Source organism: Musca domestica, unplaced genomic scaffold (genome assembly GCF_030504385.1).
Source record: "Musca domestica strain aabys unplaced genomic scaffold, Musca_domestica.polishedcontigs.V.1.1 29, whole genome shotgun sequence".
Classification (NCBI taxonomy): Eukaryota; Metazoa; Arthropoda; class Insecta; order Diptera; family Muscidae; genus Musca; species Musca domestica.
Window position 1 is genome coordinate 4,277,812 of NW_026712296.1, and position 132,669 is coordinate 4,410,480.

The window sequence follows — 132,669 nt, forward strand, 5'->3', positions numbered from 1 at the left end:
TTCGAGTTGTTTGCCATTTCGAGTTTTGGAATCATTTTGGAAGTTTAGTATCAATTTAGAACTTTTCGTAATCTTAAAGTTCGATTTTCCAAAAAAAAAAACCTTTTGGTACATCTATCCTGAACTCCATCAGTGATTCTCATTTCAAATTTCTAGCTCATTCCATTTATCCAATACAAAGTATTCTCTTTTTAGTACATTTTCGCACTCGTTTAGAAACCCAGTCTTATTACACACCTACGCACCAAGATTGCAAAGTTTCAACATTCTAGCTTTATTTGTTTCATTTGACTGTTGATTCCTCATCAGTCAGTTATTTCACTACTCTTTTTATACCCTACACCACATAGTGGTAGGGGTATTATTTTTTTTTTTCATTTGTTTGTAACATGAAGAACGAAGCGAGATAGACCAACAGCTACTTTTGAGGATCTTCATAGAATCACTTTCTGAGTCGATTTATACGTGCCAGTCCGTTTGTCCGCCCGTATGTCCATGTATAAATTAAGCTAGCATTTATTATTCCATTAAGATGCAATTTTCCAAACAATAGTTGTTTGGCCCAAGGACGAACCCTATTGGAATCGGTTCAAATTTAGATATAGCTCCCATATATTTCTTCAACCGATTTTGGGTTAATTGTGCACCAAATGGCCTATATTAGTCCAAATGACCTGAATTTAGTTTTGAAGCAAGTACTTCAAATTTGGTGAAAATCGGTTCAGATATAGCTATAGCTCCCATATATACGTTTTATCTGATTTGGTATTTTTAAGTACTTCACATGCGTAATATGAACTCCACAACAATTATCTTTGCTACTTTGCTAGATACAGTTCAGAAATAAATTCCTAAAATGTTGTCAAGATCGGTTCAGATTTGTATATAGCTCCCATATAAATCTTTATCCGATTTCAGGTTTATTGTGAACCAAATGGTTAATATCAGCCAAAAGGGACTGAATTTTGGCACTTCCAACGGGATCCCGTCTGGAAGCAAGTACATCAAATTTGGAAAAAATCGGTTCAGATATAGCTATAGCGATTTGGCGTTAAAATCCCCCACATGCGTAATACAGGATGAGATAAAAAAAACTGCAACAAAGTTAAACGCCATAACTTTTAACATTGTTTTTACATTTTGAATGAAAGCAAAAAATGTCGGAAATAGCATCAAATTTTAGAATAAGTTACGATTTTTTCGAATTGGTCACCTTTGGCACGAATTATGGCCTTCAATGTTGCTCTGCGGTATTTTGGCCCATTTCCGGCGAAGCGCTTGCTTGAGGTGATCGACACTTTGGTATTTTTTAAAATATTCCAGACACAATAGTTCAACGGACTGGTATCCGGAGATTTTGGTGGCCATTGTGCTCTGGAAATGAAGCGAGGAACTTCATTTGTAACCATTCTTGGGTGGCGCGTGCTGAGTGCGTTGGTGCTTAGTCCTGTTGGAATGTCCAAGGTCTGCGGCCAAAATGTTTTGCGTGCCCAAGGCTTTAATACACCCTCCAGAATATGTTCGCGAAAATTTTTGGCATTTATTCTGATGCCATGGTCGATTAATATGAGCGGAGAACGACCATCGGCTGTTATGGCGGCCCACACCATCTCCATGGCCGGCGCTTGATTTCTGGTGGTCAACCGAAGGTGCACACTTTCAACTGACCTCTTTGGCGAGTAAACACGATCATTTTGTTTGTTTACAAACTGCTGGAAAAGGAATGTTTTCTCATCGGAGAAAACCAAATTCGAAAATCAACTTTCGACCAAGCGAAGCAACTCCATAGCTATTTTGAGTCTATTTTCTTTCTGTTGCGGTGTAAGTTCTTGCACTTTTTGGAATTTCAATGGCTTTACCCCGAGCTCGTTTTTCAATATTTGCCGAATGGAATATTGCGATATGTTACGCTCACTAGCCATTTTTCGCCACTGCTACTCGGCCGGGAGCTCTACTAAATACGAATAGTGGTTTATTGTATCATTGACCTTTCCTTAATGGTTTGTATATAGAGATGGCTTCTCCGATTAATATTTCAAATTTATTCCAATCAAAATGACAAAATTAATAAATCTTTTATTTTATAGAGCATGGTATGATATTTTATACATAATATCATAACTGAACTATATCATTCATTCACATATTTATGTCTTTTTTGCAATATAATTTCAAACCAATTCAAATGGAACCAAAAAATATTTCCAAATTAATTTCAATTGACTTCACACAATACAGTTTTATAACTTAATTTAAATAACAAACACCGATTGGGATGACTGAATGAATGAATGAATTTGTAATGGGCAACCAACCAACCGACCCCACCCAAACCCAACCCAGCCCCCTGTAATATAAGCGTATCTTATGATACTTTCATCGCCCCACTATTATGGAACTGATTTTGCTTTAAACTGTAAATCATAAATAAAATATTAAAACATGAACCCTCAACATGGCCAACATGGCCGACCCAGTGCGAAACCCAAAACCTCAATTCATTGTGCATTAATAAATGAACGCAGTGGGAGCATTTTAATGCAAAATCATGGCTGTGAAAAGCAAATCTTAAATGATTTATTAGTTTTTAATAACCTTTTTTTCTCATTTATGTCACAGTCGATAACATGATGTCCGTTGGTCAGATTCGGTGATGTTCTGGCAAATGGATTTCATCAAATTCATTGTATCTAGTTGGCAAATGGCAAATGTTAAGGTCTTTGAAAATGAAGACGTCATAACAATTTATTATTTAATTTTAAAAATAAATTGTTCTTTATATCCTACAACACTATGTGTTGGGGTTGGGGTATAAGTTTGCTTGGGCCAAAAATTATGTAACACCCCGAAATATTGGTTTCCCACAGAGGAAAGTATATATGGATCTTCCTATCTCGCCGAGCTGAGTCGATCTAGCTATGTATGTCCGTCCGTCCGTCCGTCTGTCCATGTTAATTTGTAATCACTCCACATGTCGCAATTATGGCCCGATCTTCACGAAGTTTAGAATGGGGGGAGGGGGGGTTAGGCCATAATAGGAGCCTTTTGCTTTTGGAGATGATCGGGTTGGGGTTGAAATGGACTATACTGGACGCAGTTATAGACCAATCGAAGCGGAAGTTAGCATGGGGCTAGAGCTTAGGGCTGGGCACAAGCCTTCCAATTTTGATGGCCATCCGGTAATATTTAGTGGGTGAAATAGACCATAACATTTGTTCAAATTTTCCATTAAACCGCGAATATTTTTAATCCCGGCGAAATCACAAATAGACGAACAGGTCAATTCTATCCGTTACGTTGATGCCGATGGTAAATATATCGGATATATATAGCGAAATATGGATGTTAGATAGAATGCTTATATCTCAAGAATGGCTGGACCGATTTTGATAATTTTTTTCAATTCAGAATGCCCTTTTGCATAAAAAGATGCCTAAAATGATGTTAATATAGTTTTTTTTAGAATTTTGTGACATTTTTAATTTTTACATATTTTTTATAGCATGCGATATTTTTCACCTTACAACACAGGTTGGGGTCACCTTACAACACAGGTTGGGGTTATTATATACAGATTGCCATTATCATCCGATCCTCACGAAATTTTTCACAAAGGTAGGGTTACGCTCAGAAGGGCTAGGCCTATTGTTTTCAAAGATGTCCGCAGTATATTTAAGGGCTGAAATGGACCAACGACTAAAAATGTTCCTGATTTCCTGAGGTCACAAATAGAAATCAAAGGACATGAAATCTCACATAAAGTTAGAGTAAGGATAGCGGGTAGAATGGCCCACTACTTTCGTGTGAAAAAATACCAACATTTCCATTCTACCGAAACGCTGAAAATAACTTACAGGCGATATCCAAAATAAACAAAAAGACGAATTTCTGGCTTTTTTTGCTGATTTCGTTGACGAATATAGCCAAATATCGTAGACAAGCATATCATATAGTTGAGTCTAAATTTGGAGATACAGAGGGACCTCTTGCTTTTGGAGATGACTGCAAAGTATTTAGGGGTTCAAATGAACCAAAAACAGAAAAAATTTCCTGATCACACAAATGAAGCCAATCAACACGCCTGTGAAGAGAGTTAAGGGCAAGGAAGAATTTTAGCATTTTGGATGATCATTTGATTGTATTTAGCTGTAAAATGGACCACACAACTAAAAGAACGACGGAGTGCGTTCTCTGTTGACATAATTTCAAAAGCGAAATCTTCCAGAATGGATTTGGACATAAAGGGGCTTCTAACATATTGTAGTGTTGTAGGGTATCACATGGTCGGCCCCGTACGGCTATAGCTTTTGCTTACTTGTTTTTGTTATGACTTTATAAGGTACTTATAACATTTTGAAATTTTCATTTAATTTTTATATGAATAGTTTTCTAATTACTTATTTACTATGTACACACTTATAGGCCCCTATACACGCGTAGTAATGCCCATAAACGGGATAAACATCCGCCAAATGGCAATACTCCCCCAAGTGCACAACTATCATTTATCATTGCATACAATTAACCTTTGCAATTACCATCGCAGTCGGACTTCACCTCTGATCTCCTCCTGTTTGGCTGGAAGCACTCAGCACAGCCGTTTCTCGTATTTCATAATTATTTGTCGAGTAGCCAACTCCACCAAACAGTGAAACTCATTTCCATACAGGCTGGCAGTTGCATACCCCGAAGAGATTTAGTCGAACCAAAAAGCCTGGTGCGGATGAATGATTTGAATGGCATAAAAGCTGCCACAAAGTTCATGGCTTGCATAATAAGATCTGTGTGTGTATGGGTGTGTGCGTGTGTAGGTGGGTGAAGTGCCATGGATAAGGAGAACCTTTGTGTATGTTTTAAAACTACGCGGAGGGGTGAAACGAGTATAACATATTATTATTTTTGGTGAAATGTTTTTTCGTGGAAAAGAAAACAGAATAATTTTCGTTAGAAAGAAAACAGATGGGAGTATTAGTTTTAAAATATATATTTTACTTAATTTCACCAAACCTAATTTTAGACATAACGACATCACCAGGATGTGGCTTAATATTTGAATTGCATTTTTGAGGATATAACATTTAATTTTTTTTTGTATTAAGGGGACATTGTAGGGGTTTACAGTGATTTAGAACACTATTCTTGTCCAAGACCATTTTCATACCCTCATTCCGTTTGTAACTCCTCGAAATACTCATGTCAGACCCAACAAAGTATATATATTCTTGATCAGCGTATATATATTCTTGATCAGCTATTTAGCGATGTCCACCTGTCTGTTGTAATCACGCTCTCTTTCGACCGAGTTGAGGTAGAAAGCTAAAATTCTGCACACATGTGTATTTTGCCAATAATGTCGGTCCACGTTTTCGTATAGCCCCCATACAATGGTACCTCCTGATGTTCGGTATTTATACGATATTTGTCCCATTATTCATCGGAATTGTGTTAAATTTCGTATTAGAAGATCCTAATGGGTACTAAAACCTATGACAAAAAATTACTTAAGCAGGTCCACGTCTTTGTATAGCCCCTATATAACAGTACCACCCAATATTGGTATTACAGGCATTGTAGACCGGAATTGTTTCAAATTTCGTATTTAAAGTTCGTAATGAGTATTACAGAATATGTCAAATAATTGTGTATGCAAGTCCACGTCTTCGTATAGCCCCCATATAACGATACCTCCCCATACCCCCTCCCATTATTCACAAGAATTGTTTCATATTTCGTATTTGAAGTCTGGAATCGGTACTACAGCATATGACAGATAATTAACTATGTAGGTCCAGGCCTTCGAATAGCTCCCATATTACGGTTTTAATTTAAGCGGTATTTTTCGACGGATTTTTTGGAAATGTTCAAGATCCGTCTAAATGGCGGAGGGAATTAAAAGTTCGTCCCGGCCAAACTTATATGCTTTTTAAATTGTTTTTTATCATCTCCGATACCTGAAATGAAGATATCTGTAAAAATTGATACAAAAATTACTATAGCGTTTATACGAGTTGATTTTTTTTCTCCGCGAACTATAATAAAGGCATTAGTGTGCCCCATTTTAGCCTATTTTTTACAATTATTGTAATTACTTGGGTGAAAACATGGGTTGTCCACCATTGTTCAATTTTATTTTATTATTAAATTATATGAGGCTATACTAAAACTTTCCCAAAGGGTTCATGGAAATTCAAACTTTAAGATGACGAAGGATACTGGTACTAAACTTCTAAAATGGTATCACTTGGTATTATGCGAACAGATAGAGGTAAAAACTTGAAAGGTGGTATGAAATCAAGGTTGGAAAGTACGCTTGTTATATTTGAAGGTGGTTTTGGAAATGTGTACTAAGTGTGTGATCTGCACTAAATGGTTCTAAATTTGGAACAGTTTGGTTTAGGGTGAAAAGATGCAGCTGGAATTGTGAAATGTTAAATTGGGGTCCCTGTAGGTGGTATGTTTTGTGATGAAGAGGTGGTTTTGGATATGTGTACTACAATTGCATAAAAAGTACTAAGTAGTACTATATTTGGAACAATTTGGCATTGGGTGAACAGATAGAGTTTGGAATTTAATATTTGGTATTAGGTCGCTGTTCATGTATAGCCTGTATATATGGACATGTTTTCGGCAATGTGAACTATAATTGTAGGAATAGTACTGAATGTTACTGTATTTGGTATTGGGTGAAGCGATAGAGATAAAATTCTTAAATTCGATACTAATGCGTTTGAGAATTGGCTTCTATATTAAATTGGGTATTGGGTGAAGATATAGAGCTGAAACCATGAAATTTTATATTGCGATAACTGTTGGTGTCTAGGATTGAAATATAGAACGATTCTGAAAATGAATACCAAATGTATACAAAAAGTACTAAATGTTACTAAATTTGGTATTGGGTGAAGCGTTGAAGTTGAAATCCTGGAATTTGATGCGGTTGTCACTGTTGGTATTTGGTTTTGAGAACTGGTGCTAAATTTGGTATTGGGTGGATAAAGCTGAAATTTAATATTGAGGTCTCTGCTGGTATCTGTAAATGAGATATGGAGGTGGTTTTGGAAATGTGCACAATAATTGTACAAAAAGTACTGAATGATATTAAGTTTGGTATATGGTGATGAAATGGAACTAAAATCCTGAAATTTGATATTAAGGTCACTCTTGATTTCTAGAGATTACATATGGATACGTTGAAATAGTTTTGGACAGAAAAATGGATCCATTGTGGTTGCTAGTTATTTTGGCATATTTTGGCATGAGGTTTGTACTGTACTGAAATTCGTTAATGAATATCATCCTTCGATGTCCACGAATTTCTGGAGTTTGGGTAGAATTTTATGAAAAATAATTAAGAACGTAGGTGATGGTGTTTATTTTTAATTACTTTTTTTATACATATAACTATTTACTTAATAACAATAACAATAACAATAAATGAAACATGTGATGAGAATTTTCATTTCAAATCTTATTTGTTTGGTGACACAATTGTCCTTTTTTTTCTTAAAAAAAACGTATTTGTATGTCTATATGACACAGATTATGAAAATATTTCAAATTATTGTTTTTCAAACATTTTACAACAGCATACTTTTAGGCTTGTTGACAAATAATTTTGAGTGATGGATGAATGAATCGATTGAATAGATTGATAGAATCGATTGACCTAATTCCCTCGGATCAAAGGCTATTTGATTTTGTGTTTTTGTATCACTGAGTGGCCGACGGTTGTGTACACAAGCCTTTTGTAAATTTACCAAAAAGGCGCCAATCGAAAATAAAACTGAATGTGTGCTTGCATTAATCAATTGGAATTGAATTACTCTTCCCGCTTGTGTGTCCTATTTTCATGATGAATATTGAAATATGTGTGTTTGAAACTTTAAATTTGACCCTTTAAATTTAATAATTTCAAACTTGTCTGTATCGTTCCATGACAGAGTCGACTGATTTATAATTGTGGCCCTTAGAGCAACTGCAAAAACAAGAAATTTTTCTGTTGTTCCATTTCAACCCCTAAATATTTTCCGATCATCTCTCCCAAGCAATAGGCTTCTATTCTGACCTTAACTTCATAACAAGACTAGACCATCTAGATATACATACAAATATTTCCAACACATAGTGTTGTAGGGCATGAAAATTCTTTAAAAACCATATGTGCCTTAAAATTTCTCACATTACAGGGTGGGATGAAAAAACTACAACAAAGTCAAACGCCATACTTTTTAATTTCTTTTTTTATTTTATTGAATGAAAGCAAAAATGTCGGAAATAGCATCAAATTTTAGAATAAGTTTAGATTTGTGCGAATTGTTTACCTTTGTCACGAATTATACCTTCAAGCGGCCAATGAAACCATCACACGCTGCCCGAATGTTGCTCTGGGGTATTTTCGTCCATTCTCGGCGAAGCGCTTGCTTGAGGTGATCGACACTTTGGTATTTTTTCACGATAATATTCGGCATTTATTCTGATGCCACGGTCGATTAATATGAGCGAAGAGCTAAAATCGGCCGTCATGGCCGCCAACACCACCACCATGGCCGGCGCTTGAGTTCTAGTGGCCAACCGATGGTGCATATTTTCAGCTGACCTCTTTGACAAGTAAACACGATCATTTTGTTTGTTTACAAACTGCTGAACAACGAATGTTTTCTCATCGGAGAAAACCCAATTCGGCAGTTCACCGCTTTCGGCCAAGCGAAGCAACTCTTTAGCTCTTTTGAGTCTATTTTCTTTCTGTTGCGATGTAAGTTTTTGCACTTTTTCGAATGTCAATGGCTTTATTCCGAGCTAATTTTTCAATATTTGCCGAATGGCATATTGCGATATGTTCAGCTAATGAGCAATTTTTCGACCACTGCGACGCGGTTTTCGAACAAGTCGCTTTCTTACTTTTCGTCCACTTCCTTGACGTCGAGCTAAGCTACCAGCATCACGGTAACGAGCGGTGGTACGAGACACAAAAGATTTATTCACATTTAAATGCTGGAGTGCTCTAACGATAGCCACTTGTGGTTTTCCAGCAAAGTATAAAGAAATCACACTATCACGCTTGGATTCCATCACGAATAACCTTTTTTCTGGAAAATTCTGACAAAAATGCTTTTGTACGCTTGTAAACAATATAATGAGCATTAATTGAAATAACTTTAACAGCTGTTGGACGAGTGGCTTAGAATTGACAGCAGTCTAAAGTTGGTTGCAGTTTTTTCATCTCACCCTGTAGTGTTGTAAGGCATGGACATTCATTAAAAACCATATGTGCCTTTAAATATTTCCCATTAGAGCAATAAAATTCTAAATTTTAATTTAGATTCAATCAAATGGAAAATTAAAAAAAAATAAAAAATTTACAAATTTCGCGGTCTCGTTCTCATTTTTTTTAATAAACCTATTTAAAATTAATTTTTAATTTTTTTGTGGTTAAAGCGTTAGTTGGCGTTGATTTACAACCGCAAAATAGTTATCAACTGACTAATTTGCCATATGCTATACAAACATACATACATATATCATACTGCAAGTTCCCACCTTCCGTTACACCTGTTACCTCCTGGTTGCAAGCAACAAATGGTTTTCAAACAACTAGACCACCACCAACACAACGACAGCAATATGTGTATTGCAACAGAAGGCAGACACGGTCATGTGAGTTCTCCAAACAGAAATTGAAATATTTCATATCCTGTCCTTCAATTGCTGAGCTTTCCTGTCATAACGGTGAAATGCCATTTTGCAACAGCATTTTCCAGTCGCAAAGGGAAACGGTGAAATGTTCGAACGGAAATGTGTTTTTATCGACATAGGGAACGGTGAAGGATGTTCGCTGCATTGTTCGGCGAATGTAAATAACGACGACGACGACGACGACAACGACAACAATAGCAGCTGCAAAACAATGCATGCAAACAAGGTATTTACAATATTAAATACTGATGTAGATATTCCACAAATCAAACAGTTTTAGATTCAAATTACATCGAACTGTGCAAGAGAATGCTATCGCAAAGAGGGAGGTAATCAAATGGTGCAATCACATTCATACAAAAAAAAAAAAAAAAAAATGTTGGCTATGTTTTGTTTGGAAATAATTATTAGCTATACGAGTACTATGATGGCGAAGGGGCGTTGTGTTTCTGTGAATATTTTTGTAACAAAATCTAGGAAAATATAAAAAACCCCAGAAGATAATTATAGAAAGAGCTAACAATAGAAGGGGAAGGTTCCCCTTTCTAATTTTTTATACCCTTAACCATATCGCTAGAGAGGGTATATATCACTTGATACGGCCTTAGGTCTTTTTGGACCAAATTCGTTTCAGGACATTTTGAGTCGATCTAGCAATGTCCGTCCGTTTATCCGGCTGGCTGGATATCTCTTGAAGGGAGTATGCGATTTGGTCCAAACTTTGTAAATCGTGATATTATTATCAAATTCAGACCGAGTTCGGAGATGGGCAATATCGATCCACTCCTTCTGGTATCTCCCACAGAAGGTCGAACTTTTCAAAAATCAAGTTAAAAAGAAAATTAAAAAGTTACCGACTGATGTATACCCTCAGCCACTGTTTGTTTATTTGAATATATTTTGACTTGCTTCCCTTTATGGAGGGTGGTTCCAAATTAGTGGATCATTGTTGTGAATTTCGTATCTGACCTAAGTCTGATGTAAATGTTCCAGATTTGTGCTATATCCACTACTTCGTTCACCTTTACATGAGAAATGTAGTAATTTTTGGAAAATTAAGAAATGAGCATAAAGTACCAGATAAAGCGGACCGAAGTATTTTACTTAATTTTATATTGGAAAAATATTGGGATGAGTATCTAGCATTTATTTTCGAGTTTATGCAAAAAATTAATGAAAATGTATACCTTTTGTGGAGGAGGTACCAGGAGAAGTGAGCCGATGGATTCTATATTCACATCAGATCTGAGGTTACCATGTTTTAAAAGATTCGCTGACGTTTTTCCAAAAATTAAAAGTGATATAAATATTGAAAATTTTTCTTTTTTTTAATTCCTTAAGCCAAGCAATTAACGAAATAAGTAAAATAAATAAAAAAGCTAAAAAAGGGGTGGACCGATATCTATCATCTTCACACCAGAGCTTGTGTTAATAGAAATATTGGGATGTGCTAAGTTTGAAAATAATCGGATGCTCATTTCGCTTTTTTGAGCTTCATAGCGTTTAAAACTTGGCCCCGTTGTGGGGAAGGTACCAGAAGGAGCGGTCTGATATATTTCATCTTTACACCAGATTATGTGGTGAGTGATGTATTGTGATGTTTGAATTTTGAAGAGAATTTGATATATTTTTTTGGCAAATTATAAGAGATTTTATTATTGAAAATTTTAACCATTTGTGGGGGAGCTACCAAAAGGAGTGGATCGACATATTTCATCTTCACGCCAGATCTTGGGTTAGTAAAAATATTGTTATGGGCGAACATTTAAGAGAATCGGATGCTTACTTCGCATTTTAGGAGAGTTTTAATTATTCCAACATTTGACCCTTTGTGTGGGAGGTACCAATATCTGTAAGTGTCCGATCTCTACCATCTTTATGACACATCTTGTGTTGATGGAAATATTGAGATGTACCAAGTCTAAATGGAATCGGATGCTTATTTCGCGTTTTGTGAGCTTCATGATTATTCAAAATGTTGAGCCTTTGTAGGGGAGATACCAGAAGGAGGTGACCGATATATTCCATCTTCACAACAGACCTTGGGTTAATAAAAATATTGTGATATGTGTAATTTGAGGATAATCGGACTCTTACATCACATTTTATTAGAGTTATAATTATTCACAATTTGTGTGGGAGGTACATGTTGGAGTGAACCGTTATTGTCTATTTTCGTACCAGACCTAGCAATGATGCAAATATTAGGATTTGCAAAATAGGAGCAAAATCGGATTATCCTTCCTCTTTCTGTGCATTAAATTATTTTCCTTGAAAATTCTGACATTTCGTGTGGGAGGTACCAGAAGGAGTTGACCGATATTACCCATTTCAAAACTCCGTCTAAGTTTGACAATAACATTACGATGTATCAAGTTTGGATGAAATCGAATACTTCCTTCGAGAGTTATCGTGCGCACCAGCCATCCAGACATACGGACGGACATCGGACAAGGCGTGTACGAAAACGTGGACGTGAATAGTTATATGTCGAAGTATCCATTACGAACTTCAAATACGAAGTTTGAATAATGTCGCTAAAATCATCAAAATACAGAATACCGGGAGGTATTGTTGTATGGTGGCTATACGTAGACGTGGACCTGAATAAGTAGTTTTTTGTCATAGCTTGTAGCACCATTAAGATCTTCCAATACGAAATTTGAAACGATCCGGCCTATAAATTCGCAGAAATCATCAAAATGCCGAATATTGAGACGTACAGTCGGCTATACGAAAACGTGGACCGACATGACATATTTACGAACTGCAAAATACACATGTGCGCAAAATTTTAGCCTTATATCTTTCAAAAAAAAAAAAAAAATTACAACAGCGGGACATAGCTAAATCGACTTAGAATTTTACGCTGATCAAGAATATACAGGGTGAGATGAAAAAACAGTGCACAAAAGCATTTTGGTGAAAATTTTCCAGAAAAAAAGTTATTCGTGATGGAATTCAAGCGTGATAGTGTGATTTCTTTATATTTGGCTGGCTCTTTACCATGATACTGGTAGCGTAGCCCGACGTCAAGGAAGAGGACGGAAGAAAACAGCAACATCAGCAGAAATGGTTCTAGAAGTAAAGAAGCAACTTGATAGAAACCCGCGTCGCAGTGACCGAAAAATGGCTCTTGAGCAGATCATATCGCAATATTCCATTCGGCAAATATTGAAAAATGAAATTGAAATTTCAAAAATTGTAAGAACGTACACCGCAACAGAAAGAAAATAGACTCAAAACAGCTAAGGAGTTGCTTCGCTTTGCCGAAAGTGCTGAACTGCCGAATTTGGTTTTCTCCCATGCCATGGTGATGGTGTGGGATGCCATAACAGCCGATGGTCGCTCTCCGCTCGTATTAATCGACAGTGGCATCAGAATAAATGTCGAATATTATCGCGAAAATATTCTGGAGGGTGTATTAAAGCCTTGGGCACGCAAATATTTTGGCCGCAGACCTTGGACATTCCAACAGGACTAAGCCCCATCGCACTCAGTACGCGGCATCCAAGAATGGGTGCAAAATGAGGTTCCTCGCTTCATTTCCGGCGCACAATGGCCACCAAAATCTCCGGATACCAATCCGTTGGACTATTGTGTCTGGAGTATTTTGGAAAGCAAGGTTAGCACTAAAAAAAAATACAAAATGTCGATCACCTCAAGCAAGCGCTTCGCCGGGAATGGACGAAAATACCGTAGAGCAACATTCGGGCGGCGTGTGACGGTTTCGTTGGTCGTTTGAAGGCCATAGTTCGTGTCAAAGTTAACTAAACTTATCCTACCTTTTATTCATTGAATCACGCCAAAAGGTCAACCCCATTCAATCAAACACTTTTCTAGCATTTCTAATTTCAATTTCATATATCACGCTTCTTTCTTCCTTTCTTTCGATATATCACTCTTCACACACATGAGTCAATTTATCGCTGTAATAGTTCCGTCTTTTTGTTCTGCATCGCACAAGTGTTCGACGACAGTAAATGCAGATGATGATTGAATTACTTTGTGATTTCATGGAACTTCAAAATTCTAATTGTGGGAAAACACTTTGGATCAACACTCATGGTCAGTGGAGCAATTAAAATAACACAAGTCCAACCGCTGCCACAGACATGGATCAAAGTTCAAGTACCAGTAGCAACAAAAAACCCCAAATGGGAAAACAAAAATCAATTAAAGCTCTTTGGTCATCAACTAAACGATTGGGACTTTTGGAATCCCAAAATGGAGAGAGAGAGAGAAAAAGTGAAAAAATCTTTTTTGTTTGTGTGGTAATATTCTTTTTTTTTGTTACTTTTTCTTCCCTTAATATCTCTATGTAAGTATGTGTTGGGGATTTATCACTGTTTGCTTGTTATTATACCCTACAACACTATGTGTTGAAGGTATTATAAGTTTGATTGGGCCAAAAATTATGTAACACCACGAAATATTGATTTCCCACATAGGAAAGTATATATGGATCTTCCTATCTCGCCGAGCTGAGTCGATCTAGCTATGTATGTCCGTCCGTCCGTCTGTCCGTCTGTCCGTCTGTCCATGTTAATTTGTAATCACTCTACAGGTCGCAATTATGGCCCGATCTTCACGAAATTTAAAATGTAGGTGGGGTTAAGGTCAGAATAGAACCCTATTTCTTTTGGAGAGGATTGCATAATATTTAGGGGTTGAAATGGACCAAAAACTGAAAAATTTGCTGATTTTGCAGTTGCTCTACAGGTCACAATTATAGAACAATCGACGCGGAATTTCGCATGTAGCTAGAGTTTAGGGCGGGGAAGAAGCCTACCATTTTGGGTGGTCATCGGATAATATTTAGCGGGTAAAATAGACCATATCTTTTTTGTTGAAAAAATTCAAAATTTTTCATTAAACCGCGAATATTTTAAATCGCGGCGAAATCACAAAGCCATGACAAGGTTACTCCTGATCTTTACATTGATGTTAACATCCAACAAAACGGATATATAGCGAAATATGTGCGATATATATGTCTACCAAAGAAGATATGCTTGAAAGATGTCTTATATGTCGAGAACGGCTGAACTGATTTCGACAGTTCTCATTAATTCAGAATGGCCTCTTTGCAGGAAAGAAAAAACGTCTAAAAAATCGCATAAAAACATCTCTCTAAAGATGAAAATATTGATTGTTTAAATTTTCTCATATTTTTTCAATTTTGTCATATTTTTGGCATATTTTCATTTTGAATTAAACATTTGGTAATATTTCTACAGCTAACAAAACTAAGTAGTTAGGATATCAGGATATCATATACAGATCGCATTTATGGCCCGATCCTAACGAAATTTTGCATGGGGATCAGATGAGGGTCAGAATAGAAGCTTACTCTTTTTGGAGATGATCGCCATATATTTAGGGGTTGAAATGGACCAAAAAAACTGCAAAATTGTTAGCAGGTCGTAATTATTGCCCGATCTTCACGCACATTTGAATGGGGGTTACGGGCATTGCAAAAGCCAAGCAGTTTTGGATGGCCATCCAAAAATATTCAATGTGTGAAATAGTTTGCCAACTTTAGGAAGACCATTTATGTGCAACATCTTCCAATAAATTGGAAATGAGCAAATTAGTTTAAGTTGCTATTATTCGAAAATTAGAGAACGAAACCTGATGGTTTTCTTTTATTATTTGTCACAATATCTTGTGGAATTCTTTCGAGTATCTCGCCTATATAAACTGTATCGTTTATTATAGTGTTGTAGGGTATTCAACGGTCGGCCCCGCTCGACTGTAGCCTTTGCTTACTTGTTGAGTGCTAAAAGCAGATTTCAATATGACAAATTGGTAAAAAGTCAGAGGCGAAGTTTTCATTCGTCTTTTTTTTCTTGTCGTCTTTGCTCCTAGTGTCCACTTCTGTTGGACACAGAGTTGTTCGCAAGTTGTGCCACGAAGAGACATGAATGATGGTCATAGCTGTTTCTAAGGATGCTCTAGGAATATTCGTTAAGCAAATAATAACTGGGAAAATATGACATCCATTAAATGAAAAGATTGAATTAATGTCACGGCAAGTTTAGAGGAAATGTCATAAGAAAAGATGAGGTGATTAATATTTCTTCTTGACCAGGGGTGACGGGAAATAAGTTACAAGAGAAGCCAAAGCATTAATTAGCAGATGTGTAAAAAAAGTCAACATCATTTGTATGCGGTTGAATGATATTTTTTGTTAGATACTACACGGTTCCCAAAATACTATAAAAATAGGATAATTTAATAAAAAATTTAAATATAATTAAAACGTGACAATGCCGCTATTTTTTAAATCGTGACACTACTTCGAATATGGGTTTTTATACCCTACAACACTATGTGTTGGGGGTATTATAAGTTTGATTGGGCCAGAATTTATGTAACACCTCGAAATATTGGTTTCCCACATAGGAAAGTATATATGGATCTTCCCAGCTCGCCGAGCTGAGTCGATCTAGCTATGTATGTCCGTCCGTCCGTCTGTCCGTCTGTCCATGTTAATTTGTAATTACGCTACAGGTCGCAATTAAGGCCCGATCCTCACGAAATTGAAAATGGTGGTGGGGTTAAGGTCAGAATAGAACCCTATTTCTTTTGGAGATGATCGCATAATATTTAGGGGTTGAAATGGACCAAATACTGAAAAAATTTCGGATTTTGCAGTAGCTATACAGGTCGCAATTATAGACCAATCGACGGAATTTCGAATGTAGCTAGAGTTTAGGGCGGGGAAGGAGCTTACCAATTTGGGTGGTCATCGGATAATATTTAGCGGTTAAAATAGGCCATATCTTTTGTATTGAAAAAATTCAAAAATTTTCATTAAACCGCGAATATTTTAAATCCTGGCGAAATCACGAAGCCATGACAAGGTTACTTCTGATCTTTACATTGATGTTAAGATCCAAAAAATGGAATATATAGCAAATATATGCGATATATATGTCTATCAAAGAAGATATGCTTGAAAGATCTCTTATATGTCGAGAACGGCTGAACTGATTTTGACAGTTCTCATTAATTCAGAATGGCCTCTTGGCAGGAAAGAAAAAAGATAAAAATATTGATTTTGTAAAATTTTCTCATATTTTTTCCATTTTGGCATATTTTCATTTTGAATTAAACATTTGGTAATATTTCTACAGCTAACAAAACTAAGTAGTTAGGATTTCAGGATATCATATACAGATCGCATTTATGGCCAGATCGCATTGAGGGTCAGAATTGTAGCCTACTCTTTTTAGAGATGATCGGGGTTGAAATGGACCAAAAAACTGCAAAATTGTCAGCAGGTCGTAATTATCGCCCGATCCTCAGCACATTTGAATGGGGGTTACCGGACATTGCAAGAGCCAAGCAGTTTTGGATGGCCATTAAAAAATATTCATTGTATGAAATAATTTGCCAACTTTTGTAGACAAAATACGAAAATGTCCATCCCAGTGACTTTTTGGAGAATTCACAAATACAGGAAAGACGCACTTCTGACTATTTCGTTAACGCTGATTTCGTTGAAGAATATAATCAAATGGCTGTATCTTATATAGATGCGTTTCAATCAAAAACCAATAATAAATGTTAATCTTTTGCCACTTCTGAGAGATTATAGTTCTTTGGGAAATATTGGTTCCAGATCTAGGAAGACCATTTAAGTGCAACATCTACCAATTAATTGGAAGTGAGCAAATTAGTTTAAGTTTCTATTATTCGAAAATTAGAGAACGAAACCTGATGGTTTTCTTTTATTATTTGTCACAATATCTTGTGGAATTCTTTCGAGTATCTCGCCTATATAAACTGTATCGTTTATTATAGTGTTGTAGGGTATTCAACGGTCGGCCCCGCTCGACTGTAGCCTTTGCTTACTTGTTACAGCATAATTTAGACAAGCTTCACAGAAAAGGAGTTTTTCTCATTGGTTTGGAGAGCCATGCTATTTTCTAAAAACCTTGAAATGGCTAATATTTATTTTTGGAAATTTGGGACTTGCTGTCGTTTCGTATGTTAGAATGGTAAAGACAGTAAATTTTGATCCATTGAGAATTGTTCTTAAATGGTGCATGGGTTTCATGAATACTCAAAATTGATGGAGTGAACCAATGTTGTCCATTTTCGTACCTGATCTAGCACTAATGCAAATATTATGATTCGCAAAGTTGGAGCAAAATCAGATTATCCTATCCCTTTCTGTGCAGTAAATTATTTTCTTCGAAAATGTTGACATTATGTGGGGGAGGTACTAGAAGGAGTGGACCAATATTGCCTATCTCCGAACTTGATCTTAGTTTGACATAATACAACGATGTACTAAATTTGGATCAAATCGGACACTCACTTCGAGAGTTATCGTGTGCACCAGCCAGCCAGACAGACGGCCGGACGGACGGACATCGCTAGATCGGTTCCAAATCTCCTGAAACGGATTTGGTCCAAAGAGTTATTTCGTTGAGGCACGTTTTGGTCGTATCAAATGATACATAACCTCTCTAGCTATATGGCTGAGGGTATAACAAATATTTATTTAAGCCATTTGCCCGACAGATGTTAAAAATTTTCCAGTGACAGCTCATTATATTGTTTACAAGCGTACAAAAGCATTTTGATGAGAGTTTTCCAGAAAAAAAAATATTCGTGATGGAATTCAAGCGTGATAGTGTGATTTCTTTATATTTGGCTGGAAAACCAAAAACTCACAAGTGGTTATCGTTAGAGCACTCCAGCATTTAAATGTTAATAAATCTTTGTGTCTCGTACCATCGCTCGTTACCGTGATACTGGTAGCGTAGCCCGACGTCAAGGAAGTGGTCGGAAGAAAACAGCGATATCAGCAGAAATGGTTCGAAAATAAAGAAGCGACTTGATCGAAACCCGCGTCGCAGTGGCTGAAAATTGGTTCGTGAGCTGAACATATCGCAATATTCCATTCGGCAAATATTGAAAAATGTCATTGAAATTCCAAAAAGTGCAAGAACTTGCACGGTCACAGAAAGAAAATAGACTCAAAAGAGCTAAAGAGTTGCTTCGCTTGGCCGAAAGTTGTGAACTGCCGAATTTGGTTTTCTCCGATTGTTGTCCAGCAGTTTGTAAACAAACAAAATGATCGCGTTTACTTGTCAGCTAAAAATGTGCACCTTCGGTTGGCCACCAGAACTCAAGCGCCGGCTATGGTGAGTGTGTGGGCCGCCATAACAGTCGATGGTCGCTCTCCGCTCGTATTAATCGAACGTGGCATCAGAATAAATGCCGAATATTATCGCGAAATTATTCTGGAGGGTGTATTAAAGCCTTGAGCACGCAAACATTTTGGCCGCAGACCTTGGACATTCCAACAGGAATCAGCACCATCGCACTCAACCCAAGAATGGTTACACAATGAGTTTCCTCGCTTCATTTCCAGCGCACAATGGCCACCAAAATCTCCGGATACCAATCCGTTGGACAATTGTGTCTGGAGTATTTTGGAAAGCAAGGTTGGCAGTAAAATATACCAAAGTGTTGATCACCTCATGAGCGAAGCGCTTCGCCGGGAATGAGCCAAAATACCGCAGAGCAACATTCGGGCAGCGTGTGACGGTTTCATTTCTCGTTTGAAGGCCATAATTCGTGCCAAAAGTGACCAATTCGAACAAATCTAAACTTAATATAAAATTTGATGCTATTTCCTACATTTCTTGCTTTAATTCAATAAAATTAAAAAAAAAAATCAAAAAATTATGGCGTTTGATTTTGTTGCAGTTTTTTTATCTCACCCTGTATGTAGCTCATTTCCAATAGCAAAAGTCCAGCAGTCAAAGCACACGTTTGAGTAAAATCGTATCAATTTGTTGGATTCGTTCGGATGCTAGAGTGATTTCCACAGACGAACTGACAGACAGACACACAGACGGGCGGCCATCGTTAAACCGGCATACAATTTTATGGTGATCAAGAATATATCTGGACTTTATCAATATGTGGACCTATATGACCCATTTTCAATACCAACAATTTGACGGATTTAAAATGCATTACGGAAACTAGAATGATTTCCACTGACAGACGGACGGACGGTAAAATCTACAGAAAATTATATGCAGAACAAGAATATATGTACCTTCTTGGGTCTAAAATGCTAATTTCGCGGAGATTGACCACCAAAATGCAGTTTTAACAAATTGCCTCTAGCACGAAACATATGTGATTTTAGTGAAATTAAGCTAAAAGAACCAGTAAGGAATGGTCAAAAGTCGGGGTGGGGGTCCGACACACTATATGTGAGATCTGCCGTAAAAAAACTATGAATGTTATTTGAAACATATATATGGGAGCCATAGCTATATCTGAACCGATTTTCACCAACATTTGAAGTACATACTTCTAGATTGAATTCTGTCGGAAGTGCCACAATTCACTTCATTTGGGTCATTTGCTACACAATTAACCCTAAATCGGACGAGGATATATATGTGAGCTATATCAAAATTTCAACCGATTCTTACCGATTTCAATAGGGTTCGTTCTTGCGACCTGCATTTTATTCACAGAAATACATGGACAGACGGACTGACATGCATAAATCGACTCAGAAAGTGATTCTATTCAGATCTTCAAAAGTAAACATGGGTCTATCTCGCTTCCTTATCCATGTAACAAACAAATGCACAAAGACAAAATACCCTTACCACTATGTGGTGTAGGGTATACAGGGTTGCCCATATTCGACTGACCCATCTGGCAAACGCCATAACTTTTGACAGAGACTGACCCATCTGGCAACGCCATAACTTTTGACAGAGATATCACATCGCTTAATGACATACCGCGTTTGAAGCGCCAGTCCAAGCAGATTTTTGCCATGAACCAATACACGCGCTCTGAAATAGTTGAAATTTACATTCAACAGAAGAAGTCAATTGTGAAAACTCAACGTGCTTTTAAAACATTAAAAAAATGTGAGAAGTGCGCCTTCTACGAACACCATTAAGCGTTTATACGAAAAATTTTCGACTGGTAAGGCTCTTTTTAATCCGAAGAGGCTATATAAAAGTCAACCAAGGCGATCGGCCGAGAATATCGCTGCCGTACGAGCCACTGTTGAGAGATCCCCAAGAACATCCCAAAAAACGCCGTTCTCAGCAGTTGGGCATGGCTCGGTCCACTTTACAACGGATTATTCGCATTGATTTGCATTTGTTCCCCTACAAAATTCAATTGACGCACAGAATGTTGCGGACAAGCCTCGTCGATTGGAATGGGCCCAAAAAAACATGGGTCCGTCGAATATAGGCAACCCTGTAAAAAGTCGAACAAAAGCGAAAAAATCATAAAATAATTGAAATATTTCTACAAATATGCTTTGGGTGCTGGGCATACAAATCCAAATGGAATTTGAATATTTGAAATGCAGTCAGAGTAAGGTATTAAATATTTTACAGCCTTTATATTACAGAACACTACAATGTACAGTCACGAGTGAACAATTGCAGGAGCACGGACCGATGCCTCTCTTCAATACAATATTTGCCCCATGAGTTTCTATGCAATCTAACATTACTTCTCTTACTAACTATATTTTTTGAAACATAACTATGCCGGTTATTTCAATGAAACTTCGATAAGAGTATTTTCCTGCCCAGATGTAAAAAACATGTTATTGAAATCAGTTCGGGTTTTAATATATATTTTTGGCCAATTTCACATATTTGATGCACCAAACATGATAAGTATGTCCGATTCCAATGAAATTCGGAATCAGCGACGAAATTTGGCACAAAAATTAATTTGGCAAATTATATTGAAATCGTTTAATATTTGGATATAGCTTCCGTATATATTTTCGGTGGAATTCACATATGATACTTCAATAAGAGTATTTTCCTGCCCCGATGTAAACAATATATTAACTTCATCCATATCATTTCTCTTAAATATCGGAAATTTGTACATTTCTAATACTAACTCTGTTATTACTTATTTTCAAACGTAGGCTGCTTCGTTTATGAACCTGTGTGTTCTCTTACCACCTTTCGATGGTACAACGATAGTGAATTAAAAATACAAGAAGTTTTCTTTTATTTATTAATTGAAATAAAGTTTGCATTTATTTAAGCAAATTTTATGGTGAAAAGATTCGCAGTAATTAAAAATCCCAATCAAAAGCACTACTTTTCATTTCTCTTAACAATTTCATTAAGAGACATTTGAAAATCTCTTTTAATAATAAGACTGTTATTACTTATTGTGTATCCAAAATATGTCTCTTAGTGGTGAGAACACTATGTTAAATAAAACCAATTCTCTCATCACAAATGAGAAGTACATGTTAAAATTTACCGGCACACCGCATGCTCTTTTAGCAACACGCCTGATTCTCTTAACACATTTCCATTAACATTCTTTAACATTTGTTAAGCGTGAGAATTCAGTTATTAATAAACTGGTGATATGTCATTGTCCTTTTGCTGCCGTTTATAAATGTTATCGATTTAACACTACGAGGCACAAACTCCTTTCGTATAAAAAGTGGGTGGAAGTCGGTATTAGCCACAGAGTTGCTGCGAAAATGTTACAACTTCTCTAGAATGCAATAGAGAAAATGCTTACATATATCTTCCCACGCCACACCTCCCCTCCCCCCCCCCCCCCCCCCCCCTGTGGACTACACAATAGATTATGGTGACACATTGATCCAGAAATTTTCATAGTGAGTACTACAATGCGGTACGATGGTTGTGCGATAGTACAATCGTGTAAACGTGACCTACGTGCTTGTTGCATACACCGTAAGGTCTACATTGCAACGTCTGTGCTGAAATATACATCCACACGTACATCTCCATACAAAGGCCATGTAAAGGGGGTACACACTAATTGATGGTTGAATTGCATGACCGCTTTTACAGGACATTTTAAGTACATGGGTTACTGGATTCTTTTTTCATTTGGGTTTCGGTATTTACATGAAGTAGTATTGTTTTCGTACTTTATTGGATAAAATTGAATTTTGAAATGTTAATAAAATGTGTATATTGGCTTAATTAAGAGACATAAATTTTGAGAGATATCTATTAAAATTTAAATTTATTGGAAGGTGGTAAAGTTGACCTATATACTTGGATATTTGCAGTCCATTTAGCTATGTTAGTCTCCAGAAATTAAATTATGAATCTAATATATTTTCTAACTAATGTGAAATTATAATTAAACACGTCGATAGGCATTGTAAAAGGTGGTTCAAGGGCTTTAATTTCCGCTCGTTTTAATCGTATGGTCTAAAACAAACTTAACAAACTCCCCGTAAATGTGCCGTGTATAAACGCGCAGAGGCAATGAATGATCTAGAATCAACGCCCATACGAAAAGGCTAAAGCTACAATCTTGAAATTTCGCGCGAGGATCGTTCTTGATGTGTAAGCGTGTGATAAGCCTAGATTTTTGGAAATTCGTACTAAAAGTGTACGAAGAGTAGTAAAATGTACTAAAAACCAGTAAAGAAAGTCGGGCGGAGCCGACTTTATGATACCCTACACCACTTTACTAATTTTGTAGAACTCCGCATAACAATTAAAGGTTTTTTTATGATTATAATTATAATTTAAAGTTCAAAAGACTAAATATGCCGAAGCATTTGCATCTTTTAAATTCGGACTTGTATTGGCCATTCGGTGCACAATTAATTTGAAATCGGATAAAGATATATATATGGGAGCTATATCCAAAGCTGAACCGATCTCGATAAAATTTAGCAAAGGTATTTCTGAGCTGTATTTGATAGATTTCCCTGAATATCGTTGTTACAGAGTGCATATTACGGTTGTGGGTAACAAATATAACAAATCGGATGAACAGTATATATGAGAGCTATAGCTATACCTGAGCCGATCTTCACCAAATTTTACATACTAGCTTCTAGACTCAATTCGGTCGTAAGTGCCAAATTCCATCCCATTTGGACAAATATTAGATGTTTGGTGCACAATAAAAGGTAAATCGAACGAAGTTATATATGGGAGCTATATCCAAATCTGAACCGATCTCGATAAAATTTAGCAAAGGTATTTCTGAGCTGCATTTAATATATTTCCCCAAATATTGTTCTTACAGAGTTCATATTACGGCTGCGGAGGAAAGAAATAACAAATCGGATGAACAATATATATGGGAGCTATAGCAATATCTGAATCAAATTTGGCATACTTATTTTCAGGCCTAAATTGGTTGTATGTGCAAAATTCCATACTATTCGGGCTGATATTACACGTTTGATGCACAATAAAAGGCAAATCGGACGGAAGATATATATGAGAGCTATATCTAAATTTTGACCGAGTATCTCCAATTTCAATTGGGTTCGTCCTTAGGCCAAACAAATGATCAATGCAAAATTTCATCTGGATAGGGCAATAAATGCGAACTGTACTTTGTTTACAAAAATACTTGGACAGACGGACGGACGGACATGCATAAATCGATTCAGAATTTGATTCTATGCAGATCATCAAAAGGAACTATGGGTCTATCTCGTTTCCTTTTGCCTGTTACAAACAAATGCACAAAGACATAATACCCTGACCACCTTGTGGTGTAGGGTATAATTAATAATTTATAGTGGACCAACGAGTGAGCTTAAATTATGCAATTTGGAATAAGAGTTGCTGGTGGAGTGCAGGATACATATACCAGACGGTTTTTGGAAATTTGAACTTTAAGATTACGAAAAATTCTACGTCAAAATGGTGTCAATTGGTATTATGTAAACGGATAGAGCTAACAACTTGAAATTTGGTATGACAATCAAGTTTAGAAAGTAAGTTTGATACATGAAGGTGGTATGTGCGACCTGTAATAAATTGTACTAAATTTGGAACAGTTTGGATTAGGGTGATCGGATGAAGCTGGAATTTCGAAATTTTGCATAGGGGTAGGTTTGTCAAAAAGGGGTGACTTTGGAAGTGTGTGCTACAAGTGTACCAAAATGAATAAATAGTACCATGACTTTGGAAATGTGTGCTACAAGTGTACTAAAATGAATAAATAGTACCATATTTGGTACAATTTGGTATTAGGTGTTTGAAATATGAAATTTGGTATTAGGGTCTCTATTAGCCTGTAGCCTGGACGTATGGAAGGGGTTTTGGAAATATGTACTTTCTAGGGAAATTACTAAATGGTACTTTATTTGGTATTGGGTGAAGGAATAGAGCTAACATTTTTAAATTTGATGTTGGCGTATGTGGTTAAAATATGAAGGTGGTTTTGGATAGGTGTTCTGCAATTGGTATTGTTACAAAATTGGGTATTGAGTGAAGGGATAGAGATGATATTCCGAAATTTGATCTGGGATTGAGATATGAAAGTGGTTTTGAAAATGTGTATAATAATTATTCGAAAAGTACTCAAGGGTACTAATTTTGGATCATTTGTGATGTATGGGATGGTAAGACGTGGATTATTTTGGATATTGGTACTCAATTTGGTATTGATTCTGAAATTTGATATTGGGGGCACTGTCGCTTTCTACGGTTTACATATGGAGACGATGAAATATTATTGGACTGAAAAATTGGATGTGGGTCCATTGTGCGGTGATTTTACTAATATCCTCCTCGGTAAACAGCAAAGTGATGTCTGTCTGTCTGTCTGTGTGTCTGTCTGTATGTTGTAATTACGTTATCTTTATAACGAACTAAGAGAGAAAGTTCCACTTTTGCACACAAGTGTACAAGGCAGGTTAGGTTCGTAGGGGCCATGTCGGTCTACATTTTCATATAGCCCCCATATAACGTTACCTCCCGATATTCGGTATTTTGATGATTTTAGCGACATTATTCACCGGTCTCCACAGGTCGCAATTAAGGCCCGACCTTCACGAAATTTAGAATGGAGGTGGGGCTAGAGCCAGAATAGAAGCCTATTGCTTTTGGAGATGATCGCATAATATTGAGGGGTGGAAATGGACCAAACATTGAAAAATCCTGATTGCAGTTGCTCTACAGGTCGCAATTATAGACCAATCGAAGCGGAAGTTAGCATGGGACTAGAGCTTAGGGCTGCGCAGAAGCTCTCCAATTTTGATGGATACGGAGGATCCTCTTGCTTTTTGAGATGATCGCAAAATATTTAGCGGTTCAAATGAACCAAAAACAGGAAAAAAATTCTGATCACACAATTGAAGCCAATCGACACGCTTGAGAAGAGAGATAAGGACAGGGAAGAATTCTAGCATTTTGAATGACCACTGGATTATATTTAGCTGTAAAATGGACCACAGCAAATATCCCTGGTCAAACTGCTAAGGGTTATATCTGGGCAGTGCTACGTTTCATAATTTCAAAAGCGAAATCTTCCAAAATGAATTTGGACATAAGGGGGTTCTAACATATTGTAATGTTGTAGGGTATCACATGATCGGCCCCACACGACTATAGCCTTTGCTTACTTGTTTGGAAGATATGTTCAGTTCTTGTGAAAGATTTTCGATTCAGATCCACTAATTGGTATAGCCCGCATATAACAGTACCACCCGATTTTCCGTATTTTGAAGGTCTTTCCAGTGAAACAAAACACGAAACATGCATGAGCTATTTAAACCAGTGTTGCCAAGAAGATAATAGCTGTAAAAAATCGCCCTTTATAAAGTGTACGCTGATTCGTTGCAACTGACGTCTTTCATTCATTTGTCACCATGTGCTGCGTTTTTTTTTTTCTCTCCAGTTATGCCGTGCACACATCCGATATGGAAAGTGAATTTTAATTACCGTCCTCTTTGTTGCATTCTTAATTCTGGTGATGGTGGTTGCATGGCCGACAAAAAGATATGAAAATTAATTTGAGCTGATGCAAAATATGAAATAAAATAATATCCAGCGACACTCACGCTGTGTGGTGGTGTGGTGTGTGAACTAAAGGCAAAGGAAATAAGGAATCCATATGGGAAGCTTAATTTGCATGTGACATAGTACAATGAACTTCTTATGGGACTGGGCGAATAATGTCTTAATTACTTGAAAAGAGTTATCAAACCATAAGGAATGGTCGGGCACATTTTATATTTAATTCTTAAGTCCTACTAAATGAACCAGCCATATGAGAGGAACAACTCATTATCATCGTTGCCAGTTTAATTACCCGTAGTTTGAGAAATAATGGTTAATTCCTTAAAAATAGATTAGGTTACTTCAGAGAAAGAGTAAACTTGGTGTAGAGAGTGAAAAAAGAAAAAATTAAAATAAAACCGTGCCTCAATAACCTCCTCAATGAGGCAAGGTAAACTCTTCATAATGAGAGTATCGAGATTCTCTATTTGTGTGCGTTCTACCAAATAAATATGGAACGTTTAACTATTATTATTATTAAATTTTCTCATTTGTAGTGTTTATCGTTTTTTTAACGAGCATTTAATTTCCCAGTTTTAGTTATAAATTAATTATTTTACAATTTTAAGCAGTTTAAGTGTGTGTTCGTCTAATAAGTGAACACTTAGTTTTCTTATTCTAGCCATAAATTCTTATTAGTTCATTCTTTTGCATTTTATTTCTCCATTTTTATACAATCTTCCATTCAATTCGGCCAAAAATAACGGTTTCTTTCGGCTAAATCCGTTTCCGAGTCGATCTAGCGATGCCAGTTCCTCCGTCTCTGTCTGCCAGGTACGCATGATAACTCTCGAAGGGACTATCCGATTTAGTCCAAACTTGGTGCATCGGATTATTATTATCTAACTTAAATCGAGTTCGGAGATGAGCAATACAGGTTCACTCCTTCTGGCACCTCCCAACGAAAGGTCGAAATAAAAAAAAAAAAAACAATTAAAATAGTATCAGTTATGATTATTCACACTGTTGACCGTTTATGGGGGAGGTTCCGAGGAAGTTAGCCAATATTGATCAATACTGATAAAAAATTAAAAAAGTGCCAAATTTGGACTATATCGACTACTTCCTACATTTTATATGAGATATGTACAAATTTTTGGAAATTTAGGTGAGGTAACATATATAGGGGACAGAAATAATCCATTTTTATCCTTCATCTAATACAGATAAAAATATTGGTGTGGGCAAAATTTGAAGGAAACCGAACAGTTATCTCCAATATTATGAGAAATCATAAATTTCGATAAATTGCATATTCATATCAGATTTCTGGTGAAGAGAAATATTTATATATAGCAAGTTGTAAAGAATCGCCGGCTTGTTTCGCAAGTTATGACATATAAAAGTTTTGAAAATTGTGACTCTTTGTGGGGGTTAGGTACCAGAAGAGGTTCGCAGATATATATCATTTTCACCACAGATTCTGCGTTAGCAAAAATATTTGGATGTGTGAAGTGTTGAAGAGAGTTGGATGCTTGTTTCGTTTTTTTTTTTTTTTTTTTTTTTTTTTTGAGCGTTTTGTTTTTCAAAATCTTGAACCCTATGTGGGGGAGGTGCCAGAATAAATGGTCCAATCTTGACCATTTTTTAACAAATCTCGTGCTGATGGAAATACGGAGATATACCAAGTCTGAATGCAATCGGATGTTAATTTCCCGCTTTATGAGCTTCATGGATGTTCAAAATGTTGACCCTTTGTGGGAGAGTTATCAGAAGGAGTGAACCGACATATTCCACCTTCACACAAGACCTTTTGTTTATAAAAGTATTGTGATGTGTGTAATTTGAAGACAATTGGACTCTTACATCCCACTTTATAAGAATTATAATTATTCAAAATGTTGACCCTTTGTGGGAGAGGTACCAGAAGTAATGCACCGATGTTTTCCATCTTCACAGCAGATCTTGTGTTAGAAGAAATAATGGAATGTGTGAAATATGAAGAGAACCGGAAGCTTATTTATAATCGTTTTCGTAATTCAAAACGTTGATCCTTTGTGGGGAAGGTGGCAGAAGGATTGGTCCAATCTCTTTTATATTTATAACATATCTTGTGTTTATGGAAAAAAATAGATTTATCTAGCTTGAATGGAATCAGATGTTAATTTTGCGTTTTATGAGCATCATGGTTATTGAAAATGTTGACCATTTTTGGGTGAGGTACCAAAAGTAGTGAACCGATGTATAAAATTGTAGGGCAGGTACTTAATGGAGGGGCTCGATAGAGGTAATTTTCCATCTGATTTAGCACTGATGCAAATATTAGAATTTGCAAAGTTGGAGCAAAATCGGATTATCCTTTCTCTTTCTGTACAATAAAATATATATATTTTTTGAAACTTTAGACCTTTTGTGGGGGAGTTACCAGAAGGTGTGGACCGATGTTGCCCATCTCCAAACTCAATCTAAATTTAATAAAAATAATACGATGTATCCAGTTTCGACACAATCGGTTACTCCCTTCGAGAGTTATTGTGCGCACCAGCCAGGCAGTGAGACTAACAAATGGATGGACTAACGGACGGACATCGTTAGATGTCCTGAAACGGATTTGTTCCGAAGAGACCTAGGGTCTACACTGAGGCACATTCCTATGAACGCACATAATATTCTTCTCTATTTTAGTTATATCTTTGTTGTTCTCATCCGAAAGCAAAATTGAACTTTTTAATAAAAGGCAACATAACGGTGCTTTTCGAAAGTAAACATTTGTTATTTGTTGTTTGTTTACTTTAATTATGCGATCCAATGTTCTTGGTGCTATTTGAAGTGGAAGATTCCTATAAAAGCAGACGTGAAATTTCTCTTTAAAAAAGATACTATAAATTAAATATTTTCCATTTTAGTTTTTTTTTTTTTCTTCCAAAGGTGCGTTTCAAGTAATATTGTCTTAATTTTCTAGAATTATTTATTTTTAAAGACTAATTTTAATGACTTTTTAAGATGCCCAAGGGAACTTTTTGTCCGATCAAGAAAAGATTCAAATAAAATTTTTCTGCTACCAAGGATGCTCTAATAGAGAAATTGGACGTAAAATCGGTCGTTCGGAAAGTGTGGTTCGGAATTTCTTGAAGAAAGGTCAAAATTATGGAGTTCGTAAACCTACAAAGGGAAATACAAAACTAACAAGAAGACGAGTAAATCTAATAAAACAAGAAGCAACCCGCAACAAATTAAATTCCACGCAAATAAAGAAAAAATTGAACCTTCCTGTAACTTCCAAACACGTTTCACTCATTTTACAACAAGATGAAAACATAAAATGGAAAAAATCGAAATGTAAACCAATGCTAAAAAACACCATAAAGAAAACCGACTTAAATTTGCGAGAAAATATATGAAATGGACAGATGAGTGGGACAAAATTATTTTCTCTGACGAAAAGAAATTTAATCTAGACGGTCCTGACTCATACTCATGTTATTGGTACGATTTGAGATCGAACGATGTTCGAATGTCGAAACGTAATTTCGGTGGCGGCAGTGTTATGGTGTGGGCAGCATTTTCTTCAGTAGGTAAATCGAAAATATGTTTTATTCCTAGAAAAATGAATAGCTCAACTTATACCGAACTATTGGAAGATGCTCTTCTCTCATTTATGGATGAAAAAACGGATGAAGATAGCATATTCCAACAAGATAATGCTGCAATCCATGTTTCAAAACAATACAAATCTTGGTTTAATGAACGTTGTATTCCGCTGTTGGACTGGCCGGGTTGTAGTCCGGACTTAACCCCAATAGAAAACTTGTGGGAATACATGGCCCGTAAAGTTTATGGAAATAATGCCCAGAATGTCAGCATAATGACTGTAACAGAGCTAAAACTACGATTAAAACAAGTATGGGAAGAAATCGATTCGGATATCCTCAAAAAATTAGTGGAATCAATGCCAGACCGTATTTTTGAGACAATCCACAACAAAGGACCATCCACACATTATTAATACCGTCAAAGGGGCTCGCAAATTAAAGTGCGTTTATAGGAAAGCGCCCTGAAAAATGGATGATAAGTCAAAAATAAGTAAAAACAAATAAATAAAGTACAATTGATTTATTTTTTGTTAACAATATTTTACATGAAATATTAACTAATTATACCCTACAACACTATGTGTTGGGGGTATTATAAGTTTGATTGGGCCAAAAATTATGTAACACCTCGAAATATTGGTTTCCCACATAGGAAAGTATATATGGATCTTCCTAGCTCGCCGAGCTGAGTCGATCTAGCTATGTATGTCCGTCTGTCCGTCTGTCCATATTAATTTGTAATCACTCTACAGGTCGCAATTATGGCCCGATCTTCACGAAATTTAGAATGTAGGTGGGGCTTGGACCAGAATAGAACCCTATTTCTTTTGGAGATTATCGCCAAATGTTTAGGGGTTGAAATGGACCAAATACTGAAAAAATGTCGGATTTTGCAGTAGCTATACAGGTCGCAATTATAGACCAATCGATCAATTTCGCATGTAGATAGAGTTTAGGGCGGGGAAGAAGCCTACTAATTTGGGTGGTCATCGGATAATATCTAGCGGGTAAAATAGACCATATCTTTTGTGTTGAAAAAAATCAAAATTTTTCATTAAACCGCGAATATTTTAAATCCCGGCGAAATCACGAAGCCATGACAAGGTTACTTCTGACCTTTACATTGATGTTAACATCCAACAAATCGAATGTATAGCAAAATATGTGCGATATATATGTCTATCAAAGAAGATATGCTTGAAAGATCTCTTATATGTCGAGAACGGCTGAACTGATTTCGACAGTTCTCATTAATTCAGAATGGCCTCTTGGCAGGAAAGAAAAAACGTCTAAAAAAATCGCATAAAAATATCTCTCTAAAGATGAAAATATTGATTTTGTAAAATTTTCTCATATTTTTTCAATTTTGTCATATTTTTGGCATATTTTCATTTTGAATTAAACATTTGGCAATATTCCTACAGCTAACGAAACTAAGTAGTTAGGATATAAGGATATCATATACAGATCGCATTTATGGCCCGATCCTTACGAAATTTTGCATGGGGATAAGATGAGGGTCAGAATAGAAGCCTACTCTTTTTGGAGATGATCGCCATATATTTAGGGGTTGAAATGGACCAAAAAGTTCAACATTGTCAGCAGGTCGTAATTATCGCGCGATCCTCACGCACATTTGAATGGGGGTTACCGGACATTGCAAAAGCTAAGCAGTTTCGGATGGCCATCCAAAAATATTCAATGTGCGAAATAGTTTGCCAACTTTTGTAGACAAAATACGAAAATGTCCATTCCAGTGAGTTTTTGGAGAATTCACAAATACAGGAAAGACCCACTTCTGACTATTTCGTTAACGCTGATTTCGTTGAAGAATATAGTCAAATGTCTGTATCTCATATAGAGAACGAAACCTGATCGTTTTCTTTTATTATTTGTCACAATATCTTGTGGAATTCTTTCGAGTATCTCGCCTATATAAACTGTATCATTGATTATAGTGTTGTAGGGTATTCAACGGTCGGCCCCGCTCGACTGTAGCCTTTGCTTACTTGTTTTATTTTATTTTGTTTTTCAAAATCTTGAACCCTATGTGGGGCAGGTACCAAAATAAATGGTCCAATCTTTACCATTTTTAAACAATTATCGTGCTGATGGGAATATTGAGATGTACCAAGTCTGAATGCAATCGGATGTTAATTTCCCGTTTTATGAGCTTCATGGATGTTCAAAATGTTGACCCTTTGTGGGGGAGTTATCAGAAGGAGTGAACCGACATATTCCACCTTCACACAAGACCATTGGTTTATGAAAGTATTGTGATGTGTGTAATTTGAAGACAATTGGACTCTTACATCCCACTTTATAAGGGTTATAATTATTCAGAATGTTGACCCTTTGTGGGGGAGGTACAGCAGATCTTGTGGTAGAAGAAATAATGGAATGTGTGAAATATGAGTGAACCGGAAGCTTATTTCTGATTTTATAATTGTTTTCGTTATTCAAAACTTTGATCCTTTGTGGGGGAGGTAGCAGAAGGATTGGTCCGTTCTCTTTTATATTTATAGAAGATCTGCTATAAATATGGTGTTTATGGTAATAATAAAATTTACCTAGTTTGAATGGAATCAGATGTTAATTTCGCGTTTTATGAGCTTCATGGTTATTGAAAATGTTGACCATTTGTGGGTGTGTTACCAGAAGTAGTGGACCGATATATTCCATCTTCACATCAGACTGTGGATTAATAAAAATATTGTTATGTGTGTAATTTAAAGATAATCGAACACTTATATCACATTTTATAATTGTTATAGTTATTCAAAATGTTGACCCTTTGTGAGGTACTGGATGGAATATTCAGATATTGTCCATTTTCGCACCTGAACTAGCGCTAATGCAAATATTAGGATTTGCAAAGTTGGAGCAAAATCGGATTATCCTTTCTCTTTCTGTGCAAAAAAAATATTTATTTTTTTGAAAATTTTGACCATTTGTGGGGAGGTACCAGAAGGTGTGGACCGATTTGCCCATCTCCAAACTCAATCTAAATTTGATAATAATATTACGATGTATCCAGTTTCGACACAATCGGATACTCCCTTCCAGAGTTATCGTCAGCCAAGCAGAGAGACAAACAAATGGATGGACTGACGAACGGACATCGTTAGATGTCCTGAAACGGATTTGTTCGGAAGAGACCTAGGGTCTAAAACCGTTATTTCGATGAGGTACATTTTCGCCGTATCAAATAGTATATACCCTCTCTAGCCATATGGCTGAGGGTATAAATAGGTGTCACAATAACCTCCTTAATGAGGCAAAGCAATTTTGAGCGAATTCTAGTTAATAAGTGTAGAACGTTTAATTTTTTTATTATGACCATAAATTGTTTGTTACTAAATTTTCACATTTAATGTTTTTTAAAATTATCATTTAATTTTCCAGTTTTAGTCATAAATTATTTATTGTTGACTTTTAAGCATTTTTCGAGTCTAAACAGTGAACACTCGGTTTTCTTATTTTGGCCATAAAATACAAATATTTTAGAGTTTTGCCTTGTTAAGGCGAAGATCATATGTTTTATGATTTAAGTGTTTGTTTTCTCTTTCTTTAAATGAACGTTTAGTATCTCTGTTGGGTCCTGTTATATGTTCGAATATTTATATGATTCTGTGAAGAGCTTTCGTCCGAAAACATTTTCTTTTGCATCAGTTTCAGGCTAACGCACTCACACACATTTGTTTCACGATTCCATTAGCATAAAATTGCTTGTCCATGTGCTTACTTAAAATCCTAATGCAGAGAAGAAAAAAATTTCTGCCATTTACATGGAGTTGCATTTTTTCCACTCATTTTCCATTTCACCTCCGGTGGGTTGTCAGGTGCTAAGAACTACATAAAACCATTAATTTGTTGCTATTCTTTTTTTTTTCAATGGTAATATTTTGAACGCCATTTTCATACGTGGTAAATGGACAAGAAAGCGTGTATGTTTGAAATAAAATGACACTGATTATGAGTTATATTGCGTGTTGCATGACATTACTCGTTTAAGAAAAGTGTGACTAGGACCTTCAAACACTTATACTTAGGGTATGTTTAAATAAGATTTTAAATCCTTTCAATTTTCGAAATCCTGAAATAAAGCCTAGTTGTCTACTTATTTTTATATCCTACACCACAAGGTGGTCAGGGTATTATGTCTTTGTGCATTTGTTTGTAACAGGCAAAAGGAAACGAGATAGACCCATAGTTCCTTTTGATGATCTGCATAGAATCACTTTCTGAGTTGATTTATGCATGTCAGTCCGTCCGTCCATCTGTCCATGTATTCTTGTGAACAAAATGCAGGTCGCATTTATTATCCGATTGAGATGAAATTTTGCAAACAACATTTGTTTGGCCCAAGGACGAACTCTATTGAAATTGGAGATAATCGGTAAAAATTTAGATATAGCTTCCATATATATCTTCGTCCGATTTGCCTTGTATTGTGCACCAAACGTGTAATATCAGCCCGAATAGTATGGAATTTTGCACATACAACCAAATTAGGATGAAAATAAGTATGCCAAATTTTATCGAAATCGGTTCAGATATAGCTATAGCTCCCATATATATTGCTCATCCGATTTGTTATTTTTGTCCTCCGCAGCCGTAATATGCACTCTGGGGAAATATATCAAATGCAGCTCAGAAATACATTTGCTAAATTTTATCGAGATCGGTTCAGATTTGGATGTAGCTCTCACATATAACTTCGTCCGATTTACCATTTATTGTGCCCCAAACGTCTAATATTTGTCCAAATGGGATGGAATTTGGCACATACGACCGAATTTAGTCTAGAAGGTAGTATGCCAAATTTGGTGAAGATCGGTTCAGATATAGTTATAGCTCCCATATATATTGTTCATGCGATTTATTGTATTTGTTACCCACAGCCGTAATATGCACTCCGTAACAACGATATTCAGGGAAATATATCAAATGCAGCTCAGAAATATCTTTGCCAAATTTTATCGAGATCGGTTCAGATTTGGATATAGTTTCCATATATATTTTTATCCGATTTCAAATTAATTTCGCACTAAATGGGCAATACAAGTCCGAATTTAAAAGATACAAATGCTTCGGCATATTTTGTCCTTTGAACTTTAAATTATAATTATAATCATAGCGTGTATGATTGAATTCTCCCATAAAAACTTTTAATTATTAAGTGGAGCTCAACTAAATTAGAAAAGTGGTGTAGGGTATCATAAAATCGGCCCCGCCCGACTTTAGGACTTTCTTTACTGTTTTTTTTTTTTTTTTGAAGATGAAGTAAAACAACCGTATACTAATTTTCAATTATTATTTATTACTTTTAATTACTAATTTTGCCACAAAAATTGGGGGAAAATTATTTTTCCTATGCCAATTTTTTTCTTCCTTTTTTTACCTTAAAACACTATGTGATGGGGTTATTATGAGTTTTAGTGGGGGCAAGAAATTATGTAACATCTCGAAATATTGGTCCGTTGTACTCCGTCTGTCTGTCTGTATGTCTTTAGGTCTGTGCCCACGATAACTCTCGAAGGGAGTATCCGATTTGATCCAAACTTGATACGTCGTAATATTATTATCAAACTTAGGTCGAGTTCGGAGATGGGCAATAGCAGTCCAATGCTTGTGGAACCTCCCCCCATAAAAGGTTAACTTTTTCAAACATTTTTTTACTGCACAGAAAAAGAAAGGATAGTCCGATGTAGGAGTCCGATTGTCTTCAAATTACACACATCACAATATTTTTATTAACCCAAGTTCTGGTGTGAAGATGGAATATATCAATCCATTCCCGTTATGTGGGAATGGGCCGTTATGTGGGGACTATACGACGACGTGGACCTGCACAGACAATTTTCTGTCACAGACTGTAGTATCCGTTACGAACTTCAAATACCAAATTTAAAACAATTCCGCTGAATAATGTCGCTAAAATTATAAAAATACCGAATATCGGGAGGTACCGTTATATGGGGGCTACAAAGATATGTGGACCTCCGCAGGCAATTTTCTGTCACAGACTGTAGTTTCCGTTACGAACTTCAAATACCAAACTTGAAACAATTTCGGTGAGTATTGTAGCTAAAATTGTCGAAATACTGAATATAGGGAGGTACGATTTATGGTGCTATTAAAAAACGTGGCCTGCACAGACAATGTTCTGTTTAACTTAAAACAATTCCGGTGAAAAATGTCGCTAAAATCATCAAAATGCGCAATATCGGGAGATACCGTTATATGAGGACTAAATGGGAAACATGGACCTACATGACGAACTTAACTTACCGACTGGCAAAATAAACATGTGTGGAAAATTTTAGCCTTCTATCTCAATTCGTTCGAAAGATAGCGTGATTACAACAGACAGATCAAGAATAGACGCTGATCAAGAATATATATATATACTTTGTTGGGTCTGACATGAGTATTTCGTGGAGTTACAAACGGAATGACAAAGGTAATATACCCTCCATAGTATTGTGGAGGGTATAAAAACGTGAAATTAACATCCGATTCCATTCTGACTTGGTACATCTCACTAGTTCCATCAACACAAGATATATTATAACAATGATAGAGATCGGACTATTGACTATTCGATTATTAAATAATCGAACATTGATCCGTCATCTATACCAACTGATTCCATTGAATTTTTATACCCTACACCACAAGGGTATTATGTCTTTGTGCATTTGTTTGTAACAGGCAAAAGGAAACGAGATAGACCCATAGTTCCGATTTGCCTTTTATTGTGCACCAAACGTGTAATATCAGCCCGAATTGTATGGAACTATGCACATACAACCAAATTAGGCCTGAAAATAAGTATGCCAAATTTTATCGAAATCGGTTCAGATATAGCTATAGCTCCCATATATACTCTTCATCAGATTTGTTATATTTGTTACCCACAGCTGTAATATGCACTCCGTAACGACGATTTTCAGGGAAATATATAAAATACAGCTCAGAAATATCTTTGCCAAATTTTATCGAGATCGGTTCCGATTTGGATATAGCTCCCATATATATCTTTATCCGATTTCAAATTAATTGTGCACCAAATGGGTAATACAAGTCCGAATTTAAAATATACAAATTCTTCGGCATATTCAGTTCTTTGAACTTTAAATTATAATCATAGTGTGTATGAACTTTTAATTGTTACGCGGAGCTCTACTAAATTAGCAAAGTGGTGTAGGGTATCATAAAGTCGGCCCCGCCCGTCTTTAAGACTTTCTTTACTGGTTTTTTTGTGAAATGTTGCAAATTCCTTCCAAATGGTGAATGGTATTCAAAGTTCGACCCGGCTGAACTTACTGTTTTTTAACTTGTACCTATTCCAATTTTATTTTATTATTTTTTTTTCTTTTAATGAATATCCACTTTGGCTTCATTGGACCGCACTTCTTCAAAAATATTGCGTAACGTAACTGTTATTGGTGAGCGCTTGTCTAAAAGTGCTAGACTTGCATGACACACAGCACGTGTAAAGGTGAAAATACATGAAAGGCTTTTTTGACTGGCTTAAGTCATAGGCTTGCTTCTTCGTTAGAGAACAAAGGTGTTTTATATTGACTTATAGTACGTTTATATATATATATGAGGGTTAACCCACTGGATTTGGATTTAAATTGTCATATCCATTATTTTTACTTCAAATAAATCCTCTCAAAGTAGGTTAACCCTACAAAAAGTTCTAACGTAAACATGGCATTAGGTCAATTTCAGCCCGTAATTTGTACTACTTGTTCACTCTACACTCTTTTCTTCTTTTACGAAGATGCTAGCCGATGATTTAAGCCAGTCATTCTCGGCTTAAAGGTGGGAACGCTTATTTGGCTGGCGTAGAGGAACAAAGGAGTTTTAGCTTAACTTCGATTTTGCCTCAGCCGATGACTTAAGCCAGCCGAAAAAGCGCTTTATGTAGTCCCGCCTTAATAATGGACTTTCAATAGGGATAACTAGGTGAACATTTTATTTTACGTTCGAAACCGGTCAACAAGAGTCCCATAGTCCGTTTTTTAATGTTTTTCCATTCCCGCCCGTTTCCAAAGTTCTCATTTTGATCTTTAACCATTTTTACAACTAAAAAAAATATATGTAAAGGAACGCAACTAATATACAAAGCTTCTGCTGACATTTTAAATTATTTATCAATTATCTTCAAACAAAAAACATACAAACAAAAAAAAAAACAGAAAAAACAATTGTTTTGAACATCAAATGCGTTTGATAACAACAATACTCAGTCTCCTGATTATCGTTTTGCTGCTGCTCCTTGTGACAAGCAATTTTAATTATTTGCGTAATTGGATAAAGACAGCGTTAATGAGATCCGACAACTGCATTGTAAAGGTGAGAAACATTGCCACTGTCGCCAACCCCCTACCTCTTCCCATTTTGTTTTTTATTGAATTATTTAAGCAGAAATCTATAAAAGACAACAATCGGATACCAGGACATTGCGATGAAAATAAAATACTGCAACAATTTGCACGCCTATACATTACAAGTCCAGAGCGGATTGTGCACCTTTTAACGGAGAGACCCCTGTTCAACACCTGCAATCAGGTGTCCGATGTATTGACTAAAATAAATAAGATTTTGACACGGCATCAGGCATTTTCCGTGGATAATCTTTATGTGAAGCTGTATAATGGGTTGAAGCACTTTGATGATAACATTTGCCAACGCAGTTTTTCTGCGGAAGACAAAGGTAAGTATCACTTAATGAGAGTTTCATACATACATATCGACTTATTGGTCATGACAAAAATGCATATCTTCATTATTTAAGTGGTATGTTTAGCTTATAGGATTTCTAGAGGCGTTATAACTTTTTCAGCAAGTTGCAAAACACAAATGAACATTTATTTATAACATACAAATTAAGAGTATATTGACACATAGTTTCTTTTGAAGATTTAAAGAATAATTTTTTAAGAGGAAAACTGGTAAGCAAAGGCTATGGTCGTGCGGGGCCGACCATGTGATACCCTACAACACTACAATATGTTAAAAGCACTCCTTACGTCCAAATCTATTTTGGAAGATTTCGTTTGTCATAGTTATGTCATAGATCACTGTCCAGATATTAACCATAGCATTTTGAACAGGGACATTTGCCCAATATTTACGCACTCCGTCGTGCTGTTAGTTGTTGTGGTCCATTTTACAGCTAAAGATAATCCAATAGTCATTGAAAATGCTAGAATTCTTCCCTGTCCTTAACTCTCTTCACAGGCGTGTCGATTGGCTTCAATTGTGTGATCAGGAATTTTTTTTCTGTTTTTGGTTCATTTGAACCCCTAAATATTTTGCGATCATCTCCAAATGCAAAAGGCCCCTCTGTATCTCCAGATTTAGACTCATCTATATGGTTTGCTTGTCTACGATATTTGGGTAAATTGGTCAACGAAATCAGCATAAAAAAGGCAGAAGTTCGCTTTTGTGTATTTCGGACATGGCCTGTAAGTAATGTTGGTATTTTTTCACGCAAAAGTAGTGGTCCTTTCTACCCGCTGTCCTAAACTTCTAACTTCTTTTTTTATTTGTGACCTTTATAACGGCTGCAAAATCAGGAATATTTTTAGTTGTTGGTCCATTTCAACCCCTAATTTTATTGCGGACATCTTTGAAAACAATAGGCCTAGCCCTTCTGAGCCTAACCCTACCCTTGTGAAAATTTTCTTGAGGATCGGACGATACTTGCAATCTGTATATAATTACCCCAACCAGTGTTGTAAGGTGAAAAAAAAAATAGTATGCGATAAAAATATTAAAAAAAATAAAAACATGTCACAAAATACTACAGAATCTATATTAACATCATTATTAGCATCTTTTTATGCGATTTTTGTAGATTTTATTCTTTTATGCCAAAAAGGCATTCTAAATTGACAAAATTTGTTAAAATCGGTCCAGCCATTCTTGAGATATAAGCATTCTAGCTAACATCCCCTTTTTTATATAAACATTAGCTGAACCCGGTGCGCTTCGCTACCCCTTTTGATTTTATATGAATTCAAAATTTTATTTACGAAAATATGTTGGTTAAAAAAAAAAAACAAATTTAAAAATTTCGCCTTAAATGGCCCATCTGCTTAGTCTAATGTTGTCATATTATTTCCAAAAACTTCGGCGGGTTTCTCATGAATAAATTTTTCAATGTTACCTTTCAATAAATCAATTGAATCGGTCTCGTCTGTACAGACAAGGGTTTTAACAAAGCCCCACAAAAAAGTGTCTAAAGGCGTTAAATCACATCACCTAGTCGGCAAATTCGCCGGTGCCGAACGTGAAAAAATATTCACCGAACTCTCCTCTCAATAAGTCCACATTGTTGAAACCACATGTTCTGCAAGTCAAGCTCTTGCATTTTGGGCAAAAATGTTGATGTCATTTCACGGTAGCGCTCATTATTCACAGTTACGTTACGATTCACAACAGCACCAAACGGGGTTTTTTTCTGGATGCATTGGTAGCTTTACAATGCTTTTGGCTGATCTCTCCGAAATCGACAATTATGCTTATTTGCGTTCCCATTGAACCAAAAATGAGCTTGGTGATAAATGGAAGAATGTAACACAATGAAGAATTGACCCATTGCAATTATGGGGATTGTGTCCAGTTTATTTCTGGTCATAACCCCCATAATAAAGTGGGAGTATGACCTTTTGCTGTGGAGACTATGTCCCAAAAATATTCGGGCATAATCCACAGAAAGAAAATAGGACTTAAATTGAGTTTAGGGACTATACTCGAATTGACCTGATATATTTATAACAGATAGATATTTTAACCTGATTATGGATGTATACCCTCAACCAATGTACGATTACTTACAAATATTTTGACTTCTGTTATGATTATTCAAACCCCTTATGAAGTAGGTTCCGAAGGAATGGGCCAGTGTTGGCCATTTCGTATCGGACCTAAATAAATATGATATAAATATTGCAACGTGCCAGGTTTGGACTATATTGGTAACTTCCTTCACTTTACATAACATATATGATTGTTTTTAGAAAATGCTAACATGTGCGTGAGCTACTAGGTATAGTCGATTAAAGTACTCCATTTTCATGCTTCATCTAATACATATAAAATATTGGTATGAGCAATATTACAAGAAAATCGAACATTTATATCCAATTTATGGAAAATCATAAATTCGATATTTATCTCAGGTTTCCGGCAAGGAGAGATGTATTAAGATATGGCAAGTTGTAAAGAATAGCTGACTTGTTTGAGGAGAGTTGGATGCTTATTTCGCTTTCTTTGAGCCTATGAGGAGGAGGTACCAGAAGGAGTGGACCGATATATCCCATCTTAACACCAGACCTTGGGTTGATAATAATATTGGGATGTGTGAAATTTTAAGACAATCGGATTCTTACATCACATTTTATAAGAGTTACAATTATTCAAAATTTTTACCCTTTGGAGTGGACCGATATTATTTATTTTTGCACCTGACCTGAACTGACGCAAATATTAGGATTTGCAAAGTTGAAGCAAAATCGGGGGAGGTACTTTTTTCCTTTTATCTCCGAACTCAATCTAAGTTTTACAATAATATTACGATGTACCAACTTTGGATCAAATCGCATACTCCCTTTGAGAGTTATCGTGCGCACCATCCAGCCAGACAGACAGACGGACGGACAGACGGACATCGCTAAATCGACTCCAAATGTCCTGAAACGGATTTGGTTTGGATTTAGATTGTAGCCATATAGCTGAGGGTATAAAAATGGGTATTATTTGAAAGCTTATGGAAATACCCATTTAACAAGTGGTCATGATATCTTTTGTAGTTCCGAAGATATTGACTTTAAAATAAAAGGCCGACTACTTACAAAAGTTATAAAAAATCATGGATGGCGTTGCGGTGTTGGACATACCCCAGAGGAGAAAATTTCAAGCCCCAACCGACGATTTAAAAAGCTACAAAGGCCTATAAGTGGAGAAAATCTCAATTTCATGATTTTTATCATTAAAATCATTGGAACTGCAAAAGATATCAGCACATTTGGCACCAATTTGGAAAAGCAAGAGTGTAGGCTAAAATGTACTATGTAAATCTTAATACCCCATAATGGGACATATTTCAACTTTAAGGGGTTTTTCATAAAGTTCTAGTACAAGAAAATCAAATTTGTAGAAACCTTATTCAGTTATATAGAAGACCCTAAATACTCATACGATTCGAGCCTTCTCAAATCCATAATATGCCCTCATTAACAATGCTATTGGTACAATATATTCTCATAAAACCTGAATGAATTCACCGATTTTCGCAAATTTCAATATTTCAGCCGTGCAAAGATTTTCACTCTTTCTGGTACCTCCTACAAAAATATTCAAAGTCTACAAACAAATCATATCTATATATAAACAAGTAAGCAAAGGCTATAGTCGTGTGGGGCCGACCATGTGATACCCTACAACAATTGAATATGTTTGAAGCCCGCTTATGTCCAAATCCATTTTGGATGATTTCGCTTTGGAAATTATGTCATAAAGCACTGCCCAGATATCACCCTAAGCATTTACGCAATTCGTCGTGTTGTTAGTGGTTTAGGGTTCAACCCTAAATATATTGCGGACATCTTTAAAAACAATAGGCCTAGCGCTTCTGAGCCGAGCCCTAGCCTTGTGAAAATTTTCGATAATTGCAATCTGTATATAATAACCCAACCTGTGTTGTAAGGTGAAAAAATATTACAAAATATACACTTCAATATTATAAGTCAAATTAACATCATTCTGGCATTCTGAATTGACAAAATTTGTCAAAACTTATATCTCCTGCCATTCTTGAGATATAAGCATTCTAGCTAACATCCCCTTCCTTTGTATATATACATTGTATATATATATTGCTATATATATAACGGTCAGAATTGACCTGTTAGTCTACTTGTGATTTCGCAGGGATTAAAAATATTCGTGGTTTAATGGAAAATTTGACTTTTATTTAACACAAATATTATGGTCTATTCCACCCACTAAATATTACCCAAAATTGGATGACTTCTGCCCAGCCCTAGGCTCTAGCCCCATGCTAACGTCCGCGTCGATTGGTCTATAATTGCGACCTGTAGAGCAACTGCAAAATCTGGAATTTTTTCAGTTTTTGGTCCGTTTCAACCCCTAAATATTATGCGATCATCTCTAAAAGCAATAGGCTTCTATTCTGACCCTAACCCCACCTACATTTTCAATTTCGTGAAGATCGGACCATAATTGCAACCTGTAGCGTGATTACAAATTAACATGGACAGAGGGACGGACGGACGGATGGACATAGATAGCTAGATCGACTCAGCTCGGCGAGATGGGAAGATCCATATATACTTTCCTATGTGGGAAACCAATATTTCGAGGTGTTACATAATTTTTGGCCCAATCAAACTTATAATACCCCCAACACATAGTGTTGCAGGGTATAAAGATTACGATATACGATGATGGTTTTAGAAATGTGTACTACAAGTGCTCGAAAAGTACTAAATAGTACTATAATTGGTACAGTTTGCTATTGGGTAACCAGTAAAGAAAGTCTTAAAGTCGGGCGGGGCCGACTTTATGATACCCTACACCACTTTGCTAATTTAGTAGAGATGCACATAACAATTAAAAGTTTTTATGGGAGAATTCAATCATTTAGTGCACAATTAATTTGAAATCGGATAAAGATATATATGGGAGTTATATCCAAATCGGAACCGATCTCGATAAAATTTAGCAAATGTATTTCTGAGATGTATTTGATATATTTCCCCAAATATTGTTGTTACAGAGTGCATATTACGGCTGCGGGGGACAAAAATAACAAATCGGATGAACAATATATATGGGAGCTATAGCTATATCTGAACCGATTTCGATCAAATTTAGCATACTTATTTTCAGATCTAATCTGATCGTACGTGCAAAATTCTATACTATTCGGTCTGATATTACACGTTTGGTGCACAATAAAAGCAAGTTGGACGAAGATATATATGGGAGCTTTATCTAAATTTTAACCGATTATCTCTAATTTCAATAGGGTTCGTCCTTGGGCCAAACAAATGATTTGTGCAAAATTTCATCTGGATAGGGCAATAAATGCGAACTGTACTTTGTTTACAAAAATACATGGACATACGGACGGACAGACGGACTGACATGCATAAATCAACTCAGAAAGTGATTCTATGCAGATCATCAAAAGGAACTATGGGTCTATCTCGTTTCCTTTTGCCTGTTACAAACAAATGCACAAAGACATAATACACTGACCACCTTGTGGTGTAGGGTATAAAAATATAGTGCTTGAAATCTAAAATTTGGTATTAGGATCGCTGTTCTGCAGTCTGGCCATATGGATGTGGTTTCGGAAATGTGTACTATAATTGTACGAAAAGTACTAAATTTAGTATTGGTGAAGGGATATGGCCGGAATCCTCAAATAAAAAAAAGTACTGCGTGTGGTACTAAATTGGGCTTTGGGTGATGGAATAGCGCTGGAATCGCGAAATTTGATATTGTAGTCTCTGTTGGTATCTTGTACATATCATTCCCATTCCAGCGAGATGATTTTATTTGTACTACTACATTTTTATCTTCAATTACTTCTGAGATCTTTTCATTTTAGATCTAACAAATTACCAGGATTGCATACAAGAACTCCACGAAGATTTGATTGAGTGCGAAGGACCACCGGATTGGTTTGAAAAGACAAATGAGGCTGTAGTTTGCCAGTAAGTGTGATGTGTCAAAACATTGTATAACCTCATTTTTATACCCTCTACCATAGCATGGAGGGTGTATTTAGTTTGTCATTCCGTTTGTAATACCTCGAAATATAAATACTTCATAAGGTATGTATTGTCTTGATCAGCATAAAATTCTATGCGTCGTTCTGTCTGTCCATCTGTGGGAATCACTCTAGCTTCCGAACGAAACAAAGTAGGTTCATAACATTTTACTCAAATGTGTTTTAGGTCTACAGGACTTTTGGTATGGGCTATATTAGTCCACGTTTTGGTATAGATCCAATATAGTTGTACCAAAAAATTTAAAGTGTTTGGGTGTTATTGTCACAATTTTAACCCGAATCTGCTATAATGTGGCAGTATGTGTTCTGAGTTTTTGTATAGTCCCCATATACATACATATATACATATTTCTATGTCACTCGTCCGACAGCTGTTAAAATTATTCCAGTGACAGCTCATTAACAACTCTAGGTTCATAGAAATCGACCGTGGCATCAGAATAAATACCGAATATTATCGCGAAAATATTCTGGAGGGTGTATTAAAGCCTTGGGCTCGCAAACATTTTGTCGGCAGACCTTGGACATTCCAATAGGACTCAGCTACACCGCACTCAGCATGCGCCGCCCAAAATTATGGCGTTTGACTTTGTTACAGTTTTTTATCTCACCCTGTAATTGTACCTCAATTTTGGTATTTTGATGGTTTGTGTCACACTTTTAAAAGAATTAGAATTTTGAAGTTCCTAATTAATACTGCAGCCTGTAACAGAAAACTTCGTATAGCCTCCGTATAACGGTACCTCCTAATATTCCGTATGTTGTTGCGACATTATTCACCGGAATTGTTTCAAGTTTCGTATTTCAATTTTAATATCGTAATGACCTATGAGAAAAATTGCCCATGTAGGTCCATGTCTTTGTAAAGGCCACAATATAACGGTATCTCCTTACATTCGGATTCTTTATGATTTTTACAGTATTCTTCAATGGATAATTTTTAAAATATTTCAAATTCCTTCCAAATGGTGGAGGGTATACAAATTTCGGCCCAGCCAAACTAACTGCTTGTTTACTTGTTACATCTCGTTTTTAGGTACCTCAATGACATTGTCAACTGTCACTACATCAAAACAGCAATGTTATGTGGCTTGAAGCCAGCTCTCCTGCTGAGAACTTTTTCTATTGGTATTATGCAAGAAGTGGTAACGGTAAAATAGTAACTTTTTAATTCTTTTTTCGAAATTATATTACTGGCGAGGTTCTATCGAATTTTTTTTATACATTTTTAGAGCAAATGCAAAGTTTCAAAGTCATTGCCACACGTTGACGATCCAATGCCGGGTGGAACGATAATGTTCGAATCTTATTCATTACTCTATCCCTGTGCTTTTTGTGTATTGTTATTGCTTTTTCTGTTATAGATAAAACATTTTCGAAGAAAATATATACTTTTTTATTTGTTATTAAACGATGGAGACGAATACTTATATTTCTTACGAACTTTGAAAACATATTCTATCCTTAATAAGTAGGAATCTACATTTATAAAAGAGTAAAGAATTGACTGATTGACTTAACCATACTTCAACACCCAAACGAAATGGCTGAAGTTAGAATCTTTTTGGGGGAGGGTCACTCTTGATTTGGATTAGACTGGGTTTTTAGAAACTGGTACTAGAACGGTACGAAAAATATTAAAAGGTACTAAATGTGGAGAAAGTAGTAGAGCTAGAATACTTCAATTTGGAATAAGGGACACCGATGGAGTGTAGAATAAATGTACTAAAGGGTTTTTGGAAATTCTTACAATAAGTGTACGCAAAGTACTAAAATGTACTACAAAGTTGATGTGTAGATTCGATGTAAGGAGTAGTTTTGGAAGTGTGTACTCACATATACGAAAAGTACTAAACGGTACTAAATTTTGTACAATTTGAATTTAGAGGAACGAATGTAAATGAAATCCTGAAATTTGAAATTAACATTACTGGCAGAGTTTAGGATTGGGATATGTAGGAAGTTTTTTGAAAATTGTACTTATGTCCACGAAAAGTATAAAATGGTACAAAATTTAGCACAATTAAAATTTTGGGTGAACGGGTAGAATTGAAATCCTGAAATTTGGAAATAAGAATGCTATCGTATTGAAGGACTGAGGTTTGTAGTTAGTTTTGGAAATTCATATTTTTGTGTTCTAAATGGCATTAAATTTGGTACAATTTAAATTTTGGGAGAAGCAATAGAGTTAGAATCCTGAAATTTGAAAATAAAATTACTATCGTGTTGTAGGGCTGAGAAATGTATTTATTTTTGAAAATTCTTACTTTTGTGTACTGAATGGTACAATTTCAGTTTTGTGAGATCCAATAGAGTTGGAATCCTAAAATTTGAAAATAAGATATTTATTCAACTCCATGATGTAGGTAGTTATGAAAATTTGTACTTAAGTGTACTAAATGGTACAATTTTGATTTGGGTTAATAAATAGAGCTGGTATCCCGAAAATAAGATTACTGTCGGAATGTAGGATTGGGATACGTAGATAGTTTTGTAAATGTGTATTTATAGATACTAAGTTTGTTACAATTTTGATTAAGTTGAACTGATAGAGCTGGAATCCTAAAATTGGAATTAAAATTGGGTTATTTAGGAAGATTCGGAAATTCGTACTTGTTTTTATTATATGGCATTACATTTAATACAATTTGGAATTGTGATGAACCGATTGAGTTGGAATTCTTAAATTTGGAATAAGAGTCCCTGATAGAATGCAGTGGATTTATCCTGCCAAAGGGCTATTGGAAATTTGAACTTTATGGTTGCGAATAGTTCTAGAATGGTAATAAACTTCTAAAATGGTACCATTTGGTATTATGGAACAGATAGAGATGTAAACTTTTTGTATAAGAATCAAGGTTGGAAAGTAAGTTTGATATATGCAGGTGGATTTGGAAATGTGCACTAAGTGAGGGAACTGTACTAAACGGTACTAAATTGGGAAACTTTGAAATTTTGTATTGGAGTTACTGTTTCTAGTAGGTTCGTTATGTAGAGGTGGTTTTTGAAATGTATACTAAAAGTGCACGAAAAGTACTAAATAGTACAACATTTGGTACAATTTAGCTTTGGGTAAACATATAGTGCTTAAAATCTGAAATAAAATTCAGATATTTAGATTACTGATGGCATTGGTTTTTTAAATTTGGCGGTGGCTTGGAAATTCGTCCTAAATTTGTACAATAAATACTAGTTGGTACTAAATTTGGTATTCGGTGAAGGGATAGGGTTGGAATCCTCAAATTTGATATTGAGATCTAAGTTGATATCTGGAATTGAGATTTGATTAAAGTTTTGGAAATGTTTATTATAATTCTACGAAAAGTACTTAATTTAGTACTAAGTGAAGGCATTTAGTTGAAATCCTGAAAAAGAAATAGATTTGTGTCTGAGGCAAAGATAAATTTAGTACTAGATTTTGGATAAGACTAAAATTATTAAATTTTTTATTTAGGTCAGTGGTGATTTCTAGAGACGTTGAAGTTAAGATGTGGATGAGTTGGTAGTTTTTGCAATGCTTCTGGCTGCTTTTAATTCCAAAATCGATAATTAAGTTTATTCGCTACCCATTGAGCCAATCGAATACTACCAATCGAATACTATCCCCTTCACGGAATGTTCACATAATAATTTATATATAGATATATATATATATACTAGCTGAACCCGGTGCGCTTCGCTACCCCTTTTGATTTTATATGCATTCAAAATTTTATTTACGAATATATGTTGGATAAAGAAAAACAAATTTAAAAATTAAAAAAAATATTGCACTAATTTAATGCGTTAATAAACAAAATCATTACAAAAGCAGTAACATGACATGCATACACGAAGGGTTTGTCCTTTGGATTTATTTATTTCATAGCAAATACCAAGCGTGCAGGAAACTGCAATTTTTTTAAGTAGAGTGGCATTTCTATTGCAGGTAGTGAATTCGAGATAGCAACATACTTCGCCGTAATAAGCGTATTTCAAATAAATTGTTGTGTTGTTTTTTAGTGTTAGCCTAAGGCGTTGTGGGTCAATGGTTCTTATTAAAATCATATCCCAATCTGATCCGATTTAAATATAATTTAAAAAAAATTACTTTTACACCAAACTCCGCCACACCTTTCATATTTAATTGAAATTGGTGCGTCAAATATGTGAAATCGGCCGAGATATATATGGGAGCTATATCCAAATCTTAACTAATTTCCAATTAATTTATCACATTTATTATTATAACAAAATTCCGCCACACATTCTGAATTTCATTGGAATCGGTCATATATATCGTGTTTGGTGCATAATATGTATGAAATCGGCCGAAATATATATGTTAGCTATATCCAAACCTCAACTGATTTCGATATAATTGTGCAATTTTTGCTGGTGCCAGATTTTGTCTCTCTCGCTTTGGGTGCATCAAATATGTGAAATCGGCTGAGTATATATATGGAGCTATAATCACATCTGAGCGTATTTGAATATAATTTGTCAAATGTGCATCAAATATGTGAAATCGGCGGATAATATATATGGGAGCTATATCCAAATCTGAACCGATTTTAATATAATTTGACTAATTTATTTTCTAATCAAAATCCCGTTACATATTCCAAAATTCTTGGAAATCGAACATACATATCGTGTATGGTGCATAAAATACATGAAATCGGTCGAAAATATATATGAGAGCTACATCCAAATCTGAACCGATTTTAATATAATTTGACAAATGTATATTTGTTTTAATTTCCGCTACACATTTCAAATTTCATTGAAATTAGAGATACATAGCGTGTTTGGTGCATCAAATACATGAAATCGGTCGAAAATATATATGGAAGCTATATCCAAATCTGAACCGATTTCAATATAATTTGAAAAATTAATTTTTGCTCCCGATTCCGTTACTTATTTTAAATTTCATTAAATTTGGACATACATATCTTGTTTGGTCCACCAAATACATGAAATCGGCCGAAAATGTATATGGGAGCTATATCCAAAACTGAACCGATTTCAATATAATTTGGGAAATAAATGTTTTTAGATAAAATCTATCACACGTTTCAAATTTCATTGAAATTGGGGATACATAGCGTGTTTGGTGCATCAAATGCTTGAAATCGGCCGAAAATATATATGGGAGCTATATCCAAATCTGAACCGATTTCAATATAATTTGACAAATTTATTTTCGGATCAAATCCCGTCACATATTCCAAATTTCATTGGAATCGAACATTCATATTGTGTTTGAGGCATCAAATGAACGAAATCGGTCGAAAATATATATGGGAGCTATATCCAAATCTGAACCGATTACAATATAATTTAGCAAACTTATTTTTGTTCCAAATTCCGTTACACATTCCAAATTTGGAGACTGTGTCTTTAACCGATCAATAGATATGTGCATATAAAATCTAAATTTTTGGGAGGTACCTCCGATTCTGATGCTATATCTCCAGTTCCAAGTGGAAATTCAAAAATGTATATAGCCTATGTTACTTTCAGGCGATGTTGCAGTATATATGGAAATTTTCAGAAAAATCTATTCAGCAGTTTTCGAGTCCATAAATTACAAACAAACAAACAAACAAACAAACAAACGTACAAACATTTTCCTCTTTTATAGATATAGAAGATATATATATATATATATATATATATATATATATATATATATATATATATATATATATATATATATATATATATATATATATATATATATATATATATATATATATATATTTATATATCTATATCTATAAAAGAGGAAAATGTTTGTACGTTTGTTTGTTTGTTTGTTTGTTTGTTTGTAATTTATGGACTCGAAAACTGCTGAATAGATTTTTCTGAAAATTTCCATATATACTGCAACATCGCCTGAAAGTAACATAGGCTATATACATTTTTGAATTTCCACTTGGAACTGGAGATATAGCATCAGAATCGGAGGTACCTCCCAAAAATTTAGATTTTATATGCACATATCTATTGATCGGTTAAAGATACAGTCTCCAAATTTGGAATGTGTAACGGAATTTGGAACAAAAATAAGTTTGCTAAATTATATTGTAATCGGTTCAGATTTGGATATAGCTCCCATATATATTTTCGACCGATTTCGTTCATTTGATGCCTCAAACACAATATGAATGTTCGATTCCAATGAAATTTGGAATATGTGACGGGATTTGATCCGAAAATAAATTTGTCAAATTATATTGAAATCGGTTCAGATTTGGATATAGCTCCCATATATATTTTCGGCCGATTTCAAGCATTTGATGCACCAAACACGCTATGTATCCCCAATTTCAATGAAATTTGAAACGTGTGATAGATTTTATCTAAAAACATTTATTTCCCAAATTATATTGAAATCGGTTCAGTTTTGGATATAGCTCCCATATACATTTTCGGCCGATTTCATGTATTTGGTGGACCAAACAAGATATGTATGTCCAAATTTAATGAAATTTAAAATAAGTAACGGAATCGGGAGCAAAAATTAATTTTTCAAATTATATTGAAATCGGTTCAGATTTGGATATAGCTTCCATATATATTTTCGACCGATTTCATGTATTTGATGCACCAAACACGCTATGTATCTCTAATTTCAATGAAATTTGAAATGTGTAGCGGAAATTAAAACAAATATACATTTGTCAAATTATATTAAAATCGGTTCAGATTTGGATGTAGCTCTCATATATATTTTCGACCGATTTCATGTATTTTATGCACCATACACGATATGTATGTTCGATTTCCAAGAATTTTGGAATATGTAACGGGATTTTGATTAGAAAATAAATTAGTCAAATTATATTAAAATCGGTTCAGATTTGGATATAGCTCCCATATATATTATCCGCCGATTTCACATATTTGATGCACATTTGACAAATTATATTCAAATACGCTCAGATGTGATTATAGCTCCATATATATACTCAGCCGATTTCACATATTTGATGCACCCAAAGCGAGAGAGACAAAATCTGGCACCAGCAAAAATTGCACAATTATATCGAAATCAGTTGAGGTTTGGATATAGCTAACATATATATTTCGGCCGATTTCATACATATTATGCACCAAACACGATATATATGACCGATTCCAATGAAATTCAGAATGTGTGGCGGAATTTTGTTATAATAATAAATGTGATAAATTAATTGGAAATTAGTTAAGATTTGGATATAGCTCCCATATATATCTCGGCCGATTTCACATATTTGACGCACCAATTTCAATTAAATATGAAAGGTGTGGCGGAGTTTGGTGTAAAAGTAATTTTTTTTAAATTATATTTAAATCGGATCAGATTGGGATATGATTTTAATAAGAACCATTGACCCACAACGCCTTAGGCTAACACTAAAAAACAACACAACAATTTATTTGAAATACGCTTATTACGGCGAAGTATGTTGCTATCTCGAATTCACTACCTGCAATAGAAATGCCACTCTACTTAAAAAAATTGCAGTTTCCTGCACGCTTGGTATTTGCTATGAAATAAATAAATCCAAAGGACAAACCCTTCGTGTATGCATGTCATGTTACTGCTTTTGTAATGATTTTGTTTATTAACGCATTAAATTAGTGCAATATTTTTTTTAATTTTTAAATTTGTTTTTCTTTATCCAACATATATTCGTAAATAAAATTTTGAATGCATATAAAATCAAAAGGGGTAGCGAAGCGCACCGGGTTCAGCTAGTATATATATATATATATATATATATATATATATATATATATATATATATATCCTTTTTTTTTAGTATATTGAATAATTATGTCGTAAATAGTATCAAATTTTGGAATAAGTTTAGATTTGTTCGAATTGGTCACCTTTGGCACGAATTATGGCCTTCAAACGGCCAATGAAACCGCCACACGCGGCCCGAATGTTGCTTTGCGGTATTTTGGTCCATTCCTGGCAAAGAGCTTGAGGTGATCGACACTTTTGTAATTTTTTGTGCCAACCTTGCTATACAAAATACTCCAGACACAATCGTATCCGATATACGGAGATTTTGGTGGCCATTGTGCGCTGAAAATGAAGCGAGGAACCTCTTTTGTAACCATTCTTGGGTGCCGCGTGCTGAGTGCGATGGTGCTGAGTCCTGTTTGTATGTCCAAGGTCGGCGGCTAAAATTTTTAAGGCTTTAATACACCCTCCAGAATTTTTTCGCGACAATATTCGGGAATTATTCTGTTCCACGGTCGATTAATACGAGCGGAGAGCGACCATCGGCTGTAATGGCGGCCCACACCATCACCATGGCCGTCGCTTGAGTTCTGGTGTTCGACCGGCAAGTAAACACGATCATTTTGTTTGTTTACAAACTGCTGGACAACGAATGTTTTCTCATCGAAGAAAAGCAAAGCTCATTTTTCCATATTTGCCGAATGGAATATTGCGATATATTCGGCTCACGAGTCATTTTTCACCCATTGCGACGCTTTGCTTCTTTACTTTTTGAACCATTTCTGCTGATGTTGCTGTTTTCTTCCGTCCACTTGCTTGACGTTGGGCTACGGTAACGAGCAATGGTACGAAACACAAAAGATTTATACACATTTAAATGCTGGAGTGCTCTAATGATAGCCACTTGTGGTTTTCCAGGCAAATATAAAGAAAATCACACTAACACGCTTGAATTACATCACGAATAACCTTTTTTCTGGAAAATTCTCACCAAAATGCTTTTATACGCTTCTCAACAATAAAATGAGCTGTCACTGGAATAATTTTAAAAGCTGTCGGATGAGTGGCTTAGAAATGACAGCATTGTGAAGTTGGTTGCAGTTTTTCATCTCACTCTGTAAGTGTGGAATCGGGAGAACGTCAAATTGATAACTCTGCACTTATGACAAAATAATCGACGTATTTTGATAACATCCATAGGAATCGTTATCAAAATTACGGAAAATTTCGTCTCCCCTTTAAAAAAAAAACTCGCCTTTACTTTAAAGGTAACTTTCAGAAATTGTTGAAAAACAATATTTGAGTATTTCTAATCAAAATCACTTTCTTAACTTGTCGAATGTTGATAATATGGCCCAATTGTATTTTCTCAATTGTCAATCTGTTTTAGAGACGTATCAATGACAATCTTATTCGTAACAGATGTTAACATTGCCGTTTCTTGGAATTGTTTTTGTCATTTGAAAAGGAAATTCCTTTAGTAATTTTTACATGTCCTTGTTGTTATGTTCTTACTGTCTGGTGTTGACATTCCAAGGGGAAATGTTAATGGCAGCCATGGTAGGGACTAAACAAAAAATAGCCATGTAGCAATATTAACAATGGAAATTTGTTTTATTTAAAATTACAAAAATTAAATAACGCTTAAAGCATTTAATAGACTGGCCATGAAGATCTTAGTGAATAATGCGTGGGAAAATAATTTAAAGGAAGCAATTTAAGATATCCTTTTCCCAAATGTTTTTTAATTTAAAGATAAACTCAATGTTCGGACAAAGACAGCTATATTACCAAACTTGGTTTACATAGAAAATCGGATGATAAGATGTAAATGATTTGAGTGGAATACGTCTCATGGTACAATAAGGAGGTAGAACAGCTTCGTAAAACTACAGAAATACAGCCCTGAGGCTATGTCCGCTTCCTGTCAGACTCATTCAAAATTATATACAAAACGTTGTTTTCATTTTTTTCATATTTTTCCTCATTTATAGAATGCCTGGATTTTCTCTCAAAAATATGATCCAAACTGTTCAATCTTTCAATTTCATGGCTAAACTGGTCAATAGCTTTGAAGCGCGAGCTGCAGTGTACGTGTCTTCCAATCATTGGTTTTGAAAATATTTTTTTTTAATTTTTCAAAATAATAAATACATACACCAATCCAATGGATTGGTATCCGGAGATTTTGGTGGTCATTGTGCGCTGGAAATGAAGCTAGGAACCTAATTCTGTAACCATTCTTGGGTAGCGCGTGCTGACTGCGATGGTGCTGAGTCCTGTTGGAATGTCCAAGGTCTGCGGCCAAGGCTTTAATACACCCTCCAGAATATTTTCGCGATAATATTCGGCATTTATTCGGATGCCACTGACAACTAATACGAACGTCGGGCTACGCTACCAGTATCACGGTAACGAGTGATGTATGGTACGATACACAAAAGATTTATTCACATTAAAATGCTGCAGTGCTCTAACGAAAGCCACTTGTGGTTTTTCAGCCAAATATAAAAAAATCACACTATCACGCTTTAATTTCATCACGAATAACTTTTTTTCTGGAAAATTCTCACCAAAATGCTTTTGTACGTTTGTAAACAATATAATGAGGCGTCACAGGAATAATTTAATAACAGCTGCTTAGAAATGACAGCAGTCTGAACTTGGTTGCAGTTTTTTCATCTCACTCTGTATTAGCAGGTTCTTATTAAATCTTTTTATCATACAACGTACTAAATTTTCAGACTTTCAAGATTATGGATATTATTCAATTAAAATTTTAACATTTTACAACAAAAAGTCTTCAAATCTTTTTTTTTTTTGAAGGATAGTAGTAAAATCGTATAATTTTATTACTCATTTGCAAAACCGTTCCATATCTCAATCTTACACACCGAAAGTTATCGCAAGCTCTATCCCTTCATCCAATTCCAATTTAAGTACCACTCAGTACTCTTTGTACAAATATATTACGCATTTTAATTTGTAAATTAGAAAAATATGCTTACATTGAACATATTTTTTTTGCAAACATTGTACCAATAAGACAATATTTACATAAGTTAAACCTAAGAAATACGTTTTTAATAGAAATGTTTTAATGTCTCGGGCAAATATTTAATTTAATTCATAAAGAAATCTATATCTATAAAAGATGAAAATGTTTGTATGTTTGTTTGTTTGTTTGTAATTTATGGACTCGAAAACCGCTGAATAGATTTTCCTGAAAATTTCCATATATACTGCAACATCGCCTGAAAGTAACATAGGTTATATACATTTTTGAATTTCAACTTGGAACTGGAGATATAGCATCAGAATCGGAGGTACCTCCCAAAAATTTAGATTTTATATGCACATATCTATTGATTGTTTGAAGATACAGTCTCCAAATTTGGAATACGTAACGGAATTTGGAACAAAAATAAATTTGCCAAATTATATTGTAATCGGTTCAGATTTGGATATAGCTCCCATATATATTTTCGACCGATTTCGTTCATTTGATGCCTCAAACACAATATGAATGTTCGATTCCAATGAAATTTGGAACGTGTGACGGAATTTAAACCGAAAATAAATTTGTCAAATTATATTTAAATCGGTTCAGATTTGGATATAGCTCTCATATATATTTTCGGCCGATTTCAAGCATTTGATGCACCAAACACGCTATGTATCCCCAATTTCAATGAAATTTGAAACGTGTTATAGATTTTATCTAAAAAATTGATTTCCCAAATTATATTGAAATCGGTTCAGATTAGGATATAGCTCCCATATACATTTTCGGCCGATTTCATGTATTTGGTGGACCAAACACGATATGTATTTTCAATTGTAATGAAATTTAAAATAAGTAACGGAATTGGGAACCAAAATGAATTTGTCAAATTAAATTGAAATCGGTTCAGATTTGGATATAGCTCCCATATATATTTTCCGCCGATTTCACATATTTGATGCACAAAACACGCTATGTATATCATTTACATTTTGAATGTATAGCGGAAATTAAAACAAATATGCATTTGTAAAATTATATTAAAATCGGTTCAGATTTGGATATAGCTCTCATATATATTTTCGACCGATTTCATGTATTTTATGCACCATATACGATATGTATGTTCGATTCCAAAGAAATTTTGAATATGTAACGGAATTTTGATTAGAAAATAAATTATATATTTATATTTTCCGCCGATTTCACATATTTGATGCACAAAATACGATACGTATTTCCGAATCCAATGAAATTCGGCATGAGTGGCTAAATTTTGTACAAAAATAAATTTGACAAATTATATTCAAATACGCTCAGATTTGATTATAGCTCCCATATATATACTCAGCCGATTTCACATATTTGATGCACCCAAAGCGAGAGAGACGAAATCTGGCACCAGAAAGAATTGCCAAATTATATTGAAATCAGTTGAGGTTTGGATATAGCTAACATATATATTTCGGCCGATTTAATACATGTTATGCACCAAACATGATATATATGACCGTTACCAATGAAATTCAGAATGTGTGGCGGAATTTGGTTACAATAATAAATGTGACAAATTAATTGGAAATTAGTTAAGATTTGGATATAGCTCCCATATATATATTCTCGGCCGATTTCACATATTAGACGCACCAATTTCAATGAAATATGAAAGGTGTGGCGAAATTTGGTGTACAAGTAATTTTTTTTTAAAATTATATTTAAATCGGATCAGATTGGGATATGATTTTAATAAGAACCATTGACCCACAACGGCTAACACTAAAAAAACAGCACAACAATTAATTTGAAATACGCTTATTACGGCGAAGTATGTTGTTATCTCGAATTCACTAATTGCAATAGAAATGCCACTCAACTTCAAAAGATTGCAGTTTATTGCACGCTTGGTATTTGCTATGAAACAAATAAATTCGAAGGACAAACTCTTCGTGTATGTATGTCATGTTACTGCTTTTCTAATGGTTTTGTTAATTTACGCATTAAAGTAGTGCAATAATTTTTTTTTTAATTTTTAAATTTGTTTTTTTTAACCAACATATATTCGTAAATAAAATTTTGAATGCATATAAAATCAAAAGGGGTAGCGAAGCGGACCGGGTTCAGCTAGTACTATCATAAATTTGGAGAGCCCGTTTAGCTCCCTCTTGAGTCGAAATAAAGTAGTAAATTCAACTGTACAAAAGTATTAAAGAAAAATTGTGTACTGTACAAACAATGTCGTGGTAAATGTTGACACCCTGTTCACTAATCCTATTCACCACAATGGTAATACCGGTACAGTCGACTCCGCTTTACTGTAAGTGGCTTTATTGGAAAATATCGGATAACTGGAATTGAGTTCCTGCGCCATTACATTTTTAGGTCACTTTCTCATTATTTAATTCGCATTACTGAAACTCCGCATAACTGAAAATATCCGATAAGTGAAATGGTGGTTGATTTCAAATATTGCAATTTCTTTTGAAATCACTCCGCTTTACTGAAAAAACAAATATTGCCATCTATTTTTTAATTACTAGATAATGCCATCTAGTTTACATAATTATAACTGAACAAACTCACTAGAAAAGAGGAGAATGGCGGAACATGTAATATTTGATATCGATTATTAACATTTTGATAACACAATTCTCGTTATTTCTTTCTACATACTTGGATAAGTGAAACAAAAACAAAATAAACACAAGAAACAAAAGAACGTTCTATTTAAATTATTTCAAAGAAATCAAACATGTCCAGTAAATATAAGTGTTTATCTTATAAAGAAAAGATAGAAATAATAGAAAAACTGAAATCGGGTGTTCCCAGAAAAGAAATTTGTGAACAATTTACGTGTAGTGCCGCGACAGTAAGTCGAATTGTAAAAAATAAACAAGTTGTCACCAATGTAATGGATCGAAACAGAAATGTTTTCATGAAAAGACAAAGGACAGGATCACATAAAAATGTGGAAGATGCTTTATTCATTTGGTTCAAGGATATGCGATCAAAACACGCCACAATAACTGGGCCGTTATTGTTGGAGAAAGCAGATGATTTTGCAAAAAAGTTTAATGTAAATTTTAAACCAACGAATGGTTGGCTCGAACAGTGGAAAAAACGAGAAAATATTCACTTTAAAAACCTGAGCGGTGAAAAAAGTTATGCTGATACAGGCGGGGCTAAAGAGTGGCTAGAAAACATTCTTGCGAAATACCTAGAAGAATATTCAGCAGACAATATATATAATGCTGATGAGTCCGCATTATTCTATAAACTTGTTCCAAATGGAACCTTAGCCCATAAAAATGAACATCCATCCGGACAAAAAATGTCTAAAGATAGAGTAACACTGTTGTTCATAACAAATTCAACTGGCAATGACAAAAACATTTATTGTGTAGGAAAATCCAAAAGTCCAAGATGTTTTAGAAAAAACACAATACCAGTAAATTATTATTCTAATTCTAAAGCATGGATGACAAAAATGTTATGGACGGAAATTCTAAAAGATTTGGATATAAAGGTAAAAGAAAAGAATAAAAAAATGTTTCTTTTTGTTGACAATGCATCGTGTCACCAAATAATGGATGATGTAGTTTTAAGCAACATAACCGTCATATTTTTGCAACCAAATACCACTTCCCTAATTCAACCTCTTGATCAAGGAATAATACGTTCTTTTAAATCGCAGTACAGAAAGCGGTTAGTGTCTAAGCAAATCTTGCATTTAGAATGTGGTCTACCCCCACAAGATTTTTCGAAAAAAATAGATTTGTTAGAAGCCCTAAATATGATAAAATTATCATGGAATAGCGTTACGGCAGAATGTTTATTAAATTGTTTCAAAAAAGGTGGGTTCTCTCTGAATGAAGTCCTAGAAACAAGTCAAGACATGGAAATTATGGATGATGAATTTGCACTTGATATGGAAGAACTTATTAGGGTAGACGAAAATGAACCCTGTTGCGAGAGTTTGACTGATGATGGTATTGTAGAGTATATTACACTGAGTACAAAAGAAAATAATGATGAAGATTGTTGTGAAAATAATGTAGTTGAAGAAGACATATCGCCAAAACCTACTTTAAAAGAGGCTTTTGCTGCAATGAATGTTTTAACTGATTATTTTCGAGACAATCCGGATGCACGACAAAAGATTCACGATCTTGAAAACGTAATGTGCCAAATAAATATAAAACGGTTGACACAAAAAAATATGCAAGATTATTTTCAATGTAATTAAATAATAATTTTTCCGATAATATATTTTAAAATAGTGAATTCCAAAAATGTTATTTTAATGTTTCTTTTTAATTTTAACTTAAATGATACGACTGAAGTTCCTTTAATTTAATATTTTTCATTGTATTTTTATTACTGTTAGACCGAAAGTATATTGATTTAATTTTGTATGATCTCTGCGAATAAAATTTGTTTAAATCAATAAATGTGTGTTTTGTTTTGAACGGGTATGCAATTGGATTATTAATTTTTTTCATTTTTGCTAAGTTCGGATAAATGAAAAAAATTTCACTGAAGCGAAGTTCGGATAACTGAAAAAATTTTCAGTTATGCGAACTTCGCTTAAGCGAAAACTTCGGATAACTGAAATGAACAAGCCAATTTTTTGTCGTTTCAGTAAAGCGGAGTCGACTGTAGTCGATAATAACGTTCTTTGGAAAATAGGGTAAGTGTACCAGTAGTCGGCACTTTTAGGATTTTCGCGTTTTTAATCGCTCACCATTCTGAGTGGAACTTTTCAATTATTACAAAGTTAATTTATTCAGATTCGAAATTTTGTATAGTTTTTGCAATAATAAATAAAGTTTTAATAAGTTTTTAATTAAATTTCATAAATTTGTAGTTTTATTAAAACAAAGCTTTTGTGCCAGTAGTCACCACCACTTGCCAATTGTCGGTATGGCATGTTCCAACAGTCGGCATACCAATTTTTTGGTAAGAATAATTAATAATGATAATAAAATAATTCATTAAAATATAATATTTTTGCAATTTGCAATAAGTTCGAAATATATACTACTTTCCAGAGAACGGCCCTTGTAAGCCATCATCCACATCAAATATGCCTGATGAGCCGCTTAACCAACGGCGAAACGCGTCGCATAGTGGTGAGTGTGTGATAGTGTCTATCTGGCTTTCCATTTCACTGCAAATTTCAGATCATTAAGCTCGTCTCGAAAGAGAAAAACAAACACATAAATCATAAAACATATGATATTCGCCTTAACAAGGCAAAACTCAATATAATATTTTTGTTTAGTTAAACTGATTCGACGACTTTATTGTACTTTTCTTAAGAATATGGATTGTTGAGGACCTTCACAGACAAAAATTTAATTTTTATTAGAATAAATCATATTTTCTTAGCGAAATTGTACACAAAGGTAGCTGACAATATATTTGAAGTAAAGTGAAGTACATTTAGTTATAATAGTTTCATGTCGAACTTAGGCACACTTACCCTATTTGAAATGATTTCCATGAAAAAAAAATGGAACAAAATTGTTAGGAATGACAAACTCGTACGGATTATTATGCATTTCTGCACATAAAGTAATTAATAAAATTAAATTGGTTTGTAATATCAAGTGTTAGCACTTTAGTATATTAGTACTTGCATCATATGTTATTGATCTGGAAAACAACTGGACCTAAACCATTTATTGTTGTTTATAATCTCAGGCTATATGGCTACAGAGGATATATATCATTTGATACGACCAAAACAAGCCTCATCGACATTTGGTCTCTTTAGACCAAATCCGTTTTAGGTCATTTGGAGTCGATATAGGTGTGTCCGTCCGTCACGATAACTCTCGAAGGGAATATCCCAGTTAATCCAAACTTGGTACAACGAAATATATTTGTTAGACTTAGATAGGGTTCGGAGATGCGAAATATCGATCCACTCCTTCTGGTACCTCTTCCACAAAAGGTCAAAATTTTCACAGAAAATAAATTACCTCATATAGTAAGAAAGAATCGTCCAATTGACCTGATTTAAAAAAAAAATCATAACTTTTATAAAATGTGAAATAAGAGTCCGATTATCTTAAAAACTCAGAACGGGTCTAAATTTTGAATAATTATATTCCTCATAAAATGTGAAATGATAATCCGCTTCATTCTAAACTTCGCACACTCCAATATCTCTACAGACACAAGATCCGATGTGAAGATAGGTATCGGCTTATTCCTTCTAGTACCTTCCCCACAAAGGGTCAAAATCTCGAATAACTGTAACTCTTATAAAATGTAAAAAAACAGTCCCATTATCGATTGTCGATAATCTCAGTATTTCTACTTTCTTTTGGTACCATAAAGCCCATGAAACGTGGAGTTTGTAATGGGATTAATCTTCTGTGGGAGTAAGTTGCTTGAATAGGTTCATATAGCAGTACCACCGAATATTTGATATTGCATTTAAGCCCCATTTTTCAAATTACTTCAAAGTTACTATTTAAATCTCGATAGAATTTCAATACATAGCAACTTCTGTAGCAGGATATTGTCTATATAGAGTTTCGTTTTGGTTCAGTCCCATATAACCGCACCGCCCACATTATGGTATTTTGAAGACCTCAACTGCAATCACCAACCGATTTTAGTAAAACTCGCTGATTTTGATCCGTATGTGCGTCCCTATGTCATTTATATACCCCCCACCATTGTATGGAGGGTATATTAAGTTTTTCATTCCGTCCGTAATACCTCGAAATATACATTTTATACCCCTCAATGTCTTTTTATTCTGGATCAGCATAAAATTTAAATCAGCCTGTCTGCGGAAATCACTCTGGCTGCCGAACGAATTGAGTAGCTTAATCCACGTTTAGATATAGCCCCTCTTATAAGTGTTCTTTCCTATTTTAGCGACATTGTTCGCCGAAATTGTTTCAAAGTTCGAAATGAAAGTTCCTAATTTGTACTGCAGCCCGTGACAGAAAATTGTCTATGCATATCCAGGTCTTCGTATAGGTCGCATATAACAATACTTTCAGAATTTTTAACGGATTTTATTGTTCAAATTTGTCAACTTCGGCACGAATTATGGCATTCAAACGACCAATGAAACCCTCATACGCCGCTCGAATTTTGCTCTGCAGTATTTTGGTCCATTCCCGGCGAAGCGCTTGCTTGAGGTGATTGACACTTTGGTATTTTTTAGTGCCAACCTTGCTTTCCAAAAAAACTCCAGACACAATAGTCCAACGGATTGGTATCCGGAGATTTTGGGTGCCATTTTGTAACCATTCTTGGGAGGCGCGTGGTGCTGAGTCCTGTTGGAATGTCCATATGTTTGCGTGCCCAAGGCTTTAATACACCCTCAAGTTTATTTTCGCGATAATATTCGGCATTTATTCTGATGCGAATGAATACGAGCGGAGAGCGAACATCGGCTGTTATGGCGGCTCACACCATCACAATGGCCGGTGCTTGAGTTCTGGTGGCCAACCGAAGTGGTACATTTTCAGCTGACCTCTTTGGCAAGTAAACACGACCACTTTGTTTGTTTACAAACTGCTAGACAACGAAGGATTTCTCATCGGAGAAAACCCAATTTAGGCAGTTCACCACTCACCACTTTCGGCCAAGCGAAGCAACTCTTTAGCTCTTTTGAGTCTATTTTCTTTCTGTTGCGATGTAAGTTTTTGCACTTTTTGGAATTTTAATGGCTTTACCCCGAGCTCATTTTTCAATCTTTGCCGAATGGAATTTTGCGGTATGTTCAGCCACTGCGACGCGGGTTTCGATCAAGTCGCTTCTATACGTTTCGAACAATTTCTGCTAATGTTGTTGTTGTCTTCCGTACACTTCCCTGACGTCGGGTTACGCTACCAGTATCATGGTAACGAGCGATGGTACGTGACACAAAAGATTTATTCACATTTAAATGCTAGAGTGCTTTAACGATAGCCACTTGTAGTTCTCCAGCCAAATGTAAAGAAATCACAATATCCCACTTAAATTCCATTACGAATAAATTTTTTCTGGAAAATTCTCACGAAAATGATTTTGTACGCTTGTAAACAACACAATGAGCTGTCACTGGAATAATTTTAACAGCTTTCGGACGAGTGGCTTAGAAATGACAGCAGTCTGAAGTTGGTTACAGTTTTTTCATCTCACCCTGTATATTTTTCATCTGATTTGGTGTTCAAGTCCCTCACATTCGTAATATGCATTCGACAACAATGACATTTGGTGCCAGATATCTTATAGAGCTCGAAAATACATTTGCCAAATTTTAATCGAGATCGGCTAAGATTTGGATATAGCTCCCATATACATTCTACGTATGTTTCCATTTTGTGGAACCCGTCTCCGATGTATATTTTTTATACCCTCCACCAAAAAAGGTATGGAGGGTATATTAAGTTCGTCATTCCGTTTGTAACTCATCGAAATAATCATTTTAGACCCAACAAAGTATATATATTCTTGATCAGCGTAAAATTCTAAGACGATTTAGCCCTGTCCGTCCGTCTGTCCGTCTGTTGTAATCACGCTACAGTCTAAACGAATTAAGATAGGAAGCTAAAATTTTGCACAGATCTATAAATAATAAGATTTTTTCGAGCTTTAGGCCATTTTCGGATTTATTTTATTGATTACAATAATATGTTCCCAATATTTCGCAATTATCAAATTGCATCTTCAGGGGCAATCTATTTTAGAAAACATAATTATTAGTATCACAGCATTTTGTTATGGGCACAATTATTTTCCAAAAAAAGAGATTTCTTACATTTACATAAAATTGTCAGATTTACTTAACAGCTAATGTAGTTTTTACTACCATTGTCTGGTGTTATTATTGCACTGATTATTTCTACGTATTGCACGATCTCTTCTTTGTCAAGTGTCGATAACAATAAGCTGCATTATCGGTGTCGCTTTTGTAATTGATCTTTTTGTTTGTTGGTATGTTATTTATATGCAGCATCTCCAATGTTAACCTTCTGTTGTAGTTGTTCTCCGCCTGTAATACTCGTATTTTGTCAAAGTTTGGTATGTGGTTGTTAAGTTTACAGTGTTCCGCAAGTGCTGTTTTTTGAATATTGTTTTGGCTCCTTAATTTAATGTCTGATTTATGTCCCGATATTCTAGTTTTTAATTTGTTTTTTGTGGTACCAACATATATTTTTCCACATTTGTCGTCTTTTGTTCCATCACATTCAATGCTATATATTACATTGTGTCTCTCACTTAACGGAATTCTACTTTTGGTATTAGTAAATAAACTTTTTAGTGTATTGTTTGTCCGTGTTGCTATTTGCAGTTTATCCTTGTCATATAAATCGGAATTTTGGAATCTCTCAGATAATCCAGGAATATAAATCATTGATTTGTAATATTTTTCTTGAGATTTGTCCTTAGATTTCGGTATATTATATTCATTTATTAATTTTTCAGTTAATAATTTTGGAAAACAGTTTTTGGACAGTATTTTTCGTATTTTGTTTTTATTATTTTCGTGGAATTTATGGTCGCTAATATTCAATATTCTGTTTATAAGATTCCTACCTGTGTTAATAATCATTTGTTTTGGATGTTTCGAGTGGAAATTTAATATGCGACTCGATGCCGTCGGTTTTTGATACCAGTTCATTTCTATTTTATTGTCCTTTCTCATTACAAGTGTGTCCAGATATGGGATGGAACCATTATGCTCCTTTTCAATGGTAAATTTAATATTTTTGTTGAAATTATTGAAAGTCGTCAATGTTTCTTGTATTGCATTTTCCCCAACAATCATAAATAAATCGTCTACATACTTTGTTAATATCACAGGTTTCGTCTTAAGTTTTTCCATGCAGGTGTCAAGTAGTTTCTCCATCACTATATCAGCTACAATCGGAGAAGCTGGTGAACCCATAGGTAGTCCTTTCTTTTGTTTGTATATTCTGCCCTCATATTGAAAATATCGATTATCTTTAATACAAAACTTTAGAATACTTAAAAATAAGCTCTTTGACATATTGGTGTATTCCTCAATTTCGTTCCATCTTTTCTCTATTATTTCTAGTCCCAGGTCCACAGGTATACTTGGAAAAAGTGACACAACATCAAATGAGACCATCTGCTCTTCGTCTTTAATCGTCAAGTTTTTAATCTTATCTCTAAATTGCATCGAGTCACTTACATTGTATTTGGAGTTTTTGGTCAGATTTTTTAGAATATTTACCACATATTTGCATAATTGTATTGAAGGTGAGTTAACCGATGAGCATATAGGTCTCACTACCTATGGGTTCACCAGCTTCTCCGATTGTAGCTGATATAGTGATGGAGAAACTACTTGACACCTGCATGGAAAAACTTAAGACGAAACCTGTGATATTAACAAAGTATGTAGACGATTTATTTATGATTGTTGGGGAAAATGCAATACAAGAAACATTGACGACTTTCAATAATTTCAACAAAAATATTAAATTTACCATTGAAAAGGAGCATAATGGTTCCATCCCATATCTGGACACACTTGTAATGAGAAAGGACAATAAAATAGAAATGAACTGGTATCAAAAACCGACGGCATCGAGTCGCATATTAAATTTCCACTCGAAACATCCAAAACAAATGATTATTAACACAGGTAGGAATCTTATAAACAGAATATTGAATATTAGCGACCATAAATTCCACGAAAATAATAAAAACAAAATACGAAAAATACTGTCCAAAAACTGTTTTCCAAAATTATTAATTGAAAAATTAATAAATGAATATAATATACCGAAATCTAAGGACAAATCTCAAGAAAAATATTACAAATCAATGATTTATATTCCTGGATTATCTGAGAGATTCCAAAATTCCGATTTATATGACAAGGATAAACTGCAAATAGCAACACGGACAAACAATACACTAAAAAGTTTATTTACTAATACCAAAAGTAGAATTCCGTTAAGTGAGAGACACAATGTAATATATAGCATTGAATGTGATGGAACAAAAGACGACAAATGTGGAAAAATATATGTTGGTACCACAAAAAACAAATTAAAAACTAGAATATCGGGACATAAATCAGACATTAAATTAAGGAGCCAAAACAATATTCAAAAAACAGCACTTGCGGAACACTGTAAACTTAACAACCACATACCAAACTTTGACAAAATACGAGTATTACAGGCGGAGAACAACTACAACAGAAGGTTAACATTGGAGATGCTGCATATAAATAACATACCAACAAACAAAAAGATCAATTACAAAAGCGACACCGATAATGCAGCTTATTGTTATCGACACTTGACAAAGAAGAGATCGTGCAATACGTAGAAATAATCAGTGCAATAATAACACCAGACAATGGTAGTAAAAACTACATTAGCTGTTAAGTAAATCTGACAATTTTATGTAAATGTAAGAAATCTCTTTTTTTGGAAAATAATTGTGCCCATAACAAAATGCTGTGATACTAATAATTATGTTTTCTAAAATAGATTGCCCCTGAAGATGCAATTTGATAATTGCGAAATATTGGGAACATATTATTGTAATCAATAAAATAAATCCGAAAATGGCCTAAAGCTCGAAAAAATCTTATTATTTATAAATCAAATAAAAAGGCCGATAAACAACCATTTCTCAAGATAATTTTGCACAGATCTCTCTTTTGTCTGCACGCAGGTCAAGTTCGAAGATGGGCTATATCGGTCCACGATATCGTATAGCCCCCATATAACGGTATCCCCAATATTCGGTATTTTGATGATTTTAGCCACATTTTTCAATGGAATTGTCTGAAATTCCACACAAGGAGTTCCTTGTGAGCATTTTATCCCCTCAAAAAGAATTGTTTATATAGATCCAGGATATCGTATATCCCCCATATAACTGTACCCCCCGATATTCGGTATTTTGATGATGTTAGCCACATTTTTCAATGGAATTGTCTAAAAATCTACACAAGTAGTTCCTTGTGAGAACTTTACCCCCCGAGAGAGAATTGTCTACACAGGTCTACGATATCGTATATCCACCATATAACGGTACCCCCCGATATTCGGTATTATGATCATTTTACACACATTTTTCATCGGAATTGTCTGAAAATACACACTAGGAGTTCCTTGTAGGTACTTTATGCCTCGGCAGACAATTATCTAAATAGGTTAACGATAACGTATTGCCCCCATATAACGTTACCCCGCGATATTCGGTTTTGATGATTTTAGCCACTTTTTCCAATGGAATTATCTGAAAATCCACACAAGGAGTTCCTTGTGAGTACATTACACCCAGACATAGATTTGTCTTTATAGGTCCGCAATATCTATTCCTATATTAGATATTTTAAAGATTTTAAAAGAATTTTTAATGGATTTTATTTTTTTTAAATTTTCTAATTCGTTCCAAATGGTGGAGGGTATTCAAAGTTCGGCCCGGCCGAACTTTCTGCTCTTTTACTTGTTATTTTTAGTTTTTCAAATAAAACACATTTATGTACATTGTTCAAAGTAATATTTTATTAAGTTTTGTCCATAAAAACATTAAACCATTTATTGTATGAATCGGTATGTCTTAGTTGCTGATTTGTATTAGAGGTCAGAAGAAAAAATTAATGAATAGTTAAAATAAAATGTGCAATATTGTTATATGTCTATCTGAATGTATGTAAATAGTTTTGTTATTCCTCTTAACAATAATAATAATAATAATAATTATTATCTGAAATGAGTTGCATGTTTCCATTGTTGATAAAAGCAATCAAAATGTTTTATTCAGACAAAGAATAGTCATTTTATTATTCTATGTAAAATTAGTTCTCTTAGATAGAGCTAAGCGGAAGGAAGGCAATAACGTTGTTTTTTTTTTAACCTGTTATGGATTTATTTATTTTTTTATTTTATTTATATATTTTTTGTCTTTCATTTAGAAATTGCCTCTTCTTGTTCTTTGGTATATTAATTAATGTTATTTGGGTGATGCCTTTTTTTGTTTTTTATTTATTTAGTTTGTACAAATGTTTTGTATTTACTTTATTTCTTTTAATATACTTAGTAATAATGGTTATGATGTATTCAGCATGATTTAAAAATAAAAAAAAAACAAAGAAAATAAATAAATATATGTATGTATTTGACTAATACAATGTATTTTAGTACATAAATTTTCAAGTGTGTTGTTGATAGCATTTTTTGATGAACGAATGTTTTTTTTAAATTTTTGTTTCATTAACTTATTACACAACTAAAACATGTATATCACAATTTTCCATTTTTTTTTTTTTGTTTAAAAGGGTTTTATAATTGTTTACAATTTATCTAATTTTGTATGAAACTATGCTCTCTAATTTTCTTAAAAAACGGCGAAAATTAATGCATGTTATTGAAATATTATTGACTAAAATTACATCAATTTTGTTATTCTTATTAACACAATAGTGAAATCGAAGAAAGTTTTTTTTTTGCTTGGTGTATTGGCATAACTATCAAAATTTAAAAGCTTTGCGCAAATCCATCCATATTTGGCAAATACTACGCGTTTTGTTATATGATCAAAAATTCCTCTTAAATGAATGAACATAGTGATTTATACTAATAGGCTGGACAAAAAAAAAAAAATATTGTATCGTGTTGATCGGTTTATAATTATGACCAAAGCTCAGATTTTACTTGCTCGCAAGTAAGAGTTCTCCAAGAGAACGAGTTTTACAAGCAATTAACTCACCATTATTTTAGTTTATGTGGGAGAGTTCGGGAGTACTCCTATTGGAAAAACATGAGCTGGAAGTAAAATTTTCGAAATAGCATAAGGCTAAAATAAAACACAAGTACAACTCCAAAGTTCTACATCGGCTGTTATTTTTTATTTTTTTTTTTTATTGGATATTGGCCATTTTGATAAGTACCTACTTCCGATGACACATACATTTTAAAATGGGGGTTAGGATGATGTTTTGCAAGTTGTTGCGACCGTCATATTGTATTCAATAAATCCTTATTTTGACAATGAGAAAATTATAGCTGGGAAGCCATTCAACAGTAATTTTCTGTTCCAGAACTTGCAAGAATCTACTAGTTTTGCAATATGTTTCGATATCATAATTGGAAAATCGGTTATCATAGTAAAAACTTTTGCATTTTTGCAGTTCTGGAACAGACCATATATATTTCCAGCCCCTTCAAAATAGTTGACTAAAATAGGCATTTCTTTCAAATTTTATTGCCCGGTTTCCATTACCTGTTTATTTAATTTTTTTTATCAAAGTTTGATTTATTTATTTAAAAGCAAAATGGTCTTTATTTGTGATCTTATCTCGAAAATCTGACCAAAGCCAAATATTGGCTTCTTAAAGGCAAAGCTGAATTGTCGCGCTAGGTGGTATTCTATATTACACGTCTTCGATAAAACAACAACCCCAAGGAGTCTTTATCGCCACTAAACGTCTACATGTGATTGTTGTTTTAGACGAAAACAAAAGCTGGCTTTATGAATGTTAACTTCAATTAAAAGTCGAAAACGTCTTATTTTGCTTGATTTTCGACTTAAGCTAATTTTTATTTCAGATTTTTTGAGGTATAGATGATAAGATAGATTTTTCAACTCTTGGGTAGACAAGTTCGTCGCATATTATTTGGCTCATATAAAAATAAAAAATTTGATTAACAACTTTGAAGCAAGAGATGAAAATTCGACAGCGAAACCAGTTGATGCTGATGTACACGACTGGTTTACTGATCGATGGTCAGTTTTTAAACAAAATTATAGCACAAATCTGCTCGCAAATGGAATTGCTCGAAGAGTGGGATTTTGTATGGAGTATACTCTTCAGGTCTGTACAAAACTGTGATTGTGTCGGCTCATCCTGCTTTAGACTTTTGACGCCAAAAGCCGACTAATCAATTTCAAAATAATGCCAAAAGTCGAAAAAAGTAGATTTTCGTGTCCCTAATTTTAGCTCCCTAGAGAATCGGATTTTTATTTCGCACTTTGTGGGGGAGGCCCCAGAAGGAATAGGCTGATAAATTTCATTTCCAGCAAATCTTCTGTTATGAGAAATTGTGACATTTGAAGAAAATTGGATACATATTTCATATTTTATGAGAGATATAATTATTCAAAATATTGACCTGTTATGTTTTGTCGGTAGAAATGTCGAGATGTTTGAAATTTGAAAACAATCAGACACTTATTTCACATTTTATAGAAGTTATAATTATTCAAAATGTTGACCCTTTTGTGGGTGTGTAACTTGATAGAATGGTGCGATAATGTCCATTTTCGCACCAGCGCTAATAAAAATATTAGGATTTGCAAGGTTTGGACGATGCCTTCAATTTTTTTCTTTATTTTTTTTTTCGTGTAAAGTTTGACCTTTTTTGGGGAAGGTACCAAAAGGAATGGACCGATATTGCCCATGTTCAAACTCGGTGTAAGATTGATAATAATATTATGATGTACCAAGTTTGAAACAAATCGTATACTCCCTTCTAGAGTTATCGTGCCCACCAACCAGACAGACGGACGGACGGACAACCGTACATCCACTCCAAATGTTTTGAAACGGAGTTGGTCCAAAGAGACCTAGGGTCTTAAACAGTTATTTGGAAGAGACACGTTTTGACTGTAGCTACTGATATAGAGCCATATGGTTGAGGGTATATAAAATACTTAAAAACGAGGAAATTAATTCTAGATAATGATGCACACAGTACATTAATTAAGCCGTTTAATTTTAGTACGGAAAAATGGAAAATCCGCAAAATATGTTCTTTTCCGGGGTTATTTCTAAAACATCTGCTCTAAATATATTTGCGAGACATTGTAGATTTTGTATTTTTTTTTTAATATTAAAAAAAAATTCTTTAATTGTCATTTGTTTCGATTTTTTATCCAATTACGATTTCTAAAGTGTTAATAAGAATACAATTCGATTTGAACATTATTATAAATAATCGATGAAGTTTATTTCACAAAGGAGAATAGATACTACAAATGTCTAACAAATTAAAATGGAAATAATATTAGTATTTTAAAATAATTTCTATAATAAATATTGAGATTTTATATAATTAACTAATTTAAATAAAACTATATATTTTTCTAGATTTTCTTATCGATAATCTATAATTTTTTTAAAAACAAAAGTAACCAAACAGTAATGGGAATTAAATTATGAAACTATTTTATTTATAATTCTATATTTATATGCGTGTCTATATTACTATATATTTAAATGTGTGTGTGTTAGTGAGTGTGTCTAGTATTCCATTTCATCCTCATCATCACTGTGACACAGTAGTTTGCTACAGAAAAGAAAAAAATATTTGAACGGGGTGAAGAGAAATCAACATAAGACACAAATTATAGCATGTTTCCATTGGAAACCGAACAACGTTGTTCGCTCTCAGAATTAGGTACACGAATTAACCCGTTCATACGGCACGATTCATAATTCATAGTAAAATAATTCCTTTTTTCAAAAACTTTGTTTGTTGATTTTAATGGGAATTTATACTAAAATGCATTAAATTCTCACTAATATGCATAGAAGAAATGATTGTTTTTCTCCCAAAGATTTATTATATCATTAATTTTATAGTTTTCATTCACGTTTTTAACTTTTTATGTAAATGTTGACATTTTGAACATATTTTTGTATTTTTCTATTTTTAAATTCTGCTGGAGAGACACTTGTCAAGCATTTTTTCAGCCGATACAAACATTTTGAAAATATTGCCTCTTTTGTTTCCAGTTTTCTGTGGAAATTTTAAGTCGTGGACAAAATGCGTGCCTCGAATGAGATAGAAAACAAAATGAACATTCGTTTGAATGTACATAGGCCATTCAACATTGTAGTTTTCATTCATAATTTTCAGTCTTCCCAAATTTTTTTTAAATTTCATTAAATTTTCTTTTTTTAATTTTTAAATGTCATAATTTATTTTTTCGATAAATGCTCTCATTTGTTAGGGATGGGACATATTTTTTCGTTGTTCTGAGAGTGATTTGAATTGAACAACGTACAAATATGAGTGTTCGCTCAGGAAATTTTGTGTGAAGAATTTGGTAGTTTTTTCATAGTTAAGGGTCAAACAACGAATAGAGAGCGAATCAAGTGCAGTGGAAACGCCACATTAATTTATATGTGTGGTTGTCGTTTGTATTTTTTTTTTTAGAGAGACAGAGAGAGAAATATGGCTTTTTGCTTCTGGCGAGTCGGTGATAAAGTTCGGTGTGTAGGGTGTAGCCATTTTAACGTTGTACAACTAGTATGCTGTCGAGTTGGGTTGTTTTGATGATCATGATGGAGTAGTAAGGTATCGAATGGTAAGTACTTAGATTTCAACAAGACAGGAAACGGAAACAATTCATTTGATTTCAGACAAAACACACACACATATATTTTTACACATGCAATGAAAACAAAAGTTAATACGCTAAGGAACTACAACCAACCGCTAGAAAAGATTAAATTGAGTAGATAAAATATGAAATAGAAAAAAGAAATTGAAACATGCCATTAATAAGAAATGATACAGATATAATGATGATATGATTTCGTAAATAGTGTAATAATATGTATTACTACAGGTATCTATGTAGATGTGTGTCAGTGTAAAAAACAATTGTTGATTTTTTTGCAAGCTCAATGTAAGATTCTTTTTCAACGTAAATATGCAACGTAAATATGCACGAATTTTAGTAAAACCTGTCGATTTTCTATCAAATGCTGACGAACTTCGTACTTGAAATGTTTATGAGATAAATCGTCCAAAACATTCGTCTATAATCCTCAAGAATACAACAAATCAACGAAATAGCAGCAACAATTTTACTTTTTAGAAATAAGTAAAATGGCTATATATTCGGCAAGATTGAACCTCCACCATGAGGAATGTCTAATTCGTAATTAATTCGGTTAGAAAATATTGGCAAGGCAAATATTTTGGCCAGATGGTCTGTTATCCTTGGCGAACTTGACGTGCCAAATTAAGGCAATTGGAAAATATGACCTATTTTATGGAGGACATTTCTGTGAGGGAGTTTTCCGCAAATTAAAAACACTTCAGCTTGAAACGCGAAAATATGAATATATTTTAAACAAATCTTGCATGGGTAGCTTCTATGCGCAGTAAAAACGTGTATCGAATAAATGTGGACCGATGTTACCCAAATTTAATGCCAAGTAGCAAGTTTTTGATAAAACAGATTAAAAAGTGTCCGTCGCTTTTTCCGACAGATATATACCCTCAGCTAATGTTCGATTATTTAAATATATTTTGACTTCTGTTATGATTATTCAAATTGAGGGTAGATTTTCCATTTCGTCTCGGACCTAAATAAATATGATACAAATATTGCGACGTTCCAGGTATGGACTATATTGGTTTCTTCCTTCACTTCATATGAGATAGGGTAAGTGTACCAGTAGTCGGCACTTTTAGGATTTTCGCGTTTTTAATCGCTCACCACTCTGAGTGGAACATTTCAATTATTACAAAGTTAATTTATTTAGATTCGAAATTTTGTATAGTTTTTGCAATAATAAATAACGTTTTAATAACTTTTTATTAAATTTCATAAATTTGTAGTTTTATTAAAACAATGCTTTTTTGCCAGTAGTCGGCACCGCTTGCCAATTGTCGGTATGGCATGTTCCAACAGTCGGCATACCATTTTTTTTAAGAATAATTAATAATAATAATAAATTAATTCATTAAAATATAATATTTTTGTTTAGTTAAACTGATTCGACGTCTTTATTGTACTTTTATTAAGAATATGGATTGTTGAGGACCTTCACAGACAAAAATTTAATTTTTATTAGAATAAATCATCTTTTCTTAGCGAAATTGTACGCAAAGATAGCTGACAATATATTTGAAGTAAACAAAATACATTTAGTTGTAAAAGTTTCATTTATTTGGGCTTAAAAATAAAAATTGCCGACCACTGGGACATGTCGAACTTAGGCACACTTACCCTATGTGTTTATTTTTAGAAAATGTTAAAATGGGCGTAGTCGACCGAAGTATTTAATTTTCATACTTCATCTAATAAGGGTACACATATTAGTATGGGAAAAATTACAAGAAAATCAAACATTTATATCCAATTTTATGCGAAATCATAAAATCCGATAAATTTTATATTCATCTCAGGTTTCTGGTTAAGAGAAATTTTTGGATATAACAAGTTGTAAAGAATCGCTGACTTGTTTCGCACGTTATGACATCGGTCCACATTTATTGTGATGTGTGTAATTTGAAGGGATTCGGACGCATACATCACATTTTATAAGAGTTATAATTATTCGAAATTTTTACCCTTTGTGGGGGAGGTCCTCAATGGAGTGGTTCGATATTGCCCATTTTCCTACCTGACATAGCACTGAAAATAATATTAGCTTGATACATTATTTTCTGTGTAGTTTTGACCTTTTAAGTAGGGAAAGAGTGGACCAATCTTCGAAGTCGATATCAATTTGGCAATAATATTACTTTATGCCGATATCGGACACTCTTTTTCAGAGTTATTGGTATTATTACAGGTATTTTGCCGAATATTTTCTAACAGAAAATTATATATTTATATATTAGTAGGGTTCTAGCATTGATGGCCGAAAGTTATCTATATAAGCCCACGTTTTCCTGTGGCCCCAATATAACGTTAACCCCTGATATTCGGTATTATAACTTTGATATTTAGAGTTTGTAACAAATTCTGTATCTGGTAGCAAAATATTGTATATATAGGTTTTCCATATACTTCTCGATATTCGATTAAAATTTGAATAAAAATCAGTATTTTTAGCTCGTAATAGGTTTAAGCTTTAATGGCAGGATATTGTCTATATAGGGTCACCTTTTCATATTGCTCTCATATAACGTTATTTCCCGATACTCAGTAGTTAAGGCTCGCAATATACAGATCTCTGTGTATGGTTTTCAACTTATTGTGACGGATTTGAAACCCATTTCATTTTAACGTTGATATTTCTGGAGTCCAAAACTAAACTACAGACATATACGAACGTGAAAATTTTTATGTATGTGCATTCGCTTCTAACTACTATGGAATTTTTGGAGGTATGAAAGGTGTCTACAACAAAAAAAAATCTTCCAATATCAACAACTTGGGTGTCCTAGGGTGATGTACTACGAAGCAGGCTGAATAAAGAATAAGAATTGTGAAGACTACGTTTTTTTTATTTTTGGCGAATTTCAACCTTTAGACATCTATGCTTAAATAGTAAAATATGTATTTTGGTTATCTGTTGAGTTTTAAGGTTAAATTGAACTTCAATAACATTGGGGAGATTCATTTGTATATCTCTTTGGTAAATTCATAGTTTTTTTGGTTTTGTTATCAGGCACTTGCATTGAAATAAAATTCTTTTGTTTTTTAATTTTTTTTCTGTTTCTTTGGTTTTCGTTCATTCAGTGTGCGCGCAGAGAAAAATCTCAAAGAACGATATTTCGTTTTGGTAGATAAAATTTTATAATTTTTTCACTGCTTTAACAATAACAACAATCTCAATAACTAGTCAGGGAAATCGATTTTTCCGGATTACATTTCATGCAGTTTGCAATCCTGTAAAATATTTATTCGAAAGTTTATATAGGGTTTTATAATTTTTAAATTTAAAAATTTTTATTGTAAATAAAGAGGTTTTAGACAAATTGTTTTCAAATGAATTGCAATTTAGGGCTTAATGTGGGGAACATTATGAACTTATTTAAGTAAATCAACTAATAATTAATTAATTGATTAATATATTTATATTCTACAATAAAATTTAGTTTAGAAAAAATGTATTTTTGGAAATCGGGAAAGGGATTTTATTTCATAATTAAAATTAATAATTTCAATTTTTATATTTTTCTTTTTTAAGATTTAAAGAAAAGTAAAAAAAATTACTCTCATTATGTGTTAATGTATCGAATTCAAATAAAATCACTTTTTATTTGTAAATTAGAAACAATGACATTTAGCATTACATAAATAAATTTTAAATTGATATTAAATATAATTGAAATGTATACGTTTTACAAATAATTTGCCAATATTTCGATAAATATATAAGAAAGAAACTAAAAACCTTAAATCAAATTTAAATTAAACGAAACAAATATGCATGCTTAAAATTTAAATATGAATAGACACAAATCTTAAAACCTTTGGGGAACAAATGCAGCAATAACTTATTCTTATATTATTAAAAAAAAATGTTTTCTGATTCCAACTGATTGATTACACAAACAACCATCATGCTATATAATTAAATTTTTGTTTATATATATATTTTTTTTCAAATAGTAGCACCATTCAGAATAACATTTATACTACATAATAAAGGTAAGGCAATAAACGGTTCATAAACTATATTGAATATTATAATATATAATAACAAATGGTCTCGAGGTCAAACAAGAAATATTTGAAGCCGTTTAAGGTATATATTAAATTTAAATGTCATTCCTATACAATTTGCTTCTATGTCCTGACAACATCCTAAGGAATCCACAATCGTATGATAACTTTAATTATAGAAAAAAAAAAAACCAGAGCTGAGACTGGTTGCGATAAGCTCGGAAAACTTTGTGGGGCTTGAGTGGGATCATGAAGCTCAGATTAGTTTATGTAAGACACCAACTCAAAGTCAATAATGTTATAGCAATGGTATAAAAAACCAACTGGTGAGAAATTACACTCAGCATATTCAGGGCTGTCATAGAAACCGATTTTGTCACTATTGGTTTTAAAAACGACAAGAAAAAATGCTTTGGTGTCATGAAAATCAATGTTATCGGTTTTATTTTCGAATTAGAATTTTGTCGGTTTTGGTTGTCATAGAAGCCAATGTTATTGGTTTTGTTATTGGAAATAAACCAAGTTGCTTAGAGCTGTCACTTTTCATTTGCTTTGGATTTTTTAAACAATTTTTAAAGGATATTCAAACGACTAAAAATGTGGATTTTTAAAGAATTTTTAAAGGATATTTAAAGAACCATAAACGTTGATTTTTTAAAGAATTTTTAAAGGACTACCAACGTGGATTTTTTAAAGATTTTTTAAAGGACTATAAACGTGGATTTTTTAAAGAATTTTTAAAGGACTATAAACGTGGATTTTTTAAAGAATTTTTAAAGGACTATAAACGTGGATTTTTTAAAGAATTTTTAAAGGATTATAAACTTGTTTTTTTTTTAAAGAATTTTTAAATGACTATAAACGTGGATTTTTTAAAGAATTTTTAAATGACTATAAACGTGGATTTTTTAAAGAATTTTTAAATGACTATAAACGTGGATTTTTTAAAGAATTTTTAAATGACTATAAACGTGGATTTTCTAATGGACTATAAACGTGGATTTTTTAAAGAATTTTTAAAGGACTATAAACTTGTTTTTTTAAAGAATTTCTTTCTTTCTAAAGGTCTATAAACGTGGATTTTTTAAATAATTTTTAAAGGACTATAAACGTGAATTTTTTAAAGGACTATAAACGTGGATTTTTTAAATAATTTTTAAAGGACTATAAACGTGAATTTTTTAAAGGACTATAAACGTGGATTTTTTAAAGAATTTTTAAAGGACTATAAACGTACATTTTTTAATAAATTTTTAAAGGACTATAAGCGTGAATTTTTTAAGGACTATAAACGTGGATTTTTTAAAGAATTTTTAAAGGAGTATAAACGTAGATTTTTTAAAGAATTTTTAAAGGACTATAAACGTGGATTTTTTAAAGAATTTTTAAAGGAGTATAAACGTAGATTTTTTAAAGAATTTTTAAAGGACTATAAACGTGGATTTTTTAAAGAATTTTTAAAGGAGTATAAACGTAGATTTTTAAAAGAATTTTTAAAGGACTATAAACGTGGATTTTTTAAAGAATTTTTAAAGGAGTATAAACGTAGATTTTTTAAAGAATTTTTAAAGGACTATAAACGTGGATTTTTTAAAGAATTTTTAAAGGAGTATAAACGTAGATTTTTAAAAGAATTTTTAAAGGACTATAAACGTGGATTTTTTAAAGAATTTTTAAAGGAGTATAAACGTAGATTTTTAAAAGAATTTTTAAAGGACTATAAACGTGGATTTTTTAAAGAATTTTTATGGACTATAAACGTGAATTTTTTAAAGGTCTATAAACGTGAATTTTTTAAAGAATTTTTAAAGGAGTATAAACGTAGATTTTTTAAAGAATTTTTAAAGGACTATAAACGTGGATTTTTTAAAGAATTTTTATGGACTATAAACGTGAATTTTTTAAAGGACTATAAACGTGAATTTTTTAAAGAATTTTTAAAGGAGTATAAACGTAGATTTTTTAAAGAATTTTTAAAGGACTATAAACGTGGATTTTTTAAAGAATTTTTATGGACTATAAACGTGAATTTTTTAAAGGACTATAAACGTGAATTTTTTAAAGAATTTTTAAAGGAGTATAAACGTAGATTTTTTAAAGAATTTTTAAAGGACTATAAACGTGGATTTTTTAAAGAATTTTTATGGACTATAAACGTGAATTTTTTAAAGGACTATAAACGTGAATTTTTTAAATGGTATTTAAAGGACCATAAACGTAGATTTTTTAAGGATTTTTTAAAGGATATTTAAAGGACCATAAACGTAGATTTTTTAAGGATTTTTTAAAGAATTTTTAAAGGACCATAAACCATAAATCTGCAAAGCAGCTTTATGAGTAAGTTCGCAATAAAAAAATTTACTTACGCTATCTCCGGCAACTCCAGTGGGTTGCTGAAATCTCTAAAAGCTTTTCTCGTCACGTTTTCTGAGCGTTCTTCGTCCAACAACACAAAAACTACCACTGCTAATGCCATCTTACTTTATTTCTAGCGACTTATTCCTTTTTAATTTACTTTACTTTTACTGATATTTCAATGACAAATAAACAAACAACACATGTAAGCAACAACAGCTGTTTCGAACATTGGTTTTATTTACATTCGAAATTGACAAAACCAAATTGGTTTCATGACACCAAATGAAACCAACATTGGTTTAAAAAACCACAATAAGCAAAACCGACATGATTTCTGTGACAGCCCTGATTACCTATTATATAGGTATACTAGCTGAACCCGGTGCGCTTCGCTACCCCTTTTGATTTTATATGCATTCAAAATTTTATTTACGAATATATGTTGGATAAAGAAAAACAAATTTAAAAATTAAAAAAAATATTGCACTAATTTAATGCGTTAATAAACAAAATCATTACAAAAGCAGTAACATGACATGCATACACGAAGGGTTTGTCCTTTGGATTTATTTATTTCATAGCAAATACCAAGCGTGCAGGAAACTGCAATTTTTTTAAGTAGAGTGGCATTTCTATTGCAGGTAGTGAATTCGAGATAGCAACATACTTCGCCGTAATAAGCGTATTTCAAATAAATTGTTGTGTTGTTTTTTAGTGTTAGCCTAAGGCGTTGTGGGTCAATGGTTCTTATTAAAATCATATCCCAATCTGATCCGATTTAAATATAATTTAAAAAAAATTACTTTTACACCAAACTCCGCCACACCTTTCATATTTAATTGAAATTGGTGCGTCAAATATGTGAAATCGGCCGAGATATATATGGGAGCTATATCCAAATCTTAACTAATTTCCAATTAATTTATCACATTTATTATTATAACAAAATTCCGCCACACATTCTGAATTTCATTGGAATCGGTCATATATATCGTGTTTGGTGCATAATATGTATGAAATCGGCCGAAATATATATGTTAGCTATATCCAAACCTCAACTGATTTCGATATAATTGTGCAATTTTTGCTGGTGCCAGATTTTGTCTCTCTCGCTTTGGGTGCATCAAATATGTGAAATCGGCTGAGTATATATATGGAGCTATAATCACATCTGAGCGTATTTGAATATAATTTGTCAAATGTGCATCAAATATGTGAAATCGGCGGATAATATATATGGGAGCTATATCCAAATCTGAACCGATTTTAATATAATTTGACTAATTTATTTTCTAATCAAAATCCCGTTACATATTCCAAAATTCTTGGAAATCGAACATACATATCGTGTATGGTGCATAAAATACATGAAATCGGTCGAAAATATATATGAGAGCTACATCCAAATCTGAACCGATTTTAATATAATTTGACAAATGTATATTTGTTTTAATTTCCGCTACACATTTCAAATTTCATTGAAATTAGAGATACATAGCGTGTTTGGTGCATCAAATACATGAAATCGGTCGAAAATATATATGGAAGCTATATCCAAATCTGAACCGATTTCAATATAATTTGAAAAATTAATTTTTGCTCCCGATTCCGTTACTTATTTTAAATTTCATTAAATTTGGACATACATATCTTGTTTGGTCCACCAAATACATGAAATCGGCCGAAAATGTATATGGGAGCTATATCCAAAACTGAACCGATTTCAATATAATTTGGGAAATAAATGTTTTTAGATAAAATCTATCACACGTTTCAAATTTCATTGAAATTGGGGATACATAGCGTGTTTGGTGCATCAAATGCTTGAAATCGGCCGAAAATATATATGGGAGCTATATCCAAATCTGAACCGATTTCAATATAATTTGACAAATTTATTTTCGGATCAAATCCCGTCACATATTCCAAATTTCATTGGAATCGAACATTCATATTGTGTTTGAGGCATCAAATGAACGAAATCGGTCGAAAATATATATGGGAGCTATATCCAAATCTGAACCGATTACAATATAATTTAGCAAACTTATTTTTGTTCCAAATTCCGTTACACATTCCAAATTTGGAGACTGTGTCTTTAACCGATCAATAGATATGTGCATATAAAATCTAAATTTTTGGGAGGTACCTCCGATTCTGATGCTATATCTCCAGTTCCAAGTGGAAATTCAAAAATGTATATAGCCTATGTTACTTTCAGGCGATGTTGCAGTATATATGGAAATTTTCAGAAAAATCTATTCAGCAGTTTTCGAGTCCATAAATTACAAACAAACAAACAAACAAACAAACAAACGTACAAACATTTTCCTCTTTTATAGATATAGAAGAAGATGCATATCCAAAATCCCGGATGTTCTTGAGAAATAAGTCCTAATAAAAAGACCTCCATTTATTTTAGCAAAATGTCTTTGAATTGCCTTATATTTTAAGAAGTCATTAAAAATGTTCTTACAAAATCCACAAGTTTTGTCCGGAAAGACCATGCGAAAATGTTCAAAATCCTAGATTTGGATCCGTCTTTGTCATTGAAAAATATTCCTAAAATTCATAATTCTTTACAAGAATTTCTTTAAAACCAGCAAGGAAAGGTCAAAAGTCGGGCGGTCGAAAATATGATACCCTACAACACTACGGGTATTTAATAGAGCTTCCGTAACAAAAAAGTTTATTTTGGGAATTAGATCATACCAACAATGAACTTTATTTGAGTGCATATCATGGCTTTAGAGTAGTCACAATTTGGGAAAAAAAAATATCCAACTCTGAATCGATTTTTTAAAAATTTAACGGAGGCTTTTGTACCTCTAGTACCAAACAGCATTGCTGTATAGCATATGATATGTCTTCGATAATAATTGTATTAAAAATATTTATTGGAGCAATAGATATACCGAGGCCGAATTTCACCAAATGAAAAAATTCGGTTAAATATGGAAAAATCTAACCCATTTTGGCTGTTATTACATATATTGTGAGCAATAACCGTAAAATCGTATGAAGATGTATTTTGAAGGTTCATAAAAATCTGAACCGATCTCGATAAAATTTTGCAAAGGTATATTCGACGTGTATCTGATGTCCGGTATCAAATATCACTATGAAGTGCATATTACGCATGTGAGGAACTTAAACATCAAATCGGATGAAACATATATATAAGGGCTATAGTTATATCTAAACCGATTTTCACCAAATTTCATGTACTTATTATACCCTCCACCATACTATGGATGGTATATTAATTTTGTCATTCCGTTTGTAACTCCTCGAAATATTCATGTCAGACCCAACAAAGTATATATATTATTGATCAGCGTAAAATTCTAAGACGATTTAGCCATGTCCGTCTGTCTGTCTGTCTGTGTGTGTGTCTGTCTGTCCGTCTGTCTGTCCGTCTGTCTGTCTGTTGTAATCACGCTATCTTTCGAACAAATTGAGATAGAAGGCTAAAATTTTGCACACATGTATTTTTTCCCAGTAGGCAGGTTAAGTTCGTAAATGGGCCATGTAGGTCCAAGTTATCATATAGCCCCCATATAACGGTACCTCCCGATATTCGGTATTTTGATGATTTTAGCGACATTATTAACCGGAATTATTTCAAATTTGGCATTTGAAGTTTGTAATGGATGCTACAGCCTAAGACAGAAAATTATATGTGCAGGTCCACTTCTTCCTGTAGCCCCCATATAACGGTACCCCCCGATATTCGGTTTTTTGATGATTTTAACGACATTGTTTACCGGAATCGTTTCAAATTTGGTATTTGAAGTTCGTAATGGATACTTCATCCAAAGTCAAAGAATGAGCCATGTAGTTCCACGTCTTCATATAGCCCCCATATAACGGTACCCCCCGATATTCGGTATTTTAATGATTTTAGCGACTTTATTTACAGGGATTGTTTCAAATTTCGTATGTGAAGTTCGTAATGGATACTTCAGCCCATGCCAGAAAATTGTCTGTGCAGGTCCACGTCTTCGTATAACGGTACCCCCCATATTCGGTATTTTGATGATTTTAGCTACATTATAAACAGATTTTTCTTCAAGTTTCGCATTTAAATATTGTAATAATTTATGACAAAAGTTGCCTATGCAGGCCCACGTCGTCGTATAAGCATTCGGTATTTTTAAGATTTTAACAGAATTTTCAACGGGTTTTATTTTTTGGAAATTGCCAAATTTGTACCAAATGGTGGAGGGTATTAAAAGTTCGGCCCGGCCGAACTTACAGCTTTTTTACTTGTTTTTAAACTGAATTCAGTCGGAAGTGCCACATTTCACTCCATTTGTGATGATATGACGATGTAGACAAAAGTTTAGACATTGTTGTGGAGTGCATATTACGCATGTGAGGGACTTAAACCCCATATAGGTTGAAGATATTTATGGGAGCTATATCTAAATTTTAACCGATTCTCACCAATTTCAATAGGGTTCGTCCTTGGGCCAAACAAATATTAATTGAAGAATTTCATCTTAATCGGATAATAAATGCGATCTGCATTGAGAGACGGGCTGACGGACAAAACGGACTGACATGCATAAATCGATTCACAAAGACATAATACCCTTACCACTATGTGGTGTAGGGTATAAACATAGGAATCGTTGCATAGTTTCTGGCTCCTATGAATATGACCGTAATCTAGTATCGCAAAATCAGCCATAAAAGGCGACTTTCCGACCTTTACCGTAATTTAAAGTCGATTTCGTTTCCATGCCGAAAACTTTTATTCGATTATAAGTTAGCCGAGTTACGTACGACAAAAGTTCCTTACTGCGGAAGAAATGAGAGACACGTATTCATTTAAATGATCTGTGTCAAATTTCATCAGGGGTCAAATGTCGCAAAAATGATGAAACAACGAGTATTGGGCGATAATATTATATCGATCCTATTCAATCCAATCCGAATGAAAAATACCACATAAATTATTAAAATACCAAATATTGGCAGATACCATTAAATGGATGCTTTAATGTGTTTTTATATGTTTCCGCCAGGATTAAAAGTATTCGCGATTAGTGAAGATGTTCGCATCATTACATCAAAATGTGGACCGCCCAGCCCTAAACTTTAGTCCGCGTCCTGTAGAGAAATGGTTCTGCTTTTGGTATATTTCAACCCCTAAATATTTTGCGATTAAAAACAATAGCGCTCTCTTCTGAACCCAACCCCACCTCATTGCTAAATTTCTGGAGGATTGGGCATAATTGCTACCTTTAGAATGGTTGTCAGTTTTTGATTGGCTGATGTGTAAATTGTGAAGAATTTCAAGATGATTTTCCGTATTTTATCTTAAAAATTGTGCTCTCAGAGCGTAATTCACATTTCTCCCTTTAACTAGTTCCACAATTTAAATAGTAAAGGAATAAAGCTATTGTTTCTCTTGTGATTTTTCATTGCTTGACCTCATAACCATTTGTTTCTTAATTTGTAAATTACTTAGAAAAAAATTAAATTTTTGAAAACAACTTAAAAACACAATTAACTAATTCGATTTTTCTATGTTTCTCAAAATTTGAAATTTTTGTGGTTTTGTTAGGATGAGGGTTTTTGGGTTGGCCATATTTCTTGACAGAGTAGTTGAGAGTTGAAAGTAAGAGGTGTTGTAGGTAGGGGGTTTATGTTTGATTTTTAGAACTTTTGGGGATAGTTATGCATTTTTGAGGGGGTGTTTGATTGAATTGTTCTTTTTTGCACTCACTCTTCCTTTGTGGGGAATTTTTCCGCATAGACCCTTGACGATTTATTGCAGGCATTGTCACAGCATGGACAATACCAATAGCTGAGAACACCAATCGATAAGGCAAACAGGACCGTCGGTATTATCAATGACAACAGCAAATGGACTAAATTGTTCTCCCACGAATAGCGACCGATAACTACCTCTGGATAGGCACGACTGTAATAGCAAGGGAATGGTTCGCCAATGTGTGAAAAACTGGAAAATATTCAAATGAAAATGGGTTACTCAATCGACTGCATGTCAGCATTGATCATCCATACCCATACTGCTGGGCGAAAACACTGCAATTCGTTGTTGGCGGATAGCCACATCCTTCCGAGTTAATGAGAAATCTTGTAAAACTAACATCCCAGATTACGGTCTCCAAGTCGCGGGGATTTTTCTCCCATTCATGGAATGGAATTCGGGTGTAATTAACATACAGTTGATGACATCTGAACGAAAAAGGATCACACGTTTATGGACGTTTACAATGAGAATCATATTTGATGGAATCTTACTTATTCGGCGATGATGTACAGCCCTCTCGACATGAACTCCAGGTACAATTCTTAATTCCCGCAGCCTGAATGTGTTCGATGACAATACAGGTCACCGGTACGGGATCATAATCAGCAATGATCGTAGAAATTGCTGGATCAACAACGAATGGTATTAGGAATAGAAAAGTGAAAACCGATAAAATGGCTGTGGTACCTGAAATAGAAAGAACAAAATAAATATTAAATGAGTTAAGGAGAAGATATTTTTGTTCTCTACTTAAAGAGTAAATTACATATCTTAAGAATGTTGATTTGACAGAAAGGAAGGGTACAGTTGGACTTAGTATCAAAAATATTATTCGACCGAATGATGCTACGAGCAGAGATGTGATTCCTTCACAATTTCAGGATTTATTTCACACTTTTGTGAATTTTTGATGTTCCGAAGGTTTTAAGAGTTATTCCTCTGGGATTTGTACTCCGAACTCACATATTAGAGACAAACTACACATACATGTTTTCGGAAAATCATACGAAATTACACTAAACAGTTAAAATACAGATGTATACCACCAGCCTAGACTTATGATTATTCAAACTCTGGGCTCTTTATGGGGAGGGTCCAAAGGAGTTGGCCAATATTGGCCAATTTGTATCTGACCTAGGACCGATATAAATATTACAACGTGACAGATGTGGACTATATCGACTACTTCCTGTACTTTATTTGAGATAGGATAGGGGCTGTACGAGAAGGTGGACCTAGCTATTTATTAAAAGATAGATTGGTTTTCATTACTGTTTTCTAATACCGAATTTTAGAGAATTCCATTAAGAAAGCTGACTGAATAAAAAACAATACTGAATATCAGGAAGTGCCTTTAAATGAGGATTACTCGAAAACCTGGACTTACATGGTCACCAAAAACTTAAAGTTTCACATAAAAAAAATTCGTTGACCCACATGCTTGCAAACATAACATACTTGCAGAATACGATAAACTTTTCGGTACTTCACTTTATTAAGTTAACTCGACATTGCTTACTTTAATGGTCCGAAAAGTTCTATAATGTGTAAACATAAGTACGAATTTCCAAAATAGTTCTATAATTAATTGAGAAGTTTTTTAATCGGAAAAATACCTTTCTGACACACTCAGCTTGTGGCTACAGAGGGTATGTATCATCATTTACATCATCGAAATAAATTCTTTAGACGTAAGGTCTCTTTGGACGAAATTTTGTCCTCTAGCTGCGCGCACGAAAACTCTTAAAGGGAATAGCCAATTCGATTCTAACATTGTAGATCCTTGTATTTTTTTGGAAACTTAGGTCGAGCTCGTTGAGCATAGAGAGTATCCGACATATTTCAAACTCGGTACATCATAATACTTAGAAAATACAGTAATAACCCATTTTTCCTTGTACCACCCCAATAAAAGGTCAAGATGTTCAATGGTAAAATGTCTCTCCGATTTTCTTGAAACTTCGATGATTTTTTTGATACTCAAAATACACTATTTGCTCATTATTTTTTGGACAACATTTACAAACGCAATTTCAGCTCCATCCACCACCACTAACCTACCGCAAACAGGGACCCCTGTTCGTACAATTATAGTACACGTTTCCAAAACCATCCTCATGCCTTAATTCCAGATACTAACAAAGACATCAATATGAAATTTGATGATTCCAGCCCTATCCCTTTACCGAATACCAGATTTGGTACAATTTAGTATTTTTTGTATAAATTAAGGACGAATTTCCAAGCATCGCCAAATCTCAATCACCAATACCAGCAGTAATCTAAATATCTTAATTTTATTTTACATTTCAAGCACTATATGTTCACCCCAAGCCAAATTGTACCAAACATAGTACTATTTAGTACTTTTCGTACGATTGTAGTACACATTTCTAAAATCACCTCTTTATTACGAATCTACTACGAACAGGGACCCCAATGCAAAATTTCAAAATTTGAGCTTCATCCGTTCACACTAAACTAAACTATTCCAAATTTAGTATGCTTTGGTACAGTTCCGTCACTTAGTACACATTTCCAAAACCACTTTCCCATATCAAACTTGCTTTCCAACCTCTTTTCTCATACCAAGTTTGAATATTTAAGCTCTATCCGTTCACATAATACCAAATGGTATCATTTTAGAAGTTAAGTAATTTTTAGAGCTTTTCGTAAACTTAAAGTTCGAATTTCCATAAATACCCGTTGGTACATATATCCTGCATTCCGTAATTGACTCCCATTCCAAATTTCTGTACCCAACTTTTTGACCTTTTTTATACGAATGTCCAAAATCCCAGTCTTATTACACATCTATGTACCAAGACTGGCGCTCGTGCAAAATTTCGATTATCTAGGTTTAGCCGGTAGCTTAAGTCGTATGTGAAAATGGACGATATTGGTCCACTCATCCATGTACATTCCCCTACAAAAGGCCAACATTTTGAAAAAATTGATTTGATTTATACTTATTCGTACTTTTGTAAAATTTGGTTCAGATATTGTAGCTCCCATCTATAAGTTTCATACGATATGGTATTTAAGTCCCCCACAACTATGGTATTTGGAGCAAGATATCAGATATTCTCAGGATAAACCTTTGGTACCTTTCGTCTTGATGGTGTAGGGTATAATATAGTCGGCCGCATCGGACTTTTGTCCTATTTTTATCATATCCTCCACCATAGTATGGAGGGTATATTAAGTTTGTCATTCCGTTTGTAACATCTCAAAATATACATTTATACTCGACATTGTATATATATTCTTGATCAGCATAAAATTATATGTCTGTGACAGAAAATTGGCTATGCAGGTTCAGGGCTTCGTATAGACACCAAAATAATGGAAACTCCCTATATTCGGCATTTTGCTGATTTCAGCGAATTTATTTACCAGAATTCTTTCAAATTTTAATACTACATCCTGTTACAGAAAATTGGCTATGCAGGTCCAGGTCTTCGCATAGACACTAAAATTACGGTAACTCCCTGTATTCGGTGTTTTTTAAAATTTTAACTGAATTTACAACAATTTTTTTTTTTTTTTTGAAAATTTCCAAATTCGTTCTAATTTTTGGAGGGTATTAAAATTTCGGGTCGGGAAAACTTACTGCTATTTATTTATATATTGTTTAATGCTCCCAATACTTACCCAAACAAACCGATGTATAGAATTTCGCCTTTTCCAAAATCGTTTCGATTTCCAAATCGATTTTATTGCTCTTGATATTTGCTGTTGAATGATTTATTGACGATCGGCTGGAACGACTGCTGTGCAGGCTGGCCTTGCTGCCGCCGGTGTATGTGTGATGGGCCGACATGGTCGGACTGGTCGGCAATGAAGACAGAATTGTGTTGGCGGTATTGCTCTTCTTCATGATGGCAACTTAGGGCGATTCGATGACGACGTTTAATGAATTGTCTTTGTATGTGTGAGTGTGTGTGTGGGTGGGTGAATGTGAAATTAAAACAAATTGTTTTTAATTTAAAATTTTGCTAAGCCTTTTCCTTTTTTGTTTGAAAATTTTATTTTATTTATTTGTTTTTAAGCTTTCCAAGCATAATCCAAGTTAAATATATAAATTTTGTTTCTCGATTTCTTACTATTTCTTTAGAGAATTTGTAATTTTCTTGATGTATGTATGTTTGTGTGTTAATAGGTTATAATTTTTTGTTAGCGTTTTATATTTTTGTTTTAAGGGAGAAGAAAAAAAACAGAGGCGAGACGAGTGATGGGGGGATTTTATTGTTTCTTTTGGTTTTATATTACATTCAATTGGTATTGGTAGCCAAAAAATGTTGTTTGTTTTGTTGTTTTATTAAATATTTCTTTGTTAATTTTAGTTGTTCCTAAAAATACTAGTATTGCTGTTTTTTTTTTGGTTTTGGTAATTTCTATATTTTCCAACTACTTGGTTTACAGACAATGTGGACTTGTTTCCCTTGGTTTTTTGGTTTGCCTTTTACATTGAGGACTTTCTAACTGAATCTCATTGCTACTCAACGCCTAAAGTAATAAGTTGGACTTACTCCCTCAGGTGTTGTCTGTCTAAATATTTTGTCTATTCTATATCATTTCCTTTCCTAAGTTAATATTGCCTATTTTTTCCCCACAACTAATCTTCTGCTTTGTGGTTATCCTTTGAGGGTTGGGGGAGTTCAATGTTGAAAAGTGTTCATGTTTTGTTTATTTTTTTTTTTTTTAATTATTTATAAATGTCTTAGACCTTAATCACGCATCCCTCTAAACGGTTGTTGGTATTGTCAAAATGTGTGGGTGTGAGTGTGTGTGTGTGTGAGGCTATGGTAAATCTGGTGTCAGTGTTAGAATCTATAAACTGTTGAGTTCTTATGAATATCTTTTTTGTTTTGAAATAGTTTTTTGATATTGCTTTGTTCAAGTCTTTTTAAAATTGGTGCTATTATTGAGGATCTGAGTTTGAGGATATTAATGAGTTTCAAAATGCCTTTGAGCAAATAACAATAAAAATCCAAATAATTAAAATGTGTAAAATATTCTTAACTGTTTGTAAAGGCAAAAACTTAGCTATTTGGTTTTAAGGAAGGGAAACAACTGGCAGGCAACCCCAACCAGAAATTGTTCTCTCTTGAAATTCGTTATTTCAAGAGGAAATATGACCTTTTAAATAGATTTGTTTTTTTTTTAATTGTTCGTGTCTCACAAAACAGGGACCTATAAAAATCTTCTTCCTTCTAAAAATAAATTTGAATTTCTTTTTTTGCGAATTTCTTTTCTTTTGATTGGCAAAATGTTAATAATTTAATTGAGATTTGTTCTAGAAGCTTTAATTTGTTTTTTCTTGATTTAATTTTAAAACGCATTACAAAAAAGAAAACCTGATTTGTTGTTGTTTTTGTTTACACACATCATAAAAATTGTCTTCTTTTGTGTTTTTCTTCTTTCTTTGAATTGTTTTGAACTTATTATTGTTGTTGTATTTGTTTATTGACGAAGTAAATAAATTTTATTGCAATGCAAATATGCCGGGCTGATGAACTGGACTGTCTTCTTGTAGTAGAGGAATGCCTGTTTGAGAAAAGAGGGAAAGAGAGAGAGAAAAATTAAGAGAAAAATAGTTAATAAAATAAAACATTTTGAAGTACTTTAATTTACACTGTGCAACAGGTTAGTGAACAATACATATGTACATAAATCCAAGGAATGTAGGAATTTTACAACCTCATTTTGTGGTTGGGAAATTCCATTGATAGAAGTTTTCTGAAAATCCAAAAAGAACCAACTCTTAGATTATGACCTGATCAATTCGTAGCTGGTAATCCCATAGTGCATGTTATGTTTGTGGGTGTTGTTATATATTTGTTAAAAGTAACTTGGTAAACTAAGTTTTTATCAACCGGAAAATCAATATCAAAATGTTCTATAATAAGTTAAAAAGTATCAGTCGGTTTTGCCGACATATGTACAACCTCAGACAGTGTTCGATTTTTTAAATATTTGTTGACTTCTGTTATGATTATTCGAGTTGTTGTCCTCCCATGGAGAATGGTTCCGAAGGAATGTGCCAATATTGTCAATTTCGTATTGGATGTTAATTTGACGTTTTATGAGCTTTACGGATATTCAAAATTTTGACCCTTTGTGGGGGGAGGTAAAAGAAGGAATAGACCGATATACCCCATCTTCACAGCAGACCTTGTGTTGGCAGAATAATTAGATGTGTGAAATATAAAGAGAACCCGATGCTTATTTCGGATTTTATGATCGTTTTGGTTATTCAAAACTTCAACCCTTTGTGGGGGAGGTACCAGAAGGAATTGTCTGAAGTCTACCATCTTTATAACAGATCTAGTGTTGATAGAAATATTGAGATGTGCCAAGTCCGAATGGAATTGGAGGTCAATTTCGTGTTTTATGAGCTTCATGGGTATTAAAAATTTCGACTTTTGTGGGGTAGGTACCAGATGGAGTGGACCGAATTCGATCTAAGTCTGATAATAATGTTACGATGTAGCAAGTTTGTACCCTTCGAAAGTTAACGTGCAGACAGACAGACGGACGGACGGACGAAGTTCTATATAAAATTTCGACATATTGTTATCATTTGCAACACTTTGAATTAAGGCTTGGATAAGGACCTCTTTCTCTCTATGGGATATTGAAACGGTTTTACCTCCCTGACGAAGAACATCGCTCTGGCAGAAAAATGTGTTAAAAATCTTCTACCTATAGAGGATCTACCTAGAGAGGAGGTTCACAACATATCTTGACAAAGGTCTTCCATCTATGGAAGATATCTCCATATATATATGAAAGATCATTAAATGATCTTTAGTCTCCAGAAGACCGTTAAAACGATATTTATCTGAAGATCTGTTAATGTTTGTCAACCTAGAAAAGGTCCCGTAAAAGGTCTTTCACATAATGTCCTTCCGCCCATATAAGACCAGCTAAATGCCTTAGGTCTATGGAGGGCCCTTTATAGGAGACCTATAAATGGCTTCCGAGCTATAGAAGACCCGAAGACGTCATCATCCTACAGAAAACCATTTGATGGTCTTCTGACTATTGAAAAAATATCTCTTGATTATGCAATACTTGTTAAGGTCGTCTGTCTATGGAATGTCTGTTAAAGGCCTTCTGCCTATAGAAGACACGCTGAAGGTCTTCTGTCTATGGAAGAACTATTAAAGGCCTTCTGCCTATAGAAGACACGCTGAAGGTCTTCTGTCTATGGAAGAACTATTAAAGGTCTTCTTATTATGGAAGACCACTCGAGGACTATAGAATTACTGTTGACGTCTTCTGTCTATAGAACACATCTTGGGGTTATTTTTACTTTAGAAGGCCTTTTGACGTAATTCGACTGTAGAATATATGTTGTTTGTGTTTTGTATATGGAAAACTTGTCTTATGTTTTCCGCCTTTAGAAGAACTGCGGAAGGTCTTCTGTATATGGTAGACCTGTTAAAGGTCTTTTTCCTATAGAATACCACGTGACGGTCTTCTGTCGTCAGAAGAACCGAAACAGTAATTAACAAATTATGATTTTTTTTTTTTTTTTTTTTGGTAAACAATGGAAATTAGAGATTTCTTCGGTGCCTCGTGAAATTTAATAAATAATATTTTATTGACGTAATTTTTCTGGAAAGATGCTTTTGCAAGTGATGTTTTCATAAATTCACATAAAGTGCGGCTTTAATCGTAAAATGTGTTTTAGATATATACTATTTCCGTGCGTTTAGGTCAGAAGGGAGTCTTTGGTGACTCGCTTTATTGTTAAAATGGTGGAACATCCTCTTGAAAGAGGCCAGGCACCGTCAGCTCCGTATGTAAACAAGCACGGCAGACCCACACGCATACATTGAAAAGCTGATGACGAAACGATTAACGGTTTGGAATCGACTTTTGTTCAAAGACTTTATTGGGTATTTTTTTTTTTTTTCGAAAACGTTGTGGTCAAAGTTATACTCGATTTTCAAAAAAAAAAAAAAGAAAAATCGGCTCAATCGGTTCAATTCGTTTTATTATATTTTTACTGGCAACAAAGATGACTGTCTGAAACTATAGCTTATTTACGTTTAATGCATACGTCGAAAACGTCCTATCCCTATTCAAATAAACTCTTGATAAAGAATAAGATTCTTTTTGGCATTATCTCCTCAAAGATTATTAATCTTGATGTCGATACACCCTGAAATTTGAAATATATAACATTACCACCACCAAAAAATAACATACACACTTCTATCATGACTGGTATGCCTTTCCAGATTTTCAGATAAAATTTGTTTGCACAGTGTTATAAATATCTATTATAATAATAAATTTTAACAATTATTAATCAATTATAGCAGTAGATTCAATTGAAACCTCAGAAATGTTCAAATTGATTAAATATTTAATCACATGGTATTGATTTGTAAACATTTTATGATAAATATTTTAAGTATTTTAACTTCTCCTTATTTATCATACAATTCCTCAATAGTGAGTTGTCTCGAGGATTTCACAAATATTTGTTTAATCTGAACATATCTTTATGGCTTTAAATTATTTTATGACTATTTTAGATAAATTCCAACTTCAATGAACATATTTAGAGAAAAATTCAGTATATGGTACAAGGAAAATACAAGCTTCAACTATATGTTTTATATATGTCTTATAAATCTCGGTAGTATTTTAAAAGGTTTTAGTAGTCACTTGACTTTTTTTCAACCACAAATGCATTTATATGTACTCTGTCAAATTTTTTCTTTAATTTCATTGCCTTATACTTGGTAAACTAAATCCAATTTTCACTTGCTGTTTTTTTTTAATATCTTAAATTATTTAAATTAATGAGTATTTTCCTTGACCCGTTTATTTCTCAGTACTTAAAACATGGAACTCATAAAAAATTCAATATTATATCTAAATAGCGTTTATATGTTAAAGCCATTATATTCTAGAAGCCGTAATGAAATTTGCCAAAAATAAATGTAACTGGATATTTATTATTTTTTTTTGTGCTGCACTTGAGCTCGACTGTGTGGAAAGTGTAGGGGCTTAAGCGTAATGATTTCGTCAAAGCTTGTCCATATGTGTATGCATGTTAATTTGAATTTTCTCAACTTGTGATACGTTAACTAAAATTGGGGATATATTAAATACATTGTACAACAAAATGCGTTGAAAAAAAATCTAAAATGACAGTTCTGAGATTCTCTTTAATAATTCATAAAAACGACAACTTTAATCCACAATTAAACCATGTTTTCAAAGTCGATTATAATATTTCAACAATCCTACAACAATAATACTATATACCAATCACCGGATGTTTCACATTATTTTGTTGTATTATCTTATTTCACTTGTTCTCGAAACTCAATAAATTAAACTCACCATCAAATTCACAATAATTCCTTAAAATATACTTAAACAAGTTAAATAGTATCAGTCGGTTTTTCCGACAGATGTAAATCCCCAGCCTTGATTTATGATTATTCAAACTGTTGACCCTTTATGGGAGAGGTTCCGAAGCAGTTGGACAGTATTGTCCAATTCGTATGTTCATTTCGTTTTTAAGAGCTTCATGGATTTTCAAAATTTTGAACCTTTTTGGGGGAGATACCAGAATCAGAAGACCGGTATATTCCATCTTTACACCAGAGTTTATAAAAATACTGTGATGTGTGTAATTTGAAGACAATCGGACTCTTACATCACATTTTATAAGAGTTATAATTATTTAACATTTTGATCTGACCTAGCACTATCGCAAATATTAGGATTTGCAAAGTTGGAGGAAAATCGGATTATCCCTTCTCTTCCTATGCATTAATTTTTTTTCAATTTTCGACCTTTTGGGGGGAGGTACCAAAAGGAGTGGATCGATGCCCATTTCCCATTTGCGAACTCGATCTAAGACTCGATCAGACGGACGGACGGACATCGCTAGATCGACTCCAAATGTCCAGAAACGGATTTCGTCCAAAGAAACCTATGGTCTAAAACCGTTATTTCAATGAGGTACGTTTTGGCCGTATCAAATGATATATACTCTCAGTGGCCATATTGCTGAGGGTATAGAAATCATTGCTGATAGCATTAATAATTCATAAACAAATACTCCTAAATAGCCTTCCATGGGATACTTATACAGGGTGAGATGAAAATTCGGAACCAACTTCAGACTGTTGTCATTTCTAAGCCACTCGTCCAACAGAATTTTAAATTATTCCTGTTACAGCTAATTATATTATATTTAGAAGAGTACAAAAACATTTCGGTGAGAATTTTACAGAAAAAAGTTATTCGTGATGGAATTCAAGCGTGATGGTGTGATTTCTTTATATTTGTCTGGAAAACCACAAGTGGCCATCCTTAGAGCACTCCAGCATTTATTTGTGAATAAATCTGTTGTGTCTCACTCGTTACCGTGATACTGGTAGCGTAGCCCGACGTCAAGAAAGTGGACGGAAGAAAACAGCAACATCAGCAGAAATGGCTCGAAAAGGAATGAAGCGACTTGATCGAAACCATCGTCGCAGTGACCGAAAAATGGCTCGTGAGCTGAACACATCGCAATATTCCATACGGCATATATTGAAAAATGAGCTCGGGGTAAAGCCATTGAAATTCCAAAAAGTGCAAGAACTTATACCGCAACAGAAAGAAAATAGACTCAAAAGAGCTGAAGAGTTGCTTCGCTTGGCCGAAAGTTGTGAACTACCGAATTTGCTTTTCTCCGATGAGAAAACATTTGTTGTCCAGCAGTTTGAAAAACAAACAAAATTGTCGTGTTAACTGGCCAAAGAGGTCAGCTGAAAATGTGCACCTTCGGTTGGCTACCAGTACTCAAGCGCCGGTCATGGTGATTGTGTGGGAAGCCATGACAGCTGATGGTCGCTGTCCGCTCGTATTAATCGACCGTGGCATCAGAATAAATGCCGAATATTATCGCGAAAATATTCTGGAGGGTGTATTAAAGTCTTGGGCACGCAAACATTTTGGCCGCAGGCCTTGGACATTCCAACAGTACTCAGCACCATCGCACTCAGCACGCGCCACCCAAAAATGGTTCAAAAATTAGGTTCCTCGCTTCATTTCCACCGCACAATAGCCACCAAAATCTCCGAATACCAATCCGTTGGACTATTATGTCTTGAGTATTTTGGACAGCAAGGCAGGTAATAAAAAATACCAAAGTGTCGATCACCTCAAGCAAACACTTCGCCGGGAATGTGCCAAAATACCGTAGAGCAACATTCGGGCAGCGTGTAACGTGTAACGCAACATTCGTTTGAAGGCCATAGTTCGTGCCAAAGGCGACCAATTCGAACAAATCTAAACTTATTCTAAAATTTGATGCTATTTCCGACATTTGTTGCTTTCATTCAATAAAATAAAAAAAATGTAAAAATTATGGCGATTGACTTTGTTGACATAGACATATCTTCTTCAATCTTGGTCGTTCTACTAAAGCAGCACCCATCTTGCAGAAGCTTTTCTATCTGAAGTTCTTCATGCAGAATTAAATGGACTCTATCATTTGAGATGGCCATGACATTATTTCACGCACTTTTATTCGCACTTTGCACTTTGGCTACAATTTCTGTTGTTGTTGCTGTTTTTGGACGTCCATTATTAATGTCCTGTCCCGATCAACCTCTTTTATGAAAATATTTAATGACAGCACGCATTTCTAATTTTTCCATTGTAAAAAAATTGCAGATGTGCCTTTTTTGAACACCAGTTTCTATATGAAAGAGTTGCCAGATCGAAACAAAATTTAACATGTGTTCATAACAGAGATGGAAGTTTCCAAAACACTTAACTTTTTTCTGTTTATACCGCGCTTTGCGTGCTAGACTAAGAAGTTTCCGAACTACTTCGTTGCGTCGATAACGGTTAAAAATTAGAAATTATTCTTAAAATTATTACTACTAAGCCCCTATCGCTCAGTAAGCATTCCAAAAAAAATTAACAATTATGGTCCAAATAGTCCTTCAAAATATATTGACCATAATTATTATTATTGTTATTATACTGTTACTTTGCAGTAACATTTTTGTGCACAGTGTAATTAATATTCTCTCACACATTTTTAGTTCTGAATCAACTTAGAATAGTTGGTATTATATTTTTCATAGCTATAGATATCTATTGCAAAAAAAAAATAAAATAATTATTAAAAATAATGGAAGCATTAGCGTATATATTATTGTTTTAATTCAACAGAAACCAATAGGGCCCTTCCGGGTTAATGCTAATTTTTTTGTTTAAATATTGCAATTTTGATTAAAGCGATATGCATTTAAATATATATTTTTGAAAGCAGAATTATAAACAAGTTTTTATAACTTTTTATTACTCTAATATTTTTTATTGCTAGAAATTGATTTGTTATATTTCGCCATTGGTGTTTCTAATTTAAACTAAGAAAATGCATCTAAGCCGTATTGAATATTGCAAGAAAATCAAAATTGATTGCGTTTCAAGACTAGATCAGCATTTCATAGAATTATGGACAATGACTTACCGTTTGTCCAGCTCATTGTTAAGAAAAAAAATAAATGGATATATTCTTTGTTTTTTAACTAAAACAAAAAGTAATTATTCTGAAAGAGAAGATCTCATCAAACGGATGATTAATTGGCCAGATGCAATATTTCTTTAATTTAATTTAGTTAAATATACATTACAAGGTTATTATGTAGCAATTGTACATGTTATAAATATTTCAGGAAAATTCATTTAAAATATATAACTTTAAATGTGGATTTTCTTTTAAGATATGCCTTGGTAAATAAATGTAGTAGAATGTACTATCTCGACATTATCTTTATTTATTAAATAATTTAATTTAATTTTTTTTTAATAAAAATATATGTTGTAGGAAAATTTGAAAATTTTTCCCACCTGTATTTTTATCTGCTTCATTTTTTGGTATAAATAATGGTTCTCAATACTCGTACGTTTGGAACATTAAATCAGTAAGGAAAAGTCAAAAGTCGGGCGGGGCCGACTATATGATACCCTACACCACTATGCATATTTAGTAGAGCTCCCGTAACAAAAGAATTTATTTGAAGTAGATGGCAAAAATCATCAAAATGCCGAATATCGGGAGGTACCGTTATATGGGGGCTATTCCAAAGCATGGACCGATATATCTCATTTTCATTACCAACCATCCTAGACACAATACAAACTGTTCTGCTAAAATTTGACGCTCTACGTCAAATAATGTGGGCTGTATAGAGATTTCAACAGACAGACGGACATCGTTAAATCGACTTAGCATTTTATGCTGATTATGAATATATGTACATTATGGGGTCTACGACGAATATTTAGGGATGTTACAAACAGAATGACAAAGATAATATACCATCTTTTCCAAGGTATAAATATATATCGAAGCCGAGTTCCACCAAATGGTACGTCTCGAAATGCACTCCCTTTGGGCTGATAATATCCATTATTTGCACAATAAACTTGAGTCGGATTAAGGATATATATGGGAACTTTATGGGAACTAGACTGAGTTCGTTTGGATTTGCCAAAATGCAGGTCATTTGGACTGATATTGGCCATTTGGTGCACAGTTAACCCGAAATCGGTTGAAGATATATATAGGAGCTATAACCAAATCTGAACCAATCTTGATAAAATTTGACAGAGCTATTTCCGAGCTCTATAAGATATCTGGTGCTAAATATCATTATTGTCGAATGCATATTACGAATCTTAGTGTCTTAAACACCAAAATCGGATGAAACATATATACAGGAGCTATAGCTATTTTTTCCAAATTTGATGTGCTTGATTTTAGTCTGAATTCGGTTGGATGTGCCAAAATTCAGCTCATTTGGTGTGATATTGGCCATTTGGTGTACAATTAACCGGAAATCGGTTGAAGATATATATGGGAGTTATATCCAAATTTGAGCCGCTTCTCACCAATCGCAATAGGGTTTGTTCTAGGGCCTAAAAAGTATTATTTGGAAAATTTCATCTCAATCGGATAATAAATGCGACCTGCATTAGAGAATAGAAAAGAATACATGGACTGACGGACGACTCAGAAAGTGATTCTATGGAGATTCTCAAAAGTAAAAGTATCTAGCTTCCTTCTCCATGTTACAAACAAATGCTTATAGACATAATAACCTTACCACTATGTGGTGTAGGGTATAACAAGTAGGGTATCTTAATTCGTTTTGACTGTAGCGTGATTACAACACACGGACAGACGAGCGGACGGACAGCGCTAAATCGTCTTAGAATTTTACGCTGATCAAGAATATATACTTTGTTGGGTCTAAAAGTATTATTTCGCTGAGTTACAAACGGAATGACCCACTTAATATACCCTCCATACTATGTATGTTGGAGGATATAATAAAAAGTCCCCGAATATGGGCAGGTACTATTGTATAGAGGCTATTCGAAGACGTTGATCTGTAAGTGTAACTTTCTGTTATAGAATTAACATTTCCTCCATCTCTAAATGGACTAATATGACTCACTTTCAATACCAAAAGTTCTACGGACCTAAAATTCATCTGAGTAAAATTTTTAAAGCCTACCTAATTCATTCGGATGTTAGAGGTCTTCTACAGACGGACAGAGGCATAGAATTTTATGCTGAAATAGCTCTTGTCAATATAGTTTCATGTTTGTTCATAGCCTTAGTAAAACTTAGAAAGTATTTTGAAATTCTAAACCAATATTGTTGGTCGTCAAATTGACTGCTTATTTAAGCTAACAAATTCAAAATTGTAATATATATTTTTTTTAATTTTTTGTTGGCATTCTCCAATCGAAGATCTCTGGAGTTACACTACACATTTCTTTCTTAGAAAGCTCTAGGCCGTACATAAAAACTATTTTTATCCGCACGTATAATATGCAGATGAAAATTGTTGTAATTTCAAAACGTTGTAAACCTCTGAATCATTAATGATTACACGCTCGCAGCAGACCACAAGAAAGAGTACAAAACCAAATAAAGTAAATGTACAAAGAAGGCAAGCAAACAACAACGAAGCAATTATTAACAAACACCGTTGTGACGACAGGAATCACATGCTTCTGTTCAATGTCCTTTTTTATAAGGCTAACATTTAATTGTATGGGCATGGCGTGCGGAATTGACACGTATGTGTGAGTGTGTGTGTGTGTGTGTGTTTCATTCTTTCTACTCCAACAACACATTTTTGCAACTGTTTCAGTTTTATTTATTTTTTTATTCTTTCTTGTCGACTGACACACATTCCGACGTGCTTACATTTAATATTGCGGCACAATTTCCAAACCCGCGGCACGCTATATATTTTGCTATAAACGAAATTGTTTGCTCTCTTTGCGAATGTCGTTTTTTTCTTTTTTTTTGGTTTTGGTAGAAATGGAAAACTGTGACATTACTACCAACATTTAAAACAAAAAACTCCCCCTGCCATGGGAGGAGAAAATTGACGAAGTTTTATTTTTGGTTTTGTGCCATGTGTAGGGAACACAATCAAACCCTTATAATATACGTACGAAGGTAGACATTTACTTTTCCATTTTAGCTTTTCTATAAATGCCCTCAAGTTGATCATATGGCCTAGAAGCCATATCTTATATCGGAACACATTAATAAATAATTTTCACTTACATTAACTGGAATTAGAAAACAAGTTCAAAGCTTATTTTGGATGCTAACCTTTAGTTCCTGCCCATTTTCTTAATTGGTGTCGTATGAGTAATACAATCCGTTGCAGACGTGTCCAATACTTATACGCCACACATGTTGTTGTAAAAAAAACACAACATCAGAAATTCTATAGTTCATTTTACTGTGAACTATAGAATATGTTCTGTAGAGGATTATCTTTTATGTAATACATAATAAAATTGTGAACCGTTGAAAAATTCAACCAAAATTGGGTTATAATGTTATAAGGAATGTATAGGAAGTAAACATAAACTTCGTTAATTTCTAAGGGACCGAACTTGTATTTAAGACCTTGAAAGTCCTAAAATATGGAGTTTTTGTTATACTAATGCCGTAATAAAACATGAAATTCAATAGAACATTTCTATGAAGTGAAAATACGTAGGATCATCAAAATATTAGCAATAGTTGGGCTTGGGAAATTCGCAGTGAAATCGATAGTCAAAATACTTAATATCTGGAGTTTCCGTTATTAAGAGGATATACGAAAACGAATATATATTTAGCCAATTTTTTACACCCTACACCATATAGTACTAAGGTTATTATGTCTTTGTGCATTTTTGTAACATGGAGAAGGAAGCGAGATAGATCCATAGTTACTTTAGAGGATCTTCAAAGAATCACTTTCTGAGTCGATTTATGCATGTCAGTCCGTCCGTCTATCCATGTATTTGTGTGGACAAAATGCAGATCGCATTTATTTTCTGATTGAGATGAAATTTTCCAAACAATATTTGTTTGGCTCAAGGACGAGCCCTATTGAAATTGGATTTTCAGAAATTTTCAGAAAAAAAGTTATTTGTGATGGAATTCAAGGGTCTGATTTCTTTATATTTGGCTTGAAAACTACAAGTGGCTATCGTCAGCATTTAAATGTGAAAAAATCATTTGTGTCATGTACTACCGCTCGTTACCGTGTTACAGGTAGCGTAGCCCGACGTCAAGGAAGTGGACGGAAGAAAACAACAACATCAGCAGAAATGGTTCGAAAAGTAAAGAAGCGACTTGATCGAAACCCACGTCGCAGTGGCCGAAAAGTGGCTCGTGAGCTGAACATATCGCAATATTCCATTCGGCAAAAATTGAAAAATGAGCTCGGGGTAAAGCCATTGAAATTCCAAAAAGTGCAAGAACTTACACCACAACATAAAGCAAATAGGGTCACAAGAGCTACAAAGTTACTTCGCTTGGCCAAATGTGGTGAACTGCCGAATTCGGTTTTCTCTGATGAGAAAACATTCGTTGTGCAGCAGTTTGTAAACAAACAAAATGATCGTGTTTACTTGCCAAAGAGGTCAGCTGAAAATGTGCACCTTCGGTTGGCCACCAGAACTCAAGCGCCGGCCATGGTGATGGTGTGGGCCGCCATAACAGCCAAAAGTCGCTCTCCGCTCGTATTAATCGGCCGGGGCATCAGAATTCGGGAGTGTGTATTATAGCCTTGGGCATGCAAAAATTTTGGCCCCAGACCTTGGACATTCCAACAGGACTCAGCATCATCGCACTCAGCATGCGCCACCCAAGAATGGTTACAAAATGTGGTTCCTCCCTTCATTCCCAGCGCACAATGACCACCAAAATCTCCAATCCGTTGGACTATTGTGTCTGAAGTATTTTGGAAAGCAAGGTTGGCACTAAAAAGTACCAAAGTGTCGATCACCTCAAGCAAGCGCTTCGCCGGGAATGGGCCAAAATACCGCAGACCAACAATGGCCGTTTGAAGGCCATAATTTGTGTCAATGGTGACCAATTCTAACAAATTTAAACTATTTCTAAAGTTTGATACTATTTCCGACATTTTTTGCTTTCATTTAATAAAATTTAAAAATAAATGTAAAAATTATGGCGTTTGACTTTGTTGCAATTTTTTTATCTCACCCTGTATATACCCATAGCTCTCATATATATATATATTTCATCCAATTTGGTGTTTAATTCCTCTAAATCCGTAATGTGCATTCGACAACAATGATATTTGGTACCAGATATCTTATAAAGCTCGGAAATACCTCTGAGATATATTATCAAGATCGGTTCAGATTTGGATATATGTGTCATATATATATTCAACCGATTAATTGTGCACCAAATGGCCAATATCAGTCCAAATGACCTGTATTTTGTCTCATCCGACCGAATTCAGTCTAGAAGCAATTGCATCAAATTTAGGTAAATCTTTTTAGTTATAGCTATAGTTCCCATATATATATTTTATCCGATTTGGTATCCCTCACATTCGTAATATGCATTCGACAACAATGATATTTGCTATCAGATATCTTATAAATCTCGAAAATACATTTGCCAAATTTTCTAAGTCGATTTAATTATGTCCGTCTGTCTGTTGAAATCACGATACAGCCCACATTATTTGACGTAGAGCGCCAAAATTTAGCAGAGTAATTTGTATTGTGTCTAGGATGGTTGGTATTGAAAATGAGATATATCGGTCCACGTTCTGGTATAGTCCCCATATAACGGTACCTCCCGATATTTGTTATTTTGATGGTTATTTCCATATTTTTCACGGATTTGTCTGAAAATTGGTATTTGTAGGTCATAACGGGTCCCTGTACGTGTGGCAAAACATTGCATGTATAGGTCCACGTTTTGGTATAGCCCCCATATAAATGTACCTCCCGATATTCGTTATTTTGATTATTTTTGCCACATTTTTCACGGATTTGTCTAAAAATTGGTATTTGCTGGTCATAATGAGTTCCAGCTCCGGTAGCGAAACATTGCATGTATGGGTCCACGATTTGGTATAGCCCCCATATAACGGTACATCCCGATATTCGGTAGTTTGATGGTTTTTGCCACATTTCTTCTAAGGTTTCTTTTACCCTAAGGTGGAGGGTATTAAAAGTTTGACTTGGCCGAACTTAATGTTTTTTCACTTGTTTTAAGTTAAAACCTACTAGTTTTGTTTTTTTGTTTTGAAAATCAGGAAAAGCTGAGTCCATATACTATAAAATTCAAAAAAACGAAATTAAAAAAAATCCGTTAGAGAACATGAAATCATTAATATACCGAACATTGGGTGGTACCGCTATGTGGGGATTAAGGGAAAACATGGATCTACAAAGAATACTCTACCACCAGAGATAATAGTGGTCAATAGGAAGACCAAATACGAAATTTAATGGCCGATATTGTCCATTTTCGCACTATACCGACAAAAATATTAGGATTTTCTACGTTTGCATAAAATTAGCTGATATTTTCTTGTTCTATAAGGTATTTTTTTTCTTTTAAAATGTTGTCTATTTGTGGGGGAGGAACCTGAAGGAGTGGACCGATTTTGCCCATCTCAATCTCAATAATATTACGATGTGCCAAATGTATGTAGATCAAATCGGAAACTCCCTTTGAGATTTACCGTGCGCGCCAGCCAGACGGACACCTCTAAACCGACTCAAAATGTTCTAAAATGGATTTGGTCTCCTGTAGCCATATAGTTAAGGGTATAAAAACGCACTTGGATTTTCCACACCCCAGACCATGACCCGAAAATGATTGCATTAAGTAATTGTACAATACCCTTTAATTGGACCAGAATCAAAAAAGGTGTTATATTAAAATAATTTTTCAGGAGTAGTTCTTGTCTTAAGCTCTAAATTGCGTTTGTGTGATCTGTTTTCAATTTTCCCCCAAAAACCGAAAAAAAACAGACGGTGTTCACATCTTTGGAGGTCTGTCCAATTACTGCCAATTCACCACAAAATATCGCTCTTGAAAGGTGTTAAAATGTTCCTCTGAACGGACCAAGCTCCAGTAGTTATTTAAGATCCACTCTCAAGACATAATTGTTGTACCCTCCACCTTGAAAATGAGGGTATATTAACTCTGTCAATCTGTTTGTAACATCCCTAAATATTCGTCTTAGACCCCATAAAGTCTATATATTTAGAATCAGCATAAAATTCCAAGTCGATGGAGCTTAAAAATTTTGCACAATAATTTGGTTGTATTGAAAATGAGATATGACGGTCCACGTTTTGGTATAGCCGCAACATACCTGTACCTCCCGATATTCGGTATTTTGATGATTTCTGCCACATTTTTTCACGGATTAATCTAAAAATTGGTATTTGTAGTTCGTAACGGGTTCTAGCTCCGGTGACAAAACATTGTATGTACGTTTTTGCGTATCCCCCATATCAATATACCCCCCGATATTCGGTATTTTGAAGATTTTCGCCACATTTTTCAAGGATTTGTCTAAAAATTGGTATTTGTAGATCATAGTAGGTTCTAGCTCCGGTGGCGAAACATAGTATACATAGGTCTACGTTTTGGTATAGCCCCTATGTTACGGTACATCCTAATATTCAATATTTTGAAAATTTTCGCCACATTTTTTCACGGATTTGTCTAAAATTGGTATTTGTGGGTCATAATGGGTTCTAGTTCCGGTGGAAAAACATTATATGTGTAGGTCCGCGCCCCCATATCAATGTACCTCGCGATATTCGGTATTTTGATGATTTTTGCAACACATTTTTTAACGGATTTGTCAAGAAATTGATATTGGTAGTTCGTAATGGTGTCTAGCTTGTGTGGCGAAACCTTGTATGTATAGGTCGACGTTTTGGTATATCCCCATATAACGATACCCACCGATATACGGTATTTTCATAATCCTAGTCACATTTACAAAAATAATTGTTTCAAATTTGATATTTTAGAAGATTTGATATATGACAATCCTTGTAGCATAAAATTGTCTTTAGAGGTTTCTGTTGTGGTATGGACCCATACAACGGCCTCACTCACTTTTTGGGTTTTTGATAACTTTAACTGCATTATGAAAACGGTCTAACTGGTATATGAAGTTTAAAGTGAAACACGCTTAAATTCAGATACTTTTATAAAAAAGGTTTCCGGCCCGGCCGAACTTAATGTTTTTTTTTTACTTATTTTTTTTCTAAAATCGAAATTGATTTTTGTCAGTTTTGGATTGGGAAGTAAAAACTTGAAAATAAAATTTAATTTGTTGGCAGGAAAAAATCAATAGAACGGTTGACAAAAAATTGACATTTGATCTCGACTCCATACCCCAAGCGAAATACGAATTCGGTTCAATGTGAGTAATTTATATAGACATTTTCTGAGAATTCATAAAACATGTCGAAGATATTAAATTATTAACCCACATCATCCCACTTATTTATCAGATTATTTCACATCACATATTAACTCTTGGCTATCGAATACGAATACAAATAACACTTCAAAACTACAACAGAAAAAACTTTGAACAAAACAATTCTTACGTGACGGATCTCATAGAGCCATAACCTCATCACCACCTCCACCGGCACCGTTATCATCCTGATTCTGATCCAAAGCATTTTTCGATAGGATCGTATCCGTATCGACACATCCCTTGAAGCGCATCTTCGCATCATCGCCCACATAGACGGTCTTCTGGCACAGCAGCAGCACCAGACACGAGACCACAAACAGTACCGATGGTATCACCGAGGCAATCAGAAATTGACGATAGGTTACCTCCAGATCGAAGCGAGCCACCACAACATCCTTCTTCTGGGGCGCATAGAAGCAGGGAAACCGGGCACGCGCATTATGATCGCTGCCATCGCGGCCAAAGTCCTTCAGGAACTCCTTGCACTCGTCCATCAGCGTATTGACACAGCCCTCGAGATTGATCATGAGTCGGGACTCATTCGATATGGTTAAATCAATGTCGGGCGGAGCTATTTCCGGTATCAGAGTGGCCACCGATACATGCAAATGACTCAGGTACGTGAAGTTCGTCAGATCTGTGAGCATACCCTTGTCGAGCGTCGACCCATTGATGCAGTCCACGGCATCCATCTTGTCAATGGCATCGACGCGATCGGCAGCATTGTTGATGTAGTAGCAGGAGGCCATGACAACATTGTCCTCCGTCTCGTTCCACACCTCGTCGCCGGTGTCGATGTTTATGGCATTCTGACAGCGTGACATGTAGACCTTGTCGCCGCTGAGTATGACGACGTTCTTGTTGCGTGTTGGGATGTCCAGGCACCGGCGATCACAGTTGTAGGGCGTCCGGATTTTGCGACACGTCCCTCGGGTGCAGGAATACAGTCCGGTTATGTCCATGCAGTTGATCTTCCCGCGACGACCGGAACACTTGACCGGCGAGTCGGTGTTCTTGAAGACACACTCAAATGCATCGGTGATGTTCAGGCACTGGCCGGCAGTGCAGTTAAAGGTGCCGGTGAGATTTTTACACTCGTCATTGATGCAGCGCGCCTTGTCGGCCCGATCCTGGTCGATGCCGTAGCACGTTTTGTTGGCCGAATTCGTGCAGTTCTGGAACGTGAGGTTGGTGCCGTTGTTGCGCAGGTTGACATAGATCTGTATGCAGGCACCGGACGTTTTGCTCAGACACCACTCACCGCAGGAGCCCCAGTCGCAGTTCTCCTTGTTGACGGCTCGCGTGGTGGTGCACATGACGGGTGTCTCATCGATGCCGCTCTTAAAGGCTCGCGTCGAGGGCATATAAATGGCAACGGTTAGATAGACTAGGGCGACCGAACTCAAGACCAAAGTCATTTGACAGACACATATGGTGCCGCAGATACGCTGGTCCTGTGGTGGGACAATTAGATCTTCACTGGGTACTTTTTTCTTGCCCATGGCCTATGGCAATGTGAAGATGGTTGGGAAGTAGAAAGTAGGTTGGTGTTCTTGTTGTTGTTGTTGTAGAAAACCCCGAAGAAGAAGAAGACGAATTTCCTTCAAACTCCTTGTTGGGTGGCTGTGACGATGAAGGGTGCTGATGCTGCTGCTGCTGCTGATGGTGAGGGGGGTTTTTGTTGCGTTCAATTTTCAACTGGCAGCTAGACTGGAATCTTATGAAAACTCCATAATTAGGCCGAGCTGTAGGGTTGTGTGTTCCAATTACAGCAGCTGAATGTAGTTTGCTGGCTAATTTTGTATTCGGCCTCAATCTAGTAGCTTCTGGAAGTCTATAATTTTATCGCAAAGTGCTGGGGACGGTTGAGATTTAATTTTTTTTCGCTGGTGACGTTTGTCGTTTTGCCTAGTTGCGGATGTTTTGCATACACCCCAAGGCAGCAGCTTAGTTGATTAGTTGTTTGTTATATAACCAGGCCTTGGTTCGACGACACGTTGTATGGCGTTGGTTGTGTGTATGTGTGCTGTGTATATTTAGAGGCAGTTGAATTGTTTTTTCCAATTTTTATTTTCAAAATCGATTGATATTTGTATAAAAAAAAAATTAACTCGTTTCTTCCGAATCTCGTTTTTATCGATTTTTAACACTTCTTTTTTTCGTGACACACACGCACACATTCATAACTCCATGTTCCAGTCCACCACTACAAACTAAGGGAAATCCACTGCAACTGCAATATGCTAGGCCGTCTGTCTGGCAACTGCTGCTGGTGATTCACAACTGGATACTCTAATTTTGAAGTTAATTTTCTGTTGTTTTCTGTTTTTTTTTTTTTTTTTTTTTTTTTTTGAGTTTTTTTCGGTTCACAATTTTTCTGCTTTCGGTCTTTGCTATTCAACGAAAACTCTTTATCTGCCTGCCACGGAAAACTTCACTTTTTAAACTTCAGAGTTTCCACGAAATGGTCTCTCTCTCGTTCGCTGTGGAATTGTTACTGTTTATCCCGACCACCGACAATAAAAAACCGTTTTATTTCATTTTCTGTGTGCGTTCCTGCCGTTTGCCAGAAGTTGTGCTTGCCTCGGCATGTATCGCTTGTTGTGTGTGTATTCGCAGGATTCGAACACATGACAAACGGCTGAGAGCCTCGGAGAGAACCGTTTGACACAAATCTCATGTTTATATCGGAATCTATGAGAGTTTTGATTTCCTCATTCCATGATTGTTGTTATTGTTGTTGATGCTCTTTCTCGTGTTTTTGGCCAAAACATCATTAAAATCATTACAAAATGTGCGCGCGCACCACCTCAGAATATGTAGACAGACCCTTTAGGCCGTTATTGAATTCCTTTTTGGCCATTGCCTATGGCTTCCTTTTCATTGCCACTTTCATTTTTTGCTCGCATTCGGTCATAGTTAGCAATGAAAAACAATAAAATGGAATGAATGAAAAATCAATACGATTTTATGGTCCTTCTCCGCGTCACCCGGTACCGCGGGGTGTAAAATTATATTCTTCGTTGGCTGGTTTGTTGGCGAAATAATAAAAAAAACACGAAAGCGACGTTTCTCTAATCGGGGACAAGTGTTTAACTGCCATTGACTTTTGTAATGGTTTTATTTTCTTTAACCATTTCGAATTACAATGGTCGTTTAGACGTGTGCGTGTGTGTGTTCGAGGCTTATTTTAGTTTCAGTAGTTTTTTTTATTATTATTTTGGCATGAAATTGACATCGTCCAAGTCATTCAAGGTGGCAATGAGGAATGCTTTGAGAAATTCTTTATGACGTGATTATAGCCTTCAAAATTTGTAGAGCAATAAACCAATTTTTATTTTTATTTGGGAAAGCCTTACAAAGAAAAATATATAAATTTCAATGTATTTATTTTATTTTATTTTAATTTTTTTTTTTAATTTATTGTTGAAGCTGTTAAATTTAAACAGTTGTGAAAAAGTCTATATCATATTTATATCGCCTACTCAAATACACCAGGTCCATATCTTCCAGTCAAGTAAATTGAAACAAAAACAATTTGGAAGCAGGAAGGAAAGATCAAAAGTCGGGTGGCGCCGACTATGTGTTAAACCACAATGCATATTTAGTAGAGCTATCCAATTTGGGCTAATATTATATATATGGTGAGCAATAACCGTAAATTCGGATGAAGATATAACCGATCTCGATAAAATTTGGCAGAGTTATTTTCGAGCAGTATCTGATGCCCGGAATCAAATATCATTGTTGTGGAGTGCATATTACGAATGTGAGGGACCTAAACAGCAAATCGGATGAAACATATATATGGAAGCTGTAGCTATATCTGAATCGATTTTAACCAAATTTAATGTACTTGCTTCTACACTGAATTGGTACACAATAAAGCTAATATCGGTTGAAGATATATATGGGAGCTATATCCAAATGTGAACCGATATTTATAACATTTAGCAGAGGTATTTTTGGGCTGTATCTGATATCTGATACTAAATATCATTCTTGTGAGTGCATATTACGCGTGTGCGGGACTTTAAACACCAAATCGGATGAAACATATATAGCTATAACTGAACCGATTTTTTTCAAATTTAATGTACTTCTACCTTGAAAAGTGTCCGTCTGTTGAAATCACGATACAGCCCACATTATTTGACGTTGAGCTTCAAAATTTGGCAGAACAATTTCTGTTGTGTCTAGGTTGGTTGGTATTGATAATGAGATGTATCGGTCCACGTTTTGTTATAGCCGCCATATAAAGGTAACTCCCGATATTCGGTATTTTTATGATTTTCGCCACATTTTTTCATGAATTTGTCTTAAAATTGATATTTTTAGGTCATAATGGGTTCTAGCTCCTGTAGCGAAATATTATATGTATAGGTCCACGTATTTATATAGCCCCCATATTAAGGTACAACTAGATATTTGTCTACAAATTGGTAATTGGGTTCAAGCTCCGGTGGCGTGACTTTTAATGTATAGGTCCACGTTTTACTATGGCGCACATATAACGATACCCACCGACATTCGGTATTTTGATAATCCTAGTCTCATTTACACACGAAATTGTTTAAAATTTGAAATTAAGAAGATTTGGTAGATGACAATCCTTAAAGTATAAAATTGTCTATAGAGGTTCCCGTTTTGGTATGGCGCCCATATAACGACCTCACTCACTTCATGTTTTTTTTTTATTTATTTATTATTTATTTATTTATTTATTTATTTTTTTTTTGAAAAGTTTAACAGCATTTCCCAAAAAAACATTTTTATATAAAAATGTTTCCATTACCCAAAGGTGGAGGGTATCAAAAGTTCGGCCAGGCTATTAATAGTACGGCATTACGATATTTGAAGATTATTTCATGTCAACATGTTGACCGTACATGTTTGAAGATTATTTCATGTCAACATGTTGACCGTACATGTGCTTCAAATGGTCGATCGGCTTAGTCTAATTATGGGATATATTTTCTAACATTTCGGTCGGTATCTTATGAATAAATAATCCAAACTCTTGCTTTTTCGGGTACATTGGTAGCTTTTGCAATGCTTCGGACTAATCTTCACTTCAAAATCGACAATTCTGTTTATGTACGTAACCATTGGGCCGAAAATAGGCTTCGTCGCTGAACATAATATTTCTTTTTTAACAGGGCACATATTTTGAAAATAAAATTCAATGATTTGCAAGCGGTGTTCGATTGTAAAATAATTCATAGTAATTCATAGTCAAATTGTAGTCAAATCTGAAGACAGTTTGACAGTGAATCAACACAAAACGTTCTTGATCTATTTGAACCAATGTTGTCAAGAAGATAAAGAATAAAACAATTAAAAGGACATCAATACCCTCCAACATGAGTTCAAAGAATGTTTCTAAATATAAGTGAAGGAATTCAATATTGCTTCAATTAATCTGCAAATACAAGTGAGATCGGTTGATGAATGCAGTTAAAAATTTTAAATGCAGTAAAGGAAAACCTGAACTTATCCAAACCATTTCAATTTTTATACCCTCATTCATATGACCAGAGAGGGTATATTTCTTACGGCTAAAACGTGCCTTATCGAAATAGCGGTTTTAGACCCTAGGTCTCTTTGGACTAAATCCGTACAGGACATTTGGAGTCGATCTAGCGATGTCCATCTGTCCGTCTGTCTGTCTGGCTGGCTGGTGTGCACGATATCTCTCGAAGCGAGTATCCGATTTGATCCAAACTTGGTACATCGTAATATTATTATCAAACCTACCTCCCCACAAAGGATCGAAATTTTCAAGAAAAATATTGCACCGAAAGAGAAAGGATAATCCGATTTTTCTAAAACTTTGTAAATTCTAATATTTGTATCAGGTGCGAAACATAGACAATATACGCCCACTCCATCAAGTACCTTGCCCACAAAGGGTCAACATTTTAAGAGTTGGATTGTCTCAAATTGCACACATCAGAATATCGATTTTAAGCCGAGATCTGGTGTGAATATGGAAGGATCAAAGTTTTGAATAACCGAAACGGTCATTAAATCCAAAATAAGCACCCGGTTCTCTTTATACTTCATACATCTCGTTATTCTACTAAAAAAGTTCAGTGTTGAAGATGGAATATATCGGTCCACCCATTCTGGTACCTCCCCCACAAAAGGTCAAAATTTTGAATATCCATGGAGCTCATAAAATGCGAAATTAACAACCTATTTCATTCAGACTTGGTAAATCTCAATATTTCCATCAACACAAGATCTCTTATAAAGATGGTAGAGATCGGACCATTCCTTCTGGTACCTGCCTCACAAAGGGTCAAAGTTTTTAATAGCCAAAACAATTATAAAATCAGAAATAAGCATACGTTTCTCTTTATATTTCACACTGCCCATTATTTCTACTAACACAAGATCTGTTGTGAAGATTTGATATATCGATCAATTCAAAACAACTTGCGAAACCAGTCAGCGATTCTTTACAACTTGCCATATCGAAATATTTCTCTCAACCAGAAACCTGAGATGAATATGGAATTTATGATTTTGCATAAAATAGGATGTAAATGTTCGATTTTCTTGTCTATAACAATATTTTTATTTGTATTAGATGAAGTATGAAAATGGATTACTTCGGTCGACTATATCTGGTGCCTGTGGTAAAAGGTATCTGGAATTTAGGTCCGATACGAAATGGTCAATATAGGCCAATTTGAATAATTATAACAGATGTCAAAATATATTTAAATAATTGGTTGCGGGTATACATCTGTCGGCAAAATCGATTGACACTTTTAAACTTGTTTAAATATATTTTGACTTGCGTTATGAATATTCATGATATTGAGCCTATGTTGAGCAGGTATCGATCGAGTTGGCCAATATTTTATATTTCATCTGCCCTAAGTGGGATATACACTATACCACTTCGTTCACTTTACATGAGATATATTAAAATGCTGAAGTTAACGGGGGAGTTATCAGAAAGAGTTGATCGACATATCCTATATTTACATCAGGTCTATTGTTGATAAAAACATTGAGATACACAATCGCAGACTTTATAATTATTCCAAATGTTGCCTCAAGAAGGAAAGATATCGGAAAAAGTGGACTGATAAATTCAATATTCACATCAGTTCTCTGCTTGGAAAAAGTGTTGAGATAAACAAAGTTTGACATAAAACGTTGACCTTTGTAGAAGATAGTATCAGAAGGAGTGGACCGATACATTCCATCTTCACAGCAGATCTTGTGTTAGTAGATATAATGAGAATTCGTTATTCAAAATGTAGCCCATTTGGTACCTCAAAAGGAGTAGTCCGATATTTTTCATTCTCACGCCAGATCTTTTGCTGATAAAAATAAATATAAAATGAATCAGAAGCTTATTTCGCACTTTATGAGCTTCTGACCCGTTGTAGGTACCAGGAGGCGTGGACAGATATATCCCACCTTCACACTAGATCTAACGTTAGTAGAAATATTGGGATGTGTGAAATTTCAAGAGAATCGGAGTCTTATGTCGCATTTTATGAGAGTTATAATTATTTAAAATATTTAATCTTTGTGGGGAGCTGCATAAGGGGGTGGGCCGATAATCTCGATTTTAACACCTGACATAGAACTGATATAAATATTGGGATTTGCCAAGTTTGCACAAAATTGAAATAATGTTGACCTTTTGTGGGAGAGGTACACGAAGGAGCGGACCGATATTTTTCAATTCCGAACTCGATCCCAGTTTGACAATAATACTATTATGTACCAAGTTTGAATCAAATCGGATGCACCATGGACGCACGGACACCCTTAGTTCAGATTTGGTCCAAAGAGACCTAGGGTCCAAACCGTTATTTCGATGAGGCACGGTTTGACCGTTTCAAATGATATAGCCATATGGCTGAGAGTATAATAATCTACAAATATGTGCACTCAACAAGTCATGAAAGTTGAATTTATGATGAGTCATAGTTTGAGGAGGAAATTAGATTATGTCTATAATTGAGATATCGGTTACTTCAGATGCTACGGCATCTACAAAACCGATGTCCACAAATTTTGACACATATCTCCGAAACTTGTTGAGCTACATCAATGCTTGGGGTTTTTTCCTTTATTATTTGTTCCTTTCAAAAGTGCATAGGATTATTTCCTATTATAAAATTGTAACATGTGTTTTGAGGGTTCAGAAGGGCGATCGACTCTGTTCTTCAGGACACTAATTTCGGTATGTGTATACATATAGGGTGCTATACAACCATTATAACTGGGATACAAATTTTTAGACCTAAATACACGACATACATTTTGGGGTAAGGCATAATATGAAAACATATAGCGACACTTGAAAAAACCGACACTTGATATTGATTTATATTTCAGATATTACACCTAAACCGGTGAACAATTTATCTGAATCAAATATCTTTTTTGGAATGATTAATATTATATGGAGTGGGTGGTGCCAAAGTCAAAACAATTTTTTTTCAACATTTTCTGCAAATGTTCATCTCTAATTAAAGGATTTCGGCATTGTTTTTCTCAATATATATATATTTTTTTAATTATAAAATTATATAAATTTAATCGATGGCATATATTTACCCAATTTCATCATTGCTTTGGAATGACACTTGAATATCCTTCGAAAACAAAACGGGCAACAACAAAGTTATGTTACGGTTCCGAGGTATGTAGGTTGTTGGTTAGGTATGACGACATCCAAAGTTATTTTATTTTTTTCTTCTCACAACAACTTTAAATCAATTTTTAATTTCACTGTCCTATTGTTACTTTATTTCGAATTTATTTCAAAGTGTATTTTTAACTTTTTGCCATTACTTTTTTAAACATATAATTCTCGATTTCTTAGTTTTTCACTTCCATATTTCACAAATATTCTTCGAATAATATAAACACAACGGAAAGGACGAGAACAATGAGAAGTTCTATTCTTCGTCTTCGTCTTCTCTATTTTTTTTTTTTTTGAAGTGTGTGTGTGGGGGTATTTACGTTGGTGTGATTGACGACTAAAACAAGGATACCACTGACAGCTAATGCATGTCGTTTTGTTAGTATGTTTTGGGGGTTGTATTTGTTTGACATTTGCTTGTGTCATGTTTTGTTTTTGGTTCTCCCCCTTTTCTGACATTTTGGCATTACAAATGAAAAAGTGACAGTTACTTTTGACACTGGAAAACAGTTTCCAGGTGCTTTCATTTGACTTAACCATGATAAGAGCAAATGAGCATAAGAGAAAAAACGACATTTTGGGAAAATATATTCAAAAGAGCAAACAATGAAAAAACCCAAATGCATTTTGGAGCGGGAGAGTGAGAGAGAGTTTTCCAAAGAGTTTTCATTTAGTTCACAAAAATTTACCAGTATTTCATTGAGTTTCCCCAAAAATGTTTGCTCGTTGTTTGGGAAGAATTCAAGTACCTCTCTTCTTCTAATTTATCGAACTTTTTTTTCCTCCACGTTTCCTGACAACTTGTAAATGCCTTTAAGATTTTTGCTGTCCATATGAGTCATGACCAACGATTTGAGGGGTTTTCGATGAATCTAAGTATGTAAGTAATTGTCATTGTACAAAATGCAATGCTGCTGGTAAAAAAAGTGGAGATATTATTTTTGGGGAATTTTCCAAAACAAACGGAGGAATCAACATATTACACAAAAGAAGAACTAATATCCAGTTATTAGAGTTCACATAAATTGCATACTAATTTCATACCCTGTAAGAGTTATAACAAATCAAACTAGTATGCCCTCGTTATATAGGTATAGATCGAATGTTTGGACCGATATTTTGTATTTTTGCACTTGACATGGGTCTTGATTTTGGCTATTTGTTGACAAGGCACGACATAAAGAGGTCTCATAGTGTCCCTGTTTCACATCCAATATTGTGTTTCTTTTATACCCTTCACCTTGGAAAGGAGGGTATATTAACTTTGTCATTCCGTTTGTAACATCCCTAAACTATTCGTCGTAGACTCCATAAAGTATATACAGGGTGAGATGAAAAAACTGCAAGCAACTTAACACTGCTGTCATTTTTTAAGCCACTCGCCCCACAGCTGTTAAAATTATTCCAGTGACAGCTACAAGCGTACAAAAGCATTTTGGTAAGAATTTTCCCGAAAAAAGTTACTCGTGATGGAATTCAAGCGTGATAGTGTGATTTCTTTATATTTGACTGGAAAAAACACAAGTGGCTATCGTTAAAGCACTCCAGCATTTAAATGTGAATAAATCTTTTGTGTCTCGTACCATCGCTCGTTACTGTGATACTGGTAGCGTATCCAGACGTCAAGGAAGTGGACGGAAGAAAACAGCAACATCAGAAGAAATGGTTCGAAAAGTAGAGAAGCGACCCACGTCACAGTGGCCGAAAAATGGCTCGTAAGCTGGACATATCGCAATATTCCATTCGGCAAATACTGAAAAATGAGCTCGGGGAAAATCCATTAAAATTCCAAAAAGTGCAAGAACAGAAAATAGACTCAAAAGAGCTAAGGAGTTGCTTCGTTTGGCCGAAAGTGGTGAACTGCCGAAAGTGGTTTTCTCCGATGAGAAAACATTCGTTGTCCACCAAAAACCAAAACTCAAGCGCCGCTCGTAATTATTGACCTTGGCATCGGAATAAATGCCGAATATTTTCGCGAAAATATTTTGGAGGATGTATTAAAGCCTTGGGTACGCAAACATTTTGGCCACAGACCTTGGATATTCCAACAGGACTCAGCACCATCGCACTCAGCACGCTCCACCCAAGAATGGTTACAAAATGCGGTTCCTCGCTTCATTTCCAGCGCACAATGGTCACCAAAATCTCCGCATACTAATCCGTTGGACTATTGTGTCTGGAGTATTTTGGAAAGCAAGGTTGGCATTAAAAAGTACCAAAGTGTCGATCACCTCAAGCAAGCGCTTCGTCGAGAATGGACCAAAAAACCGCAGATCAGCATTCGGAGTCGATTTAGGGGTGTGCGTACGTCTGTCTGCCTGGCAGGCTGGTGCGCTCGACAACTCTCGAAAGGAATATCCGATTTGATCCGACCTGGGTACATCGTAATATTAGATATGGTGTGATACTAGATATGGTGTGAATATGGTGGATATGGATCCACTCTTTCTTGTACTTCCCCACAAAGAGGTCAACATTTTGAACAACCACGAAGCACAAAAGTGCGCAAATAACATCCGATTTCATTCAGATTTGGCAGATCTCAATATTTTTATCCAGCAGAAGCTCTGCTATAAAGATGGTAGAGAACGAACCATTTCTTCTTCTCATTGCACTCAAACAAACATTTTTACTGACACAAGATATGTTGTGAAGATGATATATATCTGCGAACCCCTTATGGTAACTCACCCCACAAAGGGTCACAATTTTCAATATTTTTATCTGTCATAACGTGGGAAACAATTCAGCAATTCTTTACAACTTGATATACCTAAATATTTTTCTCAACCAGAAACCTGAGATGAATATGGAATTTCTGATTTCGCAACAAAATTTAATATAAATGTTCGATTTTCTTGTAATTTTGGTCATACCAATATATATACCCTACAACACAAGGTAGTCAGGGTATTATGTCTTTGTGCATTTGTTTGTAACAAGCAAAAGGAAACGAGGTAGACCCATAGTTCCTTTTGAGGATCTTCATAGAATCACTTTCTGAGTCGATTTATGCATGTTAGTCCGTCCGTCCGCATTTATTATTTGATTGAGATGAAATTTTCCAAACAACTTTTGTTTGGCCCAAAGACGAACCCTATCAAAATTGGTAATAATCGGATTTAGATAGCTTCCATATATCTTCAACAGATTTCGGGTTAATTGTACACCAAATAGTCAATATCAGTCTAAACGACCTGAATTTTGGAGCATCCTAACGAATTCAGTCTAGAAGAAAGTAAATCAAATTTGATGAAAATCGGTTTAGATATATGTAGCTATATCTCCCATTGGTATGTTTCATCCTATTTGATTTTTAAGTCCCTCACATGCGTAATATGCATTCGACAGCAATGATATTTGGTACCAGATATGTTATAGATTTCGAAAATACATTTGCCAAATTCTATCGCTTCAGATTTGGATATAGCTCCCATATGTATTATTAATCAGATTTCAGGTTTATTGTGCAGATAATGGCTTATATCAGCCCAAATGTACCGAATTTCGACTCTTTCGACGAATTTCGGCCTAAAAGCAAGTGCTTCAAATTGTGGTTAAAATCGGTTCAGATATAGTTATAGCTTCTATATATGTATGTTTCATACTTTTTGACTTATTTAAAATTCAAGACACCCAAATATAGTCTTCCTGTTGAGCTTCGAATTCTCGGAATGTGCATTTTGACTTAAATGAGATTTTTCCAATCAAAACATTTCTGTGGAACTGACATTCATCAGTGACAAAAAAATAATCAAAAATACTTAAATATAGGTTTTCCACTTGAAATGAGTGCTGATAGAAATTCCGGAGAGTGAATGAGAGCGGGAGAAATTTTTGCTACGATGGAAAAGCTTTTTGTGTTCTCTGTCGATTTTCCCCCGTATTTCAGTGTCTTAGGTTATTTGAAGGAAATCTCAAGTCAGTGCCCGTTATTACGTTAAGCATCGTGTTTGTATGAATCGCGTGCGGTCATACCCCATAGTCTGAACTTAGCAAAAGATATCATCGATGGCGATGACGATGACAACGGCAATGTTTTTGCATTGACAAGTTGTCTATTGACTTCTTTTTCGTTCTTCGCAACACCAAATGGCCTGAGCAATCAGGTCATAACAATAACATCTCCAAATAAGAAAGAAAAATAGAGAAAAGAAGAAACAAATTTAAAAAAATTAACAAAAATGTGAAAAAAAAAACAGATTAATAAAAAAGTAGTTGTTTTGCAATTAAAACTAAAATCGATGAGCATGACGTTGGGCCTGTAAAAGTTCGCTTTTTATGGAGATTTTTCAATGTGTTCGCTGTGTTTGTGTGCGGCTTGCTGGCTGGCTGTGTGTCATTTCGTGAAGTGAAGTTGAAACAGAAGAACAAGCAGAGAATTTGAAAAAGAAGAAAAAATAAAACACACACACACACACACCCGAGAAAAAAACACGGGCTGATTCTATAATGTGTAGGTATGTGTATGTATGTGTGTATGCACATTACACACACTTATATAAAAACCCCAAAACGAAACAGGCGAAGGACTTTTTTTAGAGTAAAAGGATAATACAAGTTCACATTAAGTATTGGAAAATACAACTTGCTTCGAGAATTCCTTTTGGAGAACACAAGAATATAAAAAAACATTCTAAAATAATTCTGTTTTATAAATAACTAAATTCGGGATATATTCATTGTCCAGCAATGAGTGGAATAAAAATAACTTCAAAGTCGTCGACGTATAACTCGTTTCTGTTCGTCGTTTCGTAATACGATAAGACAGAACGAAAGAAAAAAATTCTTTGTGAAAAATCCATCCATTGTGGCTGGCTTAACAAAAAAAAAAAAAAAATGAAAACGGAGAAAAACCCCAAGAAAAATAAAGTGCTAACGGGTGTAAAAATGTTTAAAAAAATATAGCCTCATAAACCATAACAAAATATTAGTTCAAGTGTGTGTTTTTTGTTTTTACATATATATTCTAATAAATATAACCTTTACACATGTTTATGTGTGTCTGTCGCCATACATTATTTCGACTCCATTGACGAATATTGACATTAAAACAACTTTGAAGTTGTACGTCACAAGAAATTCTCTCAAGGATTACATAAAGTCTTCAGATTACAAACAAAAAACAATTCAAAGAGATTTCAATTAATATTTATTTTAATAGAATTTCAAATTTGTGTCGTGATATTACTCAACTTAAAGATGCCATCGAGCCATCCATCTATCCATCGATCTATCTATCTATCTATCTATCTATCTATCTATCTATCTATCTATCTATCTATCAGTCTTGTCTTGTCGCGATATTTTCCATAAAAATGTTTCCTTTTTCAATTGCCACTATTTCCACTATTGTTATTATTGTTATTGTCTTTGTTCATTGGTTTTTGTCCTCAGCTACTTCTTCCCTTGTGCGTGTTGACAACGTGGCGCCAGCAAAATATTAACATAGCATACTCGTAGTTACTATACCCCACCTACTTCTTGGTTCTGTCATTAACTGTCCTACATTGCTGGGTGGTTAACGGCAATGAAATGAAATACTTAAACCTACACACACACACATACACACTCCCATATTCACTCACATGGGAGATTTCATAAATTTAGAAATAAAACAATAAAAAACAAAAAAAATAAAATTTAATTGAGCGAAACTTTTGATACCATCCAGTATAAGTGGACCAAACTATATAAATTGTTTGTAGAATAAAGATCTTTAAATTTCCACGGTTCGGAATTAGCAATAACGAATGTTATTGATATTTTCGACATTTTTGAATATGAATTTGATGAGTGGGCTAAAAATGTGAAATCTAAATAAAAAGTCTACATCCAGTGGAGATTCAAAAAGTATCCTTTTGAAGAATTTTCCAGTTAAAAAACATTAAGATCGGCCGCTATAGAAAAACGGGGACCGAAATATTCAATGTTCTGTCACTGAAGATAAATCCGTGAAATTTTTGGCTAAGGTCATCAAAATACCGAATATGGGGAGCTACCGTTATAAAGGGGCTATGCGAACACGTGGACCTATATATATCATGTTCCGCCATCGGCGCTAGAACCCATTGCGAATTACAAATATCAATCATTAGACAAATCCGTGGAAAAATGTAGCAAAAATCATCAAAATACCGAATATCGGGAGGTTATACAAAAACATGGACATACATTGTTTCACCACCACAGCTAGAACCCATTATTACCTACAAATACCAATTTTTGGACAAATCCCTGGAAAATGAGGCAAAATCATCGAAATACCGTTATATAGAGGCAATACAAAATCGTGAACCTATACATACATGTTCCGCCACTGGAGCTAGAACCCACTACAAATACCAATTTTTAGACAAATTCGTGGAAAAATGTGGCAAAAATCTTAAAAATACCATATATAGGGAGGCACCGTTATATGGAAGCTATACTAAAGCGTGAACTTATTCATGCAATATTTCGCCACCGGAGCTGGAATCCATTATGATATACAAATACCAAAATACCAATTTACAGACAAATCCATAAAATAATGTGGCAAAAATCATCAAAATACCGAATATCGGGAGGTACCGTTATATGGGGACTATACCAAAGCGTGGACCGATATATCTCATTTGCAATACCGACCATCCTAGACACAATAAAATTGTTGTGCTAAATTTTGACACTCTGCGTCAAATAATTTGAGCTGTACGTTATTTCAACAAACAGATGGACAGAAATACAGGCAGACGGACATCGTTAAATCGAAGTAGAATTTTATGCTGATTATGAACATATATAATTTATGGGGTCTACGGCGAATATTTAGGTATGTTACAAGCGGGATGACAAAGTTAGTATACCGCCTTTTAAAGGTGGAGGGTATAAAAAGTAAGCAAAAGAAATAGTCGGGCTGGGCCGAACATTATAACATTATAATTTGCGGTAAAGTTTCTGCAGATCTGAAACCCGTTGAAATAGGATGAAAATTCTCCTAAGAAACATCCTTATATTTACTACATAATGAAAGCAAATTTTAAACCAAATTGCTCCTGTTTTTGAATAATAATCAATGATGATCTGGAACAAATATTTTCCAAAAACATACGATCCCTAAATAAGTGAGTACCCTCCATTATTTGGAAAGAATTAAACATTTTCTAAAGAAAAAAACTGTAAAGAAGGTCAAACGTTGGGCGGAGACGACTATATGATTTCCTATACCACTGTGCGTATTTAGTAGAGCTCCCGTAACAAAAAAGTTTGTATTGGGGATTTATGTGAAGTAGATACCAACTATGAACCTTATTTGAACGGGTATCATAGTTTTAGAGAAGTCAACATTTTGGATCATATTAACAACTATTTATTGGGGCAATAAATATACCGGAACGAGTTTCACCAACTGGAAAACTTCGTTTGAATATGAAAAAATCTATCCAATTTGGGCTGATATTACATATGTGGTGAACAATAACCGATAAATCGGATGAAGGTGTATATCGAAGCTATGAAATATCTAAACCGATCTCAATAAAACTTGGCAGAGGTATTCTTGAACTGTGTCTGATGTCCGGTAACAGATATCATTGTTGTGGAGTGTATATTACACATGTGACGGACTTTAGCATTAAATCGGATGAAACATGTATATATCAGTACCGATTTTCACCAAATTTGAAATACATGCTTCTAGGCTTAATTCGGTCGGAAGTGCCATAATTCACTTTATTTGCGCTGATATTAGTCATTTGGTGCACAATAAACCTGAAATCGGATAAAAGTATATATGGAAGCTATAGCTACATCTGAACCAATATTCACTAAATTTGAAGCACTTGTTTCTAGCATGAATTCAGTCGGAATTGCCAAAATTCAGTCAATTTGGTCTGATGTTAGCCATTTGGGGGAGCTATTTCTAACTTTAAACCGATTCTCAGCAATTTCAATAGGGTTCGTCCTTTGGCCAAACAAATATTGTTTGGAAAATTTCATTTCAATCGGATAATAAATGCGACCTGCCTTTTGTTCAAAATTTGGTTCCATTGAAAAATACAGCTAAACTCACAAAAATACTGAATATAGGAAGATAATGTCATATTGGAGCCTATGCGAGGACGTGGACCTGTATATGCAATTTTTGTCATAGGCCATTAGGATATTCAAATACGAAAGTTGATGCAATTCCGGTGAAAAATGTCGCAAAAAATATATAGATATACCGTTATATGGGACCTATACGAAAAACTGAACCTATATAATTTTCGGTCACAGGCTGTGGGACCCATTTTTCCGGTGGATAATGTCGCTAAAATCATCACAATATAGAATATAAGTAACGTTACATTGGGGCTATACGAAGAAGTGGACGTATGAGTAATTTTCCGGAATAGGTTGTAGCATTCATTAAATACTCCAAATTCTAAATTTGAAACATTTTCGGTGAAAAGTTGAGTCAAAACGTGGACCTGTACAGATAATTTTGTTGTCATAGGCTGTAGTTCCATTACGAACTTCAAATACCAAATTTGAAATAATTCCGGTGAATAATGTAGCTAAAATCATCAAAATACAGAGTATGGGGAAGTACCGTTAAATGGGGGCTATACGAAGACCTCCCATTAGCTTTAATACCTATTAGGAACTTCAAATAAGAAAGTTGATAAAATTCCGGTGAATAATGTCGCTAAATCCATCAAAATAACGAATATAGGAAGGTACAGTAATGTGGAGCCTTTCGAAGACGTGAACCTGCATAAGCAAATTTCGGTCACAGGCTGTAGAACCGATTTCAAACTTAAAATACGAAATTTGAAACAATTCCTGTTGATAATAAAGCTAAAATCATCAAAATACTGAATAAAGAGGAGTAACGTTATATTAACCCTATACGAAAACGTGGACCCACATTGCCCATTTACCAACCAGCCTATTGGCAAAATACACATGTGTGCAAAATTTTAGCCTTCTATCTCAATTTGTTTTAAAGATAGCGTAATTACAGCAGACGGACGGTAAGAATTTTACACTTATCAACAATATATATACTTTGTTGGGTCTAACATGAGTATTTCGAAGACATACAAGATTTCCTGTATCTCTATATTCGTCAACGAAATCAACACCAATGTAAAAGTCGGAAGTGCGTCTTTCATGTATTCGTGATTACTTTAATTATTGTAATTTTTCACACAAAATTGTGGGTGATTTCACAAAAAAAAATATAAAACGTGCAATTCAATATTATAAATAATTGACGCGATAAAATATGACAAAAAAATATGACAAAATATTACAGAAAAATATTCACAATTTTATTGACATCTTCTTATCCTTTTCTGACAAAAGGCCACTCTGAAAATTTCCAAAATCCACCCAGCCATTTTTGAGTTATAAGCAATCTAACTAACATCCCCTTCTTTGATACATGCGATTTTATACTTTTTACTATATATCAGCATCTATGGAATGATCAGAAGTGACATTTTGGTGTAATTTTGATATCGCCGGGATTAAAAAGAATTGCAGATTAATGGAAATGTTCGTTCTTTTTTACACAAAAATTATTAAATTGGATAACCCAGCCCCAAACTCTAGCCTCATGCAAAAACCCGTTGATTGATCCATAATTGTTGCATGAAGAGCAACTACAAAATCAACATTTTTTTAAGTTTTTTGTCCATTTCAACCTGCGATAATTTCCAAAAAAAAAAAAAAAAAAAAAAAAAAAAACATGGACAGACTGGCGAGCGGACACACATCGTCGAGATAGAAAGAAGCATATATAACATGCTCTGTGGAGGACCAATATTCGGGTTTCTGAAATGTGTGCCATAATTCTACGAAAAGTTCTGAATGGTACCATATTTGGTATGGAGCGAAAGGATAAAAATAAAATTCTAAAATTTGATGTTTAGATTACTGAAGATTTGGCTGTGGCTTCGAAATGCGTTCTATTTTTGTACAAAAAGTACTACATTGTACTAAATTTGGTATTGGGTGAAGGGATAGGGCTGGAATCCTCACTGTTGGTGTCTGAGGGCACTGTTGGTGTCTGGAATTAAGAAATGGGGGTCCTTTTGGAAATATGTACTATAATTTGGTGAATAGATAATACTTAAAATCCGAAAAATTGATATTGGGCTCGCTGTTCATGTGTTGCCTGGACATATGGATGTGGTTTCGGAAATGTGTACCATACTTCTATGAAAAGTACTAAATAGTACTAAACTTATAGGGTGAAATAATGGGGGTGGAATCCTCAAATTTGATATTTAGGTCTCTGTTGGTGTCTGAAATTGGGATATCAAGATGGTTTTTGAAATGTGCACCAAAATTGTTCGAAAAGTAATAAATGGTACTCATTTTGGATCACTGTTAGTGTCTAAAAAAAATTCGATGTGGATCCCTTGTGCAATGGTTTTACTAATATGCTCCCCGATGAGCTTAAAAATAAAAATTTTGAAGATTTTTGGTAAGTATTCTTTCCGAAAACGGAAAAACTCGACTGGGCCGAACTTTGAATACCCTCCATCATTTGGAACAAATTTAGAAATTTTCAAACAAATAAAATCCCTTAAATATTATGTTTAAATCTTAAAAATACCGAATATAACCGTAATAGTGGGGTCTATACGAAGACATGGACCAGCTTGGGCAACTTTTGTCATAAGCCATTACAATATTCAAATACGAAACTTGAAAACAAATCCAGTGAATAATGTAGCTAAAATCGTCAAAATACCTAATATAGAGAGGTACCGTTATATCGGAGCTATACGAAGACCAGGACATGTATACACAATTTTCTGTCACAGGCTGTAGTAGCTCATAGGAACTGCAAATACAAAAATTCGGTTAATATTGCACTTAAAATCGTCAAAATACCGAATATACGAAGGTAACCCCCATATGTCAATATGGGGCCTACACGAAACCTGGACTTGGATATATGTAGACAATACTCTTCCAGGGGGTAAAGTACTCAGATGGAACTCCCTGTGTAGATTTTCAGATTGGATTGTGCACAGATATCACACTATCAGATTTGGACCAAATCAGAATATTTTTTTCAATTTTTGTTACACGTGACGGCCAGAAATATGGATGTAGACGGCTAGATCTACTCCAAGTGTACTGAATTTCGAAAGTCGTTTATTGGTTGGTTTTTTGGTTCAATTCATCAATACCTTCATTAGCCATAAGGCTGAGTTCATAAAACTAAGATGTTTTTTGTATGTGCATACATTTTCTAATTAGTTTGTTTGTGTGATGATGAAAAAATAAAAAAAATTATAATATTGTTTTTACAAAATTGGACTGTAAAAATATAATTGCGTCCAAAATTAGAACGAAATTAAAATTTGTTTTATTTTTATTTCACTCTAAATTGAAACGAAATAAAATGAAAAATATAAAATAGCAGAAAGAAAAACAAAATTTAAAATTCGGCAATGTCAAGATGCCAACGCTTTAACTTTCACACATAAATTCTGCAAAACTGTTTAAAATGTGCAATAACTAATTCGTTAGCATTTCAATCCAAATACAACATCTATGTGGACTTCTTGTTGCGAATGACTCATGTCCTTGAGGTTCCCTTTAAAATTCTAAAAATTTCATTCCCCTAAATATTTTGTTGTTATTGTCGCAATGGGAGTTTTTTGTGTAACAACTGTAGCTTGAATTAAGAAAAAGAGAAAAAGGGCTGACATTTTAATGCGATCGGGGATTATGTAACAGCACTGTGCTGGAAGTGGGAAATTCGAAGAGAAAGTGACGCAATTAGGGTTTGGTTTTCCCAGGCTAAACTGTTATTGTGACCCTAGACACATGCAGTTAGGTGACCCTATATACATACAGTCTATGTGCATTTCTTAATTTCGAAATAGAGTCAATTTATAAAATAACTAGTAAGCAAAGGCTATAGCATGTGTGATGTGATACCCTACAACAGTATATTTCACGGTAAAACTTCATGAAATAGAATAAAGAAATTAATTATGATATTGAGATACATAATCATTCATAATTTTGAGGTTCGGTTTCTAAATTTCGATTTGTCGAGTTTAAAAATAATGTGTTAATTTCCAATTTCTCTTTTTGGTCTATTCCGTTTTTTTTCAAAATACCGAATAAAAGAAGGTACCGCTATATGGGGGCTACATATCGTATGATATCGTGGACCTATATAGACAATTCTCTACTAGGTTCTGAAGTACTCAGAAGCAACTCCTGTTGTGAATTCTTAGACAATTCCATTGAAAAATTTGGCTACAATCATCAAAATACCGAATATATGGTGGCACCGCTATATGGGGGATATACGATATCGAGGACCTATATAGACAATTCTCTTACAGAGTATACAGGGTGAAATATAAAAACTGCAACAAAGTCAAACGCCATAATTTTTGCATTCTTTTTTAAATTTTATTGAATGAAAGCAAAAAATGTCGAAAATTGCATCAAATTTTAGGATAAGTTAAGATTTGTTCGAATTGGTCACCTTTGGCACAAATTATGGCCTTCAAACGGCCAATGAAACCACGCTGTCCGAATATTGCTCTGCGGTATTTTGGCCCATTCCCGGCGAAGTGCTTGTGAGTGAGGTTATCGGTGGTTTGCGTGCCCAAGGATGTATAAATACTCCAGATTATTTTCGCGATAATATTCGGCATTTATTCTGATGCCACGGTCGATTAATACGAGCGGAGAGCGACCATCGGCTGTTATGGCGGTCCACACCATCACCATGGCCGGCGCTTGATTTCTGGTGGCCAACCCAAGGTGAACATTTTCAGCTGACCTTTTTGGCAAGTAAACACGATCATCGCATAAAACCAAATTCTGCAGTTCACCACTTTCGGCCAAGCGAAGCAACTCTTTAGCTCTTTTGAGTCTATTTTCTTTCTGTTGTGGTGTAAGTTCTTGCACTTTTTGGAATTTCAATGGCTTTAGCCCGAGCTCATTTTTTAATATTTGCCGAATGGAATATTGCGATATCTTCAGCTCACGAGAAATTTTTCCGCCACTGCGACGCGGGTTTCGATCAAGTAGCTTCTTTATTTTTCGAACCATTTCTGCTGATGTTGCTGTTTTCATGGTTCAATAAGGAAGTAGAATAGCTTCGTAAAGCTATAGAAATGCACCTCTGAAGCTATGCCCGCTTCCTGTCAGAATTAGTCAAAGTTCTATGCAAGAAGTTCTTTTCATTTATTTCACATTTTTCCACGTTTTTGACTTAAATCAAGCCAAAGATGAATGAAGTGCCTGGATCCAATTTCAAAAATATGGTCCAGAGTCTTCAATCTCTCAACTCGATGGTTAAAGTGGTTAATATCTTCAAAGCGCGCCCACAATCTACATTTCTTCCTATAATTGATTCAAAAAATATTTTGTTTTATTTTTCAAAGCCATAATTAAATATAAAAAATTGGCAGAAGTCGGGCCACTCAGAAAAAAATTGTGATTTAAAAAATATTTTGTTTTATTTTTCAAAGCCATAATTAAATATAAAAAATTGGCAGAAGTCGGGCCACTCAGAAAAAAATTGTAATCAGCTGGTAGCTCTACCTTACCTTTCTATTGTACCATGGCTGTTTTCTTCCGTCCACTTCCTTGACGTCGTTCATTTAAATGCTGGAGTGCTCTAACGATAATCACTTGTGGTTTTCCAGCCAAATATAAAGAAATCACACTATCACGCTTGAATTCCATCACGAATAACATTTTTTCTGGAAAATTCTTACCAAAATGCTTTTGTACGCTTGTAAAGAATATAATGAGCTGTCACTGGAATAGTTTTAGCTGTTGTCGGACGAGGGGCTTAGAAATGACAGAAGTCTGAAGTTGTTGCAGTTTTTTCATCTCACCCCTGTATATTCTTGATCAGCGCGAAAATTATAAGCCCTGTCCATCCGTCCGTCTGTTGTAATTACTCTAGCGTCAAAATGAATAAAGATGTGAAGCTAAAATTGTGCACAGATCAGTCTTTTGTCTGCAGGCAAGTAAAGTTCAAAGATAAGCTATATCTGTCCACGATCGCGTAACGGTACCCCCTATATTTGGTATTTTGACAATTGTATCCAAATTTACCCCCTGGAAGAGAAATTTCTATATAGGTCCAAGATATCGTGTAGCCGCCATACAGCAGTACCCACCGATATTCGTTATTTTTGTCGATTTTATGGACATTATTCACCGGAGTTGTTTCAAATTTCTTATTTAGAGTTCGTAATGGGAAATACAGTCTATGACAGAAAATTGTCTATGCATGTCCAGGTCTTCGTAAAGGCCCCATATATCAGTATGGGTATTTTGATGATTTTGTGTTCAATATTCACCGAAATTGTTTGACATTTCTTTTTTGATGTTCCTAGTAGTTCCTAGTGCTACAGCCTGTGACAAAAAATTGTCTATGCAGCTCCAGGCCCTGATATAACGATACCTCCCTCCGGATTTTTTCAAGTTTCGTATTTGTATATTTTAATGACTTTTGACAAAAGTTGCCTATGCAGGTCTACATCTTTGTATAAACCCTAATATATCGGCTATATTCGTTATTTTTAAGATTTTAACAGAATTTTTAACGGATTCTATTTTATTTTTTATGCCCTCCAACATAGTATGGAGGGTATATTAAGTTTTTAACTCCGTTTGTAACATCTCGAAACACACATTTTAGACCCCACAAAGTATATAAATATTCTTGATCAGCATAAAATTCTAAGTCGATTAGGCTATGTCCGTCCGTCTATCCGTCTGTGGAAATCACTATAGCTTCCGAACGAATTGAAGTAGATTGATAAAATGTTACTCAAATGTATGTTATGTCTGTCTTTTGGTATTGAAAATGGGCCATTTTTGGTATATCCCCCATATAACGGTACCTCCCGATATTCGGTATTTTAATGATTTTAGCGACATTTTTCACCGGAATTGTTTCAACTTTGGTATTTGGAGTTTGTAATGGATACTACGATCTAAGACAGAAAATTATCTGTGCAGGTTCGCGTCTTCGTATTGCCCCCATATAACGGTACATCCCGATATTCGGTATTTTGACGATTTTAGCGACATTATTCACCGGAATTCTTTCAAATTTAATATTTGAAGTTCGAAGTGTATAGTAGAGCCTAAGACAGAAAATTGTCTATGCAGGTCCAGTTCCTCGTATAGCCCCCATATAACGGAAGCTCCCGATATTCGATATTTTGATGATTTTAGCGAATTCATTCACCGGAATTGTTTCAAATTTGTTTGTGTAGGTCCACATCTTCGTATAGCCCCCATATAACGGTACCTCCCGATATTCGGTATTTAGATGATTTTATCTACATTATTACCGATTTCTTTTAAGTTTCGCATTTGAATATTGTAATGGCGTATAGACCCTAATATGACAGCTACATTCGGTATTTTTATGATTGTAACAGAATTTTTAACGGATTTAATTATTTTTAAGAATTGCCAAATTCCTTCCAAATGGTGGAGAGTATTCAAAGTTCGGCCCGGCCGAACTTGCAGCTTTTTTACTTGTTTTTATTTATTTTTTATTTATTTATTTATTTATTTATTTATTTTTTATTTTTTTTTTTTTTTTTTTTTTTTGATAATTTCCAAATTTGTTCCAAATGTTGGAGGGTATTCATAGTTCGGCCCGGCAGAACTTACTGCTCTTTTACTTGTTTATTCTCGGATTTACTTTATACGTTATACCAACACCACTCTTCCTCCCCAATAAATACTCAACATTTTAAATATAAACTGAGCAAAGTCCTGCTCCTGCTTAAAAACTTGGCTAATCGCAATACATTAAGAATGGGCTAATACATTCTAACGTGCTTATCTATTGAGATGGATGAGGTTCTTCTCGATATCATTGTCGTGAAGTAGATTAAACTGGGACGTACAAGAGGGTACTCCTAAAATTCGATCTTTTTACGCATACTTTGCGCTTCGAAAAAGAACCTGCTTAGTTCAGTGGGACTGCCTCAAATGAATTTTTGTGTCATTATGGATATCTCTCTAATTTTACTTGGTTACATATAATTTTAGAAAAATTAATTTGTAAATATCTCAAGTGTCAGAAGGAATTACATCAAAGAGAACAATATCATAAAAAATGCTAAGAATTTCATGCGAAAATATTTCTCTGTTCGACAGCATTTCTTGGTAACAGCATTTCTTGGTAACCATTATTTTTTAGAATTCCCTCCTGTTATTTCAAATTTTCAATTTAATATATCATTTCTCTTTAATATCTACAAAATTTAAAATTAATATTTAGAATAGAAAATTTCTCGAAATTAATATTTAATTCTCATAATGCCACACACACAGCAATTGCTTAATTCCGTTAAATTTAAATGCCGAATAATTCCCAACATCCGTTATGTTTACCACAAACACTATACTATATAATAAAATAAGACAAAAACAAAACAATTATACCGGTATTTACATAAATATGACCATTTACACAATATAGATAAAGCCATCAAGGGGCCCACCCATAAACATTCACTAAAAAGACAACAACAGCAACAACAACATTGTCAACTTTGACTGGGCCACAAACATCTTGGCGACAAGATATATATGTATAAGTGCCATAACTCATTTCAACTACGTCATCGATTGACTGATTCATAGAAGACAGCAGGATGGTTCCAAGGCATGTCCTGGGAGGGGTAACTGAAAATAAAAAGACAACAACAAAAATGGCCAAAGCAAGCCAAGAAAATAATTGTACAACAAAATACTAAAGAATATAAATAAAAAATGCTCTGCTTCGAGAGCAGCAGCAGCAGAAGCTAGACAATAGCATAGATCCGGTCCAGTTTATATTGACAACCACTTGAAATCCTCTTGATTTGTGTGTCAACATGGCACTCGATCTCAACCAATATCAACAGCAGCAAAAATATTCAACTCAGTAGTGAATTGTTCTTCGTAGAGGCATACTGACAGACGGACAGACACAAGTGGCAAACAGACAGACAAACGTACGCATAAACAATGCACATCAGCAACATAATGAAGGGAGGAAGTAGGTCTACTGCCAACAACTAAAGTCAGCAACGACAACAGAAAGTGGCGATGGTAAAAAGACGGAAATGACAACAGGATTTTAAGAATATAAATAAATAATTAAAATTACCCAAAAACAAAGGGGTGGAAACTCCGTATTCCCCAATGTCTTGTCCGTATTTAGCTATTCCATTAACGGCCATTAAGCTCTGCGAGCAAGGATCAAAAAGTGGGCTGAAATGTAGAGAATATAGTTTGAAATTCCGTTGTTCTTGTTGTTGTCTTTGTACTATACACTATTCGAATGACTGTAAAAGGAGTATGTCATAAACTAAAATTAACAGAGAATGTGGGAGGAGAGAAGTGGGAGAATTTTGGAAAAAAGTCAGTGCTAATGAAATAATGTTTTTTGTTAATGTTTATTAAAAATTAAAAGGCAGTAATGGCTTAAGATCGACAGAAACGTTTTGTTCGCCATCAATTCGCCCATTACCCTTACTGTGTCTACGTACGTATCTGTGGTTTACAATAGCTTACAACCGCTTGACCCTTGGCAAGATTGCAAGTTACGTTTTACGGAACATATTTTTATCTATATAAATAAAATAGTAAAGTGAATAGAGTAATGATTCATCAATGCCTAGACGAAACGACTGAATCTAAAATTTTGAAATCTTGGTCCGAAGGTGTCAGACTGGCGGAATGTAGAATTGATGATTGTTATACCCTCCACCATACATAGTATGGAGTGTGTATTAAGTTCGTCATTCCGTTTGTAACTTACCGAAATGAAAAATTCTAAATTTTGTCCGTCTGTTGTAATCAGAACAAATAAAAATAGGTGGCAATGGGGTAATGTTAATGAGGGTGATACTAAAAAGTGGATCTATACTAACTATATTTTTTATGAGGAGTTCTACTTTCCACTGAGATACCTATATGTCAAATTCCACCTGAA

At 34.5% G+C, this 132,669-nt stretch overlaps 5 protein-coding genes across 6 annotated transcripts; 3 read left to right on the forward strand and 2 right to left on the reverse strand.

The window, feature by feature from the left end:
* Window positions 1–38,295: 38,295 nt before the first annotated feature.
* On the forward strand, window positions 38,296–46,285 carry LOC101895554 (uncharacterized). Its single transcript, XM_020037247.1, has 5 exons — window positions 38,296–38,446; window positions 38,519–38,807; window positions 44,739–44,844; window positions 45,958–46,072; window positions 46,154–46,285. The coding sequence occupies exons 1-5, from the start codon at window positions 38,315–38,317 to the stop codon at window positions 46,283–46,285; spliced, it is 774 nt and encodes a 257-aa protein (XP_019892806.1). The 5' UTR covers window positions 38,296–38,314.
* A 12,059-nt stretch (window positions 46,286–58,344) lies between these two features.
* On the forward strand, window positions 58,345–59,975 carry LOC109612843 (tigger transposable element-derived protein 4-like). Its single transcript, XM_020037246.2, has one exon. The coding sequence runs from the start codon at window positions 58,404–58,406 to the stop codon at window positions 59,895–59,897; it is 1,494 nt and encodes a 497-aa protein (XP_019892805.2). The 5' UTR covers window positions 58,345–58,403; the 3' UTR covers window positions 59,898–59,975.
* Window positions 59,976–65,948: 5,973 nt separating this feature from the next.
* On the forward strand, window positions 65,949–67,270 carry LOC131803328 (uncharacterized). Its single transcript, XM_059124452.1, has 2 exons — window positions 65,949–67,057; window positions 67,138–67,270. Exon 1 carries the CDS (start codon window positions 65,966–65,968, stop codon window positions 66,971–66,973), a length of 1,008 nt encoding a protein of 335 aa, XP_058980435.1. The 5' UTR covers window positions 65,949–65,965; the 3' UTR covers window positions 66,974–67,057; window positions 67,138–67,270.
* Window positions 67,271–68,142: 872 nt separating this feature from the next.
* LOC101895084 (protein tipE) lies at window positions 68,143–89,057 on the reverse strand. 2 transcript variants are annotated; one of them, XM_005184936.4, is made up of 5 exons: window positions 88,818–89,057; window positions 85,655–85,850; window positions 85,415–85,588; window positions 85,113–85,349; window positions 68,143–71,946 (listed from the first exon to the last, which is right to left on the reverse strand). In XM_005184936.4, the coding sequence occupies exons 1-5, from the start codon at window positions 89,041–89,043 to the stop codon at window positions 71,901–71,903; spliced, it is 879 nt and encodes a 292-aa protein (XP_005184993.1). In that variant the 5' UTR covers window positions 89,044–89,057; the 3' UTR covers window positions 68,143–71,900. The 2 variants fall into 2 exon arrangements, with proteins under 2 accessions (XP_005184993.1, XP_005184992.1); XM_005184935.4 differs by lacking the exon at window positions 68,143–71,946 and adding an exon at window positions 74,372–76,237.
* Window positions 89,058–90,570: 1,513 nt separating this feature from the next.
* On the reverse strand, window positions 90,571–108,731 carry LOC101894923 (uncharacterized). The gene is made up of 2 exons (XM_005184934.4): window positions 106,140–108,731; window positions 90,571–90,713 (listed from the first exon to the last, which is right to left on the reverse strand). The coding sequence occupies exon 1, from the start codon at window positions 107,512–107,514 to the stop codon at window positions 106,150–106,152; it is 1,365 nt and encodes a 454-aa protein (XP_005184991.1). The 5' UTR covers window positions 107,515–108,731; the 3' UTR covers window positions 90,571–90,713; window positions 106,140–106,149.
* Between the last annotated feature and the right edge of the window lie 23,938 nt (window positions 108,732–132,669).

Bases quoted from the DNA above. Each gene is read 5' to 3' on its own strand.
- LOC101895554 (XM_020037247.1), top strand. From the start codon at position 38,315: ATGCGTTTGATAACAACAATACTCAGTCTCCTGATTATCGTTTTGCTG. The intron at 44,845-45,957 runs GTAAGTGTGATG...TCTCGTTTTTAG, and splicing joins AATGAGGCTGTAGTTTGCCA to GTACCTCAATGACATTGTCA. The intron at 46,073-46,153 runs GTAAAATAGTAA...ATACATTTTTAG, and splicing joins TTATGCAAGAAGTGGTAACG to AGCAAATGCAAAGTTTCAAA.
- LOC109612843 (XM_020037246.2), top strand. From the start codon at position 58,404: ATGTCCAGTAAATATAAGTGTTTATCTTATAAAGAAAAGATAGAAATA.
- LOC131803328 (XM_059124452.1), top strand. From the start codon at position 65,966: ATGGAGAAACTACTTGACACCTGCATGGAAAAACTTAAGACGAAACCT.
- LOC101895084 (XM_005184935.4), bottom strand. From the start codon at position 89,043: ATGAAGAAGAGCAATACCGCCAACACAATTCTGTCTTCATTGCCGACC. The intron at 85,851-88,817 runs GTAAGTATTGGG...TTTCTATTTCAG, and splicing joins CTATACATCGGTTTGTTTGG to GTACCACAGCCATTTTATCG. The intron at 85,350-85,414 runs GTATGGATGATC...AATATTTTCCAG, and splicing joins GTTTTCGCCCAGCAGTATGG to TTTTTCACACATTGGCGAAC.
- LOC101894923 (XM_005184934.4), bottom strand. From the start codon at position 107,514: ATGGGCAAGAAAAAAGTACCCAGTGAAGATCTAATTGTCCCACCACAG.